This window comes from Staurois parvus, unplaced genomic scaffold, assembly GCF_062004578.1.
Source record: "Staurois parvus isolate SC_StPar_1 unplaced genomic scaffold, SC_StPar_1.0 ptg000141l, whole genome shotgun sequence".
In the NCBI taxonomy this organism is placed as follows: domain Eukaryota; kingdom Metazoa; phylum Chordata; class Amphibia; order Anura; family Ranidae; genus Staurois; species Staurois parvus.
Window position 1 is genome coordinate 3205423 of NW_028317937.1, and position 128114 is coordinate 3333536.

At 41.8% G+C, this 128114-nt stretch overlaps 1 protein-coding gene across 1 annotated transcript; it reads left to right on the forward strand.

The window, feature by feature from the left end:
• The first annotated feature begins 20414 nt into the window (after nucleotides 1-20414).
• GRIN3B (glutamate ionotropic receptor NMDA type subunit 3B) lies at nucleotides 20415-111515 on the forward strand. The gene is made up of 9 exons (XM_089673580.1): nucleotides 20415-21181; nucleotides 63151-63749; nucleotides 71928-72975; nucleotides 85443-85588; nucleotides 92887-93002; nucleotides 96225-96376; nucleotides 99557-99721; nucleotides 107701-107768; nucleotides 110741-111515. The coding sequence occupies exons 1-9, from the start codon at nucleotides 20756-20758 to the stop codon at nucleotides 111039-111041; spliced, it is 3021 nt and encodes a 1006-aa protein (XP_089529706.1). The 5' UTR covers nucleotides 20415-20755; the 3' UTR covers nucleotides 111042-111515.
• Nucleotides 111516-128114: the final 16599 nt, after the last annotated feature.

The following is a 128114-nucleotide window of genomic DNA, read 5'->3' on the forward strand; positions in this document are numbered from 1 at the left end:
AATACTAAAATACAAATATCAAGGCTCGTATCAAGCTACAAAGCTTAATAAGGAAAGCCTTTGAGCTTATTTAAAATGTCAACTGCACAAAGAAAATTTATTCTATTCACAGTCTCATTAAAAAGTGGTACCTCTTTAATTTCTTTGTCTTTTTTGGACCCAGGCACAAATCAACAGCACAAGGTTTTAGTGTGTGCACCTCTCCTTGACTGACAATGCAGTAGCTCACTTTAAGTGAGGCCTGTATTATTTTTATGTTTTCATTTGGAAAAAAACACATAGCATACTTCATCTCTTCCAAAAAAAGGAGTTTATTTCTCAACTCTAGATGATTTCTTTTAAAATGTTTTTTCAAAAGAGAGGATTTCTTGGTCTTTATTTATGTATTAAACAGACTCAAATTTGAATTGCACACCCACCTCAAAATCAGAGCCCATATTTCAAATCCTTTTGTTGATAATATTGCATTTTTTAATAGGCTCTGGAGACAGCTGTCCTGTGGAAAATGTAGATGGCATTGTAATTGATCACCTTTACAGTCCTCAAGTCCTCACTGTGTTTCCTGCTCATACAGTATGTGCCTTGTCTTGGAACAATCCGTCTTCCTCTTTCCTCTCATTAAAATGAATTATGAAAATAAACATGATAAAAGCCCCCCAGCCACCATAATATTTCAGTGCAGTGGGGGTAATAGAACTAATGCCCAGTATGCACGTTTAGAATATCGGACAAATGATCGTCCGTTTTTGTCTGCATGCTAGTCTCATATCATAAGTCAAGAGTGTACTAAAGTTATGATAATTCTTTAACGACGGAATATTTATTTATTTATTTATTTATTTCAGGTATCATACTTATATAGCGCCATCAATTTACGTAGCGCTTTTACATATATATTGTACATTCATATCGGTCCCTAACCCTCAAGGGGTGTACAATCTAAGGTCCCTAACTTACATTCATACATACACATACTAGGGCCAATTTAGACAGGAGTCAATTAACCTACCAGCATGTCTTTGGAGTGTGGGAGGAGACCGGAGTACCCGGAGGAAACCCACACAGGCACAGGGAGAACATGCAAACTCCAGGAAGGTGGTGCCGTGGTTGGGATTTGAACCGGCAACCCTAGTACTGCCAGGCAGAACCTGAAGAATGTAATGTATTTGTATTGTACTTTTGGATGAGCATACTGGTTAAACAAAAATTGTACGATCTGGTATTGTACAATAAAAATTTTCATGCTTGCCCCTTGTATGTTTTTTCTGACGATTGCTGTGTTCTAACGATCAGATTATCGTACGATCACTTTAAAAGCGAATGAAAAAAATGTACAGAATGAAAAAATTAGTTTTGTTTCGATTTGTTATTTAACCACTTCCCATCTGGCCCATGTATATAAACAGCCGGATGGAGGCAGTGCAGGAGCGGGTGGCGTTTATAAACGTCCTCCCCACTTCCCTGCCCGCACGCACTCCCTGGGAGCGCGCGGCACCACGATCCGGCGTCCACTGTATCCACTGATTGCTGTATGGGACCTCTGTGTGAGGTCCCAATCATGTGATCACTGATTGGCCAATCAGTGATCACATGAATAGTAGCAAGCAAGATGTCACTTCTGACATCATTGCTTACTACGTGTGAAATCTGTGAAATCTATTCAGAAACAGCCTTGTACCATGTGACAAGCTGTGACCAATCACAGCTCACACAGTATTTCTCAATGGCTGCAAGAATGCAACCAGAGAGAAGGGGAAATGATTGCTTTTACAGCCTTTATGGGTGTAAAAGCAATCAGTGTAAAAAAAAAAAAATCTTCATCACCCCCCACAAGTAGTACAGTGTCACTATGGTGACACTGTACTGCTAGGGTGACAGTATGTTAAAAAAAACCATAAATAATAATATGAAAAAAAAAAATAAAAATGTCAAAAAAATTGTAGAAAAAAGTGTAATTTTTGGTTATAAACTAATGTGGGTTATTTTTTTTTTTTTTACTAAAAAGATAGCTGAATACATTTTGGCCAAGATTTTTGATGAAAGATTATTTATTTGCAACATTTTATAAGAAAAACACTTGGCTTTCAAAATGTTTGGACTTTTTCATTTATATAGCAAAAACATAATCCCAGTGGTGAATAAATACCACCAAAATAAAGTTTTATCTGTCTCAAAAAAAATGCTAAAAAATTCATATGGGTACAGTGTTGCATGACTGCGCAATTGTCATTCAAAGTGTGATAGCGCTGAAAGCTGAAAATTGGCCTGGACAGGAAGGGGGTGAAAGTGTCTAGACTTGAAGTGGTTAAATAATTCCATTTAGTTAAATTCAGTTAATTTGTTTTGAAATCAGTTTAGTTTAGCTTTATCTGTTTTTTAATTTGAATTCAATTCAGTTGAGTTGAAAAGTATCGAGTCAGCTTTCAAATTTGAATTTATGCTATTCAAAATTTGAATTTCTGAAGATGGTTATATTCTTTCTATTTTATTCTTTTCTATTGTTTTTTTCTTTCTATTATATTCCTTTATTTTCTGTTCTATTTTATTCCATTCTTTTATTTTCTATTCTGTTCTATTCCGTTTTGTTTTACTCTATTCTTTTCTATTCTATTCTGTTTTATTCTATTCAAAATTTGAATTTCTGAAGATGACTATATTCATTCTATTCTATTCTCTTTTTTTAATTTAATTATTCTTTATTATTAGACATTATTTTTTTTTTAAACACAATTACTGTACACATAAAACACTTTACACCCACCAACAATACAATTACGGTTTTGATTTTCACCGGCTATCATACACACCTAGTGCATTATAAACAAAATATATATACTCAAAACAAAAAATAAATTCATATATAAGAACTCCTAAGTATAAACATTCCCTCAACTTTCTAATTTTACACTGCTGAAATTTTTTTTTTTTTAATCAGAGTATAGCATCAGTCAATTAAACGCCTGGGATATTGATCTGGTCAGTTAAGTAGCAGGCGGGTTGTTAATCAGTTTCAGCTGCTTTGGTGTTAATGAAATTAACAGGTGCACTAGATAGGCAGCAATGAGATGACCCCCCCAAACAGGAATGGTGTTACAGGTGGAGGCCACTTACATTTTTATCTCTTCTCATCTTTTCTGACCATTATTCACTAGTTTTGCATTTGGCTAGGGTCAGTGTCACTACTGGTAACATGAGGCAATACCTGGACCCTAGAGAGGTTGCACAGGCAGTCCAACCCCTCCAGGATGGCACATCAATATCAATATGTGCCATTGCCAGAAGGTTTGCTGTGTCTCCCAGCACAGTCTCAAGAGCATGGAGGAGATTCCAGGAGACAGGCAATTACTCTAGCAGAGCTGGACAGGGCCGTAGAAAGTTCTTAACCCATCAGCAAGACCGGTATCTGCTCCTTTGTGCAAGGAGGAACAGGATTAGCACTGCCAGAGCCCTACAAAATGACCTCCAGCAAGCCACTAGTGTGAATGTCTCTGACACAATCTGAAACAATCAGAAACAGACTTCATGAGGGTGACCTGAGGGCCCAACGTCCTCACTGCCCGGCACCATAGACCTCGATTGACATTTGCCATTGAACACCACAATTGGCAGGTCCACCACTGGGGCTCTGTGCTTTTCACAAATGAGAGCAGGTTAACCCTGAGCAAATGTAACAGACATGAAAGGGTCTGGAGAAGCCATAGAGAACGTTATGCTGCCTATAACATTGTTCAGCATGGCCATTTTGGATGTGGGTCAGTGATGGTTTGGGGAGGCATAACCATGGAGGGACACAGACCTCTACAGGCTAGACAATGTCACCCTGATATCATACCATTAGGTATCTGGATGAAATCCTTGGACCCATTGTCAGACCTTACAATGGTGTAGTGGGTCCTGGGTTCCTCCTGGTGCACGTCAATGACCGACACCTTGTGGCGAGAGTATGCAGGCAGTTCCTGGAGGATGAAGGAATTGATACAATTGAATGACCCCCGCGCTCACTTGACTTAAATCCAATAGAACACCTCTGCAATATCATGTTTCGGTTTATCTGAATACCCCAGGATCTCATCCGTCCTCTGATTAGGAGCATGCCCAGACACTGTCAGGCATGCATACAAGCACATGGGAGCCATACAAACTACAAACTACTGAGTACCATTTTGAGTTGCTGCAATGAAATTTCAGCAAAATGGACTAGCCTGCTGCATCATTTTTTCACTTTGATTTTCGAGGTGTCTTTAAATTCAGTCCTCTGTAGGGTGATAATTTTAATTTCCACCAAACGATGAGGCATCCTTTTTATTCCTAATACATTAGCAGTCCATATCAGTATAGATATGCAGCATTATAATTTTCCCCATTGAGATCTGATGTGTTTTCAAAGTGTTCCTTTTAATTTTTTTGAGCAGTGAACTATTGATATCTGTGCATGTGACCAACATTATTTCCCCCATAGCCTTGTTGACACTTTTGACCTAAATAAAATTTTATGCTTTATTCAGATATTACTAATATACCATGTTTTATTATTCTGTACCTATAAACCTTTCTCTAACTATTTATAGAGGAACCACCTCTATACTATTCAACCATTTGTCCCATATTTTTATACATTTGCCTGGGTTGCCTCTATGTTGGTATACTGAAGGTTTTGCCATGGCCTTCACAATCTCCTGACCTCAACATAATTGAAAATCTATGGATAGACCTTAAAAGAGCAGTGCGTTACAGACAGCCCAGAAATCTCAAAGAACTGGAAGACTTTTGTAAGGAAGAATGGGCAAAGATACCTCAAACAAGAATTGAAAGACTCTTGGCTGGCTACAAAAAGCGTTTACAAGCCGTGATACTTGCCAAAGGGGGCAGTACAAGATATTAACTCTGCAGGGTGCCCAAACTTTTGCAGACGCCATTTTTTTGTTTTCTGTTATTTTGAAAGTGTAAATGATGGAAATAAAATCTAACTTTTGTTGACATATTATAAGAATGTCTAATCTGTAATTTGATGCCTTTTGGAGATTTTTCCATCTTTCCTTGGCTTCTTTATGCACATTAATACAAATTTTTAGCTGGGGTGCCCAAACTTTCGATCCCCACTGTATAATTGCAGAATATACTCAAGCATTTTATTCTATACTATTCTATTTTTTCTGTTCTGTTATCTTCTATTATATTCCTTTATTTTCTATTCTTTTATTTTCTATTCCATTCTTTTCTATTCTATTCTGTTTTATGCTATTCTGTTCTAAATTCGAATTTTAGAAGACAGTGATTTTCTAACACTAATACACACAGTCTTTGAAGGAAATCAGCAATATGTTTATATTTCAAATTTGTTTTTTAATTTGATTTCGTTTGATTTTTTTCTTGGAATTCGATTAAAATCTTGCCCGAAATGTAATTTCATTATTTCAGATTCGTTTAAATTCATTACTATTGTAATTTGGAAATTCAGGTACATCCCAATTTCTGAGTAATGAAAGATTAGTCTGAATTTCAATTCAGGACGAAATGAACTGCACTTGTCTAGTTTCTCTTTTACTCGATTTAAACTCCTAAACTCTATCTTCGAACCGTTATTTCAGGAACATAGCCTCAAAGCTCACACCCACTAGGCCTGGGCTCCAGCCCTGGGGCCTTATTTCAGGCACCAGGTCTGCACACTGGAGGAACTCTCCCCAGCGAAACCTTTGTCCCAAGAGAAGAGTTAACCATAAAACCTCTTTCTAAGATGGGCAGCCTTTTTAGAACAGCGTCCTTCTGTTTGATCATAGACTGGTACAACCCACTAATGACAAACTGGCCAGGAGTTGACCAACCGACAAGACAGACAGTATTGCAGATGATGAAATACAGGAAGTCCCTGAACACATTATTTTGAAAAGAAGTTTGCAAAAGTATCAAGACACAGGCACAACACAGCAAGGAGCTAGAGAGCACATCTCTACAAAAATAAGCAGTTTTCCTTTTTCCAGTTGTTTAACAATGTTTCCTTTGTTCTTCCCTCTTGCTGCCAAGCACTTTATGGTTTCTCAATCTTTTGTAGTGCCCTCTAGTTTACCTAGATATGGTTTTTTGTGAGTCAGAAGCTTGCTAGAAGCCTGGGATGAGTCAGCCTGGGAGTGAGCTAGAGAGATCACCTCAGGACAGGCTGGGAGGATCTTCAGGTCAGGGCTTCTGGAGCCCTCCCATCCTTCCAGAAACTGCTGGAACTTTCTGGAAGAGGGGTGGAGAAGGCCCAGATATGCATGTTTAGGGGAACTTGGCCAATCCTCAGGCAGGAGGCCAGGCATGGTGGCCAAGAGCAACCCTAAAATGTGGCAGAGCCTGAGCAGCAGGGGAGTCAGGTGGAAGATGTACTGATAGAAAGTGTTAGAATGTGGAGCCTGGGAGGAGGGTCCAGGGAGGGGGGCCTACCTACAGGCTGGTGCTGGATGGAATTAGCTCCACTGTGCCACAAGTCTCCTAGGTAGGACATTCTGTCAGCAGGGATGGAGCCATCCTAGCTGGTGATTGCTGGTGCTTGTAGTTGTTTTATTTTCTTCTTTGGAGTCTTGCTAGCAGCTTTTACTTTTACTAAATCACTTTTTCTGTCACTTTTTAAATAGCAATTTTTAATCTTTCCTTCCTGAGTCTGTGCCCCCCGTTGCTATAGTGAGGGTATGAGGGTGAGGGTATCTTGCCGAGAAAACGTCCTCTTCCAGTTAACTCTGGCATCTGGTAAGGCGGGTCTACAACAAGGGTGGGAGGAGCCTCTCATAAAGCCGTCCTGGAAGATTGCTGGAAATTAAGTTACAGGAGATCGGAGTATGAGATACTAATAATTGATTGACTGGAGATCCTTTTGGGCTGCTGGCTGATTATCAAGTTTGAGATTTCACAACCATTCATTATTAAGGAGATACCATAGATTGAATTCCTACTGATTTTCCACTGCTGGTTACTCACTAGCTTCTGGTGAGTGTTGAATCCAATGGGTTGTTAATCACTACAGGATCACATGGATGGTGGATCACTTTATCTTAAAGAGACACTTACCACTGGAATGAATTGAATTTTTCTCATTATAATTTTATTTTATATTTTTTTTTGGTGGAAGTTTTTTTTGGTGTTTTTTTTTCCTTTATCCTTTTATACCAATTGGACATTGTGTTTTGACATAGCGCTGTTTATGTGTACTTTTTTTAGTAACTGTTTATAGGGGTCAGTACTTATTGGTGGATGGAATAAGGGAAGATGGGGGGAGGGCTATGACAAGTGATAAGAAGTTGCCCATGTTACAAACAACCATTTTGTACAATTTGTACGAAAATAAGAAAATATGCAAAATACGTGCAAAATGTGCAAAAAGTATCAATGATTAAAGTGTTTGTTCACCAATGCCAGAAGTCTGCCAAGCAAAATAGGTGAGTTGGAAGCTTGCGGGCATGAAGAGAATTATGATTTAATTTGTATTTCTCAATCTTTGCTTCATTCTTCACATGACTTGGCCATTAATATTCCTGGCTATATTCTCTTTCAGAGAGACAGGGTAAAAAGGAAAGGTGGTGGTTTCTGTCTCTATGTGAGAAGTGAACTCAGAGCGAGTGTGAAAGAGGACCTAGTTGATGGAGAGTGTGATGAGGCTGAAGAATTATGGGCGGAACTGCACGTGGTGGTGCATACTACAAAGGTAATCATTGGAATTTGTTATAGGCCATGTTACAGTTCATAGAAGCCCCAACTAGGAATGATGCTCTGCTGGACCTGGTATTCTCAAACCATGCAGAGCTTATTGCTAATTTCCATATAAAAGAACATCTGAGTAGTAGTGACCATAACATGATTTAATTTATTGTTTGCTGTAAACAACAAGCACATACGAGAAAAATAAAAACGCTCAACTTTAAGAGAGCTAATTTTCCAAGGCTGAGTGCTGCTCTCCAAGACTTTGACTGGGTGGGAATATCGATGAACACAACACAGAAATGGGCGTTCTTCAAAAAGACTGTAACACACTGCAAAATACATTCCCATGGGCAACAAGTTTAAAAGACTAAAAATCAAACGTATGTGGCTTATGGCCAAAGTTAAAAAAGCTATAGATAATAAGAAAAGTGCTTTTATTAATATAAAAATGAAGGAACGCTATCATTGTTTAAACATTACAAAGAATATAACAGAATATGCAAAAAGGAAATAAAGGCCGCAAAAATTGAAAATGAACTACAAATTGCAAAAGATAGCAAGACCAACCCCAAAAAATTCCTCAACTATAATAGTAAAAAGGTTCAGTCCGAACATGTAGGCCCTTTACAAAATAATCTAGAGTGGGTGACTGGGGACAAAGAGAAGGCAAAGTTATTAAATACTTCAGCTTTATGTATACAAAGGAGCATGGGGGAGCTCTTGTCCATAATGGGCATGGTATTGACACAGCTCCAGATGATCCACATTGGCTCACAATTGATATGATCCAAAAATATTTAGACAGAATAAAGGTGAATAAAGCACCTGGACTGGATGGCATACACCCACAGGTCCTTAAAGAATTGAGCTCTGTCAATTCAAAGCCATTGTTTCTCATTTTTAGGGACTCTTTCACCACTGGCCGACCATAGATAGCCGAATGACAGCTTCACTGTGGCCTGCCAGTACTGGGAAGGCGTCATACGACGTCCTCCCAGAACATGCCCCTGGGGGCACGCACCCGACGATCTCCATGATCACTGTGTCCTATGAACACAGCTGATCACGTGACGTGGTAAAAGGCCAATCACAGTGGCCTTTTACCACGTGATCAGCCGTGTCCAATGACACAGACAATGTGGTGATATCAGGCACATACACATGGAAACATCATTCAGGGTCAGCTTCCAGGGATGGAACAAGATTTCCTTGGTAGGGATTGCAGAACCTGTACCTGTAACACTGTAGCTGAGACACCAGCTGAAGCACAGACTAAGTGTATCAATAGGTGAATGAAAAGCAAGCTAGCTATGTAAATTTATTGATTATTTGTTTCAGGTACTTATATAGAGCCGTCAATTTACGCAGCGCTTTACATATATATTGTACATTCACATTAGTCCCTAACCCTCAAGGAGTGTACAATCTAAGGTTCCTAACTCACATTCATACATACAGTTACAAGAAAAAGTATGTAAACCCCTTGGGATTACGTGGAGTTTTGCATGAATTGGTCATAAAATGTGCTCTTAACGTCATCTAAGTCACAACAATAGAAGAACACAGTCTGCTGAACATAATACTACACAAACATTAGATGTTGCCATGGTTTAATTGCACATAACATGTAAACATTCACAGTGCAGGGAGGAAAAAGTATGTGAGGTTCTAGCTTAAGGAAATTAGACAGGAGCCAATTCACCTACCAGCATGTCTTTGGAGTGTGGGTGGAAGCCAGAGTCCCCGGAGGAAACCCACGCAGGCACAGGGAGAACATGCAAACTCCAGTCAGGAGGCGCCATGGCTGGGATTCGAACCAATGACCCTAGTACTGCCAGGCAGAAGTGCTAACCATTTAACCACTGTGCTGCCCCATAAATAGCAACTCACAGAGGTAAGGGGTTAAGAGCCCCCCCCCGTGGGGGGTTCAGCTGTAACTGATCCCTTTGGATGTGGTTGTGGATTTCCTTCTGTTGGCAAATAAAGCAGCTAGGGATTTCCCTTAACAGCTATACCAAATCCTTTTCCTGGCTGGGGATCTCATATATATTGTAAGGATGCCCCACACAAATTGTGTGAAATTCCCCTAATAGATGTTGTGGGTACCCTACGCAAAAAAATGTAATCCCCCGATTCTTACCAGACCCTTTTCCAAGCATGCAGTGTGGATGGCAATGAACAGCGCATGTTCATGGGGATAAGGGCCTCTTCTCCATATCCCCTGCATGTAGGGGGTCTGTGTGGGGACACTTGCCAGAATCAGGGAGCCCCTCATTTTTCCTCCTACATGATTAATAAATAGTACCCCTGTGTAGTCAGGCTAAGAATGGAGTGTTAGAGAAACACTGGCTGAAGCTGCTCTCTGTAGCTGCTGCTTAATGGTGCTAAACAGGTTAACAGTTTTGTCAGCAATTGGAGGGAGCTGTTTAGCAGGAAGAGTTCAATAGACTGAGTCAGGCAACACTGCACTGTGGAAACTGTCTAGTCTAGAAGAAAGAGACTCTACTGTAATCAAGAGCTTTTGAACTACATTCCCCATGACAGAGCTTGAATCCAGTGTGCACCACAACTGCTGCATAATTGATACTGTTTCAAGTTACCTTGGCATAAAGTCTAGCAGACTCTGTCTGAACCTTCTGTATATCTGTATCTATGTTCAAACCACCATTTATGCTAATACATTGAGTTCATTTACTGCTAAATGGTCTTGTGTCTATATCCTGGTGCTAATTCTCAGCCTAGTTACAGATATCTATAGTCGTGTTCTTTTATTTGCTTGCAGTAACTTTCATTCAACCCAGTGTGTCAGAGGGCTTGAGGGTGTTCTTGGAGTCGAGGCGCAGAACAGAGGACCCAAATTACCAAGTGACTCCTGCAGGGGTGGTGCTACGTGTGGTTACGTATCTACAAAAAAACATTTGGGTCAAACTCTAGATAGCCATTAATTTGACCCTCATCTGTACAAAATATGGAAGTGCAAAAATGTGAAAGTCATATGAAAAATAATTTTAAGCTTAACACTTCAATGCAATACAAATTCAAAATATGTGTTAATGCAAACATAAATTATTCTCTCTTTAAGCGTGGGCAGCACTGTCATCAAGGCTCCTGAAAAATTGTCAGTATACGGCATATATTTTGGGCATTAGAAATGCTGGTCAGCCATACTTATATTGGCTAAATTATTGTGTTTAGCTCCAGCATGGGGTTAGTCAGGCAAATAATTTGCATAGGAACAACGAATGCAGATGAGATGATTTGCCTGCACGCATAATAACAAGGTGATTAAAGTATCTTTTCTCACCATACATCTGGACACAGTGTGGCAATACAAGATTGGAACCAGCATACAATAATAAAGGGACATTATCCATTTTAAGTCAGTAATCAGCAATTAGTAATGAGAGAATCCTCAAGTTCATGGCAAAGAATATTCATCTCTCTAACCTAGTTTGCAGCCTGAATATCTACCATGTCATCTACTTGTTATATGACCTTTATCCATGCAAGGAAATAGTTGAAAAAAAAAGGAGCATTAAGCATTGGGGTAGCATTTGCAGCTGACACATTTCTTAGCACACTACCATAACAGGAGTCAAGCTGTGTTTCTGACCATGCATTTGGCAGACACATACTATAAGTCCTTAAAGGTTTATACCACAACTGCTGAGTTAGTCTGCTGCTGGACCATATTTCCCATTCTAAAACATAATCAATGCAGTAATATGGAGATTTAGGTTTTCCATTTGATTGCACTCTCGCCTTATCTGGCCCAGGAGGTGCAGGATTACTCACTCTGTCTCTCCTGTGAGCTTGGTGGGTTGGTGGCAGCCTTCAGGCCTTATGCTGATCTGGCTTCTTCCCTGCTCCTATCTCTGAGGATGATGAGGCAGAGAGATCCTCCTTTCAGTTCCTGCCTGTAGGTAGGCCCCTCTCCCAGGCTCCACACTGCAGCCTTCATTCCATCTTCCACCGGACACACTACTCTCCAGCTGATCAGGCTCTCTTATACTTAAGGGCCACCCTGACCCCATGCCAAATCTCCTGCTTGGGGATTGGTCAAAGTCCCTTGAGCATGCAGATCAGTCCCTCCGCACCCCACACCCACTGCCTTCCAGAAACTTCTCAAGCTTCCAGGGCAGGGGGAGGTATCAGAGAACTGACCTGCAGGGCCCTCAGCCCTGACCTAGAGTAACCTGGATGACTCATCCCTGGCTGCTACTCAACCTCTGCCCAAAAAAAACAACTAACTAGCTCTCCCTAGCTAAACTTGAGGGATGGTACACACAGTAATAAATTATTTAGTGAAAAAAAATAGATTATAAAGCCACTAAGTAGTGGATGTGTATTGATGACTTTTGGAGAATAAGGGCATTATTTAGTGTTACTTTAAGATGGTCTCAGCGGGTAGTTTAGTACGTGTCACGAAAGTGGACTTACTTCTTAGCACAAACAATCCACAAAAGGGCCAGGTGTAAAAATACTGTGCTGTCTACATATGCAACAAACGGTACAATTGTGCACATCCAACCTTGTGGCAACAGTTTGGGAAGGGCCCTGTCCCTGTTTCCCATGACTGTGTCCTTGTGAACAATTGCAGCTTCATATACATGTTCAGCCCCCACTGGAACAAATTGGACTATGTTTCACAGGATTTTATTGACTGACTAGCTATGTAACTATGTGGTTTTGATGCGTTGGTATGGATGAACTCAAAGTACTCCCTGAACTCATATGTCTAATTGGGTACAATTCCCACAGAACAAAATCTTGTGGAAAACCCTCCCAAAAGAGGGAAGGCTTCATATAAATGTCTATGATTTTGGTATAGGAGTGATGGTCAAGTGTTGACAAACTTTTGCTCATAAAAGGGAGGATTTATCAAAACTGGAGCACTCGGAATGTGTTGCAGATGTGCATGGTAGCCAATCAGCTTTTAACTTTAGTCAAGCTTTGACAATACAACCTTGAAGCTGATTGGTTTCTACCAGATTTTTCACGCTCCTGTTTTAGTACATCACCCCCATAGTATACCTTGAATGTATCAGTTTTGTCCATTCCCTACAGAATGGTAATGCGAACAATTTAAAGGGAAATATTACAAAGCCATAACCTCATGGAAACAGGGAAGGTGACCATCTCTATCATTGTAGTAGCATTGCATGTAAAATGATTGTAGGTAGGTGCCTAAATGATGTGTGGGTTTACATGTTATTTTGCCCATGCATAGTGTTGTGGTGTACTTTTCCTTTAAAAGCTCTGGTTAATGCTGCAAGGATCAGTTCATCGGTTTCCCCTGCAGGTACCAACCCCTAGGGAGGCAGAATACACAGTGTATCAAGTTACACTGCTAAGAGAAACTTCAGGAAGGTTCTGGAAGGTAACATGTCATCAAGCACATGTGCAGAAGATATTGACCAGAACAAGATCAGTGATATAAGATGATGTAATCGATTCTCACTGGCTGTTGCAACATAGTAGTTCAAATAAATGGTACAAGTGTGGAAGAGACCTGCCTGCCACGTGTGTTTATGTACATGCCAAAGGCTACATCGTTATGGCCAAGCAAGTGTTGCTTTGGAAAGTGCTGGTGGAGGTTGAAATGCCCATCTTGGTTACTGGTGGTCGTTACAAGTCCAGGGGTGGACTGGTGCATACACAAGTTAGAGAGACCAACATGTTTTATGTTATTTGTGCAAACTGCAGGAGGATTTTGGTGATCTTCTCGCCCTGGGCAAGGTGTCTAACATGCAAAGAATTTCTCTTTGACAGACTAGAGGAGTTTGAGGAGCTCTGGGATGTTGATTGCTTTGCAATGACCAAGCCAGCCCCTGGCAAGCTCCGGCACAAGTTGTGGAAGGTGTTGCTTTTCAAACAGCTGCTGAACCTGCACTTTGACTCAGTCCTCCTGGCCTTGATCCAGTCAGTTTGGTGCAGTCGCACCGATTTTCTCTCTGCCTCAAAGGCTGAGTCAAAATGCGGGGGACCCTGCACTACAAATACAGTACAAAGGGACTATTGCCCCGTCACTGCACTTCCCAGGTGCAGTGAAGTTTTGCCTACAACTTGCATCACTTCATTTGCCAGCAGCAGTTCTGCTACTTCCCCAGTGGAGGTGTCCACATTGTCCTCAACTGCTTGGAAGTATGTGGAGTGAGAGCCTGTACTGGATCAATTTTAATTTTCAGTGGACCCTGAGTGTATCTGGCATGGTGAAATATGTGGTCAAGTGGCTTGAGATATCTTAATCATTTGGTCAAGGCATGTTAAGGCTTGGAGTTTCCGTAACTTCCTGAGCCTCTATTCTGGGACATTGAGGCCCAGTGCCGAGAGATTTGTAGTCAATTTGTGTGGGAATACTTGGACATCCCACAGCCTTTTTGCAAACTGGAAGAGCAATCTAGCTCTGTGGTGACCACCACAGGGTGTACAATGAACTGAGGTGCCACAAATACATTGACAGAGTGAAGCTTGTGTGGCCATAAGATAGTCCAGCCATCCTGAAAATCGGGCACAAGCATCCAACCTCTAGTGAGTGGGAAAGTCTTTCTGATCCTTCCTATTACTCTTGAATCTATGACTAAAGTATTGATGTTCTTGCTGCTTTCTTGTAAAATTAAAGTATGTTCTGGGTAAATCTTTTAATGCCTTTCATGATGCAGTTGTGTCACTGTTGTGCTGTAATGTTTAGCACTGAGTTTTTCTTTTTACTATGTTATGTTTGCATGCCATTACGGAGATATCCATAGAATTAAAGTGCGGGGAGTGCAGGCAAGTGCCTAATTGATATGTGTGTTTACATGTTATTTGCCTATGTATACTGTTGTGGTGCACTGCTGCTTTAAAAGTTCTGGCTGCAGGGCTCAGGTCATTTGTGAAACAGTTACTCCTGCAGGTACCCCTAGGAGGGGAATAGCGGTCCCAACAACATGGTGGAGTCAGCAGGATACGCCATGTATCAGGTTACACTGCTAAGAGAAACTTCGGGAAGGTTCTGAAAGTGAAAACATGATCAAGCACATGTGCAGGAGAGAGTGCCCAGAGCTTGATCAGTGATGTCAGATGAAGTAATCAATTCTCACTGGCTGTTGCAACATTCAAATAAATGTACTAGTGTGGATGGGCCTGCCCCTGCCATGTGCTTTTCGTACATGCTGGAGGCTAAGGCATCATGAACAAAATAGACAGACCACTAGGTGATAATTCCCACAATCAACGTAGGGTAAACCAAAGGTGAAACAAGGCTAGTTCCACAGCTGCTCTGATGATATTGAAAAAGCTTAGAAAATCAGAGCGCTCGTGGTGAAAGCCAGGATAATATTGCAAAGGTGTACATACCCAGCAGTCAATATGTATGATACAAAAATGTAATAAACCAATAAAACCATAATCACCATGTTACGAAGTACCCATGTGATAGTATGGTACAAGTAAAGAGATTGGCACAAGTCACAAGCTGAAAGGAATGCTCCCCATCCTGCAGTATGCTCACATAAAAAAGTATCTCCATAGTGTAGAATGTATAAAACAGTGGTTTATTAAAAGTTAATTGCACTCATATAAGCAAAGGCTGAACAGGCATAAACATATACCGCGGGGCCGCGGCTCCCACGTCACCCATGGCTCCGGCTCTCCCAGTGCCCTGGCTCCGCCTACACGTGCGTCAACACAATCACATGACTTCCTCAGTAGTACTGCGGCCCCTCTGTATATGTTTATATACAAAGTTTGCATATTGTTGATAATTAATTTATTGTTTATGTGATGTTGGTTTTTAAGTAAGGCATATTATATCACAGGGAGGCGCAGCATTATATTTTTCGGGTTATCATATTTATTGTGGGAACACTTTACTGTTTGCAGCTACCCTCAGGACAGGATTTATTACTGGTTAACATATTTATTTTGTAGTCCACTGATTTATAAATGCACCTTACACATAGGTGGCGCAGGATACATTTTTCTATTTATTTTTGGAGTACCGCAAGGGTCAATGTCTTATCCCACCAGCACAGCCAATCTACAGTACCACTAAAACAATCATACAGCCAAATTGTTCAAGTCTGCAAGAAAAGAGGATGAGTTGTCTGTGTTACTTTCTGAGAAGAAAAGCATTATAGGAGAGAATAAAGTGTAACCTTACTATACAAGAACATGTAAATGGAAGATAGACCCATTGAACCCCCTGGTTAAGAACCTTGAGCTCATGTGGAATCAGTGTGACAGATTAACCCTTGTAGTTAGGCATACTGAAAGACACTTACAACCATCTGGGTTGGGACACCTATACACAAGAAATAGCAGCCAGCTGATAATGGATGTGGGTCACTGTGGTGGGATTTGGCATCCCTGATGGTGGTGGGAGGACTGGTGTTTTATGAGTCCCTCACCTTGCAGCTTGGTCTCAGTTTGGAACCTGCTGCAGGACAGGGGTGGCCTGTAAGTTTGGCCTGTCAATCACAGAAGTGTAGCTTGTTATATGTGTACACGGTGTGGCATCAAGGGGAGAGGCAGTAAGCTGGCAAAGAACAGGACACGTTTAGCACTCCCATCATAAATGCTGTGCAAAACTGTGAGCGGGAAGACAACATTACATTTAGTAAGGAGTGAGTCACGTGACCAGTGATGCAACGCGTCAGAAGGAGTCAAGTGACGTCACTTCTGGTACTGCAGAAACCAGAAGTGCGGTTGCAAGAGTCATTTTTGTAAAGGGAATCAGCCGTCTTTTTGTCTTTTACTATGTGAGTGTGAAATCTTGACTTTACTAAATTATTTCATGTTTATACAGGGTTGCACTATGAATTATCCTTTCTCCCTTTGAGCCTATACTTATCTGGGTGGATACACGCAAGATACCAGTCCCTTAAAGGGACAGGAGGAGCAAGGTAGCTGCTAAAAGGTGGAAGTGAATACACCAAGTTGGATGAACACCATGAGTTTGTGGCATATGATTATATGGGTCTAAGGAGAAGGTGAGCATTCATTACACCTCTCTGATCATCAAGCCTTGGAGAGTAGTGAGAATCTGCCTGGTCCAGAGGTCCCCCTTAGGATGGACAGGTATTCTGCTTTGGAAAGGGCTCCCCTCTCTGGATACTGGATATCACAGGGATTTCCTGCAGATGTAATAGCTCGCATAGGAGATCAAGGAACAGGTGCCCAATGGTGTAGTATTTCAGAAAAATGTATTTGAAGCATAAAACAAACATAGGGCAGTATGCAGCCTCCCCTCTGATGATGTGCTTTTAGCACGAAAGGCCTTAGGACGGAGGAGCTGTACAGAGCGTGATGTTTATGCCGCTGGAGCCATCTTTAAAGGGGTCAGTATTGCAAAAAATTGTTTTGTAACTGATATATGATGCATACTGCCCTATATTTGTTTTATGCTTCAAATAAATTTTTCTGAAATACTACATCATTGGGCACCTGTTCTTTGAGCTCCTATGCGAGCTATTACATCTGCAGGAAATCCCTGTGATATCCAGTATCCAGAGAGGGGAGCCCTTTCCAAAGCAGAATACCTGTCCATCCTAAGGGGGACCTCTGGACCAGGCAGATTCTCACTACTCTCCAAGGCTTGATGATCAGAGAGGCAGCCCACCATCTATCATTTATTACTACATGCGCTGTTAATATGCGCTTCCGGTGAGTGCGCATTTCTGCTATTTTGGTCGGCTGTTTATACCAGCATTCGAAGTACTGAGATATCTGCCTTATAAGGATCTATTACTATTCGTTGAACTTTTGTATATTTATTGTTGGAACTTATCTTAAGCGCTGCACTTCTTTGAATTTCGATGTTACTATGGAGGTATTATGGTCACCTTTAGTGCAATAGCTGCTACATTTTTCTGAGCGCTCACTATACGACTTGTTATTTATTTATTTGTCTATTCATTACACCTAGTGGTGACGGGGTATTGAGCACGTTTGTAGGTGTTGTTTGAGAATCTGCACTATCTATAACAGAGGATAATGTGGTTGAATAAGCACAGTTTTAACAACATTTATGACAGTGTATTTATTGAAGTTATTCACAGTAAATAGTAGTGATACGGTGTTGCACTATGAAATATATCTTTTTTATGTTTTGAGCACATTTTTCACATCTCTGGAGTCATCAAGGAGAGTCCGGATGGAAGAGTTGGTTTGGAATAATACCACTGATTAACACAGCACACATGACTTATATTGATTTGTAGGTCTAATCACAAGGTGAATAAGTTTTTCGCTCAAAGGAGGGACAGCACTTTTTATTTTGTTTGCACAGCACCAAATATGTGAAAGTGGACTATACACACTATTATTATTATTATACAGGATTTATATAGCGCCAACAGTTTGCTCTGCGCTTTACAATATAACGGGAGACAATACCGCAACAATACAGTTCAATACAAGAGGGTTAGGAGGGCCCTGCTCCTTGGAGCTTACACTATCATAGACTTATATAGTATCTACAGATAAACATATCAATCACTTAAGGTTTATTTTTGCCTTTTTTGTATTAAGCGATTAAAGGGATAGAGCACTACATGGTTGGAATTTACCAAGATTACGTTTAGGCTTTCTGCTTAAAGTGGTTGCTGTTCAGAAAGTACCATGGTGTGGAGTTCCACTTAATCAATGGCTTGTAGGTGCAGCACAGGCTACTTAGGGGGAGAATAGCACTCTCAAATTGATTGTTGCAAATTTTACTGTTGGTGCTCAAATTCCCAACTCCTAAGAGTTATTTCTCAAGCACATATTCCTACACATGCTCAATTCACTTTTCCTTAAATGGCCGGATGCTAACGCATTATTTTTTTACTTTCTGTAGATTATACACTAGACATAATCTAGATATTGTCAAAGCAATTTTTATTCCCAAGTAAACCAATCTGATTTTATCATTGTATTTATATTTGTATGTAAATTGGTTTTTCAAGCTGAGTCGTAAGATCCGTGAGTTATATTTATATGTTGTGCTTTAATAAATCCGCTGTGTTATCAATGATCACTGGCACATCCACAATATATGTCTGATGCCTGCTTTTCCTGAAACCCAATAGCAAAAAATGCTTCACTCAAAATGACACAAATAAACAGAGAAGGTTTCATTAGGGTGTTGGTCACATACGCAGCAAAGGGGCTTCCTCAGTCTGTGACAACTACACGAGCAGGAGAACGACTCTCTCTCTGCATACAAATGCCCTCATACTAGCACTGGGTTCTTATTAGTCAGTAAGTAGCATTCTGTCACTTTGCGAGACAAATGCAAGTCTCATTCCTACATATTTACCATGTCTTCCTTGCTGTCTGCTGATAAATATGTTAGTTCCCAAACAACTATCTTTGATCCTGAATCTAATCTAAATTACAAAGTGGGGATGTCAAAATTCAGATTTATATTTGCATTATTGGGTATCTTAAAATGGCCGCAGATCAGTTATTTTCTATAAATATAGAAAGAAAATTAGAAACACCTATTTTTAGAAAAAAAGATTTAGGTAATTCCTTTAACATTACTGTTCACTGCCTGAAAATGACCAGAAACATGTCTGCTATATACAGCCTGGTCACTGCTGCAGTAAACTGTAACATTTATCTCCAGCATAGAGTTGCCATCACCCTCCTGTTGCACATTCTGCTGTATGCAGTCTGAGCCTTTCTCTCATTTCCATCAATCTTCTGTGCTCATTTAATCTCAGTGACTTGCTTTTTCTTATATATGACTTCCCCTTCAGCACTATAATTTTACCTTTCTATCCAAGGAGTCTCACTCCATCCTCTCTTTCCCTTTGGCACAGCATCATCTCTTCCATCACAAATTGGCAGCATTCCTCCTGTACTACTGCTTTTATCTGGATTCAGTCCAAATACAGTCCAGCACAGAGCAACAGACAAACATTTGATGACCCCAGATAGCCCTTTTATTATACCAGGGTACACTGTAACTCCTGCAGCCACCCAACTGAAATGGGGAACCTGATCTGATTTAAAGTGTTAAATAATTGCAACCAGTAGTATCACACAGGACATTAGTTGTCCAAGACATCACTGCAGCCTGCATCCTGAATGCCTTGCGTTCTCACCACTTTGTTCATTCTGTTGAAATATTTGGTGCTGGTTTGGATTCTCTGAATATTTGTCCTTATTTTACTCCTCGTCTTTTATATCGTCTTGCTGTTTAAGATGACTGATGCAAAAGCCGTGGTTTCAGTTATGCTGAATGAGAAATCATAAGTGCTCGACTAATGGACACGCTAATAACGCTTATTAGTCCCGTCTCTCTGTATGCCCTTGCCTTGTGCTCACTGTCCCAGACAGTCTCCAATAGCTGACAGAGTCAAGGGGCCCATATTTCTGTTGACTGACCTAGACTATCATCAGAAATTGTGTTAATTAAGTCTTAACTTTACAACCTGCCCACCTTGCTGTGCACTTAATGCCTTTTTTGTACCCTTTATATTAAACCCCCATCTTCCTTCAGCATATTGTTTGACATTCCCTTGTTTGCCTTGCTATTGTCACTTGAATTTCACTGATTTGCCATGACTGATGATTATTCTGTGTGTTTCTTGTATTCCTCTTCTGATTTACAGTCACCCCTTAGCATTCCTTATCTTGCTGTCTTCTGCCTGCTTTCCTTCTCCTGTTCATCAATATTTTTGACCTCTCCTCTGGTCCCTCTCTCCCTCCTGGTCTCTCTCCCTCCCCTCTCTCGCTCTGTTCTGTCAGTATTACCAGACTCCAGCAAACAGTGGCAGAGCAGATCTCAACTCAGCATCCAGTCTGGATCATCCTGGAGACACTGCTTTCCTTCTATTCCTGTCTTTCGTTTCCATCTTTTGATTTAGACACCCTGCACTGCTTTGTTCTTCACACATTTTTTCATCTTACCCATTGATGTGGCTGTTATTTTCTTATTCATCTCCATTGACCCCCCCTCTCATGCACTTTACCCTTCCTCTCTTTCTCATCTGTTTCTTTCATTCTCTGTCCTACCTTCCACTGTCCCGTCTTACTTATCTTCCACTATTCTGCCACTGTCACACGCTTCACTACCTTGTGTCAACCCCCTCTCCCTTTTTGGCTTTGCCTTATGGATATTCTACACTGGTTTTGTTTATACCTTGGTGTGTTCTGCAGCTTGGTACCTTGTTATGGCCACCCACAGCCATGTCGTATTCTTGCCCGTATTGGGCACACAGTTCGTCTCGGTGCCCTCTTACCCCTGGCTGGACACTCTCAAACAAGAATCCAGAACGTTCTTTCCCGGATTAGCCGCAGCAGTTTGCTTCCCTACAACCTGAGTCTGGAGGTGGTTTCCGGAGCCCCCAAAGAAAGGGACCCTGCCTCGCTGGCAAGATGGTTGTGCCAGGTATTGGTGGCACAAGGGGTGGCTGCAGTACTGGCATTTCCTCAGTCACAGGAGGAGCTACTACAATTGGAATTCTTGTCCAGTTTTTTGGAGATCCCATTTCTCAGTATTCTGGAGCAGGAGCAAATTGTTCCACTAACCTCTAAGGTAATTCATCAAAACCAATTAGTTTTGAAGTATTAGAAAAAGCCTGAAAAAGACATTAACGTCATCTAAAAAAAATAACCTCATAAAATACATGAAAATATAACAAAATCTCAGTCCATTCATCATTTCTCTGATACTCTTACATGATCGTACATTTCACTATATACTTATAAAATATGTCGCTTTACAACTTAACTGTAGACCAGCATCATCAAAGCATTAAGTATTCTATGGATATTCTATACTGCCTGCACTTATTACTCACATTTGCTTAACCCTCGTTTCGCAGCTTAGAGCTCAAACTCCTTCTCCAATGTCATTTATCTTTGGTCTCTTGTCTGTTTTGTCTGATGTTTATTGGGCACTCAGTTTACCATCCTTCAGCCAATCATAGACAGTAATGACTGCCATAGTTTCCTTGCAGTAATCAAGTAAAGGTCAACCTATTTAGCAGATTTTTTTTTTAGTCTATAATTGTTAAAACCCCACATACATCTGATTCCTAGTTTATTATCATTGTTCCCAAATCAATATATATATATATATATACAGGTCTGTATACTGTGTTTGTTACTATGTATGTTATATAAAACATGTCTTAGTCTAACAAATCCTGATCTATCAGTTGTGTGTATTTGGGAGGGGCAAGCAAATGCTAATCAGCAAAGCCTGCTGGACTGCTATCTAATTAGTTATAATGATATTTGGGTTTGCTTGTAAGAAAAATGAGGACTGAGCGAGAAGAAGGAAAACACAAGTATGCATAGCTCATTAGCGTTAATGTTTCCTCGCAGTCCTGAGTAAGAACAAAAACATACCAATCATTGGCGCTTCATCACTTGTCATTTGAAATATTGACAAAATGACAAACATAAAAAGGTATCCATCTAGGAGCATCTCACAATAAACTTAAGCTTTTCTTTATCCATTTATTGATTTTTTGTTTTACATTTTGATGCTTTTTTTTTAACCATAAAGCAATAGTGTCCCACAATACAAACTCACCAAATACACTTGCCTAGGCAGATGTGGGATCAGGAGAAAGCACACAATAACACACATTATTAGGATGAGTGATATGAATGTACAATATATATGTAAAGTGTTGCATACTGTGACAGCACTATATAAGTACCTGAAATAAATAAATAAAATAAATTAGGGCAATAATATGCTGCAAAAAAGATTGACGAGACTTGTGCCTATGTTGTTATCCACTCATTGGTCAAGATAAAAAAAGTTTTACTTGAAAGTGCATCTAATCCCTAGAACAAAAATGTAATTTCATGCTGATTTAACAAATGCAAAAGCAGAGAGACCTCTCCTAATTTTTAGAAGATATGCCCATCTCTGTGCTGCAATCAGGCAGATCAATCAAAAAACTCAAATCACTCAAACCCTCTAGGCCAGATTTTCCCAACCCCTTTACTGCTTAAAATAATTTTAAGACTTCGGGAAACCCCTGCTAACAAATATTTTCACCTTCAGCTCATGGTACATTAGCATGATTAATAAATTGCACACAATTTTAAATAAAATATTAAATAATGTGGCATATCTGATATATTTGACACCAAGGGCAAATCTCGTATCAACATCCACCTACTACCTATGGCAAAAATATTTTCAGTAATAATATTAATAATTATAAAAATAAAAGAAAGCACAACATTTTTGAAAATTTTGATGTGCCCTAAAATTTGTGGCCACTGTAGATGTAAATCCTTACATTGTGGTCAGTGGAAAATTGCCTTCTTGCATTGGTGATCAGTGTAGGTGAGAGATCAATTCTCCATTTCTCACTGCTCAAGGAATCCTTAGCAACCTCAAGCAGGTTGCTTGAACAGTGAGCAATGGAGAATTGATCTCCCACTTACACTGACCACCAACATAAGAAGGCAATTTTCTACTGACCACATTGGGATTACTTGGCTGCCCTAGGCCAATTTGTGACATCATCAACTCTGTGCTTGTTATAACTGCAGCTCCGTATTAGGTTTCGATTAAAGTTTTTGTAAACCCTAACAATCAACCTCTCTTACAGTGTTGGTCCTCCTTTTTTGAACATATCATTTAATGTGTTAGATCTGTTATTTATTTATTTTTTTAAAGTGAGTAAAAGATACCCATTATTCCTGTCTGAAATTTTTTGTACTATTATCTGAAACAATGCTATTATCACTGCCAAGTTCACCTCTGTTCTAATGAGGAAATTGGCAGGGTCTACATTCCTTTAGACGTGATTTCTCTTTGGGGGTATCTCACCAAAAATTACAATTTTGTTGCAGGGGATGCTCAAAATGTGATTTGTATCTTAGAACAGACTTCTGGGAAAATCAGTAAGCCAATCATACAAAGAGGAAATTACATTTCTGGGGGGCGTTCTCTACACCATCTGTGTAGAGAATGCCTCCAGGTAGCCAAATTGCATTGCATTTTGCAGATTGAAAAGGAAAGATAATTTTTAATAACATTCAATTAACATTCAACATGACTTGTGTCACAATTGTATACACTATAATCTTTTTCATGTGCAAATTTTTTTCCCACGAAGGTGGAGTTACCCTTTAACCGGTTCCCGCCCGGCCAATAGCACAAAGGTGACCGGCAAAACACCTCGTCCCTCCGGGTGGACACCATATGGCATCCTTTCATGCATGCACAGTGCGCCTGCCTGCAGGGCCGCTCTGCGGCGCAATCTGTCACCGGCCATGTACCTCGGACATGGCCGATGACAGATCTGTGTACCGGCCCCGTTTCAGTACCATGTGACCTGCTGTGACCAATCACAGCAGGTCACATGACAGTTGTATACAATGGATAGCTTCCTTTCATGCCATCCATTGTATACAAGTGTGTCTAGCTGTGAATGGTCACAGCGATCACATGCACAAGCTGAGCCAATCACAGCCCAGCTGTGTCATGTGCTTAGCCGTGGCCAAATCACAGCTAAGCACAAAAAAAAACCCCTGAATGAATCGGTCATTCAGGTAAATGCTTGCTTATAGCAAAGTAATTCTTTGCTGTAAGCAAATTGTGTAAAAAAAATAAATAAATACTGATCACTTCTCCAAAGTAGTACAATGTTACTATGGTAACATTATACTACTTTGGTCATAGTGAAATCTGAAAAAAAAATCTTAAAAAAAGAGAAAAAAATTTAATAAAAAATTAAAAATAATAAATAAAGTAAAAAAATTATCAATTTTTTTTTTCGTACTGTCACCAGTCAGTGTCCCTGATCACTGCCATGCCAGTTATATGATGACTAGAGATGAGCGAATCGAAGTATCCGAAGTGGAATTCGAGTCGAATATCGGAAAAATTTCGATTCGTGCCGAATCCGAAAAATAGCCTAATTCGGAATTTATAGCGCGAATCGAAATTTTTCAGAAAATGGCGGCTGACATGTGCGGCGACGGAGCGGGGATGTCTGGGAAGGCGCGCAGACAAGGCGCGCTGACCCATAATGCATTCCTCAACTACATGTGATCGCATCAGCCTATCAGCAGCCAGCCAGCCAGCACTGTGTAATGGTCGAGCTATAAATAGCGGCCATTTTGGAATTCTTCATTTGCCTGCAGTTATTGAACAGAGGCAGACCGCTCTGTACTAGGGACAGGGACAGAGTTAGGGCCACAGAAACGATAATTGGGGACAGAGAAAAGTTACTTAGGGACAGAGAACCATTACTCAGGGACACAGACTTGTTAATGAGGGCCACAGAATCGTTATTTAGGGACAAAGAAACGCTAGTTAGGGCCACAGAATTCATAATCAGGGACAGACAGAATTGTTACTCAGTGCCAGAGAATTGTTACTTAGGGCCACAGAAACGTTATTAGGGCCACAGAATTGTTACTCAGGGACAGACAGAATTGTTACTGAGTGCCAGAGAATTGTTACTCAGGGACAGACAGAATTGTTACTGAGTGCCAGAGAATTGTTACTTAGGGCCACAGAAACTTTAATTAGGGCCACAGAATTTTTACTCAGGGACAGACAGAATTGTTACTGAGTGCCAGAGAATTGTTACTCAGGGACAGACAGAATTGTTACTGAGTGCCAGAGAATTGTTACTCAGGGCCACAGAAACTTTACTTAGGGCCACAGAATTTTTACTCAGGGACAGACAGAATTGTTACTGAGTGCCAGAGAATTGTTACTCAGGGACAGACAGAATTGTTACTGAGTGCCAGAGAATTGTTACTTAGGGCCACAGAAACTTTACTTAGGGCCACAGAATTGTTACTCGCACAGACACAGAATTGTTACTCGCACAGACACAGAATTGTTACTGAAGGCCACAGAACTGTTACTTAGGGCCACAGAATTGTTACTCGCACAGACACAGAATTGTTACTCGCACAGACACAGAACTGTTACTGAGGGCCACAGAACTGTTACTTAGGGACAAAGAAACGCTAGTTAGGGCCACAGAATTCATACTCAGGGACAGACAGAATTGTTACGGAGTGCCAGAGAATTGTTACTCAGGGACAGACAGAATTGTTACGGAGTGCCAGAGAATTGTTACTCAGGGACAGACAGAATTGTTACTGAGTGCCAGAGAATTGTTACTTAGGGCCACAGAAACTTTAATTAGGGCCACAGAATTTTTACTCAGGGACAGACAGAATTGTTACTGAGTGCCAGAGAATTGTTACTCAGGGACAGACAGAATTGTTACCGAGTGCCAGAGAATTGTTACTCAGGGACAGACAGAATTGTTACTGAGTGCCAGAGAATTGTTACTTAGGGCCACAGAAACTTTAATTAGGGCCACAGAATTTTTACTCAGGGACAGACAGAATTGTTACTGAGTGCCAGAGAATTGTTACTCAGGGACAGACAGAATTGTTACCGAGTGCCAGAGAATTGTTACTCAGGGACAGACAGAATTGTTACTGAGTGCCAGAGAATTGTTACTTAGGGCCACAGAAACTTTAATTAGGGCCACAGAATTTTTACTCAGGGACAGACAGAATTGTTACTGAGTGCCAGAGAATTGTTACTCAGGGACAGACAGAATTGTTACTGAGTGCCAGAGAATTGTTACTTAGGGCCACAGAAACTTTAATTAGGGCCACAGAATTTTTACTCAGGGACAGACAGAATTGTTACTGAGTGCCAGAGAATTGTTACTCAGGGACAGACAGAATTGTTACCGAGTGCCAGAGAATTGTTACTCAGGGACAGACAGAATTGTTACTGAGTGCCAGAGAATTGTTACTTAGGGCCACAGAAACTTTAATTAGGGCCACAGAATTTTTACTCAGGGACAGACAGAATTGTTACTGAGTGCCAGAGAATTGTTACTCAGGGACAGACAGAATTGTTACGGAGTGCCAGAGAATTGTTACTCAGGGCCACAGAAACTTTACTTAGGGCCACAGAATTTTTACTCAGGGACAAACAGAATTGTTACTGAGTGCCAGAGAATTGTTACTCAGGGACAGACAGAATTGTTACTGAGTGCCAGAGAATTGTTACTCAGGGACAGACAGAATTGTTACTGAGTGCCAGATAATTGTTACTCAGGGCCCCAGAAACTTTACTTAGGGCCACAGAATTTTTACTCAGGGACAGACAGAATTGTTACTGAGTGCCAGAGAATTGTTACTCAGGGACAGACAGAATTGTTACTGAGTGCCAGAGAATTGTTACTTAGGGCCACAGAAACTTTAATTAGGGCCACAGAATTTTTACTCAGGGACAGACAGAATTGTTACTGAGTGCCAGAGAATTGTTACTCAGGGACAGACAGAATTGTTACGGAGTGCCAGAGAATTGTTACTCAGGGACAGACAGAATTGTTACTGAGTGCCAGAGAATTGTTACTTAGGGCCACAGAAACTTTAATTAGGGCCACAGAATTTTTACTCAGGGACAGACAGAATTGTTACTGAGTGCCAGAGAATTGTTACTCAGGGACAGACAGAATTGTTACCGAGTGCCAGAGAATTGTTACTCAGGGACAGACAGAATTGTTACTGAGTGCCAGAGAATTGTTACTTAGGGCCACAGAAACTTTAATTAGGGCCACAGAATTTTTACTCAGGGACAGACAGAATTGTTACTGAGTGCCAGAGAATTGTTACTCAGGGACAGACAGAATTGTTACGGAGTGCCAGAGAATTGTTACTCAGGGACAGACAGAATTGTTACTGAGTGCCAGAGAATTGTTACTTAGGGCCACAGAAACTTTAATTAGGGCCACAGAATTTTTACTCAGGGACAGACAGAATTGTTACTGAGTGCCAGAGAATTGTTACTCAGGGACAGACAGAATTGTTACCGAGTGCCAGAGAATTGTTACTCAGGGACAGACAGAATTGTTACTGAGTGCCAGAGAATTGTTACTTAGGGCCACAGAAACTTTAATTAGGGCCACAGAATTTTTACTCAGGGACAGACAGAATTGTTACTGAGTGCCAGAGAATTGTTACTCAGGGACAGACAGAATTGTTACCGAGTGCCAGAGAATTGTTACTCAGGGCCACAGAAACTTTACTTAGGGCCAGAGAATTTTTACTCAGGGACAGACAGAATTGTTACTGAGTGCCAGAGAATTGTTACTCAGGGACAGACAGAATTGTTACGGAGTGCCAGATAATTGTTACTCAGGGCCCCAGAAACTTTACTTAGGGCCACAGAATTTTTACTCAGGGACAGACAGAATTGTTACTGAGTGCCAGAGAATTGTTACTCAGGGACAGACAGAATTGTTACTGAGTGCCAGAGAATTGTTACTTAGGGCCACAGAAACTTTACTTAGGGCCACAGAATTGTTACTCGCACAGACACAGAATTGTTACTCGCACAGACACAGAATTGTTACTGAGGGCCACAGAACTGTTACTTGGGGCCACAGAAACGTTAATCAGGGACACAGAATTGTTACTGAGGGCCACAGAACTGTTACTTAGGGCCACAGAATTGTTACTCGCACAGACACAGAATTGTTACTCAGGGACACAGAATTGTTACTCAGGGACACATAATCGTTTAATTAAAGAGTATGTCAGACAACATGCAGAGGAGTGGCAGAGGAGGCAATGTTTTAGGAGCGAGCAGACGTGGCAGCAGAGGAAGGGGTCGAGGCAGCACTATTCGCAGCCAGAGGCCAGTGCTCCCGGTGTCATCCAGCGGTCGTGTCTCCACCGACAACCCTGCCGTCGTCGATTGGTTGGCTCGGTCGTCTTCCTCTTCCCAGGTCACCTCTGACACCTACAGCCAACGGTCGGTGGGTACGTCAGACACAACCGTTAGTTGGCATGGCCCGGGACCAAGCCCACTGAAATCACGTGTCCTCTACCTGCCCCTGTCCTTTGGTGTTCCCTCACCAAGCGAAGTATCGCATGCTGTGGGCTCAGCCCCACTGTACAGTGAGGAAGAGCTAACAGAGGGCGGTCAGGAACGGGGGGAGACATCCGCCTTTTCAGCAGCCAGGCGAAGAAGTAGTGGCGAGGAGAGTGGCTCGGTAGCCGGTCTAGAGACAGGTCTGTCTCCTGACCCAGACGCAGCCGAGGGGGCTAGTAGTGAGGCGGAGACCCTACTTGATGATGAGGAGGTTGATCGCACTTGGCAGCCTCGTCGTCATCAGGCAATTTCTTCCGCATCATCAGGAGAAGAGGGTGGCAGCTTGGCAGCGAGCAAAACAGTCGGTGGGTTGCCCAGGAGACAGCAGCAGGGTCGCAGCAGTGTCAGTGGAGCCAAACGTCCACGGAGTAGAGCACCAGCTCCACTGCAGCCTACCACCACGGCCAGTAGTGGTGCCGGTGTGCACGGAGGAAGCAGCAGTCAGCCAGTGAGGAGTATCGGGGGCAAAGTTTCCTACTCGGCGGTGTGGCAATTTTTCGTCAAGCCGCCCGAGGAAGTAAACGTAGCCGTATGTCGACTATGTGGCCAGAAAGTCAAGCGTGGCCAGGGGGCCCATGTTGGGACTACAGCGTTGCGGCAGCATATGCAGCGTCGCCATTTGGTGGCCTGGGAAAACAGTGATAAAGATACGGCGGTTCTGCCCGCCCCAGCCCCCGCTCCATCACCCGCTCCGTTACTTGCTCCGTCACCCGACGTCAATCGCCCTCCATCAGCCAGTCAAGGCTCCAACACCTCTGCTGAGGGGAGTTGTCGCTCGTTGGCATCTTCCGCTCGTTCAGATGCTCCTTCTCCTGCTACTCCTCTTCACGGATTCCGTCAGCAGTCTTTCTTGGAATCCGTTTCCAAGAGACAACAGTTTGCGAGCACGCACCCGACGGTGCAAAAGCTGAACGTCCTCCTGTCCAAGTTGCTGGTGCTGCAGTCCCTCCCTTTCCAAGTGGTGGACTCAGCACCTTTCAGAGAAATGATGGCTTGTGCCGCGCCGCGGTGGAGAGTGCCAAGCCGTCATTTCTTCGCCAAAAAGGCAGTGCCAGCCCTGCATTCACATGTAGAAGACATGGTGGGCCAGTCTTTGAGCATGTCGGTCTCTGCCAAAGTGCACGGCAGCGCCGACGTGTGGAGCTGTAACTACGGTCAGGGACAGTACATGTCATTTACGGCCCACTGGGTGAACGTGGTGCCGTCACAGCCGCACCAGCAACTTGGACAGGTCACGCCGCTTTTGCCTCCACGTTTGCACGTCCTTGGTCCGGCAAAGATGTCCGCCTCTACCACCTCTTCTTCCGCCGTGTCCTCAGCCGCCACCCCCGTGCCAAGTCCCATTACCCGACCGGCATATCACATGTGCAGGGCGCAACGGTGTCACGCTGTTCTGCACCTGGTATGCCTTGGCGAACGTAGTCACACAGGGGAGGAACTTCTGAGTGTAATGAACAGAGAAATCGACAGATGGCTGTCTCCGCGCAAACTGAAAATCGGAACCATGTTGACCGACAACGGAAAGAACATGGTGTCTGCTCTGCGTCAAGGAAGGTTGTGCCATGCGCCATGCATGGCTCACGTGTTCAATCTGGTTGTCAAGCGGTTCTTAAAATCCACCATCCCACTGCAAGACATCCTTAAAATGTCACGTAAACTTTGCATGCATTTCAGCCATTCCTACACCGCAAAGCACACCCTCCTTGAGCTGCAGCGGCAGAACGGAATTCCACAGCATCGCCTGATCTGCGACGTTGCAACAAGGTGGAATTCAACCCTACACATGTTAGACCGCCTTTACGAACAGCGAAAGGCCATCACCGATTTCCTGATGTTACAAGCGGATAAAGGTACTCCCCTGTGTAACTTCGATGTCAGCCATTGGCAGCTCATGCGTGACACCTGCCGCTTGCTCAGGCCCTTTGAGGAGGCCACGCTATTCGTGAGTCGGCAGGACTATGGGATGAACGACGTCATTCCTCTGTTGCACGTCCTTGAACAAATGCTGTTAACAATGGCTGGTCAGGGTGCGGTAGACGTGGCGCACAGATCTCAACGCCACATGACCCCTGTGGGGGCAGGACAGGAAGAAGAGGAGGAGGTAGAGGAGGACATTTGTGCTCAGGAATTATTGAGTGAAATGGGTGGTTTTTCCACTCAGCGGACAGGAGTGGAGGAGCAGGAGCATCTGGTAGAGGAGGAGGAGGAGGAGACAGAGGACCCAGACGCACCGTGGCAGTATGCTGTGGAGATGGAGGCAGGGAGTCCCTCGCATTCCTTGGCACAAATGGCCCATAGCATGCTCGGTTGCTTGCGTAGCGACAGCCGAATAATAACCATCAGACAGAGGGATGACTTTTGGCTGTCCACCTTGTTGGACCCTCGCTACCGTTCCAAAATGGTGGCCTTTTTCACACCTGCTGAGAGGGAGGCCAAAATAACGTACTATAAAAACCACCTATGTAGTCAGTTGGTCTCTGCCTTTGTGCGCCAACGTCCATCCTCAGACACTGTGGGCCCTGTGCGCTCGCGTTCCGCTGCCATGGCAGCAGGGGAGGGGTGGGGTGGTAGGAGCAGTGGCAGCTCCACCAGCAGCAGCTGCCTCAGTCTGCAGTCGATGATGAGTAGCTTTCTTCACCAGCGCAGTGAGGAAACTACTAACCAGCCGCAGCAGCAGCAGCAGCAGCATCAGGTGGACCTGGAGCAGGACCTCAAACAACAGGCTTGGGCCTACTTGGACAGCACCCTGCCAACCGAGGTAGACAATCCCCTTGACTACTGGGCAACGAAACTTGACCTTTGGCCCCAACTAGCTGAATTTGCCCTTGAAAGGCTGTCATGCCCAGCCAGTAGCGTGGCATCGGAGCGCGTGTTTAGTGCGGCAGGAGGTATTGTAACTCCGCGGAGGACACGACTGTCCACCCAAAGTGTGGAGAGACTCACGTTTGTGAAAATGAATCAGGCGTGGATTAGTCTGGATTTCAAACCACCAGTTCCTGACACAACTGACTAAATCCGCCATGAATCATGCCTCAAACATGTGCCACTTTGAGGTCTCCTCACACACTGCTGGTGTGTAGAATTTTTTGACATAGGGTGCTGGCAGATTATGGGCCTCCTATAGCTGCTGCCAGGCCCCTAATCTGCCATAGGCCCCTATATACCGCTTCCTCATGCTGCTGCCAGGTCCAGAGTCTCTCATGCCATGTGCCACTTTCAGGTCTCCTCACACTGCTGGTGTGTTGAATTTTTTGACATAGGGTGCTGGCAGATTATGGGCCTCCCATAGCTGCTGCCAGGCCCCTAATCTGCCATGGGCCCCTATATACCGCCTCCTCATGCTGCTGCCAGGTCCACAGTGTCTCATGCCATGTGCCACTTTCAGGTCTCCTCACACTGCTGGTGTGTTGAATTTTTTTACATAGGGTGCTGGCAGATTATGGGCCTCCTATAGCTGCTGCCAGGCCCCTAATCTGCCATAGGCCCCTATATACCGCTTCCTCATGCTGCTGCCAGGTCCAGAGTCTGTCATGGGTCCCTGTACGGCCTCCCATTGCTGCTGTCTCCATCGCCACACTCTGCCATGTGCCACTTTCAGGTCTCCTCACACACTGCTGGTGTGTAGAATTTTTTGACATAGGGTGCTGGCAGATTATGGGCCTCCCATTGCTGCTGCCAGGCCCCTAATCTGCCATAGGCCCCTATATACCGCTTCCTCATGCTGCTGCCAGGTCCAGAGTCTCTCATGCCATGTGCCACTTTCAGGTCTCCTCACACTGCTGGTGTGTAGAATTTTTTTGACATAGGGTGCTGGCAGATTAAGGGCCTCCCATAGCTGCTGCCAGGCCCCTAATCTGCCATGGGCCCCTATATACCGCCTCCTCATGCTGCTGCCAGGTCCAGAGTCTGTCATGGGTCCCTGTACGGCCTCCCATTGCTGCTGTCTCCATCGCCACACTCTGCCATGTGCCACTTTCAGGTCTCCTCACACACTGCTGGTGTGTAGAATTTTTTGACATAGGGTGCTGGCAGATTAAGGGCCTCCCATAGCTGCTGCCAGGCCCCTAATCTGCCATGGGCCCCTATATACCGCCTCCTCATGCTGCTGCCAGGTCCAGAGTCTGTCATGGGTCCCTGTACGGCCTCCCATTGCTGCTGTCTCCATCGCCACACTCTGCCATGTGCCACTTTCAGGTCTCCTCACACACTGCTGGTGTGTAGAATTTTTTGACATAGGGTGCTGGCAGATTATGGGCCTCCCATTGCTGCTGCCAGGCCCCTAATCTGCCATAGGCCCCTATATACCGCTTCCTCATGCTGCTGCCAGGTCCAGAGTCTCTCATGCCATGTGCCACTTTCAGGTCTCCTCACACTGCTGGTGTGTAGAATTTTTTGACATAGGGTGCTGGCAGATTAAGGGCCTGCCATAGCTGCTGCCAGGCCCCTAATCTGCCATAGGCCCCTATATACCGCTTCCTCATTCTGCTGCCAGGTCCAGAGTCTCTCATGCCATGTGCCACTTTCAGGTCTCCTCACACTGCTGGTGTGTAGAATTTTTTTGACATAGGGTGCTGGCAGATTATGGGCCTCCTATAGCTGCTGCCAGGCCCCTAATCTGCCATAGGCCCCTATATACCGCTTCCTCATGCTGCTGCCAGGTCCAGAGTCTCTCATGCCATGTGCCACTTTCAGGTCTCCTCACACTGCTGGTGTGTAGAATTTTTTTGACATAGGGTGCTGGCAGATTAAGGGCCTCCCATAGCTGCTGCCAGGCCCCTAATCTGCCATAGGCCCCTATATACCGCCTCCTCATGCTGCTGCCAGGTCCAGAGTCTGTCATGGGTCCCTGTACGGCCTCCCATTGCTGCTGTCTCCATCGCCACACTCTGCCATGTGCCACTTTCAGGTCTCCTCACACTGCTGGTGTGTTGAATTTTTTGACATAGGGTGCTGGCAGATTATGGGCCTCCTATAGCTGCTGCCAGGCCCCTAATCTGCCATAGGCCCCTATATACCGCTTCCTCATGCTGCTGCCAGGTCCAGAGTCTCTCATGCCATGTGCCACTTTCAGGTCTCCTCACACTGCTGGTGTGTAGAATTTTTTTGACATAGGGTGCTGGCAGATTAAGGGCCTCCCATAGCTGCTGCCAGGCCCCTAATCTGCCATGGGCCCCTATATACCGCCTCCTCATGCTGCTGCCAGGTCCAGAGTCTGTCATGGGTCCCTGTACGGCCTCCCATTGCTGCTGTCTCCATCGCCACACTCTGCCATGTGCCACTTTCAGGTCTCCTCACACACTGCTGGTGTGTAGAATTTTTTGACATAGGGTGCTGGCAGATTATGGGCCTCCCATTGCTGCTGCCAGGCCCCTAATCTGCCATAGGCCCCTATATACCGCTTCCTCATGCTGCTGCCAGGTCCAGAGTCTCTCATGCCATGTGCCACTTTCAGGTCTCCTCACACTGCTGGTGTGTAGAATTTTTTGACATAGGGTGCTGGCAGATTAAGGGCCTCCCATAGCTGCTGCCAGGCCCCTAATCTGCCATAGGCCCCTATATACCGCCTCCTCATGCTGCTGCCAGGTCCAGAGTCTGTCATGGGTCCCTGTACGGCCTCCCATTGCTGCTGTCTCCATCGCCACACTCTGCCATGTGCCACTTTCAGGTCTCCTCACATTGCTGGTGTGTTGAATTTTTTGACATAGGGTGCTGGCAGATTATGGGCCTCCTATAGCTGCTGCCAGGCCCCTAATCTGCCATAGGCCCCTATATACCGCTTCCTCATGCTGCTGCCAGGTCCAGAGTCTCTCATGCCATGTGCCACTTTCAGGTCTCCTCACACTGCTGGTGTGTAGAATTTTTTTGACATAGGGTGCTGGCAGATTATGGGCCTCCTATAGCTGCTGCCAGGCCCCTAATCTGCCATAGGCCCCTATATACCGCCTCCTCATGCTGCTGCCAGGTCCAGAGTCTGTCATGGGTCCCTGTACGGCCTCCCATTGCTGCTGTCTCCATCGCCACACTCTGCCATGTGCCACTTTCAGGTCTCCTCACACACTGCTGGTGTGTAGAATTTTTTGACATAGGGTGCTGGCAGATTACGGGCCTCCCATAGCTGCTGCCAGGCCCCTAATCTGCCATGGGCCCCTATACCGACTCCTCATGCTGTGACGTTGCAACAAGGTGGAATTCAACCCTACATATGTTAGACCGCCTTTACGAACAGCAAAAGGCCATCACAGATTTCCTGATGTTAAAAGCGGATAAAGGTATTCCCTGTGTAACTTAGATGTCAGCCATTGGCAGCTCATGCGTGACACCTGCGCTTGCTCAGGCCCTTTGAGGAGGCCACGCTATTCGTGAGTCGGCAGGACTATGGGATGAACGACGTCATTCCTCTGTTGCACGTCCTGGAACAAATGCTGTTAACAATGGCTGGTCAGGGTGCGGTAGACGTGGCGCACAGATCTCAACGCCACATGACCCCTGTGGGGGCAGGACAGGAAGAAGAGGAGGAGGTAGAGGAGGACATTGGTGCTCAGGAATTATTGAGTGAAATGGGTGGTTTTTCCACTCAGCGGACAGGAGTGGAGGAGCAGGAGCATCTGGTAGAGGAGGAGGAGGAGGAGGAGACAGAGGACCCAGACGCACCGTGGCAGTATGCTGTGGAGATGGAGGCAGGGAGTCCCTCGCATTCCTTGGCACAAATGGCCCATAGCATGCTCGGTTGCTTGCGTAGCGACAGCCGAATAATAACCATCAGACAGAGGGATGACTTTTGGCTGTCCACCTTGTTGGACCCTCGCTACCGTTCCAAAATGGTGGCCTTTTTCACACCTGCTGAGAGGGAGGCCAAAATAACGTACTATAAAAACCACCTATGTAGTCAGCTGGTCTCTGCCTGTCTGCGCCAACGTCCATCCTCAGACACTGTGGGCCCTGTGCGCTCGCGTTCCGCTGCCATGGCAGCAGGGGAGGGGTGGGGTGGTAGGAGCAGTGGCAGCTCCACCAGCAGCGGCTGCCTCAGTCTGCAGTCGATGATGAGTAGCTTTCTTCACCAGCGCAGTGAGGAAACTACTAACCAGCCGCAGCAGCAGCAGCAGCAGCAGCATCAGGTGGACCTGGAGCAGGACCTCAAACAACAGGCTTAGGCCTACTTGGACAGCACCCTGCCAACCGAGGTAGACAATCCCCTTGACTACTGGGCAACGAAACTTGACCTTTGGCCCCAACTAGCTGAATTTGCCCTTGAAAGGCTGTCATGCCCGGCCAGTAGCGTGGCATCGGAGCGCGTGTTTAGTGCGGCAGGAGGTATTGCAACTCCGCGGAGGACACGACTGTCCACCCAAAGTGTGGAGAGACTGACGTTTGTGAAAATGAATCAGGCGTGGATTAGTCTGGATTTCAAACCACCAGTTCCTGACACAACTGACTAAATCCGCCATGAATCATGCCCCAAACATGTGCCACTTTCAGGTCTCCTCACACTGCTGGTGTGTTCCATTTTTTGTCATAGGGTGCTGGCAGATTACGGGCCTCCCATAGCTGCTGCCAGGCCCCTAATCTGCCATGGGCCCCTATACCGCCTCCTCATGCTGCTGCCAAGTCCAGAGTCTCTCATGGGTCCCTGTACGGCCTCCCATTGCTGCTGTCTCCATCGCCACACTCTGCCATGTGCCACTTTCAGGTCTCCTCACACTGCTGGTGTATTCCATTTTTTGTCATAGGGTGCTGGCAGATTACGGGCCTCCCATAGCTGCTGCCAGGCCCCTAATCTGCCATGGGCCCCTATACCGCCTCCTCATGCTGCTGCCAGGTCCAGAGTGTGTCATGGGTCCCTGTACGGCCTCCCATTGCTGCTGTCTCCATCGCCACACTCTGCCATGTGCCACTTTCAGGTCTCCTCACACTGCTGGTGGGTTCCATTTTTTGTCATAGGGTGCTGGCAGATTACGGGCCTCCCATAGCTGCTGCCAGGCCCCTAATCTGCCATGGGCCCCCGTACCGACTCCTCATGCTGCTGCCAGGCCCGTAATCTGTCATGGGCCCCTGTTGTCGCTTGTTGGCATATTCCGCTCGTTCAGATGCTCCTTCTCCTGCTACTCCTCTTCACGGATTCCGTCAGCAGTCTTTCTTGGAATCCGTTTCCAAGAGACAACAGTTTGCGAGCACGCACCAGACGGTGCAGAAACTGAACGTCCTCCTGTCCAAGTTGCTGCTGCCAGGCTCGTAATCTGTCATGCGCCCCTGTACCGCCTCCTCATGCTGCTGCCAGGTCCAGAGTGTGTCATGGGCCCCCGTACCGACTCCAAATGCTGCTGCCAGGCCCGTAATCTGTCATGGGCCCCTGTACCGCCTCCCCATGCTGCTGCCAGGTCCAGATTGTGTCATGGGTCCCTGTACGGCCTCCCATTGCTGCTGCCAGGCCTGTAATCTGCCATGGGCCCCCCTACCGACTCCTCATGCTGCTGCCAGGCCCGTAATCTGCCATGGGCCCCTGTACCGCCTCCTCATGCTGCTGCCAGGTCCAGAGTGTGTCATGGGTCCCTGTACGGCCTCCCATTGCTGCTGTCTCTATCGCCACACTCTGCCATGTGCCACTTTCAGGTCTCCTCACACTGCTGGTGGTTTCCATTTTTGTCATAGGGTGCTGCATGGCCTCCCATTGCTGCTGCCTCCACCGCCACACTGTGGCTCCACACTCTGGTTTTGGCCCCGTGACTGGCCAAATGAGTGAAGTGTGCGGTGATTCTAAGATCGACGGCACTCATCTGCATGTCATACTGCCTGACAGTATTATTTCTCTTCCCCAGCAGACTCCAAGGGCATTTAAATTAAAGGTACAGTGTTCAGCACTAATATTAAGTCTCTCTGAAGCCTAGAAACACCCTTTTTTAAGTTAAATTCACAGCGAATATATTCGACTCGAATCGAAATTTTTCTACGAATTCGCCGAATCAGTCGAATCGAATTTTTGAATACTTCGCTCATCTCTAATGATGACGCTTTAATTTTTAAAATTTTTTTTTAATTTTCGAAAAATGACAAACAAATTACAACTTCAAAAAACTTGCCATGCCTCTTATGAAATACGTCGGACTCTCTACTTTGCAAAAAGGGGTCATTTGGGGGATATCTGTACTGTTCTGACATTCTTGGACCTCAACAAATTAGATTGGCTGTCAGTACTTCAGGACTGATCAATTTTCAGATATACACCATAGTTTGTGAACTCTATAACTTTCCTACAGACTAAATAATACAGCCTAATTTGGGTTATTTTCACCAAAGACATGTAGCAGAATACATCTTGGCCTAAATTTATGAAGAACAATTATTTATTTGCAAATGTTTATAACGGAAACAAAGAAAAACGTGTTTGGTCTTTTTTTTGTTAATTTAGCAAAAAAATAAAAACCCCAGTGGTGATTAAATACCACCAAAAGAAAGCTAGTTGTGTGAAGAAAATGATAACATTTTATTTTGGGTACAATGTTGTATGACCGCGCAATTGTCATTCAAAGTGTGAGAGCGCTGAAACCTGAAAAATGGCCTGGGCAGGAAGGGGGTAAAAGTGCTCGGCATTGAAGTGGTTAAACGTGGCACTTCTGACACTCATCCATACCTTTGACTGAATGTTACTCCCTATACCATGTAATTATTGCAAATAATGTACAGATCATATCACTTGTAAATATCAGGCTGTGTGTAGGCAGTCCTCTCCAAGTTCCTGACTAGTGAGGCATGTAATGCAGCTGGACCACATATAAACAGATGGCTCAAGTGTTGGTTTTGACTGCTGCAATATTAATTCAATCATAAAACATAAAAGGTTCGATTTTTTACACAGGTGACCCAGCTACCCACATATTACCAAGACAGCTGCTCATCTGCTGGGTCACATTAATCATTTATGCCAGAGACACTTGGGTGCTTACAGTACTGTTTCTTTCCACTTTCTTAAGGATTACGCTTTTACAGTTAGAGTCATGTGATATGTGGCAACTAAAAAGAGGCATTTACTTTACTATTAGGATGGCATAAACTCTGCATAAAGCCCAATGAATCTTGTACACATGACAAAATGTGCATTGTGGCCCATTCCATCTACCAGTGGCTTATCCATAATGTTTGCAGTGCATGCAGGACACATGGGCCCAAAGGGGAATGGGGCCAACTGTGCTTTCACTCACTGCATCTCACAGAGTTGCAGCCGAACACTGAGTATAGTCCCAGCCTGCAGGTTTGACTTCATTTATTCAGAGAGAAAGAGTGCTGCTTTGCTAAACACTGCCACTTACCACCATTAAGTAAGCAGGGATGATAATTAACAGTTCATGGGCAAAGAAGGTAATTACCACTGTAATTACCATCAATGAGTCACGTGTTTTGTATAACACTAGCATTGGCCATCAATGCAGGAAGGGGGTTAAGCATTGCCATAAACTGCCAGTAAAAGAGGGTGTATACACTTCTACTACTGACCACCTATATGGAGGTTACTATTGTGGTCACTGACACCAATGATGCGGGTTATTATTATAGTCAATGCTGGGGGTTGTTACTGTGTCCACTGACACAAACCATTCCTACTTTTTGCTGCGTGCTGTATTTTTTTCTCAAGGAATGAGACCCAATTTATGATCTTGTACACATGTCTATTGTATTCAGAAAACACGCCTGCCATCTCCCAATAACACAAAATTTCCAATGACTATAATACCTCATATCTAAATAACACTAACAGAAAGGCATCTTCTCAGTAAGAGCTGTAAAAGTGTGGAATAGACTCTTTCAAGAACTAGTTCTGACCAGCTAAGTAAATTGCTTTAAAAAAGAGCCAGATGCATTCCTAAATGTACAAAGTATAACTGGATACTCTCATTTAACGGTAATAACATCAGGGGTAGTTGATCCAGGTAATATCCAACGACATCCTGGGGGATCGGGAAGGAATTTTTTGTTTTCCCTGCTGGAGCAAATTGGATCATGCTTTATTGGGGTTTTGTGCCTTCCTCTGGATCAACTGAGGGTATAGGATTGTGTATATGGAGGTTTTCTATTAGGTTGAAAAAAGACATACTGTAAGTCCATCCAGTTCAATCAACAGAAAAAAGACAAACTAACTATGTAAACAATGTAAAGCTTCAGTTTTGCCTTTGACTCAAATTATTAAAGAATTCTTCCATAGATGTCTAACTTATTGGTTGAGAACTTTTCAGTTCCTATTGAATTCCTTGAAAATAATATATATATATATTATATATATATATATATACATACAGGGCTTTTTTCAGCGTGTATGTGGGGGAACGCAGTTCCGACACCTCTAGCACTGAATGCGTGTAATGGCAAGGGGTGCTGAGGTGTGCTGGAGGATCTATTGTTGCTGGGAGGGATCTACTATTGAGGGAGGGTCTACTGTTGTTGGCTGATGGAGGGTCTATTGATGCTGGTTGCAAGAGATCTATTGTTGCTTATGGGAGTCCATTGTTGCTAGGGTGGATCTATTTTTGCTGGGGGTATTTTGTTGTGGTGAGGGTATATTGTTGCTGGGGAGATCTATTGTTGAAAGGGGGTGTACTGTTGCTGGCTGCAGGGGATCTATTATCATTAACAAATTAGTTAGCACCACAAAATGATACTTGGTCCTGTATTCTCTAAAAGGGGCGGTTCTGAAAGGTGGATAGGGGGTGCAACCAAGGGATGGTGCTTGGAGGTGGGTAGGGGGCAGAGACAAGGAGTGACTCAAAAGGGAGAGTTCCTCTGAGAAAAAAAAGCTCTGTGTGTGTATATATATATATATATATATATATATATACATTTAAAACGAAGCAAAGATGAACATAAAGGCAAGGGCACTCACTGTTATTTGAAAAAACATGAATAACAAGGCTTTATTCATTGATGTTCCTGTGGGTCACAGCCCACCTTTACTGATTACTGAATAAAGCTTTGGGTTAGTTATGCGCTTTCAAATACCTGTGAGTGTCCTGATCTTAATGTTTATTTACAATATATCTGTTTGGAGTGGAATTGGATAGTCCAGCAGTAGTAATAAGTTCTGTGTTTTAACAGTAATAATTAATGCAGTTAATGCATGCAATTTTAGATCAATAATACATATTATAAGGATGGAACCTGCCCTGATATTTATGGCTCAGCCCTGTGGAGGCAGATGCTGACACAATTCCCATCCAAGATGAGATACAGTATGCAGATACATTCACTCCTATGCAAAATGGCAGCAAACAATGGCAATATGTAGTTAATATTTTTTTAATCTAAGATAGCTATCCATTGCCATTTTTGTAAAGGGCTGAATATAACTGCATACATTAGCTGTATATATTAGCAATCAGCATCTTTCACCACAGTACACTGGATATAATACACCATGCACACCATATCTTCTTGCCAAATAGATCGTATACCCTCTGTGGAGCTGCCATCAGTGGATCAGCAGGCTGCCACTTTTCAGTTTGAAGTCAGATCTGCTTATGGCCAGATTCATACTCCCCAAGCCTCCCTATACTATGAAAGTGTCATTAATGTGTCATACTCACTTTGCCAATAGAGTATTCATTTATTGTGAATTGAAAAAAACCTGGTTGATCCTGCTGTTCAAAGTCTTTTGGTGTCCCCGTTGCAGTCAGAGATTCTGTAGACTAGCCATTGCCACATCTACTGAGCATGCTCCAGTTTCAGTTCCCTTCTAAGCTGTTCATTTCCTCCTTTTTCCTATCTGTGCAGCTCACATGACTATAAAGTCACACATATGGGCATATACACGGTAGTAAATGATACTCCTCCTTCCTGCCTCCATGTCTTCATATTGCTAAACACTATGGGGGGATATATGGTAAAAGATGGTGATTGATGGAGGCTTCATCTCCCTGTTAGTCCCAGCACATACACACCATAGACACAGGCTGGAGGGGTGTGACACAGCCTGTGATTGGCAGAAACCCCTACTGATATTTTTACAGTGTGAACAAAGTGAAAGCTATTGTCAGTTAACTTCAGCTCTGCCTACAAAAAAAAATAGTTTACATCTGCATTGGAATATAGATTTGTAATAAGCTTTAAAATATTTTGTTACTAATAATTATTTATTTTGATTCTCTATTCTGTAAGCCTTTTTTATGCCACGTGACCGGCACAGCACCAATTAGCATTGTGCAGACATAGATTAATAGTCTAGACCTCCTCTACTGCTATAAATCATACATCAGCAGAGTACTAGAAACTTCTCCCTCAGATTTTTCCCTGAGGACAGGAAAGACCTAGAAAACATCATATGACCTCTGAACAGCATTGATTAAACAAGGTACTCATTTTTTTGTATATTAAATTATATTAAATACAGTGGCATGATCTTTATACATAAATAGAATTAATACTGGAAATTAAACATTACATGTTTAGTACCACTTTAAAGTGATACTAAAGGCATTTTTTTTTTTTTTTTTAAAAACAAAGATGTCATACTTACCTGCTATGTGCAGTGGTTTTGCACAGAGCAGCCCCAATCGTCCTCTTCTCGGGTTCCCCCTCCTGCCAAGTGCCCCCAAAGCTGCTCTGCGTGTCCATTCACACATAGATCTGCCCCCCCCCCATTGGCTCACTGGCTGTGATGGACAGAAGCAGGAGCCAATGGCTGTCTCAGCCAATGAGGAGGGAGAGTCTCCAGAGAGTTGAGGCTCTCATGCTCATCGCTGGATTGAGAGGGGGCTCCGGTAAGTGTTGGTGGGCTGGGGGGGGGGGGGGGCTGCTGCACACAGAACACAGAAGGTTTTTACTTTCATGCATAGAATGAAGCCTTTGCAATGCAACCACTTTAAAGCTGAAAACCTGGTAAATTTAAAAGACAAAAATTCATGCAGCTTTTTATTATCTAACACATCATAAAATGTATATTTTAAATGTAAATAGATGAATTTGGCTACTGTGTTATTGGAGCTCTTCACAATTGGATACTTGGCTGGATCCGTTACTAAGGTCCCCTGAAGTTTCCCTTTAGATGGACTTACACAGTTGCTTCTATAGTGGCCTGCACCACCACAATTGTAACAGATTACAGGGTTTTTGTTGTTTCCAGCTAGAGTGGGGTTTGTCTTGATCTGAGGATGTCCCGATTCACCCCCTTTGGAGGACATCAACATGGCAATCATTTCTTTCAGTTCAGACACCTCAGCCCTCAATGAGGCTATTTCAGAGTGAGTATTTGTTGTACTTACTAACGCAACCCCAACAGCTGAATATGGTCCAGAGTATTTCTTTTTTCTTCTAACCTTGCTTCCTCCTCTCTTACAATTCTGATCAGCTCAGGATATTTTAAGTTTTCGTTGTCTGTCCGTGTCCTCAACTGGATCATAATAGGGTATAAGGGCTGTGCTCCTTGTAGAACCTGCTGAACTCTGATCTTGTCTACTGTGTTGGGGTTTATACCTTTCTTTGTTAACAGCTGATGTATAATCTCATCCAGGCGCATTATATACTCAGACAATTTCTCTCCTTTTGCCTGATAGGTGTGTTCAAATTTGTACATAAGATCTGAGATCTTATCTGTCTTCCCAAAAACATCTTGTAAAACACTGAGGTAGTCCTGGCCAGTACAGTCTGGTTGGCTGAGCTTTAGGTTTCGCACTGCCCTTGAAGCTGCTCTCCTTAAACGTTCAGAGATTCGCTGTTTCTTTTGTGTCTCAGAGACATCCCATTCATCTAACGCCTGTATGGCCTGTTCCATCCATTCCTCAAAATCATCTTCTCCCACTGGTGTAGGTTGCTTTCCAGAGAAGAATCACAATTTGCGATATTCAGACCTATTATTCAATGGAATAAATGTCAAACACTTCTCCACTAGATTCCAGAGGGTATTCAAAACCTCTAAGTCAGCAGTAGCTGGTGAAGAATCAGATTCAGCCTGAGCAGTATTTGCACTAGGAGGTATATTTGACCCTTTGGCAGGCTCCATCCTCACGTCTTTGGGGTGAGCTAGGTATAGCTAAATCAGGTAGGTGGAGCTAAATATCCCAGACGTGCCCCCAAATATAGCACACCCCTGTCCAAGTGACAATAAATTATGAAATATAAACGATCGTCAAATATAAGATTATTGAAGATGATAAACAGTTCAGTGCTGGGGGACTCGCAGGGAGTATGAGTGTAATCCAATCCCAGGAATAGATAAATTGCCTGCTTACCAGAAGCGCAATTACAATGCGCATGTACAGATTTCAAGTAGCCGGGGTCCCATGTAGGCGCTGCTTTATAGTACCCAGATGGTCCGTCGGTGGTAAGACGATGCTGACCTGGTCGGATCACACTGCTCCTTGGATCCACACAGAGAACCTAAAAATGCTGGGGATGAGGTATGGGAACTCAGTACCAGACGTAAAGAGTAAAAATACTCATAGTGTAGTATGTTTAAAATTATTTATTAGATCCAATACGTAAAACCATAAGAGTAACAGAAACGCATGCCTGCAGCCTGTAGCCAGTATAAGCAGCTTGAAAAAAAGGATTCTATACACTGACCAGTGAAAACCATGGGTGGGCCGCCGGACCTCCTGACCCGGCGGCGTAACGTCAAGGCGTGCAAAGGCTCCTCCTAGATGCGTTTCGTGTCAATACACGTCTACTGTAGGGGTGATGCCATCTACAGTAGACGTGTATTGACACGAAACGCGTCTAGGAGGAGCCTTTGCACACCTTGACGTTACGCCGCTGGGTCAGGAGGTCCGGCGGCCCACCCATGGTTTTCACTGGTCAGTGTATAGAATCCTTTTTTTCAAGCTGCTTATACTGGCTACAGGCTGCAGGCATGCGTTTCTGTTACTCTTATGGTTTTACGTATTGGATCTAATAAATAATTTTAAACATACTACACTATGAGTATTTTTACTCTTTACGTCTGGTACTGAGTTCCCATACCTCATCCCCAGCATTTTTAGGTTCTCTGTGTGGATCCAAGGAGCAGTGTGATCCGACCAGGTCAGCATCGTCTTACCACCGACGGACCATCTGGGTACTATAAAGCAGCGCCTACATGGGACCCCGGCTACTTGAAATCTGTACATGCGCATTGTAATTGCGCTTCTGGTAAGCAGGCAATTTATCTATTCCTGGGATTGGATTACACTCATACTCCCTGCGAGTCCCCCAGCACTGAACTGTTTATCATCTTCAATAATCTTATATTTGACGATCGTTTATATTTCATAATTTATTGTCACTTGGACATTGTTTGTAGCGCTGCACTTATATTGTTTTGATTTTGGTTGGAAGGGCTTGTAGTTCCTTTTTGTGCATTTGCCGCTCACTGGAGTGCGCTCACTTTTCTTTATTTTATATAGCACACCCTTGGGTGATGCTTGGCTGGATATATAGGTTCAGCTCCCACCTGAATCTGGTTACACCTCCGATTATACCCAGAACACTTTGACACTCTGAGAATATTTTTTATGGGTTTTATTGAAGAAGACAAACCCTGAAAAAGAACTAGCTGATTTAACACAGGTTATGTAGATAAAACACAGATACCACTTTGCATAACACAGTTAGTAAAAGTTACAATTCACTCGCCAAATTCTTCAAAAACTGACTAGAATCACACTGACTAGGGTGACATATGAGAGTGACATTGACACATGAAACAATAACTGTTAATGAGATTTAGCAGCTTATTGACATTTGCTATAGCAATACTATCTAGAGCAGAAATGTCCTACCTAACCACTGGCCAGTGGGATGAAACTTAAAGTCTCTCAATGTTGGGGCCCTTTAATCAATGGAAGAGCGCTCACTCTCTGCATGGGAGAGTGTTTGTAATCCAGGGGTAGCAGGATAGCACAGTCTCCTTTAAGCAGAATCTTCCAGTGAACATTGCAATAGAAGAAAAACAACACTTCAACAAATCTTTACCATACAGGTGAAATCCTGATATACTGACACTTGCTCAGTATATTCAAAGCAGCAAGCTTCTGTGGGGATTTGGAACTAAACACACTCTTCAGCCACAGCACAAGTCTTAAAGGGGACAAACCAGTAATATACAGAGACAGAGTTCTCCCATCAATCAGCAGCAGGAATAGCTAATTCTGAGCAGCTTGGGCTTTCCAAGATCTGTGTCACTCTGAGAATTAGAGAGCAGGTTTTCTCATGACCATTCTCCAGAGATGAACAGCAAGTGCAGAAATATCAAAATCCCCTTTCATCACAGAGTACTCACTGTTTCTCGATTGTCCTCTAGATAGCATTAGACAGTAGTAGAAATCCTCTCTCTTTCAGCAGCTCCAGACTTTGAGAGACACATGCACTTGAGTGGCTGTAATCCTGAGTGTCAGGCAGGACAATCCTTGATTTGCACACTGTCTTCCTGCAACAATTTCTCTGCTACACACTCCCAGCCCAGCCCATGGGCTCTAGCAGCACAGAGAGTGAGACTCTGTGACTTTACACCAGGAGCCCTTGCTCCATGCGGTCCCCTGAAAATGTCTCCTTCCCCACATGTGCTTCTTCTTCCTTTTTCCTCTCTCCTTTCCTCCACAGCCAATCATAAGTTCAGCTGCAACAATGCTGTTATGGGTGGATCCTTCTCAGCTCTAGCAATAACCAATCAGAACACAGTCCTGCTTTCCCTGTCTGTCACTCACTGCATAAATTGACAGCGCTATATAAGTGCCTGAAATAAATAAATAAATAGTCTGGCTGACAAAAGACAAAAGTCCATCCAGTTCAACCATTAAAAAAAAAAAAGAAAGTTATAATCCTATACCTACAGTTGATCCAGAGGAAGGCAAAAAAAAAACAAACAGCAAAGCATGATGCAATTTGCTCCTGCAGGGAAAAAAATTCCTTCCTGATCCCCCGAGAAGCAATCGGATATTCCCTGGATCAACTTTGCCTATAAATGTTAGTATCCAGTTATATTCTCTGTATCCAAGAAAGAATCCAGGCCTTTTTTAAAACAATCCACTGAGCTGGCCAGAACCAACTCTTGAGGGAGTCTATTCCACATTTTTACAGCTCTCACTGTGAAGAAACCTTTCCGTGTTTGGAGATTAAATGTATTTTCCTCCAGATGTAAAGAGTGCCCTCTTGTCCTCTGTGATGACCTCCTTCTAGGTTGCATCTTTTAAAAGCCGGATCATTTAAACAGATTTTTAGAAGATTATGTTTTTAGTTCTTTCACAATGTATTTTTCTAGCACAGTCTGTATCAGCAGATAAACTGATACTATTCTGGTGCTAAAACATTCACTTCAAGCAGATTACCTAGCATGTTCCCTCCTGATCAATATCAAGGTTATCATAGTAGTAAATGTGTTTATTAACATATTTACTGTAGTTGCATTACATATTACAGAAATACTTTGGAATGAGGCCAGTGTGTTAGGTTGCCATTAAAAATGAATAGGACTACAACAAACCATCATGTGCATGGTGCGGCATTGCACATTACCAAAACACAAACATGTGATTGTGCCCTTAACGCCAAACTTCAGCCAAAACAATTTTGTTTTTGATGGAATAGCAGATAGTTAGAGTCACTATCGGGTTTTTATTTTTTATTGCTGCCCACCTCATTACTAGGGAGATTTCCCTCGGACAAGAAGTGATGAAAAATCTGTTCCCGGTACACAGACAAAATAATGTTTTTAGTAGTGTGGAGAATGTTTACTACTTTTGATAGTGTTTTAAAACCTACTTTATATTTGTAACATGTTCCAACTCACATAGCAGAACATAACAAAATATTTACCATTGCACCTTACCTTATTTTAGGTGCTCTACTCTGGACTTTCCAGTAGGAAAATAATCCTAGGTAGACCTAGCTTAACCCCATCTGTACTATGCAGGCATATCTTCATTGTCAATTGTAACTAGCTTTGAACCCTGTCTGTCCTGACAAAAGGTTAAAAATGTAGAAACTGTGCTTCTTGCATTTTATGCTAATAAGGACAGACTTGGGAAAGGCTCACTCTAACATTGTTATAAAAAAAACCTTGCAGTCAGCCATGACATCTTCTCTTGAGACACATCTAATAGGTAAGACATATTTTTTAAAGTGGTTCTAAAGGTTCAAGGTGTTTTACCTTCATGCATTCTATGCATGAAGGTATAAAAACCTTCTCTGTACAGCATCCCCCACAGCACCCCTAATACTGACCTAAGCCCCCTCTCAATCCAGCAATGTGCACCGGAGTCTTGGCTGTCCTGAGACTCCCCCTCCTTATTGGCTGAGTCACAGCCAGTGAGCCAATGAGAAGAGAGGGGGTGGGGCAAAGTCTTGGCTCCGTGTGTGAATGGACCTATGGAGCAGCGAGTGCCCCCATAGCAAGCTGCTTGTTGTGGGGGCACCCAAAAGGAAGGAGGGGCCAGGATCACCAGCAGGGGCCTGAGAAGAGGAGGATCCAGGCTTCTCTGTGCAAAACCACTACACACAGCAGGTAAGTATAGACATGTTTGTTATTTTTTCTTAAAAAATAAAAGCCTTTAGGATCACTTTAAAATATATATTACCTTAGATTGTGCGCCCCTCGAGGGTTAGGGACTGATGTGAATGTACAATATATATGTAAAGCGCTGCAAAAATTGACAGCGCTATATAAGTACCTAATAATAAATAAATAATAATAAATAAATATATTTTTTAGACATGTTGTGTGAATGGGAACACATCACAAACATATAGTGGAGTTTTCTCTAATTTGACTTTTACCTCTTCTTTAATATATTCAAAACCAAAAAATACATTTTGGATTGAGGCTTAACCCTTGTTATGTTACCATTTTAGATCTTATATTTTCTCTTTCTGGGATTCTTCATCTTGAGCATTGTCACAGGAATCACAAGAGAAAAAACGCTCATGTGTGAAATGGGGCTAATTAACCTTTGGCTCACCTATGTCTACACATTACTAATTTCTACTGAAAACAAAAAGGATCATTTGAAGCAAACCCTGAATTTCAGAACATCCATAGAAGAATAGAAGAATACATAAAGGACTTTCTGATCCTTTAAAAATAGAGTATCACTGTGTTCCAGTCTCCTGTGCGTCACTCAATGATTGATGAATATGACCCAATATTTGAGGCTATCAAGCCTCCTGGTATCTCTACGATAGCAGTTTAAAACTAACTACAGGTATAACTCTCTATACATCAGCTGTTGTACAACCACTAGGTTTACACAACATGCTTTTAAATGGACATTCAAAACACATATGTTTATTGAAATGGACAAGGCAGCATGAATGTGTTTTTTCAGCTTCCTAAAGAGATAGATTGCACTTGGCTGAAGCCCCGTTAAACAATATAGAAAAACACTGCAACTGTCATTTACATTGTAAGGCCACCAGCCCATCTCTGAAACAAATTTATGTGTATTAAGTTTAACATAATAAGATCAATGATCTAATGCTGGATCTTACAGTAGAATTAAACAAGGACTGACAAAATAGCAAATGGAATATACCAGTAAGATCAATGATCTAATGCTGGATCTTACAGTAGAATTAATCAATGACTGCCAAAATAGTAAATGGAATATATCAATAAAATAACTTGGCAGTACACGGGAACATATGGGTACATGGTAAGGCCAGTAGGCATCAGTCTATACCAGTGGTCTCCAAATTTCCTCCCACTAATACCAATAATGGTGTGCTATTTCCCTCACTAATACCAATGATAGGGCATTATTCCTTTCACTAATACCAATGATGGGAGGTTATTTCTCACACTAATACCAATGATGGGGCACTATTCCCCCACTAATACCAATGATGGGGTGTTGTTACCCCTACTAAAACCAATGGGGCATTATTCCTCCCACTACTTCCAATGATGAGGCACTTTTCCTCTCACTAATATCAATGATGGGGTACTATTTCTCTAACTAATACGAATGATAAAGGGAAATTTTCCTCCCACTAATACCAATGATGCAGTACTATTTCTCTAACTAATACCAATGATAAAGGGAAATTTTCCTCCCACTAATACCAATGATGGGGCACTATTTCTCTAACTAATACCAATGAAGGGGCACTATTCCTCTCTCTAATACCAATGATAAGGGAAATTTTTATCTCGTTAATACCAATGATGGGGCACTATTCCTCTCACTAATACCAAAGATGAGGCATTATTCCTCCCAATAATACCAATGATAGGGTACTGTTCCTCTCACTAATACCAATGATGGGACAGTATTCCTCTCACTAATACCAATGATGGGGAGCTATTTCTCCCAATAATACCAACGATGGGGCACTATTCCTTTCACTAATACCAATGATGGGGTGCTATTCCTCTCACTAATACCAATCATGGGGCACTTTTCCTCTCACTAATATCAATGATGCGGTACTATTTCTCTCACTAATACCAATGAAGGAGCACTATTTCTCTCTCTAATACCAATGATAAGGGAAAATTTTGTCCCATTAATAGCAATGATGGGACACTATTACTCCCTCCAATACCAATGATGGGACAGTATTCCTCTCACTAAGACCAATGATGAGGCACTATTCCTCTCACTAATACCAAGATGGGGCACTATTTCTCCCACTAATACCAATCATGTGGCACTTTTACTAATACTAATGATAAGGGAAATTTTCCTCCCAGTAATACCAATTTCTCCCATTAATACCAATGATGGGGCACTATTCCTCCCACTAATTTCAATGATGTGACACTATTTATCTCACTAATACCAATGCTGAGGTACTATTACTCTCACTAAGACTAATGATGGGACATTATTTCTCTCACTTTTCAAAGTGCAGCACACCTGCAGTGTGAACAGTTACATAGGATTTCATGGGGAATAGTTTTCATAACCTTTGGTCACCTTGGAAAAGGATGGCAAAAGTGCACCAGTGTGAAAGGGGCCTAATACCAATGATGGGGCACTATTCCTCCCCCCACTTACCTCAGCTTCAATGTAATTTTTTTACTCTCACTGTCCATCCCCTGAAGTCTGAGAGTCAGTAAACTATTCCACTTTTCAGAAAGTCTGGAGATCCTTGGTCTATATCACAACAGGCAAATATTACAATGCAGAGATATTACAGGATAAAATATAAACAATAATTAATTATAATTATAATGGCTTTTGGACACAGACACCAAAAAACATATTTTTAGGTGTTCTGGCATTTTTTTGTAATGTGATTATAGCCCATTGCTTTCAATGGGCCTGTAAGCACAGAAGTATAAATATCAGTGAACTAGTGTAATGTTTAAATCAGTGAAAAAAAAATACAAAAAGGCATTATGTACATGGGCCATTTGCTCATTTGCACCGTGGTATCTAGGATGCCCTACAGCTGCATACATCTGCCCATAGACATGAATGGGTAAAGATGGCTGTAGACCAGTATTTCTCAACCTTTTTTCAGTCAAGGCACTGATTAAAATTATGGACAGTCCCCAGGCACTGATTAAAATTATGGACAGTCCCCAGGCACTGATTAAAATTATGGACAGTCTTGAGGCACCCCCTTCTAAAATGGAGTGCCTCAAGACTGTCCATAATTTTAAAAAAGGCCACCCTATTCTAAAATGTAAAAAACTATTCTAATAGTTTTATATAACGCAGCAACATCCACACACGTTGGACACCCAACATCAGAGGTGATTTATTCTTCCAAAGCAAACACACTTCTGCACACTGGTACTGACTAGTATTCCAATGTTTCTCTTCTCCCTCAGTTTTTCTCCATCATTGCGCTAACGTGACCCCAGCACTGATGGAGAGGGGCAGGGGAGGGTCAAACTAGGATGCTATGCAAGCGGCTGACAACCTCCTTAGCAACTGATAATGTCATTGGTTGTCAGGACACTGGTGGGTAGAAGGTCGTAATGGTGCACAAGAAAACCTGTGGTGTTGTGTAACTAAAAGGCAGGCTTGTTCCACCCACTGGCTTGTATACAAGTTTTGAGCAATTTTTAGACATTTTGCCAAGGCACCCAGGGTGCCTGGTCACCCTGGTTGAGAAAGGCTGCTGTAGACAGCTACTTGCTCAAAGTAGTACATGCACACAGATGTAATGCACTGAACACACCTTGTGTGAGTATTGTGCTTTACATCTGTGAGCATGCGCTAATTTATGCAAATAGCGTACCTTCAACCATTCCTTTTTATGGGTGGTTGTACGTAGCTCCTAGCATCCTAGACACCAAAAATATGCTTTGTCTTTATGCTCATGTAATGCACCCATGTGCATGTAGCCACATCTGCATTACTGGCCAGTATTTTACACATATAAGTGCAAGTAAGCATATAAATCATGCCTTCCCCTTAACCACTTGCTCTCTAGAGGATTTACTCCCCTTCCTGACCAGGCCATTATTTGTGATACGGAACTGCGTTATTTTAACTGACAACTGCGCAGTCATGCAACGCTGCACCCAAATTAATTTTGTGTCCTTTTTTTCCCCACAAATAGAGCTTTATTTTGGTGGTATTTGATCGCCTGTGTGTTTTTTTATTTTTTACGGTATAAAAAAAAGCAACAATTTTAAGAAAAAAAATTTTTTTACTTTTTGCTATTAAACATGTCCAGTAAAAAAATGTTAAAAATCAAATTTTGTCATACATTTAGACCAAAATGTATTCTTTCACATGTCTTTGCTAAATAAAAATCCCAATACGTGTAAATTAATTGTTTTACGTGAAAGTTACATCATTTACAAATGTCAGTTTATATACTGGAATTTTTTTTTTTTTTTATTAAATATGACGGCGATCAGCGACTTATAGCAGGAGTGCGGCAGCATTCTGACCCTGGGGAGAACTGACTAGGTGTCACTGACATCCCCTGTGACACCAACACAGTGATCAGTGCTAATAAAAAGCACTGACACTGTACTAATGGCACTGGGCAAGGGGTTACCATGTGGGGAGATCAAAGGATTAATCTCTCCCCCTTCGGTAATTCTCGGAGATCGCCGTGTGCCGGCGGGGAATCACAGGCCAGGACCCGGTGATTGGCAACCGAGACCACGAATGGTCTGCCATGTGCAGTTCGTTTGCGTATCATGTTTGAACGCACCATCATTGCAGGCTGGAGCACCCCGTTGTATGGAGGATCTGTGGCGGTTGGGCACCCCCTGACCGGAGTCCTACTATCACGTTTTAGTGGTCTCTTGTCATTCAGACCACTCCAATTGATTATCATCACATACCATCAGTAATACTGGATGCTTGGAACATAGGTGGGGGTGGGAGTACGTGGGGAGCCCGCATTTCCATGTGGGACATGAGCACACACAGCAAGGGTCTGAGGCCAAATAGAAATGCAAACATGCTTATGGGACAAGTAATATCTGCATCTGGTTTAGCAGGGGCGGACTGACAACTCATGGGGCCCCCTGGGCAATAGGGGATCATGGGGCCGCTGTGTCCTTGGCCAAACTCAAAAAATCCTATGAAAAAGGTACCAGGGGCATCTCATGGGGCCCCATACTGACCCGGGTCCTCAGGCAGTGCCCGAGTTTCCAAATGGTCAGTCTGCCCCTGGGTAAACCCTATTCACTTCATTGTCTTATTATTTAATTCTCTTACCATGCAGTACTTATATATATTGGATGATGGTGTTATTGCGTTGTGGTCATGCATGCTCTTTACAGTCTGCAACACAATAACATATAAAGGGGCTGTCTCTTAGTGTTTTGGGATACACAGAGTTAATCCCCTCCCACAGACAGCCTGGTAACACCACTGGAATGATTGGTGGGTTTGACTTCACACGCCATATATCAGTCTAGGAGCAACTAACAGTTTTGTGGGCTCAGAGGAAGAGGATAAATCCTCGAAACGCGTCATACTGTTGAAGTTCTATCGTTTTGTCACATCTTTATGTTTGTGCTGTTTTCATGAGATGAACATGTACCTTTATTCCTTTTGTGAGTATAATACTTACCTTTTTATTTATTAAAGCTATTTAAAAGGATAATGCACTAGCCCAGTGAACCCTATGTTTGTTTATTATTGCAGTACACCAACATCAGCCAGTTGGAAGGAGAGCTTGGAGAGAGGCTGGGAAGGTGGGACGCACCCAGTGAGAGTAATTTATGAAAACTGGGGCAGACAAAATCTGGAGTAGGTGTGCATGGCAACCAATCAGCTTCTAACTTCAGCTTGTTCAGTTAAAACAAAGCTAAATCCATTGTTTAAATGGATTCCCAAAACTCTTGTACTTTCAACTGAACTGTCAAGCCTTCAAATAGCTGGTGTCATAACTGATCACGTGCGGCACCAAGGCAATTGCAGATTAAACAGAGGCCAAGATGGCAGCTTCCTTGTCTGTAAAAGATGAGAAGAGTTTAGTTTCATGTTAAGCTTTGAAAATTAAAGATAGAAGCTGATTGGTTGCCTTGCACAGCTGCTCCAGATTCTGTCTGCTCCTGTGTTGATAAATTGTCCTCAGAGTGTTTTCAATGAACATATTTTGAAACATTATTGCTGTGTGTACCCTAAAGTAATTTTTTTTATAACTTTAAAAATTTTCATGCGTATTCTTATACAGGTGAAACTCGAAAAATTAGAATATCGTGCAAAAGTTCATTTATTTCAGTAATGCAACGTAAAAGGTAAAACTAATATATGAGATAGACTCATTACATGCAAAGCAAGATAGTTCAAGCCGTGATTTGTCATAATTGTGATGATTATGGCTTACAGCTCATGAAAACCCCAAATCCACAATCTCAGAAAATTAGAATATTACATGCGATCAATAAAACAAGGATTGTACGTAGAACAATATCAGACCTCTGAAAAGTATAAGCATGCATATGTACTCAGTACTTGGTTTGGGCCCCTTTTGCAGCAATTACTGCCTCAATGCGGCGTGGCATGGAAGCTATCAGCCTGTGGCACTGCTGAGGTGTTATGGAAGACCAGGATGCTTCAATAGTGGCCTTCAGCTCTTCTGCATTGTTCGGTCTCATGTCTCTCATCTTTCTCTTTGCCCCATAGATTCTCTATGGGGTTCAGGTCAGGCGAGTTTGCTGGCCAATCAAGCACAGTAATCCCACGGTCATTGAACCAGGTTTTGGTGCTTTTGGCAGTGTGGGCAGGTGCTAAGTCCTGCTGGAAAATGAAGTCAGCATCTCCATAAAGCTCATCTGCGGAAGGAAGCATGAAGTGCTCCAAAATCTCCTGGTAGACAGCTGTGTTGTCCCTGGACTTAATGAAGCACAGTGGACCAACACCAGCAGATGACATGGCTCCCCAAATCAACACAGACTGTGGAAACTTCACACTGGACTTCAATCATCTTGCAGTGTGTGCCTCTCCATTCTTCCTCCATACTCTGGGTCCTTGGTTTCCAAATGAGATGCAAACGTTGCTCTCATTAGAAAAGAGGACTTTGGAACACTGAACAACAGACCAGGTCTGCTTTTCTTTAGCCCAGGTAAGACGCTTCTGACGTTGTTTGTTGTTCAGGAGTGGCTTGACAAGAGGAATACAACATTTGAAGCCCATGTCCAGGATCCGTCTGTGTGTGGTGGCTCTTGATGCACTGACTCCAGCCTCAGTCCACTCCTTGTGAAAGTCCCCAACACTTTTGAATGGCCTTTTCCTGACAATCCTCTACAGGCTGCGGTCATCCCTGCTGTTTGTGCACCTTTTTATTCCACACTTTTCCCTTCCACATAATTTTCTATTAATGTGCTTTGATATAGCACTTTGGAAACATCCAATTTCTTTTGCAATTACCTTTTGAGGCTTTCCCTCCTTATGGAGGGTGTCAATGATGGTTTTCTGCACAACTGTCAGGTCAGCAGTCTTTCCCATGATTGTGATTCCTACTGAACCAGACTGAGAGACCATTTAAAGGCTCAGGAACCCTTTGCAGGTGTTATGGCTTAATTAGCTGATTAGAGTGGGACACTTTGAGCCGAGAATATTGCACCTTTTCACAATATTCTAATTTTCTGAGATTGTGGATTTGGGGTTTTCATGAGCTGTAAGCCATAATCATCACAATTATGACAAATCACGGCTTGAACTATCTTGCTTTGCATGTAATGAGTCTATATCATATATTAGTTTCACCTTTTAAGTTGCATTAATGAAATAAAAGAAATTTTGCACGATATTCTAATTTTTCGAGTTTCACCTGTACATTTTGTTATTGTACTAAATTAAAAGATTTTCAGATTAGCCACTAGAGGCAGAATAGAATAACACTATGATCATTCATCCAACTGGCTTAACAGCTGTATTCCATATGGCTTTTTATAAATATAAAAAAAGAAACGCGGAAGTACATTGTTTTAGTGGTTTTGTCAACTGAGTTTTGTTCCTGTCTGATTTTGCATTCTCATACAAGTCTAGGGTAATGTCAAACCTGCTTTAAGCAGGCAGAAGGAGGACATATGCACCTGCCAAGGAAATCTCTCAAAGGCATCTCAAACTGATGTCAAACTGATACCATCAACATATGACAACACAAAGTCCTCTAGGACTCTTTCAGACTTTTTGGTCTTTTTCATTTATATAATAAAAAATAAAAAGCCCATTGGTGATCAAACACCACCAAAAGAAAGCTCTATGTGTGTGAAAAAAAAGATATGTGTTAATTGAGTACAGTGTTGCATGACCAAGCAATTACCAGTTAAATTAGCAAAGTGCTAAATAGCAAAAAATGCCCAGGTCATGAAGGGCTAAAACCTTTCCGGAGGTCAAGTGGTTAAACGTGAGTTGTAGCCCATATAATGACTTGTATTGTGTGCTATAGGTGTACCATATAGGCTACAATGTAAAGGTCAGTAGAAAAATGCTAACTAGTGGTGCACCGAAATGAAAATTCTGGTACCGAAATCGAAAATTGAGGATGCAAATGGTCAAAAACTGAAATGGACAATTTTTAAAAATTAATATATTTTTCAAAAGCAATTTTTTTGGAAAAAAGTAGTATAATTATTATTATATATCCCAATTGTTTTGAAAAATATGAAGGATTATGTTACGCCGAGTAAATAGATACCCAACATGTCATGCTTTAAAATTGCGCACGCTTGTGGAATGGCGTCAAACTACGGTACTTAAAAATTCTCCATGGGTGACACTTTAAACATTTCTACAGGTTACCAGTGTAAAGTTACAGAGGAGGTCTAGTGCTAGAATTATTGCTCTTACTCTGGCGTTTGTGGCAATACGTGACATGTGCGGTTTGAACACCATTTACATGTGTGGGCGTGGCCTACATATGCGTTCACCACTACATGTGAGCACGAGGGGGGACAGAAGCACTTTAAACTTTTTTTACATTTTTTTTTTCACTGTGCCTTTAAAAAAAATGTTAATTACTTTAATTTCTATCAAAAGGAATACATGCATCCCTTGTGATAGAAATAATTAGTGACAGGTCCTCTTTATGGAGAGATATGGGTCAATAAGACCCCACATCTATCCTCTAGCAAAAAAAGCATTGATCTAGTGCTTTAAAAAAAATGGCCTTGTTTACAAGGCGTCAGAACTGCAAGTGACATCGCTCCGGTCCTCCAAGGTTATGGCGATGAGTGGAGGCCATCTTTCCTTCACTTATCTCTATGCCCAGTGCCAGGATCATTTGGTGGTGTTTCAACTAAGGCTGAGAACTACCGAGCAGCGGCGGGTGGTGTCAAGTGGCACCAGTGGCGGCAAGGGGGCAGGGTTATTTTCAGCACCTGTTTCATTGCTTATTTTCAAATCGGCCAACGGCCGATAGGGGTGTTTTCGGCTGAAACGTTTCGGCCACGGAAATTTTGGTGCATGCCTTATGACAGAACCTGATATAAAATACCACAACAGTGACTGTAAGTCTTTCAAAGTGCTTGCTTAACCAAAATTTTTTAGTATTAGAAGGAGTTGGAAAGCGTAAGAATCCCTGGCAGGTTTTTACTTCTATCCAGGGCTGTGTTAGGCCCATTTCAGACAGGGCAGACCTGCCAGCCAATCTGTTTGCTCTATGGGAGATTTCTTCGCTTGTCCCACTGAGCAAGTGGACAACAGGTCTGTGTCTGCTCCATTGCTGCAGAGCGGACACAGACACAGCCTGCTTTTTCCTATCAGGCAGTCGGATGGAAATGGACCACCTCTCCATTTCCACCCGACTGTCATTTGATCCTCTGGATGGATGGGGAATGGATCCCCATCTGTTTGTTTTTGGCATACAGGATCGGATCAGATGCTGGTGGGTGTCAGCGGACACTTGTCTACTGACACCCGCTGGTCTATAGAGGTCTATGGATGGTCCGTTAGGGTCTGACTGAAAAACTGAAAGGCGGATCAGATTGGACCATCAGTGTGAAAGAGAGATTTTCTCCACTTATTCTTACAATCACAATTACCAGACAAGGAAGTAAGGGAATATCTGCAACACCAATACATACAGAAATAATGTAAGCTCCACGAGCAGGGCCCTCCTATTCCTTCCGTACTGAAATGTATTGTAATTGTACTGTCTCCCTTATATTGTAAAGCGCTGCGCAAACTGTTGGCGCTATATAAATCCTGTATAATAATAATAATAATAATAATAAATAATAATAATACAGAGATAAAAATCCAACAGGCGTTCTAGCCTTCCCTTACTATACAAAAGTAAAGCATGTAGCTGTTGCAGATTTCCCTTATTTCCTGTCAGCAGGACAGGAAGTGAGTGAAATTTCTCTAAATGAGCCCCAGATAGCAGTAAACATCTAACAGGGGTTCTTATCTTTCTCCACTCCATCCAAAAATGTACAAAAACACAGTTTTGCCTAGACAAACACTTTATGTCGCAATAGTTTTCATTGAATATTTAATAAGAGGTCACATACACAGATGTCGTTGCAGTCTTTTTGTAACGGAACTCAACACATACACATACATCACCTAGTTGTTTGGCTCCTTTTTAAATCATACTGATAACAGAAATCACCCAAATGGCCCTGATTAAAAGTTTACATACCCTGGAATGTTTAGCCTTGGTATAAACACACAATGTGACACACGCAGGTTAAAATGGTAATGGTAGTGTAATTTCTCACATGTTGAGGGGCTCCAGAACTTCAGTTCTCAACAAAGAAAGGTGGTTTTTCATCTTTCTCAGGGTTTTGTAATTCTCTGACCAGGGTCTGTATCTCAGAGACTTTAAACTATCTTGGAAGGGAAGAAGTCCACAAACCAGTGGCCAGGTCTTTCCAGAGAGGTGTTGACAGCCCTTATAAATTGGGACCTGACAATAGTTTGGTGCTCCACCCGAGAAATACCCGAGAAATAGGAGGTCTCCGCGTAGGAATCAAGAAGACTCCAACAGTGAGGCTGCGCTGGGCAGCCAGTGCATGTGTAGGTGCAGTTGTTGATAGAACAGCAGAGAGCTGCAAAAGAGCTGAGTGTCAGGTACACAGGATGCACAGGAGCTCAGTGGTACCATGTTAGATGGTCTGGAGGACCAAGGCAAAAGGCCTGAGCAAGCAATGCTGCTAGGGAGAGCCAGGAGGCTGAATTTGATTTATGTTAATGCTGATAGTGGAACCCCCTGTATTTCTGGAGTTGAATAAACTCACTGAGGAACACTACACTTGAGATAACAATCACCAAACCATCAGAAACCTAAAGCTTAGTATACCCGATCAGAAAATTGTACAAAAAATACTGCTATAGAAGCCATCGTATGATAATCTGACTGTAAGCCCACAGCTTTCGTTTGAAATTATTTGAAGAGTTATACAGGTCGTGGTGGTTTATGACACCAGACCTGACAAAAAGTTTTACATTAGATTTAATTTTTTCTGTTATCTTATTGTTGCAGGTCTTCCATATACAACCCTAAGGGACCGCTTTGGTCACCATCAACAGATAATAGTTTTGAAATATTGTATTTTGCGCCTTGCCTGGTTCAGCCCGAAAGGGCTGTAGTTTATATGGGGGAAAAAATGGATGTATATTTTCTGTACTGGTTTGTAACTTCTTTCTTATGAAAAAAATGAATAAGCATTATTGAAAATAAATTATTTGAAGAGACAAGTACAATTTTCATTTAACCAATACAGTTTTCCTCCAAAAATACAATACAAATACCTTACCATTCATGACAACACTTCCAAATTTTAATTCTGTTTTATGAGAATTTTCATAACTTTAGTAACCTTTTTATTATCGATATGAGATTAGCATGCAAAAAAAATTCATCCAATATTCTCATTGTGTGTAGGTGTGTTAAGTCTGCTTCCAAAGCCAGTTTATGAGGTAGCTTAGCACTGGGGGCAGATAATAGCTTATAAAAGGCAAAGATACCAACCCTCTGTACTGCCTTCCACTGTCAATTGTTTCTGAAGACAGTCCTGTAGTGATGTCATCTATCTCTTTTTTGAGACTAACAATTTAAGGCTTGCAAAACAGAATCTATTAAAACTTAAGGGATTTTAAATCAGTACACCATTGACTAATCATTAACAAAGGGATGAGATATACAAACACAATATTTTCAGAACAAGCAAAGATAATCTAAACGGCATTTTCTTCTTGATATATAGGCTCATTATTTTTCATGAGATTGGAAACTCTCTTTCACCCAGAGTGGGAAATACCTGAAAACAAAGATGAGTAGATGAATAGTTCTAATTTATTTACCAATAAAGTTGAACAGATGAATAAATGGAACTTCTTCACAAATATCATTACCCAGGTGCTCACAAAGGAAAACTATTAAAATATATGTTTTGCCCTCTGTCAGCATACACAGCTTAATACCTGCAAGTGATGTAACAAATTACAGCATCAATGAACCATGAAGGCAATACCTAGAAGCCAATAATGAGAGCCTATAATCATGAAAATGTTAATTACAGAACATAGACATTTTCAGTGTCCAGCACTCCAGCCATACAAGCAAAGAGTGCCAGGAACTGTAGCTATCGGTATGTTTTAGTGTACACCATTCTCAGCTTGACATCTGCCTGTCTATGACCCACCATAAAGACTCTTTGAAATAAATTATTTTATCCAGTCTTGGAAAGACCATATGAAAAGACATTAGATTCTCTGCATTAATTACAACATCTCAAAATCATGTGGGAAAAGAAAACATCTAAATAGTATGTCCAGTTCAATGAGAAAAGATAAGTATACATTCATATAAAGCAGGGGTATTGAATTACAATTCAAGGAGGTCCGAGTGAGGTGCAAAGGAGGTTTTCTTCTGACCGAGGTCCGAATAGGGTGTGCCCATCAGTGTGCCCCCTTACATTAGGTGTCGCCATCAGAGTGCAACTTTACATCATGTATTCCCATCACATCAGGTATGCCCATCAGAATGCTCTTTTACATCAGTTGTCCCCATCAGGGTGCCCCTTCACAACAGGTACCCCCATCACATTACCACCTTACAGCAGGTATTCCCGTCAGAGTTCCCCCTTATACTCAAAGTACCCCTTTCTATCATATTTCCCCATCAGAGTTCCCCTTTACATCATATTCCCCATCAGAGTGTCCCTTTACATCATATTCCCCATCAGAGTGTCCCTTTCCATCACATGTGCTCATTAGAGTGCCCCTTTCCTCAGTATGTGTGCATTTGTGCCCTCTTAACATAAAATGGGCCTGTCAGAGTGCCTCTTAACATAAAATGTGCCCATCAGAGTGCCTCTTAATATAAATGTGCCCATCAGGGTTCCCCTTAATATAAATGTGCCCATCATGGTGCCTCTTAACATAAAATGTGCCCATCAGAGTGCCCCTTAACATAAAATAAGAGGCATGCTGATGGGCACATTTATATTAAGGGGCACCATGATGGGCACATTTATATTAAGGGGAACCCTGATGGGCACAATTATATTAAGGGGCACTCTGATGGGCACATTCTATGTTGTGCCCACCAGAGTGCCCCTTAACATTCAATGTGCCCATCAGAGTGCCCCTGTAAGTCTACACCCTACCTTGAGGGCAGACAGGAGCAGTGCCGAGATCCTTGCTGGACGCTTGTGTACAGGCAGGGAGCGGGAGCCGGAGAGACAGTGAGCTAAAAGGGGCGGGGCACACACGTGATGCCATGTTGCCAACACGACTTCCCTGCTCAGCAGCGGATCTGTCATTGCAGGATGGTGGTCCGGGCGGCAGCACTGCTGGGGCCTTTCGCAGACCGAGGTCCGCCACTTAGTGACCGCTGATATAAAGGATACTTATACATCGTGCTCAGCTACCCTAATAAAGGGTATATCCATCCTCTCCCACCCCAGATACATATTTGCTTTGATCCATGGCCTTGGCTTTCCAATATGTTTACAGCTACTGGCTGAAATCTTCTTGCTGCTGGCTGTGCCTGCACAGTGCATCCCTTGAACTTCTATGGCAGGCATATCTTGAGAATCTCCATATTCAGAATGTTAACAAAGAAGCTAAACTAGTTGTTGATGTCATAAATCATTGGGAAGGAATTCAGAAAGTCACAATCAAATCCACTGTTATCTCATAAAAACTGTATAGGGATACTGTATTGGTTGTTCTACACATCAAAATGTAATCACATTGTGTTTCCAATGTTTTTTGGTTCCCCAAAAACTGGCACATTTTCCACATTTACAAGTCCTTTTAAATCTAAAATAACCTGAAAAAAGAATTTGTAATTCTATATACTCAGTCTTAAGCTTCAGCCACCTCCGCCAGACAGCAAAGCCGTTTTTGAACTTTTCTGTCTGCAGAAACAGTCAAGAAATTACCATTCCAGACCGCCTTCGTAAAATGCTATTTTTTTGTGTGTTATCGGCTTTGATATTTTCAGATTCACAAGCCTTCATTCCACATATACCCTACAGATTCATAACTCTTTTTATGGTTCAGCATAGCAACTAGCATTTTCAGAAGAGTACCTGTGGAACCCCCATATTTACAGGTTTTCTATATAGCGTATCTAAACCCAAAAGCAAAAATATAACAAATTGCAGCTTACCATTATTTAAATGAGAGGCTACATTAGTTATCATTTTACAGGCTTTTTCTCATTAATTTTCACCTGGCAACAAATTTCCTGTCCCTTGAAGGCTATGCTTGTTTTTCCACTGGATCGATGGAGGGAGCCTTGATTTTTATACAGGCTGGACTTCAAACATGTTCAAACATTATTTTTACCTATTATATATATAACACTATATTACACAATATTTGCTTGAAATTCAGCTTTGAGTTGTCTTTTGTATAAGTACTTATTCACTCTTAGAAGAGGCTAAGGCAGGACACAGACAACATAATTTTTTACCTGCAACCACGGGTTACAGGTAAGAAAATTGCTCTATTTCCCCATCAACACAGTCAATGTTGATGGGAAAATCTTTCGTAGGATTGATCGATCGACTTGGGTACAATCAGCCTGCCCATACGTGGATCGAATCTTGGCCAGTCCCTGTTGAACTGACAGATCCACACCAATTATGGCCAGCTTTAGGCCAAACCTCTTGAAGCCCACATATCCCTGAGCTTTTTATTTGAAAACAATAGGCTTTGCTTTGGATTATTGCTTTGGAATTGCTTCAGAAAGTGATCCATTGTTATTTAAACAGTTTGCACATTGTATCTGTGATATCTAATAAGCATTTGGTGCTTCATTCTTTTCAGAACCCTTTTCATCTGCGAATGGATATGAGAAGTTCAGTGGATTCTCTAATGGAAATCTTGAACAGTGTCTTACAGAACAATAGCTGGGAAGAACTAGCTGTTATCACATGCCACCCATGGGAAAGCACCATCATACTTGACTATTTGACCACTAATACAAGCATAGAGACACATGAGATCCTCAACATTTACTCACTTGATGATGCTGATGTGGGAACTTACCTGAATCATCACTTTGATACTATAAAGAATCCCCAGATACCTTTGCTTCTACATGGATGTGATGCCCAGCGATCTTCCTTGGTGTTCCAAGCAGCCAAAGACTATGGGCTGGAGCCACTTGAGTTTCACTGGCTGGTTGGACAACCACTTAATGTGGAAGAGATGCAGACAGATGGCTTGCCCCCTGGTTTGTTAGCTTATGGAGAAGTCAGCCGACCAAGTCTGGAAAACTTTTTAAGAGATGCGGTGGGGCTAGTAACTAAAGCCATCTCCAGAGCAGTCCAAGTGAGACCAGATCTTGCACTTATTCAAACCATGATAAATTGCAACGATAAACAGACATCACAAAATGAGTCTTCTGGCATGTACCTTTCCAGGTGAGATACTGTAATTACTAACATTTAAACTGTGCAATTATTTGATGCAACCATTATATAAATTATTCTTTTATATTTATTCTTTCCAAAAAGCAGGGCTGCTTCTCTACCTTTGAGAACAGAAGTTTGCTCTAGGAAACCATTCACAATGCATTTATATATAGAAATACAAATATGCTACTGTGAAACATTGTCACTATATCTAATAATGACACAATTTGTATAAAATAAGATTTCTAAACAACAGGCTAAAATAGCTCAGAATAAATTCCTGGTGGTGGATGGAGCAATACATGAAGGTATTATTAAAGTACTGATAATTTTCTGAAAGTGCAATATTTTAGAGAACCCACTTTTTATGCACTTCCTAAGATCCACAAGGACATCACTAATCTTCTAGGAATATACATGGTATCGGGAGTTGGTTCCTATACTAAGAATACGAGTATAATACTGTGTATACACAAATATTTGTAAAGTATATTGATAGCTTTTTAAGACCACACTTGGAGTGTTTTTCATATACTATAGCAGTGGTATTGAATTAGAGCAATATTAAACTCAAAAGCAAACATTTCTTATATTGCAGCTTACCAATTCTTAGATGTGATGGTTGCATTAATTTCTCTTTTTAAGTTTTTCATCTTCTATTTTGATATTTTGATTCAGGCAGTAAATCTGTTTGGCAGGTGTGCCTAAATGATCCAATTTTATTTATTTATATAAAACCTTTATCCCAAGATGAAAAAAAAAACAGTTTGCTGTAACTAATTATAAAGTATTGTCTGGAGTTCAGCTGCAATTTGTTGCTGTATTTAAATCTACTAGCACATCTAACACTCCCCTCCCCACTGACTGACAATGCTGCCGTCCAAATCTGCCCCTGTATTGTCTGGAGTTCAGCTGCAATTTGTTGTTGTATTTAAATCTACTAGTACATCTAACACTCCCCTCCCCACTGACTGACAATGCTGCAGTCCAAATCTGCCCCTGTATTGTCTGGAGTTCAGCTGCAATTTGTTGTTGTATTTAAATCTACTAGTACATCTAACACTCCCCTCCCCACTGACTGACAATGCTGCAGTCCAAATCTGCCCCTGTGCTCATTCATCCAGAGTGGTGTTTGTATAATACAGGAGGTGTGTTACTGGCTAGATCACCAGGGGAAAACAGAGGGGAAAAAAAGGCTAAAAAATGAATGCAGCCACCACATCTAATGACTGATAAGCAGTGATGTATTACATTTTTGGATTGGGGTTTAATACCACATTAATATTCACGGAGGTCTAGTCAGCAAAATTACAGTATCTCCCAGAAGAGATCCAAATCACAGCTTGGGTGATGACTCTGACTGAGTCCTCATATCACAGTTCCCCTTCTCTTATATCACAATCCCATTCTTAAATCAGTGTCCTCGGCCCCCCCTTCACATCAAGATCCCCCTTTACATCACCATCTCTCCTTCACAGCAGTGTCCTCAGCCCCCCTTCACGTCAGTCCCCCTCAACTTAAGTGTCCTCTGTCTTCTTCACATCCCACCCCCCTACACCCCCCCCCCACACACACATTACTGTCCTCAGATCCCTTTACATCACCCCTGCCCCCATCCTTCAAATCTTGTTCTAGCCCTCTTTGCTGTCCTAACTTACACAGATACACAGGGCAGAGGGTGCCCTGCAGTTCTGGATGGAGGGCTGCACAACTTTTCATGTTAACAAGCTGGTTTATGGTTTCTAGGACTACCATGTGACCTAGCAACCAATCACCTGTTGGTTAACTTAAAAAGTTAACTTGGGTAGCTCCTGTCTTCTGTCTAGAACTTTCCTGCCTCCTGCTGTCAGCTCTGCTATGAGAATGACACCAGCAACGGAGGAAGGAGAAAAAGCTCCTAAGTGGTGCAGTGGTCTGGTTGGGACTGTGACTCAGTCTGGATCCAGACCATGGTCTCTATTTAGTGATGCTTCTACTAGAACCACCTTATTTAGTTGGAGGGAAGCCACGCTAGTTGCTTTAGGGGTGGAGGTGTTATATTAAAGCGTTAGTAAACTCCAGAAAACAAACACTTTCCCATTGCAAGGCAATGTCATAATGTGAAACTTATAGTACCTTAAAAAAAAAAACCCCAGCAGCACGCTGTCACCGCTGACAGGGCTTCCATCTTCATTCTTCCAGGTTCGCAGACTCCGGCAGTTCAAATGGCTGAGCCGCGATGATGTCACAAGGGTTTATTTGTAGTTAAACAGTTTTTAGATTAAATCATTATGTCAGAACAAAATTAATTAATTAGGCATTTATTCAACTTCATTTTGAAACAATGATTTTTTTCGCTGGCTCCCACTACCACCAGGTGCAGGGGATGGCAATGGGGATCATATATGCCCTGTCCTGCACTACTAATCATCACCTGGGAGGTGGGAATATAAACTTTTTAGTGATGGGGACTTAGGAACTCTGTATACCTGTGCTATGTGGTAATGTGGCACAGGTATATAGATGACATCTTCATCATTTGGACAGGCACTGAACAAAAACTGATCGAATTTATGGAAAAATATGAATTTGAATGATGTATTCGCTATAAATTCTGATAAGGACACAATCTCCTTTTTTGATTTGATGTTTGACCTCTCCCTCTAGTCATGTGTTCCCACATCAACCAGCAAACTATATTAAAAAAAGTGCAGTTCAACAAAAAGGATCGATCGATATAAATTCACATGTGCATTAATGTAAACCTCTCTGTTATTTGAGCTATAAGAAGAAGGAGATATTCTGCATGGATTTGGAGGACATTTATAATTTTGACTAAATAAGACTAATTTTTTTCTTTATCTTTTGCATGAGTTCGGGTGGTATATAAACATTTTAAACAATCACACAAACACTTTTTTGGCGATATATAAACATATTTTTATTGAAGACATTATTATTACACATTAACCACTTGACCTCCAGAGGAGTTACCCCCCTTGCTGACCAGGCCATTTTTTGCGATACGGCGCTGCTTTACTTGAAGTGACAATTGCCTGGTCATGCAATGCTGTACATAAATTAAATTTTTGTCCTTTTTTTCCCCACAAATAGAGCTTTCTTTTGATGTTATGCTGTGCAGAGAAATACACAGCAGTATGTTCTTGCTGGCAGGTGAGAGACCTGTGTTGTTTACACACAGGTCTTTCCCCTGTCAGTTTACTCGGTCGGGACCTGGTGATTGACATCCATAGCTGCCAAGGGCAGTGCGGGTAGGGCGGCATGCATACAGGCACGTCCCCTACCTGGAAATGAAAATTACGTATATATACGTGAATTTGCGCAGCCCTGCTGCCATGTAGCAGTACGTCTACTATAGGGCGGCGGACAATCGGTTAATATTTACACTCACTGGCCACTTTATTAGGTACACCTGTTCAATTGGTTATTAACACAAATTGCTACTCAGCCAATCACATGGCAGCAACTCAATGCATTTAGGCATCTAGACATGGTGAAGACGACTTGCTGAAGTTCAAACCGGGCATCAGAATGGGGAAGAAAGGAATGCTATCATGTCAATATGGACCAAAATCTCCGAGGAATGATTCTAACACCTTGTTGAATCTATGCCACAAAGAATTAAGGCAGTTCTGATGGCAAATGAGGATTCAACCTGGTACTAGCAAGGTATACATAATAAAGAGGCCAGTGAGTGTACTTGAGGTATATAAATCAGTTGTTTCACTTTATCGATCGCTTTTTTTTTCAGTTGCATTTACTTGTGTTATACAGTAGTTCAAATAGCACAGACGTTTACATCTTGATGCGTGAAAGTATATCGATCAATTGTTTTTGTTGCACTGCACTTTTTTTATATAGCTACAAATAGTATACTACTATACTATGCTATACCTTGCTCATGTCCTTAGTGCTCAGCCTAATTCTGATTAAGTCAGTTCCATATTGTCAATATTTACGGCTAAGGACAATATCCTTAAAAAAACTCAGAGTTTAGATCAAAAGCTAAAAAACTTTACAACCAGATTGAGACAGAGAGGATATTGTAGCAATCGTGCACACAGAGATGGACACAGTCATCCATTTTGCTCCAAACCCCTCCATCTTGTATCTCTCTCTCCCAAATCAGATTCCTCCGATATCCCCCCTCCCTCTCTGTTGAGTGACATGTGGTCTGGATGATGACAGAGATCACAGGCAGCAAACTCATTGGGAGGGCATCATGGCTAAAAACCCCAATTAGCTGGTGCCCATATGTCTGCGAGACTCTTGCTTGGAAAGATATCGTAAAGCCATAAACCAAGTCCTTCACTGAGTTCAAAGACATTCCAGATAAGCCATAAAGCAGACATCACATTCAAGACCCACCTTCCCCTATGATTACATATCTTGGAATATGAGAGACTTACCTAAAAACCAGGCAGATATTCAAACCGGTCACTTTAATACAAGTCATCTGATATATTACACCCCCTATCTGACATATACAGGAAAGCAGAGAATGATATCTCCTTACCCGTCACAACAGGTATGTCATATTTCATATGTAGACGTTCAGCAGAAGATTCTGCATATTAATCTACTCATGGATAGAATGTTATATGTATCCAGGGTAAGTTATGAACCATGACATCAATTGGGAGGGTTTTTGGTCATAGCTTGGGTCTCCGCCTGCAACACCTGCCCACATGAGGCGATTGGTTCTCTGCCTCAGGGAGACACCCTGCTGAGTTCCTAGAAAAAGCTAAGCTAAGCTGAGTTGAAAAAAGTTGAAGATTCTCCCTTTTGACATCGGAACCAACTTTGGGAGATAATGGACCCTTTTGCTCTGACACTTGAAAGATGCTTTAACCAAGGCTGACGGCAAGTACTTTATCTATCTAAATTCCTTTCTGTTATCTCTTTGCTGTGCTATTGCTCTTTGTTTATCTATATATATATATTGGCTACATATTTTTTCTGTAAATATTTTTATTGCACCTTTTTGACCTTTTAGTAATAAATCTTACTTTCTGAAAGTGTTGAACTGGTTCTAAAGCTCTTTAATGCAAACTAAAAACCCCTGCCTCTGAAGAGCGCTACTGTGCGTGTGTTTTAAACTTCAGTATATCTCTGCCTGCAGTGACAGTGGTATACCGACGCTTATGCATACCTCATAGTGTTATTGCTGATATTGCCGAGTTTCCTCTTTCTCTGGACAAAAAGGAGGTGGTGGCAGTGTATTTGTGTAAATAACCTGATCCAGTAACAATCGCTCCTAGGCTGCAGATACACAGATTGTGGTCCATTAGCTGGAAAATCTTTGTGCAGAGTGCAGCTGGGTGTGGCATTGTTACACACGTGACAGCACGGTTTTAGATTGGCTAGTCCTTCGGTCACGAATTTGGTGAGAAGGGCTGGGGTCTGACACCGCGATCGTCACAGATATAGTAGGAAAAAATTAAAAGACAGCTTATTAAAGACCTAAAAAGAAGTTTAGGGACAATGTTAATGCCTGGAATACATAGGTTCATATCCTAGAATCCTGGCTAATTCCTGCGGAAGCAGCCAAAAATTGAGCCATGGGTGGCTCTGTCAAACATGGGCTTAACAAGAGAAATCTATATATGTATGGGTAGCCATACACAAAAGAGTAACCAGAAGGTAAAATAAAAGCCAAAAATTGAGCCATGGGTGGCTCTGTCAAACATGGGCTTAACAAGAGAAATCTATATACAGTTGCAAGAAAAAGTATGTGAACCCCTTGGGATTACGTGGAGTTTTGCATGAATTGGGCATAAAATGTGCTCTGAACGTCATCTAAGTCACAATAATAGAAGAACACAGTCTGCTGAACATAATACTACACAAACATTAGATGTTGCCATGGTTTAATTGCACATAACATGTAAACATTCACAGTGCAGGGAGGAAAAAGTATGTGAGGCCCTAGCTTAATGACTTCTCCCAGAGCTAATTGGAGCCAGGAGTAAGCCAACCTTGACTCCAATCAGTGTGATGATATTGGATGTGTTGCTGACAGCTGTCCTGCCCTTAAAAAACACACACCTGTTTTGGGTTTACTGGTTTCAAGAAGCACTGTCTGATGTGAACCATGCCTCGCAGAAAAGAGCTCTCAGAAGACCTACGATCAAGAATTGTTGACTTGCATGAAGCTGGAAAGGGTTACAAAAGTATCTCCAAAAGCCTTGATGTTCATGTGTCCACGGTAAGACAGACTGTCTACAAATGGAGAATGTTTAGCACTGTTGCTACTCTCCCTAGGCGTGGTCGTCCTGTAAAAATGACTGCAAGAGCACAGCGCAGAATGCTGCATGAGGTAAAGAAGAATCCCAGAGTGTCAACTAAAGACCTACAGAAATCTCTGGCACATGCTAACATTTTTGTTAACACATCTACAATAAGGAAAACATTAAACAAGAATGGAGTACATGGGAGGACACCACGGAGGAAGCCATTGCTGTCCAAAAAGAAGATTGCAGCACGTTTGAAGTTTGCAAAAAAACACCTGGATGTTCCACAGCACTACTGGCAAAATATACTGTGGACAGATGACACCAAGATTGAGTTGTTTGGGAAGAACACACAACACTATGTGTGGAGAATAAAAGGCACAGCACACCAACATCAAAACCTCATCCCCACTGTAAAACATGGCGGAGGGAGCATCATGGTTTGGGGCTGCTTTGCTGCCTCAGGGCCTGGACGGATTGTTATCATTGATGGGAAAATGAATTCCAGAGTTTATCAAGACATTTTGCAGGAAAACGTACGACCATCTGTCCGCCAACTGAAGCTCCGCAGAGGATGGGTGATGCAACAGGACAATGACCCAAAGCATACAAGTAATTCAACAAAACAATGGCTGCAACAGCACAGAATACGCCTTCTGGAGTGGCCCAGTCAGAGTCCTGACCTCAACCCGATTGAAATGCTGTAGCATGACCTTAAGAGAGCGATTCACACCAGACATCCCAAGAATATTGCTACACTGAAACAGTTTTGTGAAGAGGAGTGGTCCAAAATGACTCCAGATCGTTGTGCAGGTCTGATCTGCAACTACAGGAAACGTTTGGTTGAGGTTATTGCTGCCAAAAGGAGGGTCAACCAGTTAATAAGTCCAAAGGTTCACATACTTTTTCCTCCCTGCACTGTGAATGTTTACATGTTATGTGCAATTAAACCATGGCAACATCTAATGTTTGTGTAGTATTATGTTCAGCAGACTGTGTTCTTCTATTGTTGTGACTTAGATGACGTTCAGAGCACATTTTATGCCCAATTCATGCAAAACTCCACGTAATCCCAAGGGGTTCACATACTTTTTCTTGCAACTGTATGTATGGGTAGCCATACACAAAAGAGTAACCAGAAGGTAAAATAAAACACTTCATCTATCAGAATGATGACTGATTATATCGATATCATACAAATCTGTTATCTCTTAAATTACCACATTTTGGGACAATTCCTTGAAAAGTTCACATTTAGGTGGGCTAAATCTCTGAAATTCTCACTGATACATAGGTAATATAAGACATTAGCTTGTTAAAACATGTCTAGTGAGAGGTAGCTTTACGTTTGAATAATGTAATCAGACTTATAACTTCCAAATGGTGACGTTTACTTTAGTTTGTAAGCATCTAATAGACTGCTCTATGCTCTACCTAATTCTTTGTAAATGTACTGCCTATTATGTAGTCAAAACGTAGAAAAGAAGAATATATGAGCACATTCAAGAAAGAGCGCAGGCATGCCCTTTCTCTCCTTGCAGTGAGCAGAACATAGTCCATGCTTAGGACTTCTAAGGACTTCTTTTTAATCTGGATGCTGGAGGTAGGACACTTTTAGGGGGAGGTTCCTGTGCCAAGCCTTGGGCATTTCTGCAACATATAGACAATACCCTTTTACTGTCCTCTATGGAGTGGCTAATTATAATCCTTATTACTTCTCTATAACCATGCCTTAGACCTAGCACCACTATTTTATACTTGATATATATGGTTAAGGTGCTCTAAATGTATTCAACATAACCCAACACAGAAGGTCTGTATGTTTTATTAATCTTGGGATGACTTGATTTAATACAATACACCAACTGAAAACTATTCTTCTCAAGCTATTATTAGAAAATGCTTAACTTGGGAAAAAAGCTAAGCATCTTTAACATGTCTCCATTTGTTACAGGTATTTATCCAACACATCGTTCTCTGGACAAACAGGGCGTATCTATGTAACAGGCAATAATCTGGTCCACACTGAGCGCCACTACAAGATTTGGAGCCTTGTGCGTGACTCTGTAGGGCATCCAACATGGGTTACTGTGGGAGGCTGGCATGAAGGTAAAATGGAAGTGGAGGAAGGTTTGTGGCAGAATCGAATTAAAAAACATGAACCAGTTTCAGTAATGACACCACGTACCAAACTCCGAGTGGTAACTCTGGTGGAGCATCCTTTTGTTTTCACACGAGAAGTTGATGCAGATGGCAGTTGCCCAGCTGGCCAAATGTGTTTGGATCCTCGGACTAATAACTCTGCCTTATTAGGTATGCTGTTTGAAGAACTTAACTCACCAAATGGCTCTGTACCATTGGAATACAAAACATGCTGTTTTGGTTACTGCATTGACTTATTAGAAAAATTATCTGAAGATCTTGGGTTCGATTTTGAACTGTATATTGTTGGAGATGGAAAATATGGTGCACGGAAGGGGAATCACTGGACAGGATTAGTTGGGGACTTGTTGAGTGGAGCAGCCCACATGGCTGTCACCTCATTTAGCATCAACTCAGCTCGAAGCACTGTAATTGACTTCACCAGTCCTTTTTACTCAACAAGTCTTGGTATCCTGGTAAGAATGAAAGACACTGCCTCCCCTATTGGAGCCTTTATGTGGCCCTTACACTGGTCCATGTGGTTGGGTATATTTGTGGCTTTGCACATTACAGCATTGTTTCTCACATTCTATGAATGGAAAAGTCCTTTTGGCATGACCCCACATGGACGTAATCGTATGAAGGTCTTCTCTTATTCTTCTGCACTCAACTTATGTTATGCTATTCTCTTTGGGAGAACAGTCTCAAGTAAAACACCCAAATGTTGCACAGGCAGAGTTCTCATGAACCTTTGGGCCATTTTCTGCCTACTTGTCTTGTCAAGTTACACTGCAAACCTTGCTGCAGTCATGGTAGGAGAGAAGACTTTTGAGGCTTTGTCTGGAATCCATGATCCAAAGGTACGTAATCCATATGTACTATAAGGGATAAAGATAGATTTTATATATATATATATATATATATATATATATATATATTTCAAGGCTAATAATGCCTAGTTCTTGTTAGTACATGCAAAACTTTATCTTTACTAGTTCAAAGGATGACAACAGATGTCTCTAAGATCTGTTTTTACTCAATATGATAAAGAGAGTATATTACAGGGCTTGAAATTTCCCCTCGCCTGTTCGCCAATGGCGAGTGGAAATTATGGCGGGGGCGAGTGTGTCCCCCAGGGCCGTCTTACTGAGCAGGCTTGGAGCTCAGGCCAGATCTGTCATTGGCACTGGGAGCCGTCAGACTGCTCAATTGCTGAGCACAGTGAAAGCAAAGCAAGGAGTGTGTGCTGTGCTCTCTGCCTCCCCCTAGAATGCAGTACCCGAATCTGTGACTGAACAAAGAAGTACTGCAACTTTTTATGGGGTGTGTGTGTGTGTACATGTGTTTGTGTGTGTCTAAGTATGCATGTACAATTGTACATGTGTCTGTGTGTATGTACATGTGTGTATCTGTACATGTGTCTGCGTGTATGTACATGTATGTGTGTGTGTGTGTACATGTGTGTGTGTGTACATGTGTCTGTGTGTGCGTGCATGTACATGTGTGTGTTTGTGTGTATGTACATACATGTGTCTGTGTGTACATGTGTCTGTGTATGTATGTACATGTGTCTGTGCGTGTGTATTTCTGTGTATGTACATGTATCTGTGTGTATGCGTGTCCGTACGTGCCTGTGTGTATATACATGTGTCTGTATGTGTGTGTGTGTGTGTACAGGTGTCTCTGTTTGTGTGTGTTTGTTGGTGGCGAGTAACTCTAAGGCCTGGCTAGTAGCTCAGGACTTGAAATTTTAAGCCCTGGTTATATATATATATATATATATATATATATATCAGGGCTAATAATGCCTATTTCTTGTTAGTACATGTAAAACTTTATCTTTACTAGCTCAAAGGATGACAACAGATGTCTCTAAGATCTGTTTTTTCTCAATATGATAATTTTGCCTTGTATTTCCAGTAGGGGGTAGTTATCTACCAGCTTCCTATATTTTTCTTGAAGATCTCCCATAGAGATCTAGGCTCTGGCCTCCTGCCACAAACCTACAAGCCATATCATCTCACAGACTGCATTGGATTAAACATTTATTCCTAGAATTCAATATGGTGTATTAACTAAAATGCATGGTATCTGTTGTGAACCTAGTATGAAGCTGGGACCTAGAGGGAAAGTTAGTCACAGGAAAAAATTTTAAGTTACAGAGAAGTAAGAAAAGTAGTGAGGCATGACGTGCAGGTTTTGTATATTACTCGGTTGGGTATTGACAGCTCTGCAGCTTAGAACATTTCTTAGCTGGCATGTCTCCTGGAAGAATGAACCTTCAATCCATCACCATACACTACCCTATTATCTTCAAAAATGGAAAAAGGAGCTGAAATATCCTATATAACCCCACAGTCTGCACACCACCAGCTAACGACCACTCTTCCACTTCTCACTCATTCAGAGGAACTACTGTTTCTGATACGCCAATGAGCAGTGCAATTCTCTGCTGTGAGGTGCCAGGAATCTATGTATACTTTAACCCAGGCTTTACTGTCCTGTACTGCACTGGCTAGTCAGTTCTGTGTTGGAAGAAGATGTGGCTGCTCCCTTCTAGTGGCTGTGAGGCTCAGAAGTTTGGGCAGGTTTTGGTCATGTTAGTCCTAGCTGTAGGATGTATTTTCAAAGTTGGATGTAAACTCCATTCTTTCTACAACTCCAGAAAATCAAAACACCACTGCAATATATTGTGCATTCTTGTTTGATGACACTACTGGTGTACAGTATATAGACCAATGTGTTCTGTGAAGCTTTGTACAGTATATAAGGGAAAAGTACTGGGTATGGAGTATTATAGTAGTAAATTGAACAGTGGGGTACAGGGGCGGACTGACAACTCATGGGGCCCCCGGGCAATAGGGGATTATAGGGCCCCTGTGACCTTGCCCAAACTCAAAAAATCCTATGAAAAAGGTACCAGGGGCATCTCATGGGGCCCCCTACTGACCCCAGGCCCTCGGGCAGTGCCCGACTTTCCAAATGGTCAATCCACCCCTGGTAGGGTAGAGCTATTAGTATTGTTGGAAAGAGTGTATACTTATGCAAAATAAGGTGAAGATGGACTAGGGACTAAGTAGGTCTTGGCATTCTTATGACCCACTTTCAGAAGCATGGACATTTCTTTACAAGGTCAATAATCATTTTTGATAAGGCAAGACCTACAAATGAATACGTTATCTCATTATGTGTTAAAGTGTTACTAAACCCAGGGCCCTGCATTCACTATATCTGGTCTCCCACAGTACACAGAACATGGAAATGCAATTATTTTAGTAAATATAAACTGCTAAATATCTTTTATCATCAGCAGTTAGAGCAGTCTTGTGACTTTCATCTGTTTCCAGCCCACCACTAGTTAAAGCTTGTAGTAGTTTTCTTTCTTCTCTAGGAGGATAGAAATCCCCTGACCCTCTGTCTGGACAGTGCTGATTTGTCCTGTGCTAATTACATGCACTCTCCCAAGGAAAAAAAAAACCCTCTCTAGCAATACACACCAAATTGAGCATGTGCATGCCTGCAGTTCAGTCTGGAGATAAGTGGTGGTCGCATGAAAAAGAGGAGGAACAGAGAAGAAAGGATCAAACAGCTTTTTTACACAATGCAGAGGATTAACCCCTTAGGTTCCACAGTGAGAATAACAAGCATGCTTTACTGCATATACAGACTGATTTTACTGTGGTGGGCTTAGTAACACTTTAAGTCTACAGCATGAATTTACTTTAAGAACAGTTTTTGGTCTTCAGAGGGTAATCACTTTGAATGCTAACATTTCATGGGGTTAGAACTCATGGTGGACTTTTTATAAAGTTATTTTCTGGAGCTTCTAGTGGGTTTCTTCTTGTGGATGCTCCACCTATATGGCAATTAATAAAATGGCTCTAATTCAGAAGCTGCTTAGATCTACTATACATCATATTCATCACAAAGGGTTATATGGTTTATGTTTTTCAGTCATTTCTCATTTATTCTGGTTCTCGTGTGACACTTGCGATATAACGAACCTCATTTACTTTATATTGGCATCAACAATTCACAATTCAGTATATTCATTCCATTTGATGTTTAGTGGTCATTCGGTATATGGCAAATGTATTGTATTCAATGGTTTTAGAGGTTCTTCTCTTAGGGGATAATGCTGGCCACCTGCATCTCAGCAACCAAGAATGCTAGACAACAGGAGCTGCCTCTGTCCTAGTACAAAAAATATGGGACAAACTGCATCCTGTATTGAATCATTATAAATGCAGCATTGTAGATAGAACCCTAGGTTATGGGGGCAAACAAGAGTAGCTGTACAGGTGTGGCAGTTGAGAAAGATGAAAAGTGGAGTACAGGGAGGCAGAAGAGGCTAATGAAACGAAAAATGAAGGCCGATTAGAAAAACCTTAGAGGTTGTGTGCACAGGTTATTTAATGTTTATATGTGTTTAAACTGATGTTTTATTAATTTATTTATTTATTTTTTCATTTATTTTACTATATGTACAACCTTTGTTTTTCCAATGTACTGCAGAAGATTTTCCCTTTCAGGTACAATATAGTTTGTTGAAACCTCATTTAAAGCCTTACTGGAGGAGGGAGGTGCAATATGGCCTTGAGCATAAGTAAATAAAGAAAATATATGCCAAACCACTACACATTCCCTTTTAAACATATTAAAGTAGGCTGCATTGATTTAAGTGTTTGTTTTGACAGTCAAATGCTGGTTGGAGGAGGTTGAAATTGCCTGTAAAATGGCTTATGCATTATACTATTACCACATTTCTATTTATGTGCCTTTACAGATGCATGCATGGATGTAGCCATGTTGCTGGTATGCATCTTGTTGTATTTTCATACATTTAGTGTTTCTACAATATACACTCACCAGCCACTTCATTAGGTACACCTTGCTAGTACCGGGTTGGACCCCCTTTTGCCTTCAGAACTGTCCTAATTCTTCATGGCATAGATTCAACAAGGTATTGGAAACATTCCTCAGAGATTTTGGTCCATAAGGACATGATAGCATCACGCAGTTGCTGCAGATTTGTCAGCTGCACATCCATGAATCATTGATACAAGGCAAGATGGATCCATGCTTTCATGTTGTTTACACCAAATTCTGACCCTACCATCTGAATGTCGCAGCTGAAATTGAGACTCATCAAACCAGGCAATGTTTTTCCAATCTATTGTCCAATTTTGGTGAGCTTGTGCGAATTGTAGCCTGTTTCCTGTTCTTAGCTGACAGGAATGGCACCCGGTGTGGTCTTCTGCTGCTGTAGCCCATCTGCTTCAAGGTTTGACATGTTGTGCATTCAGAGATGGTATTCTGCATACTTTGGTTGTAACAAGTGGTTATTTGAGTTATTGTTGCCTTTCTATCATCTTGAACCAGTCTGCCTATTCTCCTCTGACCTTTGACATCAAAAGGCATTTTTCGTCCGCACAACTGCCATACACTGTAATTCCTAGAGATGGTTGTACGTGAAAATCCCAGTAGATCAGCAGTTTTTGAAATACTCAGACCAGCCTGTCTGGCACCAACAACCATGTCACGTTCAAAGTACTCAAATCCCCTTTCTTCCCCATTCTGATGCTTGTTTTGAACTTCAGCAAGTTGTCTTCACAACATCTAGATGCTTAAATGCATTGAATTGCTGCCATGTGATTGACTGATTAGCAATTTGTGTTACCAATCAAATGAACAGGTGTACCTAATAAAGTGGATAGTTAGTGTATTTTATAGCTTTACCCTTATATCTGTTGTGTGGCTTACATGAGATATTTTCCGGTCAATAGACACAGAGAGCTTCAGTTTGTTAGGACAACTTCTTAGGGTTGTAGATCACATCTACCTATCATATATTGGTTTATGTGCTCTGTTGTCTGTATGGTTTGATGAGTTGTTCATACTACCTAATTATTCAGCTATTTTTTATTTTTTTTTATTATTAATTGGTATCTTCATTGGGATTGGCCCTAGCTAGATAACCACCTCAGCTAATTATCCAAAAGAAATGTTGACTGTTAAATTTAGAGCTATATCTACATTTCAAGTACACAAGAGACAGTCTCTGACCACTACTAAAAACGATCCAGAGTACTCCAGTTAACATCATAACAATATCAGGATATGTTATTAACATATTAAAAACATTTTCTATTGAACACCATACCACATGGCCTTGGGTTGACACTCAATGCTGTATATATCTTCTACTAAAATGGCCACCCAGTGAACATACTGTATGTGAACTCACAAAACTGAGCATAGATACTGTAAGAACAACATTACTGTAACATTATACAGTATAGCGTGGGGTAAAAACACAGAAAGTCATACAAAATAGTTGCCACTAAAACAGATCACTGTATCAATATTATACATATCCCAGCGTATAGCAACTGTATAAACCCAAATGTGATATTAAGGATATGATACTTCTATTCAACAACATAGGAAACAATCTAGGAAACAATGGAATTTGTAAAACCAGCAGCAAATATGACAAATTTTCAACACCATCAGCGACAATACAGTCCTAGTTAGTATTCAGCAGAGGAGACGTATACAAAGTAGTAAGCAAAATAGGTGCAAAGCATACATATAAAATGATAAGAAAAGCCCTGCAGGGCATATCATTCTTCTGCAATACGAAGTTCAGCAATACATCATCCCATTTATTCGTCACCCACTAGATGGTATGCATAAATCAATATTTGACAACTTTCTAAAATTGCAGCAGACAATGGCAGTCACACCCTAGAACAGTGTCTGCCTAGTAGAACTCCTTATAAATAGTAAATAGTTGAAGACTATTGTCTCACACACCTATTTTTAAGTACATTTATAGTATAAAGCTGCCCATACATGCTGGCCAGTTTCTGATGAACCAGCCGAACTTGTTCTGCCAGACCCCCTGCCCACAATCCTTCAACTGAAAAATGTAAGGCCTCAGGCAGAAAATTGTCCGCCAACCAGTGGTTGCATCCAATCAGATGCAATCGCTGTTGGGGTATTCAGAATACAGAAGCCCAGCAGAAGAACTCGTCTTCTAGCAGGGATAGGATTAATCTGTTAGATTTAGTTTTTTTTTGTTCAGCCCGCAAACTGAAGAAAAAAATCTATAATTAAATGGTTAGCTTTAGAAAGAACACAGGGTGCTTAAACTGATTTCAGGGGGCTATCCCACCAAACCCCATGACCACAATATATATCATATATATATATTATATAAATTAAACACAGCCACCTAGATGCACCAAATAGATAAAGTATTGGATTGTGTCAATAATGTATAGTATATTGTACTGATGTCCCTATACTGTTCAATTGCTTGTAGTTTAGAAATGATATCCTGAGCCCTCATGCACACGGGACGTTTTGATAACGCTGGTAACGTTAGCTGTGTAAAGTTACGTTAAAAATGTGAGTTTTTCCTCTTTTTTTGCATTAGCATTTAGCAGCGTTTTTCTGTGATTAGCTGCGTTTTTCCACATTTATTTGCAAAAAAAAAGTCCAAAAACGACAGTTTGCAGAGTTTTATTACGTTTTGCCATGTTTTTCAGCACTAGAACGTTTTTACAGCTAAAAAACTCCTCTAGAAACCCACTAGTCCTGGGTTTTTTCCAGCCAAAAAACATCCCAGCCAAAAAACGTTGATTGCAGTCTATGTGTGCATGAACACATAGGATAACATGCTGGGGGGTTTACTAGCTGTAGAAAAAAACCCCAAAACCAGCAGCTGTAAAAACGTCAAATGTGCATGAGGGCTAAGCTTTACTAAAATAGTTGTAGAATATACTGTATCTGGAATAACAAATGAATGTGTTTTCTGGGATTAAACCAGTGATGGTATGAGTCACAGGAGTGCCAGATTTAACACTACAATGAGAATAGATGCTGTATTTGTAGAAGTAAAATAACAGCAGCTGTATTCAATAAAGCACAGTGTTTGACAACAGTATAATCCATCTGCAACAGAAGTGCAACTCAAAATGTTCCTAAATGGCATAATCCTTATGCCAAGGGAAGGGGCAGGATGAAATATAGTTCAGATCAGGGGTAGGCAACATTAAAGAGATGGAGATCTACCTAAACAACATGGGAGAAGTCACAGATCACCTGGCACAGTGTTGCCCAATGATGCCTCCTCACGCCTCATTTAAACCTCTAATTGCTGTACTACCGTGCTGCAATCATGTGCATTGCTCTGCAATTATAGGTTTATATCAGTTGGTGAGGAGGCAACATTGGCTCCATCCTACCTGTCAAACACACTCGGATAGCTTTTCAGAGGAGCAGCAGTGCCTGCTGCACTTGTGAATGAGTCCTGAGTTGCATTCGGCGAGAGCACCCTTAGGACTTGCTGACACATGAGGTAGGGAGGTGGCAAAACCATGCAGTTGAGCCACTGTTTTACCGTCCCTATTCCCTACCCCCTTTAGCTGCAGAGGCAGTAGCCAAAGGTGTATACATGCAGGAATAATACCCCTTGTTGAGTTATAAGCCCTGTCATGCTTGGTGGGAGTAGCACCCACCAAACATGACCCATTCAAGCAACTGCTTGATTCTGCGGGGTTCAAAGCGTTAAAGCAGGTGCAGAGGAGGTAACACATCCTCTTCACCACCCGCTTTAACCCATGGTTTCTGTATTGCACAAGGTTACAGGGTGCTTGCAGAGCGGCCTAATTAATTTGTATGGGTCATGCTTGTGGGTGGTACACACACCAAGAGTGACAAGGTGTATAACTCCTGCTTTGGTCACAGTGGGGAAGGTAAAAATGCATCTTGAGTATGGAGTTTTACCACCCCCCCCCCCCCCAAACTGCAAATGAGCCCTTACTGGCCTTAAGGTGTTAGTGCTTTCAGAAAGCGCACCAAACCCGTAGGATATAATAGAAGTCTATGGCTAAGCCCAGCTAACCCACAGAAAAACTGCAGGTACACTGCACTGCACCTACAGTGCAGGCAAACCACAGCTCATCAGTTTGAAAGCAGCCCTATACTATTATGCCCAGCTTATTGCTTGACACTAACCTGAAGACCTCTTCTTTCTTGCTGCTGGCACCGCTCTAGAGACTGCTAGCAGGGATAAGGCCACACAGTGGCTAAATGGTTAGCACTTCTGCCTGGCAGTACTAGGGTCATTGGTTTGAATCCCAACCACAGCACCACCTGCCTGGAATTTGCATGTTGTGCCTGTGTGGGTTTCCTCAGGGTACTCCAGTTTCCTCCCACATTCCAAAGACATGCTGGTTGGTTAATTGGCTTCTCTCTAAATTGTCCTGTGTATGTATGAATGTGAGTTAGGGAATTTAGATTATACACCCATTGAGGGTTAGGGACCAATGTGAATGTACAATATATATGTAAAGTGCTGAGTAAATTAACAGCGCTATATAAGTCCCTGAAATAAATAAATAAGAGGTGGAGTGCAGTTGGTATCACTCTGTCTGGTACAGGAGTCAATGCTACAGAAGAGGCATTGGCTTATGTTGCTCCTGTTCCGTCTGCGGCTGCCTGCTCTGGATACCAGCGCAACTACAACTTTACAAGAAGTCCATCTGCACTGTACTCTGTTTGATGCTCTGGTATGATGGGTCAGAAAGCCCAGACAGCAATCTACCAGTCACCTGCGATCAACTGGTAGATTGTGAGGAACGGGTTGCCGAACCTGGAATATTGTGTCTGGGTTTCAGGCTGTCTGAAACCCGGACACATGATTCAAAACCTGGACTGTCCAGGTGAATCCCATAGAGATGGCAACCCTACAGAATAGGTGTCAGTCATACCAGATCCACCTCCAGCTGCATGTGCAGAATGAGCTTTTAGAAGGGTACTGGAGCAAAATCACATTCGAGTCACACCAATTTTGGTCAAGTACACTATATTGCCAAAAGTATTGGGACGCCTGCCTTTACACGCACATGAACTTTAATGGCTTCCCAGTCTTGGTCCGTAGGGTTCTATATTGAGTTGGCCCACCCTTTGCAGCTATAACAGCTTCAACTCTTCTGGGAAGGCTGTCCACAAGGTTTAGGAGTGTGTCTATGGGAATGTTTGATCATTCTTCCAGAAATGCATTTGTGAAGTCAGGCACTGATGTCAGATGAGAAGGCCTGGCTCACAGTCTCCACTCTAATTCATCCCAAGGGTGTTCTACCGGGTTGAGGTCAGATTGTGCAGGCCAGTCTAGTTCCTCCACCCCAAACTCGCTCATCCATGTCTTTATGGACCTTGCTTTGTGCACTGGTGCGCAGTCATGTTGGAACAGGAAGGGGCCATCCCCAAACTTCCCACAAAGTTAGGAGCATGAAATTGTCCAAAATGTCTTGGTATGCTGATGCCTTAGGAGTTCTCTTCACTGAAACTAATGGGCCAAGCCCAACCCCTGAAATACAACCCCACACCATAATCCCCCCCCCTCCACCAAACTTTACACTTGGCACAATGCAGTCAGGCAAGTATCGTTCTCCTGGCAACCGCCAAACCCAGACATGTCCATCGGATTGCCAGAGAAGCGTGATTTGTCACTCCAGAGAGCACATCTCCACTGCTCTAGAATCCAGTGTGGCATGCTTTACACCACTGCATCCGGCGCTTTGCTTTGCACTTAGTGATGTAAGGGTTGAATGCAGCCGCCTGGCCATGGAAACCCATTCCATGAAGCTCTCTACGCATTGTTGTTGTGCTAATCTGAACTTAGTTTGGAGGTCTTTAGCTATTGACTCAGCAGACCTTTGACGACTTCTGCGCACTGTGTGCTTCAGCATGCGCTGACCCCGCTGTCATTTTACATGGCCTACCACTTTGTGGCTGAGTTGCTGTTGTTCCCAGTTGCTTCCACTTTGTTATAATACCACTAACAGTTGACCGTGGAATATTTAGTAGCAAGGAAATTTCACGGATGGACTTATTGCACAGGTGGCGACCTATCACGGTACCACGCTTGAATTCACTGAGCTCCTGAGAGCGACCCATTCTTCCACAAATGTTTGTAGAAGCAGTCTGCATGCCTAGGTGCTTGATTTTATATACATGTGGCTATGGAAGTGTTTGGAAGACCTGAATCCAATGATTTGGAGGGCTGGCCCAATACTTTTGGCAATATAGTGTATGTATGCAAGTGTTCTGGCAACAGGAGTTGTTAAGGACTCCATGCAAAATGTCTGTGAAATTCAGCAGTAGAGTAGCTGACACTGCAAGACAATACTGAACCACCAATACATTAAACAAAATTACATCCTCTTACAAGAAACCAAAGATTATGCCAGGCAAGCAAAATCCTTTTTTTTTTTTTAAGGCAAAGTAAGTCCATCTAAAAGTGATGGCTTTTCCCTTAGCTTAAACAGAAAGTACAGCAATTTGTAGTGAGTACCTACTTGGAATTATTATTGCAGTAATTAAATACATTAGTGGTGTATCTCACAGCACTTTAGAGGTGGTTTCTTTTGTGTCAGTATTACCTTAATGGTTGTACTGTTCCCTTGCTAATACATGATATGTAGAGGGTTCCTGTATTTAACTTAATTCAACCTATCTGCAATTGTGAAGATACAGTATCTGCTGCACAGGGAGTACATTGTTTTCACTGAGTTGTCCAACTCTTTGATTTGCATTGTGAGAAGAAGCAACAAAGCACAACCCCTGTGTAGCACTACAAAGCAGGGAGTATGCAGTCAGCAAATGTGACTGCCCCCATGCACCTATAAAATCATAAATTATATTTTGAAATAAATATTTTAAAATGATTTTAAAGTCAAAGGTTTTCCTTCCTTAATGTTGTTTGTCCACCAACCCCCCCCCCCCCCCCCATACTTACCTGAGTCCTACATCGATTCAGCATTCAGCAGGTCTGCAGCAGCATTGGTCTCTCTCTCTGCTATCACAGGACAGATTGATATCAGTGGGAGCCATTGGCTTCTGCTGCTGTCAATCAAATCCCATGAGGAGGGATCTGATGGGGGGGTTGCCGAGCCACACTGTGTGTGTCTATGGATGTCCACGACCCAGCTTGGGAGAGTGCCCCCATAGCACACAGTTTGCTATGAATGCATATTCAGGAGAGAAGGAGTGGGCAGTGTTGGCAGGGGGCCCCAGTAGATGAGGTAAGGGACCAATCTGTCCAATATCCTTGTTCAGAGCAGGTGAGTATAAGCCTCTTTTTTCATTTTAGGTAAAAAAGATTTTAATATCACTTTATAATAAAGTGTTACTAAACCCAGGACCGTGCATTCACTGTATCTGGTCTCCCATACTACAAATAATATGGTAATGCCATTATTTTAGTAAATATAAACTGCTAAATACCTTTTCTCATCAGCAGTTGGAGCAGTCGTTGTGACTTCTATCAAAGTCCAGCAGAGCACTGGTTAAAGCTTGTAGGAGGAGTTTTCATTCTCCTCTAGGAGGATGCAGGACTCCTAACCTCTGTCTTGACAGTGCTGATTGGCCCAGTGCTGATCACATGCACTCTGCCAAGAAAAAGAAACCTCTATAACAATACACACTAAACTGAGCATGTGCAGAGTGACTCCAAACCTCTGTTTTATCAGGAGATATTTAGGGAATAATGGAAGAGGGGGAGAATCAGAAAAGACAGGATCAAACATCCTTTTTACACAATGTGGAGGATTAACCCCTTAGGTTCCACAGTGAATATAACAAGCATGCTTTACTGGATCTACAGACTGATTTTTACTGTTGTGGGTTTATTAACACTTTAATTTACTATTTGAATTTTATTTTAATAATTTTCATATTATTTGGTAGTGTGAAGTTGGCCAGCCCCATCCTGCCTACTGTAACTATCTAGTGGACGTAAATTGATGACCTTTGTGGCTATTAAGACGGTGCAGGAGATGGGGGAAGCAAGCCCACTCCTAGAGTCACCAGAAAGTGTTGACATTTGCATTTTATTACACTCCATTATTCATGGTGCTGGGGCATGCTAGAAGACATCATAGGGCACGTGCAAGCTCTGCTAGTTGCCTGCATTGTTGTACTACAATCTATTTAGTACTATAGTGCACTGACAGGTTTTCTGGATTTATGGTTCCATTTAATTAGGTCACTGGTAAACAGGCTTTGCTATATATTAATATTACATTATTAATATCCAACAGTGACTTTAATTGTTCTTGCAGCAGAGGTTTGGTCTGGGCATCATCTTAGTTTTAAAAATGAGGGAATCTGCAGTCTTACGATATAATGTAAAAAATGAATTGCACTTGACTGAAAATTCATCTTGTAAAACCATGAGACAAAATATATGGGAATTACTTTTAAGGAATGTGTAATCAGACTTTGCATGACAATTATATTTCTTTCATTTCAGCTTCATCATCCTTCTCAGGGTTTCCGTTTCGGAACGGTGTGGGAAAGCAGCGCAGAGCAATACATTAAAAAAAGTTTTCCTGAAATGCACAGCTACATGCGAAGGTTCAGCGTCCCATCCACCTCAGATGGAGTCCAAATGTTAAAGTGAGGAGGCATTTCAATGACAGGGTGGGCACAACTGTTAGACAATATAATATGATGTGGGGGCATCAGTGTTTAATTAAGAAAAGGCCAAAAGTATCAGGGACATAGAAGGCTAAACATCTGATCAGTACCAACGTTACGTAATCTTCTTCAAATAAGTCACCTACTATATGTTATCCTGCACCACAACATCTCCAGCACATCTAAATCAATCGCTTTTAAAAATCCATCATGTTTCCTATGCATTAGTCTCAAAATCATACAGAATGAGAATTTAAGATCTACCGCTATACTCAGTGGCCCGAAAAATAGAAACCCTGTCCATGGCATTTATGTGAGAGACATGGATGGCTCAGTCCATAACAGCCAATCAGCAGTCCATAACACAACATTTAATATCACCAAAAGGACACTAATATTAAAATGCACAATGCATCGCAGTCTTAGTTCTACTGTACATTAGTCTCAAAATCATACAGAATGAGAATTTAAGATCTACAGCTATACTCAGTGGCCCGAAAAATAGAAAACCTGTCCATGCAGCAGGACTGTGCCCACACTTGCTGTTGTAGAGAAGAACTACATAAATAGAAGCTGACCTCAGAGATTCAATTTCTACCCATGATTTGGATGTGAGTTGATTCACCAGAACAGAGTTAAAATGAAATCAGACTTCAGCAGGAAGATGGGTTTAGGCAATGCCAAGGGCATACATTTGTAGAGTCTTTGTGCAGGCTTGTGTGTAGGATGAATAGGCCATAACACAAAAAAACTTCTCCAAAAACATATTATGTTTGGCATTTACGTGAGAGACATGGATGGCTCAGTCCATAACAGCCAATCAGCAGTCCATAACACAACATTTAATATCCCCAACAGGACACTAATATTAATATGCACAATGCATCGCAGTCTTAGTTCTATGTGGAATAACAGCACATAATCACACAGGGCACCAGGCCTAACCAAAGGAAGCATATGGAGTAGGTTAAACAACATATTCATAGGACTGCCAATGACTACATCTCCCTTATTGTAACATCATGGTATGATAAACACAAATACAACATCTATAGAAAGCAGTATGCAGCCATCAACCTTGGGCAGTTGCATGAAATGTGTTCTTGATAAGCCAAAATATATTATAGGCTAAGAAAATGTAGGCAATATTTCAACCACTTGCCCTCCAGAGGATTTTTGCGTTACGGCACTGCGGTATTTTAACTAACAATTGTGCAGTCATGCAATGCTACACCCAAATGAAATTTACTTCCTTTTTCCACCACAAATAGAGCTTTCTTTTGGTGGTATTTGATTGCCTGTGCGTTTTTATTTTTTGCGCTATTAAAAAAAAAGTCTGACAATTTTGAGCAAAAAAACAATATTTTTTACTTTTTGCTATTAACCACAAAAAATTTTTTTAAAATCAAATTTCGTCATAAATTTAGGCCAAAATGTATTCTGTGACATAAAGAATGTAAATTAATTTGTTTACATTAAAGTTATAGTGTCTGCAAATGGTGGTATATATACTGAAATTTTTATTTGTATTTTTTTTTTTAATAACTAGTAATGGCGGCGATCAACAACTTATGGCGGGACTGCGGCGGCATTCTGACACTGGGTGGGAACTGACTAACTGCCACTGACATCCCAATGACACTAATACAGTGACCAGTGCTAATAACAAACACTGACACTGTACTAATGCCACTGAGCAGGAAGGGGTTAACATTTAGGGCGATCAAAGGGTTAACTGTGCTGTGTGCTATTTTACATAATGTGCTGTGTGTGTTTTACTAGGGAAATATGCTTCTGTGTATTTCTCTGCTGTGCAGAGAAATACACAGCAGCATGTTCTTGCTGGCAGAAGAGAGACCTGTGTTGTTTACATACAGGTCTCTCCCGTCAGTTTTATTCGGTGATCACTGGGTGTAGGCGAGGAATCTCCATCTGGGACACGGTGATTGACATCCGTAGCTGCCAATGGCAGCGCGGGTAGGGCGGCATGCGTGCGTGTGCCCCCTACCTGGAAATGCAAAATCATGTATATATACGTGATTTTCCGCACCCGTGCCGCCCTGTAGCAGTGCTTCTGCTATAGGACGGACGGGCAGGGGCAACGGCTACTCAAAAAAGCATGGCACTGTGTAGATATTAACATAAAAACAGCTAGGACAGTTATTGGGAAGTACACCTTATAAAAGAACAGGATAAGAACGGGCATTTGTAAGAATCTATCTACTCTTAAAGAAGAAGTATAGCCAAAGCTCATTTGACTGTACTTTCCCTGTGAATTACAGAAGTGCAGTTCGTTCTGCACTTCTGCAATCCTTTTTTTGTCAGCCGACAGCGGGCTAAAGTCACTCAGCTGGTCGAGGCTGAGGAAAGACTTCAACCACATGGTCAGGGTCAATCCAGGAGCCTGAACCAGCACTTGGCTCAGCCTCTCAGCGATCTGCCATCAGCTCCCTCCCCTTCCACAGCCCAGAACTCCAGTGAGCACTGCAGGGAGAGGGGAACAGAGCAGACAGAGGTGACTGAAAGTCCCAGCTCTCTGCTCACAGCGGCAGGGAGAACTGAGTGATCAGCGGTGTTGCTCAATTCTCACCCTTAGAGCCAGCGGAGGACAGATGCATCATCGGATCGATGGTGCATCCATCTAGGTAAGTATGCTTAAAAAAAAAAACACTAGTTAGAATGATGCAGATTTGCCTTTTGTGGCTAGGTATGAATTATTTTAATCATTTGCATTCTTTCCCTGTCAGAGTAGAAATGTCAACCCACTGTCACACAGTAAGGCCCCATTGAAGTTGATCAGTCTGAGCTTAGGGCTGATTTATCACACTCTGTCTACTGCTGGAGAAGAAATACTGTGATATATTTCCAGCCATCAGTTTCTTTTTGAAACCCTCACAGAACCTTACAATAGATCTAATTAATTTGTCCTCAAGTGCCGTGCATTGTTATTGGACACAAAATGAGCTAGTTTTAGGAGCAGGGGAACAGGATTTTTGGAAGCATAAGTACACAAGAAGCGTACAATAAACTGACACTATACATAAACACAAATCTTTACTTTGAAAGTTATGAAAAATCATGGCAACTTTGAGTTCCAAAACAGCTTGAATGGCAATAATATACATTGGGGTTACATAGTTACATATTTATTCTGGCTGAAAAAAGACAAAAGTCCATCCAGTTCAACCATTAAAAAAAAAAAAATTATAATCCTATACCCACAGTTGATCCAGAGGAAGGTATAATAACCCAGCAAAGCATGATCCAATTTGCTCCTGCAGGGAAAAAAATTCCTTCCTGACACATTGGAGTTGATTTACTAAAAACTGGAAAGTGCAAAATATGGTGCAACAGTGCATGGCAGCCAATCAGCTTCTAATTTCAGCTTGTTCAATTACCGAAAAGCTTTGAGAAAAAAAACCTGGAAGCTGATTGGTTTCTATTCACAAGATTTTGCACTCTAGTTCTTGTAAATCAACTCCAATGTGTGTGATTTCTTTTCTGTTTTTTTTTTACTTTGTTTTTGTTTTTTTTTTAAACAAAGTTAGGTTATGTTATAAAAAGCACTTGCAGTTTTGAGGTTGACATGTAGGGTTCTGTTAAAAGGAAAAATCTGAGCAACAGTGTTGACGCATGAAATTTCTATTAATTTTGGTAAGAACCGTGAACAATAAATTCCAGCTGATTGCTATTAATTGCTGCACTTTGCAACATAAAGGGTCATTCTCCTTAAATCTGATATTTTCATTTTTGCTATATAATGGGAGTTAAACCAACTGACAAATTCCTGTAACTCTTGGGAAGATCTCTGTGCTTTCCTGGGTTTACATACTTACTTTTACCATAATGAGGGAGTACTGCTTTCCCTGTCAACATTCTGTTTATTTGATATTATTAGAAATGCAACCAGAGATGTTTGGACATAAAAAGGGGAGGGACCACCCAAGTCTCCCACATGAACAGAAAAAGAGTCAGATAGTATAGCAGGGAGATCTTGCTATTGGAATATTCACTATATTAAAGCAAGGGGTTTTTAACAGATAAATAAAAGCTGCAATGAATAAACTCTTCTTTACTAATTATAGTTCCCTGGTTATCTTTCTGATGCTCTGACTTCAATGCTGACTGAATCATTAACCCAGAATTAGTATAGAGATAAATAGTTCTAACACTCATTGATAAGATGTTTGTTCTGGGGCTGTGATTGGAATATCAAATCAGTCTCAGTCAGGTATTTAGCATTTTAACCACTTCAAGACCGGACACTTTTACCCCCTTCCTGTCCAGGCCAATTTTCAGCTTTCAGCGCTATCACACTTTGAATGACAATTGCGCGGTCATGCAATACTGTACCCATATGAATTTTTTACCATTTTTTTGAGACAGATAAAGCTTTATTTTGGTGGTATTTATTCACCGCTGGGATTTTTATTTTTTTTACTATGTAAATGAAAATGTCCAAAAATTTTGAAAAAAAGTGTTTTTTTTTTTTAAATAAAATTTTGCAAATAAATAATATTTCATCATAAATCTTGGCCAAAATTTATTTCGTTATTTTTTTAGTAAAAAAAAAAATCCAAATTAGTTTATAACCAAAAAGTATAATTTTTAAACATTTTTTTTACATTTTTATTTTATTTTTTTTATATTATTATTTTTTTTTTTTTTTTTTTTTTTTTTTTTTACATACTGTCACCCTAGCAGTACAGTGTCACCATGGTAACACTGTACTACTTGTGGGGGGTGATGAAGATTTTTTTTTTTTACACTGATTGCTTTTACACCCATATAGGATGTAAAAGCAATCATTTCTCTTTCTCTCTGTCTGCATTCTTGAAGTCATTGAGAAGTATTGAGTGAGCTGTGTTTGGTCACAGCTTGTCACATGGTACAAGGCTGTTGTGAATAGCCTTGTACCATGTGACCTGTGTGATCATTCACAGATTTCACACGTAGTAAGCAATGATGTCACAAGTGACATCTTGCTTACTACTTTGAATGTGATCACTGATTCGCCAATCAGTGATCACATGATCGGGACCTCGTACAGAGGTCCCGTCCGACGATCGGTGTTTCACTGTGTCCGGAGGACCCAGCGGGCACCGGATCGCGGTGGTGCGCGCTCCCAGGGAGCGCGCACAGCTAGAAAAGGCGGGTGCCGTTTAGGAACGGCAACCCGCCCCTGGACTGCCACCGCCCTGCCGTTTATAAACAGCAGGCGGACGGCAAGAGGTTAAGAAGGGGGTGGCAATGGCAGCACTCATACTTTTGTCAAGGCAGACCTACTTTAAGAGATTTAAGTCCGTGGAATACAGAAGCAACACCTCCTGCGCTCAGGGACCCAGATCAAGGGTGGGTGGATGGATAGACCACTAAGGAAGTTCATCCACCAATGCTCTGAGGAAGGAGGGACCCCCCCTTCGAAACGCGTCAGCCAAACTCTGAGAGTCTCCCCTCTTGATGTGATTCGTACTGGTCTTGCACTTCAATTGTCCTGTAGCCTCCCTGGAGGTATAGTCCTGTAGCTCGGGGTAAAGTTTTAGTACCACAAGCAGTAACCCCGAGCTACACTCGGCAATGTCCTCCGGCGGATGCCAGCATCTGTCATCTGGGTTCCGTCCCCTGTGAGCGTCGGGACGTATGGGGACGGAACGGCGGGAAATTTGAAAATGACAAAAAGTGACATTCACTAAATTCACTAAAATCACATAGTATAACATTACTGTATCAAACCATTTCACATACATTTTGTCCCTAGTGCTTTGTCCTGTGCCCTGCCTGCATTTTTACTGTTCTTTCTGCCTAGAAACTGAGAAACGTCCATGGCGTCCAAAAAACATCCCTTTAGGTCAAAATCAGTTTTAGACCAGCTGGAGAACAGCAATAGTAAATCAGAACCACTTGCAGAATTGAGTGATAATGATTCGTGGGGAAATTCGTCATCAGACACTGAAAACGATTTTGCGACCTTGCTCAGTGATGTGCGAACTTGGCGCTATATTTCAAATTTCAGTGTTGTTGGTTTGATTATATTATTGAATTACATTTTTATTATTATTATATTATATTATTATTTTTTATGATTATTTATTAAATTATAATTTATAATTTCGAGCTTCAAATTTTAACATACCCGGGATGTTTACTACACTCTTGTTCGGACAGATTTCAGTGAGTTATTCCTAAAAAGTACAGGCCTACAATAAAAAAAATACATATTTCCATGCAAAAAAAATACCGCTTTGAGCACAGAAATATGGACATAATCAGACCGCTAGGGAGTTTAAGATTGTATACTGCTTGTTTGTGAGTATACAGTTGCAAGAAAAAGTATGTGAACCTCTTGGGATTACGTGGAGTTTTTTGGTTGATGTTATTGCTGCCAAAGGAGGGTCAACCAGTTATTAAGTCCAAAGGTTCACATACTTTTTCCTCCCTGCACTGTGAATGTTTACATGTTATGTGCAATTAAACCATGGCAACATCTAATGTTTGTGTAGTATTATGTTCAGCAGAAAGTGTTCTTCTATTGTTGTGACTTAGATGCCATTCAGAGCACATTTTATGCCCAATTCATGCAAAACTCCACGTAATCCCAAGGGGTTCACATACTTTTTCTTGCAACTGTATATCTCATTTTCATAAAATCACAGTTTTTTATTGAGGTAATGTGCAAGGTTGGTGTGCTTTCTTTTTGTTTTCACTTTGCAGACATTTAAGTCCACCAGACACTGTTTATAAGTGAAATATCACTGTTGGATGGACTGATTTTTTTAACTTTCCATGCACAAAACCATTGACATGAACATGAGATACCATAGCAGTGTTAGATGACTGGCATGACTTACACTTGCTAAAAACTGAAGAACAAAGATGACAAATCACATATTTTTTCTCTACAGCCTTCTCTCTTTGGGGATGTTTAAGTTGCTTACATATTTACATATACAGTATAAAATAAGTGTGATTGTGTTTTTGCCAGGAAAAAGAAAGGTCTGTAAGTGACCAGATCTCATTATCATCAGATCTCTCTCTAATGTCTATGGTCAGCTTTGCTGAAAAAGAAAATTCATATACTACATTAATGTGCTTTGGACAACATTTGGAAAATGTTACTATCTATGGCAGTGGATTCATGTGGATGAAAAGATTTTCATGTATAAGTGAGAGGTATTAAAATGTAGAGACATTAAAGTAAAGCTATAATGTAAAATGTATTAACCAATACATACATAGAACCATCAGAATAAAAATGAAATTTGGTATTGTTGTTTCAGAACAGACCCCCCGATCCTTAATGCTTTTATCATGGATAAAGCTTTGCTGGATTACGAGGTATCCATAGATTCAGACTGCAAACTGCTGACTGTGGGGAAGCCCTTTGCAATAGAAGGTAATTCAGAGTGGAATTGTAGGTCTTAAACACTATTTATCAAGGTCATATTACTAGATAGGCCACACCAAGCCACATATATGCATGTCTACAAATTGAAAGCCTAAGTTTATCCAAAATAAAAAAACAGAAAAATCAGCACAAGGGACATAATTTACAGTCAGTATGATGTGTCCCTTGAGCTGATGCCTCTTCTACTAGGTGAAATCTTCCTCTGTCCATGCCCCCCCCCCCCCACTGCCAGCCTAGTCTTCCAATGCGTGGGGTTAATACAACTAAGAGAGCCTTACTATGCCTTTCTGCCCCGCTGCTCCATTCATAGAAGCCATATTACAGCTCCTACGAATGAAACAGCATCTATGAATGTAAGGAGCATAGCTATCAATCATCCACCCGTATTCCATTCTTACATTCTATTTCATTTATACAAGCTGTAATATGGCTTCTTTAAATGAAGCAACTGGGTGGAAAGGGTGGGCATAGTTGGGCTCTCTTGACAAGAAGACAGAAGATTACGGTGGAACAGGTGGCGGGGCATGGACAGAGGACGAGGCATCAGCACAAAGGACACATCCTACTGCCTATAAGTTATGTCCCTTGTGCTAACTTTTCTGTTTTTACTTTGGAGGCAATTAAGCTTTAATGAACATTTAATTTCTCCCAGCCCGACCATTACCCTTGTTAAAGTGCTTGTAAAGGATTTAGGTTTTTTACCATAATGCATTCTCTATATTAAAGTGTTACTAAACCCACAACAGTAAAATCAGTCTGTATATGCAGTAAAACAACAAAAGAGAAAAATTCCTGGCTCAACTTGCCAACCAGCCTGCAAACAAACCAAATTAACCTGTCTAACAGTATGTGTTAAAAACAGGGGTTTAGTTAGCACACATTTGCAAATACATAAGCTACAGAGCCTCGTCACAGCACCCCAATATTCTGTAGTTCCTAACTCTACAAATTTTGAGAGCCCCCATAGTAAAGGCACATGTATTTAATGGATAGACCAAGGGCAGGTGAACCTGAGGGAGCCCACCTCTCCTTAAAGGTACAGGAGCGCACTGGACACCCAGCATGTAGCACAATGGCAGCTAAGGTGTCCAGTGTGCCCCCTCGACCAACAATTCAACAGTAGAAAAACTGGCCACTGCCCCAATCTATAACTGGCCTTCACAGCAAGGAGCACATGGAAGGGCAACACATGTCAAACAAAACTTCCTGGCTCAACTTGCCAATTAGCCTGCAAACAGACCGCATTAACCTAACAGTATGCGTTAAAAAAAGGGGTTTAGTTAGCACATATTTGCAAATACATGCGTAAGCTACCTTGGTCTATCCATTAAATACATGTGCCTCTACTATAGGGGCTCTCAAAATTTGTAGAACTACAGAATATCAGCGTGCCAAGGCTCTGTAGCTCGCATGTATTCGCTTCCAACCCCAGTTACTACCTGCTGAATTCACCAACAGCGTTCTGATGACCTGGTCTGGCTCTCTAGCTGGTATTACTATTAACAAAAAACATGTACTACTACAAGTATTATAATACTGCAATGCCCCAGAATACTAAGGGCAGTGCAGAGAATGGCATTTAGAGAGAGAACAAATAAACCTAGCAAAGCTATTATTATATTATTAAACTAGTAATATAACACTGTTTGCTAGCTCTTTCTGTTCTCTACACTCCATTATTAAATACATTAGATCCCTGTAAAAGGCCAGAATTCTAGAGGGACTCCATGCAGGACTGGGAGCTTGCAATCACAGAGGCAAAGAAAAGAGCTTGGGGTGGAATGTAATTTTTTTGTTGTTCTCTGTTTACTAACTTGTGGATTATGTTCTTCTGATCCCTGAACTATGTGTGTTATGCTCTCCTGTCCCTAGAATTCTGTGTGTTACCCAGGGGCGGACTGACCATTCGAGCACTTGGGCACTGCCTGAGGGCCCGGGGTCAGTAGGGGGCCCCTTGAGATGCCCCATGATCCCCTATTGCCGGGGGGGCTCCAGGAGTTGTCAGTCCACCCCTGGTGTTACCTATCTCTGACCCTTGCACTCTGTACATAACACATTCCTGACTGATGCACCTTGTGAGTTACATACTCCTGCACTGAGTGTATTATGCTCTTCTGAACCCCTGTACCCTATGCATTACTCTCCTGACATCTGCACCTTGTGAGTTACATACTTCTGACTCCTGCACTGTGTATGTTATGCTCTTCTGAACCCCTGTACCCTATGCATTACTTTCCTGACATCTGCACCTTGTGAGTTACATACTTCTGACTGCTGCACTGTGTATGTTATGCTCTTCTGAACCCCTGTACCCTATGCATTACTCTCCTGACATCTGCACCTTGTGAGTTACATACTTCTGACTCCTGCACTGTGTATGTTATGCTCTTCTGAACCCCTGTACCCTATGCATTACTCTCCTGACATCTGCACCTTGTGAGTTACATACTTCTGACTGCTGCACTGTGTATGTTATGCTCTTCTGAACCCCTGTACCCTATGCATTACTCTCCTGGCCTCTGCACCTTATGAGTTACATACTCCTGCACTCTGTGTCATGCACCCACAGTTCGCTGTGGCACACTATGAACATACTTACTATTCTCCTCTGGGTGCAGGAGGCTAAACCTCACCCCTGGAAAAAAAATATCTAAAGCTCTGAATCTAATAAGCATACCATTCTTCTCTCACAGCAGTTCTAGAAGATCAGATGCTAAAACAGAGTGGGCACGATATCAGAGCCTAGCCGACTTCATTTCTCCTCCCACTCCTCCTAATCCCCGCATGCTGTGCATGACAAAGATACACTACCTCAGTTAGTATCAGAGGCATAATTTGCAAACCTTGGCGTGATAGTTGGGAGAAGTGGCTGCAGGCAGGATAAAGGCACAGCAAAGATACTTATATCAGTCAGGGCTCTTCAAGAAAAAGTAAAAAAGTAAAATTAGGCCTTACCTAGTGCCTCAAGTCTTTTCTGAATCTTTATGATAACCGTTTCCCTTGAGGTTGGGGGAACATGTAAGAACTAGACTGAATGCTTGTGCTTTAAATATGCAAAATATATGAAAATTCTTTATTTCTGAAAATGAAATATGAAAATTATTTAAAGCGCTGTAGCATATGTTACTAGTCACTTTTTTTTAAATGTAATACATAGTGATATTGTGTAAGCCAATTTATTACACATTTTCATGTCTTTCAATTTTACAGGATACGGAATTGGCTTACCCCAAAACTCTGCCTTAACCTCTAATATTTCAGAGTTTATAAGTCGTTACAAATCATCTGGATTCATGGATACTTTGCATGACAAATGGTACAAAATGGTGCCATGCGGGAAGCGGGTATTTGCTGTGACTGAGGTAACAATATTTTTTAGGGCTGAAAATATTGCCATAGTTTATTACTATGCTTTTAGTTTTTGGATGCAAAGAGTGAAAGAAGGTTTTGCACATGTAGCAGACCTCCAAGTCTCAGACAATGTCTTGCGCCTCCAGTTTCCAAACAGCATAGCAGCCAATGCATACAAGGTAGTTCCATCCAAGCCTAGAAAAAAAATCTTCCTGTATTTTGTTTTTATTTGATGGAATTGTTCTTAGCTGCTACAGAAATTAGTGACATTCATTGATGTCGTTGCTGCAGCTTACCAGCAAAAGTGCCAGGTGCAAACATTCTGATATTATGTACATTGACTTGTGATTTTTTTTCTAATTGGAACATCCTTTAAAGTGGTTGTAAAGCCTAAACATTTTTTACATTAATACATTCCTTGCAAGGTAAAAAATGTTTAGGTAAAAGTATCACCCCCCTCAACCCCGCAATACTTAGCTGAGCCTACACTTGATCCAGCACTGTGCCTGTCTGCAGTGGCTCTCTTCTCTCACTTACTGGTTTCACAGGCTTTGCTGAAGCAAGGGGTGGAGCGGAACCACACTGTCTGTGTGTATGGAACATGAAAAAGAAGACAGAGGTCCAGGGATTTTTTTCAGGGAGAATGGGGCACTGAATTTATATAACGACAAGGGGTGCTGGAGTGTGCTGGAGGGGTCTATTGTTGCTTGCAAGGGTCTATTATTGTTGGGGTGGATTTTTTGTTGCAGGGAATCCATTGTTGCTGGGTGGATCTATTGTTACTGCGGGGAGGGGTCTTATGTTCCTCAGGGGTCCATTGTTGATGGGATGGATCTACTGATGAGGGAGGGGTCTATTGTTGCTTGCTGCTGGACAGTCTATTGATGCTGGCTACTGGAAGATCTATTGTTGGTGGCAAAGGTCTATTGTTTCTGGGGTGGATCTGTTGATACTGGGGGGTATTTTGTTGCAGGAAATCCATTGTTGCTGGGAGGATCTTCTGTTGCTGGCTGCAGGGGATCAATTTTACTGCTTTTCTTGCTATCATTAACCAGTTCTATACAAATTACTTGGCTCTAGAAATGGATACTTGGTTCTGTATTTTCTAAAAGTGTTGGTACTAGGAAGGTTTGGGGGTGAATCTAAGGGACAATGCTCAGTGGTGGGTAAAGGTCGGAAACAAGAGGTGACTCAGAAGGGGAAAGTTCCTGCACCTATTCTCCTAGAAAAAAAGCCCTGAAGAGTTCTATCTAAGGATTAACCTAAATAGCACCAACATACAGGGGATCTGGGTTATACCATTCCGAAACACAGTAACAAATATGTTGTAATAACACTGACTTGCCAGTAGATGTCAGCATCAAGGCATTAACATATACCGTGTTTCCCCGAAAGTAAGACCTACCCCAAAAGTAAGACCTAGCAATACTTTTTGACGTACCGCTAATATAAGCCCTCCCCCAAAAATAAGACCTACCTCCACCAGGGGCGGACTGACCATTCGGGCACTGCCCGAGGACCCGGGGTCACTGCAGGGCCCCATGAGAGGCTCAGTCCATCCCTGTATGTGCCGCTTCTGAAATAGGCAGGAATTGAGGGGACGGACAGTGAGGCAGGCACTTCGGACACCTCTCCTCCTCGGAGTTTCAGCAGAGGGGCGGGTCCACATCCCTGCCACGGGTGCTGAAGTCAGAGTGCTATGGGGGTGGGCAGAGTATGCAGCAGATAAGTATGTAATCCCCCGACCCTGGTGACAGCACTGCAGCTCCATATAGTAGGTAGGGGGGAGGGGGGGGAAGAGGGCAGAGAGAGAGAAGCCAGAGAGAGAGAGGGGGCTAGCTTTAAAATTTACCTTTTTGTGGAGATGGTGGAGAGATCAGTTGTGTTGCAAGCCGACGATCCCCACAGGAAGGATCGGATCTGCGGACTGGGGAGGATAATGGATCGGACTCCAATCCATTATGCTCAATCCGCAGATCTGATCGATCCTGCGGAGATCGTTGGAGGGAGCGTCACCAAGTGAGTAAAAATAAATAGATAAATAAATAAATAAGTCAATAAAAATAAGACCTACCCGAAAATAATCCCTAGTGCATTTTTTTTTACCTAAAATTAATATAAGACACGGCCTTATTTTCGGGGAAACACGGTACATAATGAAATCAAATAGTATGGTAACAGATACACAATAAGTATTCCAGAAAAGGTTAAGAAATGACTTAATTCAGAGGTTGCATGAAACATTAAGTACAGTACCATGCTTTTTGTAGGTAAATGGTTAATTTTTAAAGCTGAACTCTAGGTACAATCTTAAAGACATAGCTATCTTCCAGGTCTTGTACTGAGCAGTTTCCCCCGTTCATACTGACCACAGGAGATCATTTACTACTACAGTGACTGTCAACTTCCACAGTGATCTATCAAGTAAGAACTACACATACTTAGAGTGGTCCAAACTCGATCAATGGAACTATGCAATTAAGATCATACCTGAAGTTCAGCTTTAAAGAAGTCTATTCATCAAATTAAAAAGAGGGTCAATTGAGCAGAAGATAAGGACAGAGGTATCTTGTTCCAAATGAGGGACAGTTAGAAGCTGAGACTAAATGATGATAATGTGGAGAGGTTCATATGTGTATTACCATTTTAAAAGACTGCCCTTGAAAAAGACCACCTCCCTTTTGGTGCTAAGATTTTGGTGAAGCCCTTTATTTTGTTCCTTCTGACTGTAAAATGAGTTAGTGTTGTTATTCATATGGGCATGCAACCTGTGAATGGGCTCAACACTGGTTAGTTGCAGGAACCCCTGTGGGGGATTCCTGGCAATTCGCTGCAGGAGGCAACTCCAGTGAAAGCAATTGGAGGCTGCTAGCTCCCGTAGCTAATCGCAGCTTCTTGCATGTAATCATTGATGCAGCAATCACCTGCAAGTGATCAGCCCTGGACGCAGACTGTCTGCATCCAGGGCCAATCAATCGCAGGTGATCACTGTATGAGCAATTACATGCGAGTGGCCACGATCCGCTACGGAGCCAGCAGCCTCCCATTGCTTTCAGTGGAGCAGCCTCCCTTTGCTTTCATTGGGGCTCCCTCTCAGTGATAACCCCCTGTAGGGTTCTCATATGTAATCGGTGCCAGGCACATTCACAGGTGTGTTTTTGTTTTATTGCTATTGTATTTATATCTTACAGACGCTCCAGATGGGAATTTACCATTTTTCAGGCCTGTTTGTTCTTCTTTGCATTGGATTCTGTGGTTCACTTCTGACATCATTGGGTGAGAGAGTGGTCTACCATCTTGTTATACCTCGTATCCGAAGGCGTCGCAGATTCAAATACTGGCTGCATACTAGTCAGGTAAATTAAAGTGATATAAAAGGCATTTTTTAAAATAATAAACATGTTATACTTACCTGCTCTGTGCAGTGGATTTGCACAGAGCAGCCCCTATCCTCCTTTTCTCGGGTCCCCCACTGGCACCCCTGGCCCCTCCTCACAGCAAGCATACATAACTTCACTTCAAAAAGAGAGGCATATATAACCTCACTTCAATCCCTCAAAACATAAGCCAAAAGCTAAATATAGAGGGCCAAAGGGGGTTTACTACACTGTTCCTTACCTTTCAAACAAACGGATATGCAAAATTAAACTGCAAGAATCATTTAAATCCTGACCCAGCAGGAACACAGGGGTCAAAGGACAGGCAAGGAACACACACTTGACACTGCTGAAAGTGTTGAATGCCTAAAGGTCTGATGAAGCTTGCAACAATAGAATGGAGTAAGATGGGAGGCACAGGCCACCAGAGTGGTGAGTATAATACTTTTTCTACTGCTGAAAACTGCCATTGGTATTTTTTTAGAGTCTGAAAGGATCCCTGTAACATATAGGTAGTTCCTCATTGAATGGTTTAGCCCTTGTTCACATTGCTGTGACTTGTCATGCGACTTGCGACACACAACACATATACAAGTCAAAATACATTTATTTCAGTTGCAGCCATTCTAATCCATGTGACTCAAGTGGCAGCAACTTCAAAAAAGGTTCCTGTGCTACCTTGATGGGACTTTGAGTCCCATGAACTCTAATGTCGCATGAAACTCGCATAAAAGTCGCATTGCAAAGTCACGCTAGATATTGCATGAGTGCAGTCGCAGCAATGTGAATGGAGCCATAAAAAACTGCAGTGTTCTATTGCTTCTAGAGCCTGAAAATTGTCCCAAGTCTTTTGTTCATATATATGCAGTGAGCACTGACAGCTTTAGGGCTCATTCACATGTATATATGCATATTTTCTGAACACAACGTAGGTTCTTCCTGGCAGAGCTAGCAGAAGATCCTGCATGAAAAATACACATGTCAAATACTCACTTTTTTAAAATATATATTTATTTTCAAAAGATGTACTAAAAAAAACGTACACACTTACAACAAAATAAGCATAAAAAAAGAGAGAAAAGAACAGTACCAAGTGCCTCCCATATTAAACCAATACAGCACGTATACAAGAATAATAAAGGAGCAAGTAGTACAAGACAGGTAAAGAATAGTATTACAAGGAACTTCAAACTTCTCAAGGTGAATACTAATATCCCTGATCAAGGGATGCCAGTGTAGGTGAGCTAGATACCCACTTACCCCAAATCTTATCAAAAAGAGAAGTTTTCTTCCGAAGTTCAAAGTTAAGTTTGTATAAAAGGAGATTATCGTTAATTAACTTAATCCAAGTTGGCAACCTTGGGCACATCGTTCCCATCCAGGACAGAAGTATAGTTTTTGAATTATTCTATCTCTAGAAGAGATCATATAACCCTTATAGGTATTGATGAACTCAGACCAGTCTTCATCAGTAGGCTGAAGATCTAATGATGACGAACAGTCTTGAGCAGTAGCAAATCTAGGGTTAGAGTCAGTCACCAGGGTATCATAGTATTCTGAGATCAATTTAGTGGTATGGAGCTCAACAGTTTCTCAATAAGAGCAAGGGACAATGTAGCAGTCAGTGACCAAACTGTACCTGCAGGGCATGGTGTAATTGATAATAATGAAATAAATGTGAAGGGGGTAGATGATCTTCTTCCAGTAATTGAAAGAAGGGCTTAGACACCCAAGCAGTATATCAATGGCATAAATATTTAATCCCTCGGAAGGTCTAATACAATGGATCAGGAACTGAACTCATTCAATGAAGGGTTGTACCACAGGGGATTGTTAGGGGAGGTGGACCAAAAATCAGTAGAGACCTGAGTTACTATGGAAACAAAAAGAGATAAAGTGGTCCATAACATAGCAGTACCCGGACATGGGTGTACTTCTCTCCTATAGATAATATTATGTAGTGATTCAAATGATGAAAGTATAGCACTTCAGCAGTAGAACAGGCGTTAGCTAGAGAGGGATGGAGCCAACCATGAATAATAACCAACTAGAATGCCAGATAATAAAGATAAAAGTTTGGAAATGCCAGACCTGCCAAGTGGCTTGGTAGCTTCAGGACCTCTAACACTATTCTAGGGGAGAGATGATGCCATATAGGAACCCTATATAAATGGCATCAATTCGTTTAGAGATTTCGGAATTTTACAAGGAGCCATTACATATGAGGGGCGTTCATGTCAAACCGAGACTTCTGAGTTTATATAATAAAAGAACAAATTTCAAGGAGTAGAAACTGCATTTATTGTTTTTTACATACTCCCCTGATACATTTATACATTTATCCCAGTGTTTAACTAATGCCTGGAAAGTAACAGTATAGAAAGTACACCTGAACAATCCTAGAACAACATGCTTCACTTCGTCAATGATTGTGTTCACCGTTCCCACAGAAAAATGTGTCTCTTGTGCAATTACACAACAGGTTATGCGTAGACTATCCAGGATCAGGCGTTCCATGCACTGAATGTTCACAGTAATGACTGCTGTGGGCTGGGAACCACCAGGGCTGGGACCATCACTGAGAGACGTATGGCCATCTTTGAAACATTTACACCATTCAAATATCTTACTGCGGCTGAGTGTCTCATCCCTGTACTGTGCTTGAAGTCTTCTGTAGATATCCGATGGTTTTACGCTTTCATAAACTTCATCACCGCACTCTGTTCCATGCACGCACTAACACTATTGTCTGCCATCTTGATTACCAGTCTCTGGACTGGCCCGCGACATGTGCCTCGCCTATCAGTAATAGGACACACTTGCCACTTACTATTACATGTAGTATCGTCACGGTAGCATATAAATAGTTATACCTGTAAAATTAAAAGTCCCGGTTTGACTTGAACTCCCCTCACATAATAGCTTCGGCAGAAAGACCATCTTAAGCTGATACACTCTACCATAGGGAGATCCATCCACTGTTAGTTCGTTGCTGTAGGTGGCATAAATTGTTTGTTATATATGAATGTAAGAGTAGCTGCACAACACCCCCACTTATCTAAAAGAGTGAACCACCTGGAGTTGGGAACTCAGATAAACGGACTGTTCCGTTACTGGATCCAGTGGAAAAAGACTGGGTTTGTCCCAGTTAACCCAGAAGCCAGAAAACAAGCCAAACTCAGCATTATCTTGAAGCAGGCAACGTAAGGATTTATTAGGGTCAGCTAAAAAGATGAGCATATCATCAGCAGACAGGGAAATGCATTCTTCTATAGTGCCTATAGGAAGGCCTTGTATGGAAGGGGATGTCTGTATATGAATAGCCAGGGACTCTATGGCTATGGCAAATAACAGTGGGGACAATGGACAGCACTGGCGTGTTCTTCTGTAAATAGATACAGAAGTATTTACTCGAATTCTGGCAACCAGGTCTATATATAATAGCCATATCCAAGTGATCATCTGAGGACCAAATCCATATAACTGTAAGACATGAAACAGGTAGGGCCACTCCACACTATCAAGGGCCTTACACGTGTCTAGAGAAACATTAGCAGTTTGAGAGTGGCCATGGGGATACTGTACATTTTGTGTATAAAACCCCCTTGATCACTCTGTATCAAACGCACTACAACCTTGTTCAGGCAGTTAGATAAAACTTTTGCAAGGATCTAAACATCAACATTAATTAATAATATGGGTCTATAAGAGTCACAGTTAAGTGGGTCCTGTTGTGGCTTCAAAATAAAGACAATTAATGCCTCACGCATAGAGAGAGGGGAAAATACCCGTATCTAGAGCTGCAGTGAAGGTCTGTAACAGATAGGGGCTTAAGAGATGCTTAAATTTAGCATATCACTCAGCTGGGAAAGCATCTAGCCCTGGCGTTTTATGAGAGGGTAATTGGGAGATAGCAAACTCAATCTCATCAGGAGTAATAGGCTCATCCAACTCTCAGCTACATCGGGGATTTAAGAATGGCAGAGAAACCAGACTAAATATTCAAATAGTGAAGTATCAGAATACTGTACAGTAGAAGTATACAATATAGAGTAGAAGGACACGAAGGCATCCAGAACCTAATGGGGAGTGGCACCAAGACAGCTGTCTGGAGAACAGATACAGGGGATAGAGGCATGCTAAGGCCGAGCTAATCAGGTTAAAAGAAGGCCTGCCTTACTACCATGTTTAAAACAATTTTTGGGAGGTGTGCTTTTTCTTTTTAGTGAGGTCTGAGAAGCAAAGCTCATATGCCCTACGGTTATGTAGCCAAGCAGTATAGGTGTCGGAGGTTGGGGTCACAGTGGAGTCAGCTTTGGCCTGTAACATGTCTGATTCAAGTTCCTCTGTGCAAAACTGAATGTTTTTGCATAGTACCCCAGTAATTGACATAAAGCTGCCACAGAGGGTAGCCTTAAAGGCCTCTCATTCTGCTACAGGAGTAGCAGTATTGATATTCCAAAACTCAGTAATGCTCTTAGAACACTCTCCTTGAACCACTTGATCCTCTAGCCAAGGTGAATATAGAGGCCGCAGCACAGAGCCAGTAGAGAAGAGGAGCTGCAGTTGTAATAAATGTGGTGCATGGTCCAAGATACCTCTCAGAAGAAAGGAAGCAATAGTAACATAAGGAGGGTTAAAAAGGTAGCAAAAACCAAGTCAATACATGACATGGTGTGGGAAAAGTCTGAGTGGCAAGAAAATTGACAAGTATCCAGGTGCCTCTATCTCCATATATCAGTAGGATTATAAACATGTATCCAGTGTGGACTGTGTGGATTTGTGGACCACACCCCCCTAAAAAGTCCATAACAGGGTTTTTAAATTAAAGGTCCCAGAGGAAGTTCTAAAGTTAAAAGAGAAATTCTAGATAAAAGATCTGAAGAAAAGGGGGAAGGGGCATACAGTGCCAATTTGCAAGGTAAGGATGACATAGCGACCATAGGAGTCAGTTTTAACTTGCAGGACCTCAAAGGGAAGGGATTTAGCCAATAGTATGGAAATATCTATAGATTAAGAGGGGCAGCATGAAAAGTACGGATGATCCAATTTCTTTATGTGCTATTTAGGGCCCACCAAGTGGGTTTCTTGAAGATAATATGCGGTTTATGCTTTTTAAGAAAGGAAAACACCAAAGACCGTTTTTGGGGTGAGTTCATCCCTCTAGTAATCCAGGAAACAACCCTTAAAGCAGCAGCCATAATGAGATATTTAAGTTATAAACATCAAATATGGATATTAGAGTCAGGGTACCATAAGCATCCACCAGTGAGAGTACTGTACATGAATAGTCCATAGTGAGAGGTAAGGGAAACATAAAAAAACATTAAGGTAAGGGAGATACACAAACACAAGCCTGTAAACCATACCCAACCTACCCTACTCTTCCATCCCAAACAGAGAGAGCCTAGATCCCAACAAAGTCAAAAACCCTTTTGATGGGTACACCACAAACAGGTAGGGGAGCAGTAGTGCAAACAAAAATAGAGAGAGTCACTGAAAAAAATCTCTCCACGGAAGTAAATTTTTGAGTAAATAAAGGAAAAACAAAAAGAAACATAAGAAGCTCATGTATTAGTTAGTACAACTTCCCAAGGCTGTCTCTCACCAGGATAGGCTAAAAGGCACACATGAAGAGCTCAATGCAGCGTAATAGGGTAGAGTACAAGTAGCATTGACCACCAGAAAGGAGATGAAACAGTCCATCCACACACAAAAACAAGAGAAAAAATTAGGAAACCCTAAAAGTATCAGTTGCTGAGGGTTTATGAATGGCATGGTCTCTGAGGTCGACCAAAGGTCTCATCTAGCCAGGAAGAGGCATCTTTAGGGGAAGTGAAAATAATGGGTCTTACCTGCAGAAACAACCTTCAACTTAGCAGGGTATAACATAGCATATGAAAGATCCTGTTCCCGAAGCCTGGCCTTAACGGAGCTGAAGGAAGACCTCTGCTGTTGAATGTCTGCAGAGAAATCTGGGAAAATGAAGATCAGTTCCCCATATGGCCACTTTAGCTTGAAAGTTAAAGTGTTACTAAACCCACAACACTAAAATTAGTCTGTATATGCCGTAAAAAGACTGTTTGATCCTGACTTCTCTGATCCTCCCCTTCTTCCAGTGTCTCCCTCTTATCTCCTGATAAGACATATGTGTGGAGACACTCTGCACATGCTCGATTTGGTGTGTATTGCTAGAGAAGTTTTTTCTTGGGAGAGTGCATGTGATCAGCACAGGGCCAACCAGCACTGTCCAGACAGAGGTCAGGGGTTCTGCATCCTCCTGGAGCAGAAAGAAAGCTCCTCCTATAAGCTTTAACCAGTGCTCTGCTGAACAATGATAGAATGATCAAAAAAGACTGCTGATGAGAAAAGGTATTCTGCAGTTTATATTTACTAAAATAATTGCATGTCCATGTTCTGTGTACTGTGGGAGACCAAATAGAGTGAATATAGGGTCCTGGGTTTAGTAACACTTTAAGGATATGAGCTATCAATGGCCGTGTAGATGCTCCTGCTTGAGGAGGACACGGTGGTGTACGATGTGCTCTTTCAATGGTAAAGGTAGGAGGAATGACATCTGCGGCCAGGGTGCCTTTCAGCCAGCTGAGCAAGAACCATTCAGGGGATACCCCCTCGGATTTCTCAGGAAAAGCCTACAAAGCACAGATTTTTCCAGGGGGAATGGTTCTCCAAATTATCTACCGTTGCCCGGAGTGCCTCCATCTTGCTGGAAGCCTCCCAAACGGAGGCAGTTAAGGGTGTAAGGATGTCCTCCAGAGAGCTGATGCGTTCTTCAGCAGCCCCTGTTCTTTCTCTCAGATTCTGCACATCATCTTCGAGTAAGGAACAGTCAACCTGGATCGTTTCTAGTTGTGTCAGCAAAGCAGCCCTTCAATCCTGTATGGCCGCCATTATCTGTGTCAGTGTAGGTTCAGAGGGAGAAGGAGTAGACTCACTCGCTGTCACTGGAGCAAGCGATGCAGTAAAGGAGTTTGTGGAGCTGTCCTGGGAGCCATGGATGGTCAAGGCCGACAATGGAGGTGAGGGAGAGAGGCCATTCTGTGAGTCCGAGCCCAGAAGAGCATAGGAGAAGGAGGCTGTGGGTGCAGGGACAGTGCCATCATGTCTGATACTTTTCCAAGCTTTCAACCACTGGGGGAGCTTTATTCTGACCAATTTTCACCATGGCTGTGGCCCGGAAGACGCTCGCAAGTAGTAGGAGTAGGGTGAGATCAGTTGTGAACGAATCACCGCAGGATAACAAGCAGGATGTCAGAAAAGGCTATCCTGCTCTATTTGTATTGCTTTCTTTGTGTGAACTCCCTGGTATTCCTGCCAGTCCCTCTGCTTTCCTATTAAAAGTGAACTCACTAGGCATGAGTACAGTGTGGTCAGTTTTGTAGCTATGCAGGGAACTTAACCTGCTCTCCTCCAATGATGAGACTAAGCGCAGGTGCAATGAAAAAATATGTGACTGTATTTTTTTTTCTTAAAACTGAACTTAGCCTTTAATTAATCATTTAAGCCAGTGTGACTAGTTTTCTTTAAAATGTTTTTTTGTAGCCTATATACTGTAACTTACAAATCCATTGTGTGAAGATTTGAATTTTTAAGGTTTGTACATAGCAGGTGTTAAGTTAATGGTCTTGTTCCTGTATATCTCCATGTTTTTGTTGTTAGCATACCTGCTGTTTATTATCTTCAAAAATCAAACATATTTCTATTATAAGTATGTTTTATAGTTCCATTTACTCTTACTTTCTTTAGACCTTCATCCTTTTCCCTTGTATCCATTATTTAATTTGTTTAATAATTAATTTACCTTTTAGTCTTTCCACTGAAGGCTCTAAATTCTCAGGTTACTTTATTTTTCCATTTCTATTCCCAAGGAGCTTACTCTTACCTGAAGAGTACTAACTTTTTGTGAATACTAATACTCTTGTTTTAATATGTTACAGAAAATCCATCGGGCTTTAAATATGACCCTCGAAGACCAGGACGAGAAGACCCCAAATCCTGACAAAAGGTACTTTGTTTCATATCCTTTGTCAATTTGATGTATCACTTGCATATTTGTTTTTCCTGGGCGATACAGATATAATGTGGGTGAGCAGCTGATGGGTGCTTCTTTAAGTGTAATTTTAAAGTTCTTCAAGTGTAATTTTAATTTCTACTCCTCAATATAACAGTTGTACTTGCATAAAGCCCCTATAATGTTGGTTCATACTATTGCACAAGCTCCCTTGGCAATACAGAACATAGGTTTTCCTGAGCCAAGCCATTACATTTGCTCACACTCCAATCAATTTATCTGGAACATGTTAGTAAGCATTTGTCTACGTTCAGGTTTCTTTTAACTGATGTGATTCCAGTAAACCTAAAGTACACTTGAGAAATGTAGGCTGCAATTTGTTAACTTCATGCTGATGCTTTGACTTTAGTACTTTTTAAGTCTCTGACCTGGAACAAGTATGAAAATATAATTTTGACAATCATTTACAGTATGGTCGTTCAGGTCTGTGACCCAATATTATTGAAACCAAAGTAGCCAGGTAACTACATTTTCAGAAGAAGGCTGGCAATGGCAGCCTTGTAACCTCATGAGAGGTGTACTTTAAGATTGGTTGAGGAACTGAACTCAAAAAGTGAAGAATTTCCTTTTTATCAATTTTTCACAGCATCGAGAAATGGTAAATTTAAGTTGAACCTTTAAAAAAGCTTTTGTCTTTCATTCATCCTGAAAAATAACGCGAGGGTGCCTAAGCACTCTGGTGTCTGCAGGCTCATTAATGGATTTCTGTCATGTAATTCTAAGGCGCTGCTGTCTCTGATTGCTTGTCTCAGGAGATTTGGAGTGAGATTTGATGATGTCACTACTGCGCAAGTCACTGTTGTATTTGCTGGAGGCTGACTTTAAGAAGTAAAACCCTGCCTCTACCAAGATGGTCATCTCCACAAAAAGGCAGAATGCAGAACAAGGTATGATAAGTCAGTAAAGGGGAAAGATCAGCTGTAGGAAGACCAAAGGAAATATTGGTAACTAGACCTTTTACCTTCTGCCTGCTTTTTTGAGCACAACATCTGGAGTTCAGTTCCTCTTTAAATCTTTAAAGAAACTATGTCGGGAGGGCAAACTGATGCAGCTAGAAACTCCTGTATACAGTCATGGCCGAAATTGTTGGCACCCTTGATATTTTTCCTGAAAATCAAGTATTTCACACAAAAAAGGTATTGCATTAACACATGTTTTGCTATACACATGTTTATTCCCTTTGTATGTATTGGAACAAATATAAAACAGAGGCAGAAAAGCAAATATGACATAATGTCACACAAAACCCCAAAAATGGGCTGGACAAAAGTATTGGCACCCTTAACTTAATATTTGGTTGCACACCCTTTGGAAAACATAACTGAAATCAGTCGCTTCCTATAACCATCAATAAGCTTCTGACACCTCTCACCCGGAATTTTGGACCACTCTTCCTTTGCAAACAGCTCCAGGTCTCTCTTATTGGAAGGACACCTTTTCCCAACAGCAATTTTAAGATCTCTCCACAGGTGTTCAATGGGATTTAGATCTGGGCTCATTGCTGGCCACTTCAGAACTCTCCAGCGCTTCTTTGCCATCCATTTCTGAGTGCTTTTTGACGTATGTTTGGGGTCATTGTCCTGCTGGAAGACCCAGGATCTTGGACGCAAACCCAGCTTTCTGACACTGGGCCCTACAGTGCGACCCAAAATCCTTTGGTAATCCTCAGATTTCATGATGCCTTGCACACAGTCAAGGCACCCAGTGCCAGAGGCAGCAAAACAACCCCAAAACATCATTGAACCTCCACCATATTTTACCGTAGGTACTGTGTTTTGTTCTTTGTAGGCCTCATTCCGTTTTCGGTAAACAGTAGAATGATGTGCTTTACCGAAAAGCTCTATCTTGGTCTCATCTGTCCACAAGACGTTTTCCCAGAAGGCTTTTGGCTTACTCAAGTACATTTTGGCAAACTGTAGTCTTGCTTTTTTATGTCTCTGTGTCAGCAGTGGGGTCCTCCTGGGTCTCCTGCCATAGCGTTTCATTTCATTTAAATGTCGACGGATAGTTCGCGCTGACACTGATGCTCCCTGAGCCTGCAGGACAGCTTGAATGTCTTTGGAACATGTTTGGGGCTGCTTATCCACCATCCGGACTATTCTGCGTTGCAATCTTTCATCAATTTTCCTCATCCGTCCACGACCAGGGAGATTAGCTACAGTGCCATGGGTTGCAAACTTCTTGATAATGTTGCGCACTGTGGACAAAGGCAAATCTAGTTCTCTGGAGATGGACTTGTAACCTTGAGATTGTTGATATTTTGCCACAATTTTGGTTCTCAGGTCCTCAGACAGTTCTCGTCTCCTCTTTCTGTTGTCCATGCTTAGTGTGGCACAGACAGACACACAATGCAAAGGTTAAGTGAACGTCTCTCCTTTTTATCTGCTTTCAGGTGTGATTTCTATATTGCCCACACCTGTTACTTGCCCCAGGTGAGTTTACAGGAGCATCACATGCTTGTAACATTCTTATTTATCCGCAGTTGTGAAAGGGTGCCAATACTTTTGTCCAGCCCATTTTTGGAGGTTTGTGTGACATTATGTCGAATTTGCTTTCTTTCCTCCCTTTTTTTGTTTTGTCCCAATACACACAAAGGGAATAAACATGTGTATAGCAAAACATGTGTTAATGCAATACGTTTCGTGAGAAATACATGATTTCCTGGAGAAATATCAAGGGTGCCAACAATTTCGGCCATGACTGTATATCTGCTTCCAAAACTCTCCTATCATGGCCAAATGTTGGGCCTTTCTGACATGCAAAGCAACAAATCCAGGTAGTGTCTCAGCTTGCTGCTAACTCCCAAAATCATTTCAGCGATTTTGGGAGTTACCAGTGGTACTGTATAATACCTTCTATTGCACTTGGTTCTTTCATAGGCTATTTATTTTCATTCTTTTTTGTAGCTGTAACCTTCAGAAAGATGCCAACAAAAAGCCTCAGTCTGTGTGGAACAATCTAGGTCGGACTACCATTCGCCAAGAGAAAAGAGTACATTTTAACCTAGAGACTGTGAATACAAAAGATAGTCCTTGTGAGAATGGACAACCCTGTCGCCCCAAAGAAGAAGAGTTAAAGGAGTTGGAAGAGAAGATAGAGGACATGAAGGAACAGCTAAGAGCTGCCTTGGTGAGAAAAAGTCAGTTGATGGTAATCCTCCAGCCCCCGTGTAATCACACTCAGCGGAAGGCCGAAGGGAACAGATGATAAAAATAACATTGTCTCTATGCAATTTATCTAGACAAAAGCTCTGTCGAAGAGCTTGCAATCTAATTGTTCAGTTCTTCCAGTGAGGAGTTGCAGGCAGTTCATCACTGAAAGATTTATGCCAAGGCACATGGAGATTAATTAACTAATGCAATCCTCAAAAAAAAGAAATACTTATCTGGTGCAATATTGTACATGGACTAGTAATGTGAAATCATAATGAATGGAATATTATTACTCTACCACATTCATATGTTCTTGAATTAGGGTAAAAAACATTTTTCACTGCATTTCTATTCTGTACGACTTTCTTGCATCCTCTTCTATAGTTCATCTTTTATGATTGTTGCAAGCTATTCATGAATTCATAGCACAGCACCACAGCAATATAAAACTGCAACTGCGGTTTAGTAATCCTTTCACTTTTAGTAATCCTTTTCAAGCTGCTCAAGAAAATCTCCCATAATAGTCAGCTATCAATACCTGCTTCTTGGATGAATTTAGTCCGTAGAATAGAACTATATATCTAGAAATAGATTTCTGATATCTAGAATACAGCTATACACTATTTAGTTTAGGTAAGAATAATTAAGTCTATTTTCAGTATAATATTTTCTGATTACAATTTTGTAAGAGATTGACATGAATTATTGGCAATGTAATCCATTCCTGGTGCTTTGAAGGTATTTCTATGATCATTTTATAGACTGCTTGTTTACCTTACAACACATTGGGGTAAAAATGAACACATTGACCTGACCACTGAATTAGTTAACCCTTTGACTACGAGTCAATAACATTATAAAGCTACCGTTCAGTCACCAGCACTCAGGATCCTCGAAAGGACATTGATGACCCCCATGAAGTAGCAGCACTGCCATGTATTTGTTTCTGGTGCTCTGCAAGAAGACATTTTATGTAGCATGTAGATATTATAAGAAGTGTGCATTCATTTAGCACATTCCTCAAATGGTACACTTTATATGGAATTAAAAATAAAAGCTGAACTCCAGGAAAACCGCTAAATATACTGATAGAAGACATATCTGGGTACTGTTTTACCAGCCAAAGGATTTGCAGTTCAGTCCATCCAGATCTGAGATTTATAGAGTTCTGTCACATGCCACAACCCTGTCTGACAGGATAGAAGACTTGATTTATTCACCTATTGAGTGTGCAGCTTCTTACTCTTTTAATCCTTGACTGTGTTCCAGTTTAAGCCACTGCCATGACCACTGTCCCAGGTTTCTTGTTTCAGGGTGGCTCCTTTCTCTTGCAGGATCCTATGGAGCCATCCTTGCATGTGGGGACTAGAGTTGTGACTCCCGTGCCCCTCCCTTCTCCAAGCTAAGACTGACTGGAGATCGCACTGTCCATTGTTAAAGCATTAATAAACTGCCAGAAAAAAAAAAGAACGGGCCCCTGCAGGTTTAGGTCATAATGTACTAGTATGTACCGCATACTAGTAGATTATGACAGACTTACCTTTACACGAAGCCCTCTAGCACAGTGCTGTCACGGCTCCTCAGCCCTGCCATCTTTACCCGGTCTTCCTTCCATGTTCACGGGCTTCAGCCACATAAATGGCAGGAGCCGCGATTACGTCACTCCTGCGCATGTGTGCAGAAGCCCACGGCTGCAGCATGGGCTCTGAAGGTGCGGCGCGGCTATGCTGTTCCTTCAGAACGCATGCGCCTGTGATGTCACCTGCTGCATGCTGTGTGAATATCTCCTAAACAGTGCAAGTTTAGGAGATATTTACAGTACCTACAGATAAGCTTTATTATAGGCTTACCTGTAGGTACAACTTAAACAAAAGACTTTACTACCACTTTAACACTTTCCTGTGAAGACCAGAAGTATAGGGAAGGAGCACTAAGAGAGCAGGAGCAGGCAGCATTGAAAGCTGTAAAATCTAAGTGCTGGGGTAAGATTTTAACAAATACAGGTGAAACTCAAAAAATTAGAATATCGTGCAAAAGTTTATTTATTTCATAATGCAACTTAAAAGGTGAAACTAATATATGAGATAGAGTTATTATATACAAAGTAAGATAGTTCAAGCCGTGATTTGTCATAATTGTGATGATTATGGCTTACAGCTCATGAAAACCCCAAATCCACAATCTCAGAAAATTAGAATATTGTGAAAAGGTGCAATATTCTAGGCTCAAAGTGTCCCACTCTAATCAGCTAATTAAGCCATAACACCTGCATAGGGTTCCTGAGCCTTTAAATGGTCTCTCAGTCTGGTTCAGTAGGAATCACAATCATGGGAAAGACTGCTGACATGACAGTTGTGCAGAAAACCATCATTGACACCCTCCATAAGGAGGGAAAGCCTCAAAAGGTAATTGCAAAAGAAGTTGGATGTTCCCAAAGTGCTGTATCAAATCACATTAATAGAAAGTTATGTGGAAGGGAAAAGTGTGGAAGAAAAAGGTGCACAAGCAGCAGGGATGACCAAAGCCTGGAGAGGATTGTCAGAAAAAGGCCATTCAAAAGTAGGAGTGGATTGAGGCTGGAGTCAGTGCATCAACAGCCACAACACACAGACGGATCCAGGACATGGGCTTCAAATGTCGTATTCTTCTTGTCAAGCTGCTCCTGAACAACAAACTACGTCAGAAGCGTCTTACCTGAGCTAAAGAAAAACAGACCTGGTCTGTTGCTCAGTGGTCCAAAGTCCTCTTTTCTGATGAGAGCAACTTTTGCATCTCATTTGGAAACCAAGGACCCAGAGTATGGAGGAAGAATGGAGAGGGACACACTGCTAGATGCTTGAAGTCCAGTGTGAAGTTTCCACAGTCTGTGTTTATTTGGGGAGCCATGTCATCTACAGTGTTGGTCCACTGTGCTTCATTAAGTCCAGGGTCAATGCAGCCGTCTACCAGGAGATTTTGGAGCACTTCATGCTTCCTTCCGCAGATGAGCTTTATTGGGATGCTGACTTCATTTTCCAGCAGGACTTAGCACCTGCCCACACTGCCAAAAGCACCAAAACCTGGTTCAATGACTGTGGGATTACTGTGCCAGCAAACTCGCCTGACCTGAACCCCATAAAGAATCTATGGGACATTGCAAAGAGAAAGATGAGAGACATGAGACCGAACAATGCAGAAGAGCTGAAGGCCGCTATTGAAGCATCCTGGTCTTCCATAACACCTCAGCAGTGCCACAGGCTGATAGATTCCATGCCACGCCGCATTGAGGCAGTAATTCCTGCAAAAGGGACCCAAACCAAGTACTGAGTACATATGCATGCTTATACTTTTCAGCAGGTCTGATATTGTTCTACGTACAATCCTTGTTTTTTTGATTGCATGTAATATTCTCATTTTCTGAGATTGTGGATTTTGGGTTTTCATGAGCTGTAAGCCATAATCATCACAATTATGACAAATCACAGTTTAAGCTATCTTGCTTTGCATGTAATGAGTCTATCTCATATATTAGTTTCACCTTTTAAGTTGCATTACTGAAATAAATGAACATTTGCACGATATTCTAATTTTTTGAGTTTCACCTGTAGTTTTCAGGGGAATGTATATTTTAGTGTGCTCAATGTGTTAAGGGGGGATATGATCAACATGTATAAATACATCAGTGGTTCATATAGGGAACTCGGTGTAGAGCTATTCACCCTGAGGTCATCACAGAGGACAAGGGGGCAGTCTTTACGTCTGGAGGAAAAGAAATTTAATCTCCAAACACAGAAAGGTTTCTTCACAGTGAGAGCTGTGAAAATGTGGAATAGACTCCCTCCAAAGTTAGTTCTGGCCAGCTCAGTGGATTGCTTCAAAAAAGGCCTGGATTGTTTCTTAGATACACAGAATATAACTGGATACTAACATTTATAGGTAAAGTTGATCCAGGGAATATCCGATTGCCTCTCGGGGGATCAGGAAGGAATTTTTTCCCCTGCAGGAGCAAATTGGATCATGCTTTGCTGGGTTTTTTGCCTTCCTCTGGATCAACTGTGGGTATAGGATTATAACTTTTTATTTTTCTATGGTTGAACTGGATGGACTTTTGTCTTTTTTCAGCCAGACTAACTATGTAACTATGTGTTAAAGCTGAAGTTTAGGTATCTTTTTTTTTTTTTGCATAATTTCATTGGTCCAGCTTGGAAACCACCACCTCATCCAATTTGAGAACGCTTTGAATTCATTGAGAAAATGCAATGTTTTCTCTGAATGGCACCTGTGCCATACATGGGACTCGGAAGCTAGCAGCGATCACTGTAGTAGAGGTGCCTACTACAGTGATTTTCAGCTTCCACAGGGATTAGCCAGGTATGGCATATGTATACTTACATTAATCCAAGCTGGACCAATGTAACTATGCAAAAAATACCGTACCTAAACTTGAGCTTTAAGCTATAAAAAGCTGAGGGTTTACTTTTATTTTAGGTAACAATTATCTTGTCTCTCCCCCAGTCTGTGAGGGGACAGTGAAAAGAGAAACAGCACACTAAGCAGCTCATCTCTCTATCATTCTACTCTCTCCACTTATCAAGATGTCCCTTGTTAGCATATATACATAGCCAATTGGTTGTGCTTGTTTCTTTTTCTTCTCCCATTCTCAGCTCTGCTGTATGGCAACTGCAAAAGGCTGATACCAACTCAAATCCAAATTGGTGAATACAGAACTGAACTAATCTGTGTCTTTTATATCTGCCTGCAGTTCAGCTTTACACCTTCAGATGCATGCAGCAACCATAGTCTGTCTGTTCAGTAACTTTTGTCTAGGCAAAGCTGTATGGCATTAATCCACTCCTTCCTTTGTGGGTAATCTAATTATTCTAGAACACGTTTGGCTGTGATGCTGGAACACACACTGAAGACGCCTTACTGACTCCCGTATACAGAAAGCCTGGTGTAAATGAGAAATGCCTGTAGTTAGAAATTTCTCACACCCACCAACCAGATTCAAATGTGCCTAGAAAGTAAGTTTCAGGTAGTATATTCTTACCTGTATGTGCTGTGTACAATACACAAAACTCAGAAACCTATAGTAAGGAAAAAAAAGAGAAGAAAACAACTTCAATTGCTGCACACCATCAGGACTCGAGAGTCATTATAGTAGAAGCAGCCTTAGCCCACCTCCATCCAGGCCACACTGCTTCTACTATAGTGATTGTCCAGTCCTGATGGTGTGCGGCACTCTGGGTTGTTTCCTTCCCTTATACTGCATGCATTGACCCAGGACAGACTCTCCCCAGCTTGACTCTCAGTAAAAGTTACCAGACTGGGATCACAAGAACCTCAAGCAGCACCGCTAGTTTTTTCAGTGTGGGTTCACAAGAAAAATAAAGAGATGGCAATGGCTAACCTCCTTCTGAAAATGCTAGTTGGGTGGCTGTCCCTGTAGTCAGTACTTGAGGACACTGACCTGGAAACAGGATGTAGATCAGGAAATTCAAAATGAAGTCAAAACCCCTAATCCACAAACTTGTGCCAAGTCAGTGACTTACTATAGTATATAAGAGCATTAAAAGTGCATGACTACCAGGGAACTGATATTTTCAGAAGTATATGTCTCTGTGCTTTCTCATTAGAGATTTCTTTTAAGGTAACCTGGGTGAACTTTCTGATATTTAGAATACTTTATAGCTTTAGCAGGCCTTTTCTTGCTCTAATTTATCACCTGTAATAATTGCTCTTTAGAAGTAATATAAATTGAACAAGCAATCTAAGTGGGCTAATAGGTTGATACCACATGCCGGTATTATCCAAGTGTTCTCCAGACTTTTCTAAAGTACCCCCCCCCCAAAAAAAAAAATGTTCTACCAGCAGCACTAACTCACATTAATAAAAAAGACAAGAGCAAGAACACTACATATTTCGTAATTGTTGCAGAAGAAAGAATGCTCAATAATGTAAAACAGACTCAGAGCCACAGTGTGCCAAATGCAGTAATGACCATTGATGCAACATCACTAAAGAATACATTTATATAGGCCATCAGTAGTGACATAGTACTTTGGGGAATATCATCTAACATCTTTAATCAGTGTAATATAGCATCAGCCAACTGTACAGTAAACATTCTAAAAATATAGTTATCATTGTCAGCTATCCTTATTTTAGGAGGAGATTATAACAGATTAAATAGTGTAGGGGCAAAAAAAATGAGGACCCTGTTGGACTACTTTAAAACCTGGAATCTTTTATCATGCATGGGAATTGCTAATTGCAGTCAGTGACATGGTTGTTGGTGTTGGTGCTGTGTGCAATCCCTGGCAAGCTCTGACAAACGTAGCCTGGTTATAGTTCTGCAAACTGTGCAACAGCCAAGGGGTTTTATTTTGTGCTCAGACTGTGAACAATCAAGTATTTATATATTATGAAACAAACTATAAAATCACTTTAAAACAAGCCATCCCTGTATCTATAAGCATTGTAGAGACGTTCGTCTTCAAATTTCACAATAGAAACACTGAAGTCTCAGCTTTTTTTCTATGCTAGCAGAATCTTGGTAGTCTGACAGCCTTCTAATGTAAACACACAGCTGTTTTTTCTAGACCAGCCTTTCTCAACTTTTTTACCCCAGAGGAAATCATTTTCAGGTCTCTGGGAACCCTTGCTAATACCAATTAATCAGGGGTCAGTGGGGAAAATGCTGGATCTATACAAGTACCATCAAAAAGGCGATCAATCACCTACAGTTCAAGCAACACCTAGCATCCTCAGAAGGAATACTAGTGTTCCATGGAACCCCAGTTCAGAATGTCTGTTTTAGGCTTTTAGAAACTGATTTAAATGCACTTAAGAGTCGTTGTTGAGATGCATGATGCCCTTTAAGAATGGATAACTTCACTGTACATGCAGCTAAAGAGGTCAGTGATGGAGTGCTTTAAAGTTATTTTACTGCTTGTTAGTAATATGTACAGTGAAGGAAATAAGTATTTGATCCCCTGCTGATTTTGAATGTTTACCCACTCACAAAAAAATGATCAGTCTAAAAATCAAATGGTAGGTGTATTGTAACACTGAGAGACAGAACAGCAACAAAAAAATAAAAAAAAAGCATGTCTAATAAATTATGCACTGATTTGCATGTTCATGAGGGAAATAAGTATTTTATCCCCTTCACAAAACATGCCTTAGTACTTGGTGGCAAATCCCTTGTTGGCAATCACAGAGGTCAGACATTTCCTGTAGTTGGCCATTGTGTTTGTACACATCTCAGGAGGGAGTTTGGCCCATTCCTCTTGGCAAATCCTCTCCAAGTGGCTAGGCCATGCCAGGACCTTAATGTGCTTCTTCTTGAGTCACTCCTTTGTTGCCTTGGCCGTGTGTTTTGAGGCATTGTCATGCTGGAACACCCATCCACGACCCATTTTCAATGCCCTGGCTGAGGGAAGAAGGTTCTCACCCAAGATTTGACGGTACATTGTCCCATCCATCGTCCCTTTGATGCGGTGCAGTTGTCCTGTCCCCTTAGCAGAAAAACACCCCCAAAGCAGAATGTTTCCACCACTATGTTTGACAGTTGGGATGGTGTTCTTGGGGTCATAGGCAGCATTCCTCCTCCTCCAAACACGGAGAGTTGAGTTGATGCCAAAGAGCTTGATTTTGGTCTCATCTGACCACAACACTTTCAACCAGTCCTCCTCTGCATCATTCAGATGTTCAGTGCCAAAAAACAGACAGACCTGGACATGTGCTTTCTTGAGCAGAGGGACCTTGCGGGCACTGCAGGATTTCAATCCTTGTCAGCGTAGTGTGTTACCAATTTTTTTTCTTGGTGACTGTGGTCCCAGCTGCCTAGAGATCATTGACAAGATCCTCACGTGTAGTTCTGGGATGATTCCTCACTGTTCTCATGATCATTGACACTTTACGAGGTGAGATCTTGCATGGTGCGCCAGACCTAGGGAGACTAACTTGTTTTGTGTTTCTTCCATTCGAGAATGATTGCACTAACTGTTGTCACCTTTGCACCAAGCTGCTTGGCGATAGTTTTGTGACCCAGCCCAGGCTTGTGTTGGTCTACAATATTGTCCCTGACATCCTTGGACAGCTCTTTGGTCTTTGCCATGGTGGAGAGTTTGGAATCCGACTGTTTAATTGCTCCTGTGGACAGGTGTCTTTTATACAGGTAACAAAATGAGATTAGCAGCACTCCCTTTAAGAGACTGCTTTTAATCTCAGCTTGTTACCCGTATGAAAGACACTTGGTAGCCAGAAATCCTGCTTAATGATATTGGATCAAATACTTATTTCCCTCATGAACATGCAAATCAGTGCATAATTTGTTAGACATGCATTTCTTTTGAATTTGTTGTTGCTATTCGGTCTCTCAGTGTTACAATACACTTACCCTTCGATTTTTAGACTGATCATTTCTTTGTGAGTGGACGAACATTCAAAAACAGCAGCGAATCAAATACTTATTTTCTTCACTGTAAATACTTTAATGTCCATATTCTAGGCATAGATGCACTTGAAATCAACCAAGTAAACCTGAGCAATTAGCTGACCCATGGAGACGAACATGGGAGATAGGAGCCAAACTCAGTCTTTACAGGAAATGTTAAGATCTGCTATGCTGTCTGGTTAGAAACCTATTGTACTTTGTAGATCCAGTGTCATGGGTAAACTCTGTATTACAAGCTTTTTTGTAACATAATGATTTTTGTAACAAAATGTTTAAACACAAATGATATGACTAAGCTCCTAGTGAAGTGCAACACATAGGAGGTGCAGATGGATGACTCCTGTACCAGATAATATTAATAAAACTCATTTTGGGCTTTTAGTTGACAAGAGACTTCACTTTTGTCTTGCATGGATTCTGTTAAAAATAACATGTTAACATGTAATTATTTTTGGATGTTAATTTTTTTTTTGTAGAATTTGTTTCCCTTTTTTTTTGCACAGCAAGTGCCTAATTCTAAAAAAGCTACAACTTATTTTTAAACTAAACCCTGGTAATCATATAAGAGTACCTAAAGTATATACAGTATATAGAAAACCAGAAGAAATTGCTCATGTGGATGTTTAAGTCCATTCAGGGTAATGGTTGCTAGTTGGTAAACTATGGCAAATGATTTCTCTTCATTTGCTGGTACCCACGTTGAAAAGTCAGGTATGGCTGCCAAGCCTGATGCTTAGTACTTCTGTCTTGCTTTTATGGCCTTATTCCTCAACTGGGAATGGAGTCTAAGTCTGTTCTGTATTTTGCCTGCAAAACGTGTAGAGATTTGTTATTTGTGTGCATGTAGCAACTTCTATTTCCTACAGAAGGGAAAGTTCTCCTCGACAGCAGACAGCTATGAAAAGGAAGATGGATGCACCAGATATTGAATGCTTTAGGTTTAACGCCCATGTAATTGAAGCTGAAACAAAACAGTTACACCAAACACTAAAACTTTGGTGCTGAATAGAATTTTGTTCATTAATACATACTAGAACTATGCCATGTGTTCTGCCTGATAAAGATACTGCACTACTTGTCACTGTGGTTAGTACTATCACATTCACTCTTGGGGAACTCAGGGAGTGGACTTTAACTGTCAGTTGGACTCAAAGCTGAATGCAATTACGATTGCCATGACAAGACAATAGTGCAGAAACCAACAGTATACACAGCAATGAATAGGAGTAATATAATTCAAAACAGTCATCTTATACGTGTGAAATATTCTTGAAACTCATCCTATAACATCACAACATATACAGTGCATGTCTGCCAATGGCATGTTTTATCCGTTTGTATAAGTATGCTCTGTTTAATGTAATGATCATTTACCTGCAAGTTTTCTTATACACAAGAGTTATAAACAATTTAATGTTTCAATCAATACATATGACAATTTTGATCATAAATAGATGTATAGAAAGTATAACAAAAAAAAAACTATATTTTTCAGACTTCATGAAGAGGCACCTACCCCAAAGTATTAGTGTTAAAATTAGCAATTATACTGCTTTTCATCAGTTTTCCTTTGCAGATTGGCGGTTCTGTATTATTTTCTGTATAGCTGTCGTATGCAATGTTCACTGACATATGCTTACAGTAACAAACTGTATTTTTTTTTTTGCACTAGTTTTTTAAAAAAAATGAGCCTTATTGTATATGTGGGAATATAAATTGCTCTAAACTGGTTGTGTGTTTTCATGCAGTATTATTATTGGTATTACCAGCTAAAACAAATTAAATGTGTTTTCTGCATAATACTTAAAAAAGAGAAGTGCACTTTAGGACAAAGTGCACTTATTGGGGGGATTTCATCAAAACTGGAGGAGCTGCGAATAACAAACATTCAGCTTCTATCTTCGCCTTGTTCAATTAAGCTTGGAAAATTAAAGATAAAAGTTGATTGGTTACCATGCATGAGTGCTCCAGTTTTGATAAATTTCCCTTATGATGTTTGCCTTTTACACAGACCTAACCCACCCTCCCTTCCACAGATGCAAACTTACCTAGATCTGATGGCCTCGGCCACCAATGCAAGGTTACATCCAGTACTGCAAGAAGGGCTGGCCTGGCCAGGCCATGACAGCACACTATAGACTTCTCTGTGTGTAAAAAACAGGGATAAAGGGAGACAGCAGGGAAAAAGCCCCATATAAATCTATGGGTCTGTAATGTGCAGGCGTGGCCAAGAGGTAGACAACCACCGCAGCTATCAGATTTGCAGAAGAATAGAGTGGGCTACTTTTAGGTCAGTGAAAAGGGGCGTAACAGGATTTGTACATTTTGTGTTAAAGTGCACTGTCCTGCTAAAATGCTTGAAACCTGACCAGGGGAGAACTGGGTGGTGGAGGAGCTGGGCATTTGGCCTCCAGTCTAGTACTAATACAATTTGGCAGACTGATGACCCTGGGGGGAGGAAATACTTTACAACCCAGAGACTGATGAGAACAGTAACACATACTAGCCATTATTATATAGCTGCCCTCTCTAAATTCAGACCTGCAATCACAGCATCTGGTAGAGATAATTCTTCAGTCAGGAATCTGATGCCAGAAGAGGTGAAAAAAAAACAAATACAAAACTGTAGCACCAGGACACACTTTGAAAGGAACACTTTTGTTATCTCACAGAAATCACCAGGGCCAGTTGGTTGTGTTTGCCCAGCAGGCCAAATATCCCTGGTGTTCTCTGACTTTTATATTGACCCACGCTGCAGCGTGAGACCTTTGCTCCCTGTGGGGAAGCAGCAATCTCTTTGCAGAGGTCTGACTTGACCCCCAGCTGAGTGGGGGCCAAAATAATTCAATCAGTAGGAAATATGGGTCCCACTCTGCAGCTGTTGGCAAGAGACAGGCTTTTATACCAAGGCTGTAGTTGCTTTAGAAAGAAAACCAACAGTAAGAAATTGAACATCTTTTGGTTTGATGTACCTGGAATACATTCAGGTTTAAATTGAATGTTCAATTTGGTTTTAAATACTGGGTCAGTGATCTGGAAACTATGTAACTAAGGAGTTCTCACTTTATTTAGACTTTTCTGGGCTGTATATTTCAGTCTCCAGTAAGTCAGCGAAACAGCCAGTACTTTCAAGTGGCATTCCTTGCTGTTACCTAATCTATAGCAAATTTATTTAAAACATAACACCCTGTAGGCACTTTTATATCAAAACAGATTAACTTATTTCTTTGTGAAAAAAAGAAGCAAATTTCTCCTTCTATTACACAGGTCTGCGACTAAAAAGCTGTTTGATTATTTTCATCTAATTTCCATGTATTTTGGTGTGCTGAAAACAAATAAAATATTGAAAAAAACTCCTAGACGTCATGATTTGCCACAAAATGCAAAATTGTCTTCAAATTTATCAAATTTTTTAAATTTTTGGTATTTTTTTTATAATATGGGTTTTTAACCAAATGTAAAGTCCAAATTACTATTAATTAATTCACATAAGTGCATTTAAGATATAAAATGCCAAAAAGACCTTAAAGGGGTTGTCCGAGTTATGTAAAAAAAATATAGCACTGTAAATCTGATGGTCAGCAATATATACATAAGCTAAGCAAGTTTTAGGGAAAAAAAATTCTATTTCCTCATTTCCCTAGTTCTCTTCTGGCCCTTTGTTGTTATTTGCAGGTAAACAATCTCTGCCCCTCCCCCCCTGCAAAGAGGGTGAATACATGTGCTGCTCTGAGTGACATGTCTGACTACTGGGATACTCAGCAGCATGCTGTATGTGTAAGCCTAAGCCCTGAGTCTGTGCTTCTAATGGAAGAAGGGGTTAATCTTTCCTGAAGAATCCAGTGGGAGGGAGACACAGGGCAGATAGCAGCAGCTCCGGTCAGTGCAGGGGGCGTGGCCAGCACTGTGACGTCTCGTGTACAGACACAGAGCTGCTCTCTCCTGCAGACCACACTTGTGCACAAATCATCATCAGGTTCTTGGTTCTAGGCTGTTCACAACAATAAAGCAAAAGCAAGCCACCAAAAATGACACGAATTACTGATGTCAATAGCATATCTCCGACTCACTTGTATAAGTGTGGATACATAAACCCAAAGAACAGCATACTAAGCAATATGATAGTGTGACAAGGACACGCCTATCTGAAAAAGAAGGTTTCTAGATGATCCACGCGGAGTAATATGAATTCAAAGGAATTTTTAACAATACTTTATTTGATCACATAGATCATAGGGAGGTTAAACATGAGCACGGTGTACATATGAAAAAAATAAATAAAATCATGTTAAAAAACACTTAGCGTCTTCAATTTAGGGTCATCTTAGCCAACAGAGCACCATATAAGGCAGAGTTGTGTAATGATGAAATAGTTATCCTGGGTTTCCGTAGGTTTCCCGCTTTATATTTGAGTGAACCATGTATTCAGTGGGTGTGTTCCCAGTATATGTCAGGGACCTCCTGGAATGTACAAGCTGGAACACAAAAATACATAGTATATGTATAGAAATATGGAAACCAAGTCACATCCAAAATTTACCAGGCCTCCCTCCACAATAGTCAATGGATACTGCTGTTACCTTCTCAATAGTGAGACTATCATACCCGCTTCTCAAGTGTAGGGACTTCCTGGATAGCCACCCCAAATGAAACAAGGTCCACAGTACCAAATGATTCTGAGGATATATATAGAAAAAGATAATAAATGTGTAGATCATGGGCATCAGGTGACCCCGAAAACAAAACACACATAAAATGTGGATATATTACCATCAATAAGGATCAAGAAGACTCCTGTCGACTTGAAATAAGATCAGGTCCTTGATGCTTTTTCAAAGATGCATATGGGGGTGAAGAACCAGGTATACACGATGCGTGGATTTCAAACACATATAATGTGTATGTAGCATATAGCAGGCCGTAGATACCTGAGTTTAGTATACCCAATAAAGGGTTTCCAAAAATTGCTCAATTAGAGAAGGTTATTAGCGGTTTTATAAGGATGTGGCTATGTCACAGCAAAAAATACCTGAATAGGATAGCGTATATATACACTTTTTCATCGCAGTTCGTGTTAGCTCGTCATTCTTCAACCGTTATGTTATGGCTCTGCGAAAGTGTATTAATTCTGTTTCATCTGTGGTGAATATACAGTGTCGAAGCAACAGCAGAATATTACAGACTTTGTGAAAAAAGTATACTTTGCATACTTTGGACTAAAAATTGGAGATCAAGATAAAGTTTGGGCGCCTCATAAAATGTGCAAACGGTGTGTTGAGGACCTCCGAAACTGGTTCAAGGGTAAGAAAAAAATCTTTCCATTATGGGATTCCTGTGGTATGACGAGAGCAAAAGAACCATAGTGACGACTGTTACTTTTGTTCATGCGATGTGAAAGGGTTTAATTCCAAATGGAAGCATTCCATTTCATACCCCAATCTTCACTCAGCAATTCGTCCCATCCCCCATGGCACAGATATACCAGTACCCAAGCCCCCTGCTACCTTGGAAGAGATACCTAGCTCTGATGAAGGTGAAGTCATTCCTGAACCAGATGACGAGTCAAGTTCTGACTTTGAATATGACACAAGACCAAAATTGTTTTCTCCGGAGGAGATGAATGATTTGGTAAGAGACTTGAATCTTCCCAAAGATGCCGCTGAGTTACTCGGATCAAGGCTGAAAAGCAGGAATTTATTGTTGCCAGGAGTGTCATCTTCATGGTTCAGACATCGTGAAAAGGAGTCCGTTCCTTACTTCGCCCAGGAAGACAAGTTGGTTTATTGCATCGATGTCGAAGGTCTGATGGGTCAATTTAAAATCCAATATGATTCAGAGCAATGGCATCTTTTTATAAATTCTTCAAAAAGAAGTCTCAAAGCAGTTTTACTCCACAACAGTGGTTTTTACGCTTCCATACCTGTAGGTCATTCCATACACTTGAAGGAAACCTACGAGAACTTGGAATTGGTTCTTCATAAACTTAAATATGAAGACCATGGTTGGCAAGTGTGTGGGGACTTGAAGGTCTTGTGCATGCTGCTCGGGCAACAAGCTGGGTATACCAAAAATAGCCTTGTTTTCTGTGTCTATGGGACAGTCGAGACTGATAAAATCACTGGACCAAGAAGAGTTGGCAGCCGAGGGTGCTAACAGTCGGTGAAAAAAATGTCCTCAGAAGAACTTTATGGGAAGATACCAAAGTTTCTCGACCACCTCTTCACATAAAATTGAGATTGATGAAGCAATTCATAAAATCACTTCCAAGAGATGGAGAATGCTTCAAATACTTGGTCACCAAGTTTCCAGGCCTGTCGGAGGCAAAATTGAAGGAAGGTGTGTTCGTCGGACCAGACATTAGAAGGCTTATAGTTGATCAAGAGTTTGTCAATACCATGACGGATCCTCAAAAAGAAAGGTGGATTGCATTTAAAGAAGTCGTACAGAAATTTTTAGGCAATAACAAAGATCCTCACTACAAAAAGATCGTCGGACGAATGCTGAAAGCATTTCAAGCTTTAGGTTGCCTGATGAGTTTGAAAGTGCATTTCCTCCAGTCCCACCTTGACTACTTTCCTGAAAATTTGGAAGCTGTGAGTGAGGAACAAGGTAAACGTTTCCACCAAGACATAAGAGAGATGGAAAGGAGATACCAGGGAAAATGGAGCATTACAATGATGGCAGACTACTGTTGGATGCTTCAGAGAGACATTCCAGATGCTACTCACAAGTGTAAATGCACCAAGAGGAGCCTCACAGGGAAGAAGAATCGAGTTTAGTGTGTGTAGTGTAGGTAAGCTCATTTCAGTTCAAAAAAGGATTTTCATGAAAAAATTGTAATAAAACTTTAATTTTATAAGTCTATTTCCATTTTTTTTGAGGTATTGCCTTATTTAACATAGTTCCGTAAATTGTCAGGAAACGTGATGTCCTATGACAAAATGGAGGTCATTTTCAGATTCAGCGCACCAAAAAACAAAGATTATGTGGAATAACCAAAACAGCTCTTGAAAACATTTTTTTGCAGACCTGTGTTATCTTTCAACCTTACCCATTTTTAACTTTTTTTCTGTTTCAATATACACTATATTGCCAATAGCATTGGGACACCCCTCCAAATCATTGAATTCAGGTATTGCAATCACCTCCATGGCCACAGGTGTATAAAATCAAGCACCTAGGCATGCAAATTGCTTCTACAAACATTTGTGAAAGAATGGGTCGCTCTCAGGAGCTCAGTGAATGCAAACGTGGTACCGTGAGAGGTTGCCACCTGTGCAATAAGTCCATCCGTGAAATTTCCTTGCTATTAAATGTTCCATGGTCAATTGTAAGTAGTATTACAAAGCAGAAGCAACTGGGAACAACAGCAACTCAACCATGAAATGGTAGGCCACATAAAATGACAGAACGGGGTCAGCGCATGCTGAAGTGCACAGTTCACAGTAGTTGCCAACTGTCTGCAGAGTCAATAGCTAAAGACTTCCAAACTTCATGTGGCCTTCAGATTAGCACAACAGTGGATAGAGAGCTTCATGGAATGGGTTTCTATGGCCGAGCAGCTGCAACCAAGCCTTACATCACCAAGTGCAATACAAAGCGTCGGATGCAGTAGTGTAAAGCACACCACCACTGGACTCTAGAGCAGTGGAGACGTTCTCTGGAGTGATGAATCACGCTTCTCTGTCAGGAAATCCGATGGACGTGTCTGGGTTTGGTGGTTGCCAGGAGAATGGTATTTGTCTGACTGCATTATGCAAAGTGTAAAGTTTGGTGGAGGGGGGGGTTTTATGCTGTGGGGTTGTTTTTCAGGGGTTGGGCTTAGCCCCTTAGTTTCAGTGAAGGGAACTCTTAAAGTGATACTAAACCCAGGAGTCTGCATTTACTATATTTGGTCTCCCAAAGTACACAGAAAATGGAAATGCAATTATTTTAGTAAATATAAACTGCTAAATACCAATGCTCATCAGCAGTTAAATTAGTCTTGTGACTTCAGCAGAGCACTGGTTAAAGCTTGTAGGAGTTTTCTTTCTGCTCTAGGAGGATGTGAAACCCCCTGTCCCTCTGTCTGGACAGTGCTGATTGGCCCTGTGCTGATCACATGCACTCTCCCAAGAAAAAAAACAAACCTCTCTAGCACTACACACCAAACTGAGCATGTGTATGTGACTACAGATTCAGTCTGTATCAGGTGGTCATTTCAACAAGATGAGGGGCAGAAAAGAACAGATCAAACAGCCTTTTTACACAATTCATAGGATTAACCCCTTAGGTTTCACAGTGAGTAGAACAAGAATGCTTCACTGCATATACAGACTGATTTTATGGTTGTGGGTTTAGTAACACTTTAAGGCATCAGCAAACCAAGACATTTTGGACAATTTCATGCTCCCAACTTTGTGGGAACGGTTTGGGGATGGCCCCTTCCTGTTTCAACATGACTGTGCACCAGTGCACAAAGCAAAGTCCATAAAGACATGGATGAGTGAGTTTAGGGTGGAGGAACTTGATTGGCCTGCACAGAGTCCTGACCTCAACCCGATAGAACACCTTTGGGATGAATTGGAGTGGAAACTGTGAGCCAGGCCTTCTCATCTGACATCAGTGCCTGACCTCACAAATACTCTTCTGGAAGAATGGTCAAAAACATTCCCATAGACACACTCCTAAACCTTGTGGACAGCCTTC

What these genes read in the sequence shown, in the direction of transcription:
- GRIN3B (XM_089673580.1), top strand. Translation starts at nt 20,756, where the DNA reads ATGGATATTCTACACTGGTTTTGTTTATACCTTGGTGTGTTCTGCAGC. An exon ending in CTGGAATCCATGATCCAAAG is followed by an intron (nt 72,976 to 85,442) that starts GTACGTAATCCA and finishes CTTTCATTTCAG; the next exon opens with CTTCATCATCCTTCTCAGGG. An exon ending in GATGGAGTCCAAATGTTAAA is followed by an intron (nt 85,589 to 92,886) that starts GTGAGGAGGCAT and finishes TTGTTGTTTCAG; the next exon opens with AACAGACCCCCCGATCCTTA.